Source organism: Mauremys mutica, chromosome 18 (genome assembly GCF_020497125.1).
Source record: "Mauremys mutica isolate MM-2020 ecotype Southern chromosome 18, ASM2049712v1, whole genome shotgun sequence".
Lineage (NCBI taxonomy): Eukaryota > Metazoa > Chordata > Testudines > Geoemydidae > Mauremys > Mauremys mutica.
Genome location: NC_059089.1, coordinates 18,896,435 through 19,034,556, shown reverse-complemented (window position 1 = coordinate 19,034,556; position 138,122 = coordinate 18,896,435). Strand labels below are relative to the sequence as shown.

The following is a 138,122-nucleotide window of genomic DNA, read 5'->3' as shown; positions in this document are numbered from 1 at the left end:
TAAAGCTACAGCCTGGACCAGGATCCCATTCTGCTAGGTGCTGTACAAACAGAGCAAAGCCAGTCCCCCCACCTCCCAAAGCGCTTAACATGTAAGTATAAGACAAGAGACAACAGGTAGATATAGACAGATGCGGCGTACAAGGAAAAAATGAGATGATATTGGTTGGCCTAACAACTAGTGGTGTCAGCACAGCGGCAAACTCCATGGGTGGTGGTGGCTGAGCGATTACCCAGTGCAGCCATGTCATTGTTGCCACTTTTTCTGAGTCCTCCTACACCTTAACTCCCAAAGTGGAATTGAAAGGGGATACAGGAGATATTAACAAATGCCAAGGGCGGACCTGCAAGGAATTGACTGGTCTCTATTTCTAGGCCTAGGGCCGCATAACGACTGCGTCACCTTTTGAACCTTTTTTTTAGTCTCTGCTAAGGATCTCAAGGTGCTCTCCAGACAATTAAGCCTTACAGCATCTCTTCCACAGATAGGGAAACTGGACCCCTGAGAATTGTAGTGAATTGCCCAGTGTCGCAGCAAGCACGGGACGGAGCTGGAAAGAAAACCCAGGAGTCCTGCCTGCCAACGCAGGTGTGGGGCAGGATGATTGTGGTAGTGTGGGAGCTTTAAAGGATGTATTGAGACATTAGAGTTGTGTGTGTATTTTTTATTTTATTGTAATAATCTAGAGGCTCCCAGAGTTTGGTCGAGACACTTGTAATAAATGTAGTTTTTAAAATAAGTGCTGTGAAAAGCGGATGGGGGCAGCCTGAGCCCTCTGTCAGATATGGGAGTCGTTTGTGTTTCCCACCTGCGTTAAACTCAAGGAAATAACCTCCTTCCAAGCGCATCTCTGAAAACTGCTGCTTTAAACTCGCTAGGAGAGGAACACACACACCTAAGGGGACTGCTGTTTCCATGGTGATTAATAGCCATTGTCTCCCACCTTCCTACACACAGGTGGTTTAAATTAAGGAGCCTAGCCAGAGAGGAAAGGTGCTTTATTCCTGCTGGCAGAGAGAAGCCACTGGGGATGGTTCAGGGGGTAGCTCTGCTGCATACGGGCTGGCCCGGTGGTTTGCAGATTCTGAGTAATGAAGAGAAGTTCCTGTTCTGTTTCTCTGTAAAGCCTGGACCGCAGGACTATAGGGTGGTGACTTGGGTGGCTGCCTAATACGCAGCTGTGCAAGGCCTGGGATGCAAAGATTCCTAGCAATGGCCTGGAGAGTTTTGCCTTCTGGATGGTACAGGTCAGAGGAGTTAGAATTACCTTGATTTACAGGGAAATGTTTGTTGTGAGTGATGCGGACAGTCCTGCTTTACCTGCATTAAGCTCTCTGGAGAAATTGCCGAAAAGATGCTTGTGACCTGCCACTGAACACTGTCTTCCCCTTTTTTCCTGTAAGTACTTGGTAACAGGCTAGCTCTGAAAAACAAAACTGGCCTAGTCTTGGAAAATCCTGCCCTCTGCTGGCCAGAAAACTGCATTTCAATTGCAAACCACTTGGTTTTGCAAGTGGACCCACCCTGGCCAATTTGGCTAGGTCACTGTTACAGTAACCAGTGATGTCATTTATTTGTCTAGTTTCAAGGCTTCTCTGTATTTAAAGGAAGGTGTCTTGCTATGATCACTGACTTCCAGGTATAGTGACCCCATTGCACTCACTGAAATTCAAGTGTGCTTCTTACTGGCGTGCTCCCTGTTCCAACAAGCTAGCTGGGGAGGTATTCGGGGGAGGGACACCTATCTTGTGTGGAGGCCTGTACCCTAACTTGTCCAAGGTAATGAAAGTCCAACTCAGCTGGTTACATAGAATTGCTTGCAATTTTACAAAAATTAGTCCGGACACCGAGGTCTGCTGAGACCACCCAAGGACTGTGTTAAGACATGACTGGTAAACCAAGGACAATGGAATTGGAAATTAATGAACCAACACATTGATGTTGGGAATTCGGCTTAGCTGGTGAACAATATAACGAGGGGATGGGCGATGCTGCCCGTCACTCCCTTTTTGGGACCCTTAGTTTCAGAGGGTCATGTCAAAACATCAGGTGTAGATTGAAAGGAATGAGCGCTTCCCTTGGGATCTACCATGACACTGTTGGGCCTTCACTGTCCTGTCAGACCAGGCCAGAGAGGGGGTCCCAGATGACGTTCTCACTCTACTGGCTTCAGCTAAATCCTGAACAGCACCTGGCATGAGACTTGGGTTCCTGCTGCCACCCCTCCCTCATGTCCTTTTCCTTCCCCACTTTATTTCTTCTCTTTCCTGTCTCTCTCTGCCTCTATCTAGCAAGTGTCTGGCTTAGCTGGCCAAGACAGCTCTGCCCTTTGCAAAACTGCCATGAGCCCACAATCAGAAACAACAGCTAAAAGAAATGCCGCAAACAGTCTGAACAAATTGGCCCATTTTTGAGTGAGGCTAAGACGACCAGCAGCCTGCTCACAAGTGGAAGTCTGCGTCAGAGACAGAAGCTGCATGTTCTATCTCTGCTGTTCTTTTCTGTCCCCTTTTATGCATTTGTTGTGTGTTGTGTCAAAGGAAAGAGTTGACTGGACTTTAACAACCAGCGCTCCAGCCCATCTCAACTATTTTTCTTTTCCCCAAAAAAGACAGTTACTGTCTTTAATACCCTCTAATAGACTGTCAGACGGGTGTCCCTATGAAAACTCTTCACCAGCTAAAAGGAAAGGGTTTAAGGCATACTGACAGCCTTACTTAATTCTTCACATTTCAAATGCTTTAAATGGGTTTTTTTCCTTCTTGTTCTGTCTCTTTAATGAAAGGTTACAAATATTTTTAGTTGTGGTTGTTGCCATGGGGTTAAGCAGGGCAAGGTCTCTGTATTCAAACCCCCAAACCATGTTTAACTGTTTAATGTCGTACAGTGTCAGGGTCATGTTAACACCGTTGACTCTCTGGACCCACTTATTCCATCAGAATTCACACCCTGTCACGCTGTACAAGTGCAAATGTGGCAGCAGAAATCCTGAGACTACAGCGTTTGGGATGGGGCTCTGTGAAGGGGGCTTGTCATGCTGCCGGAAAGGAGGAAGGTTCTGTAGACGTTTGCAGAAGGGCTAAAGTCGGTAAAGTCCAATGAGTGGCTGATGCTGTTTCTTTTCATCATGCTCAGTCATGGTCACCAAACCAGACAGTCCAACATGTATCCCTCTGGTTCATTCCAGTCTCTTGACATCTCAGATCACTGGGAGGCACGTGTGGGGACAGACCTCACTGCCAGTCCATCTGCCTCTGCAAGCACACGCCGTGTGCAGACGCTTCAGTAAACAGCCAGGCGACCCTAGGGGAGGGAGCGAACTCGGCCCCTGCGTTAGGGAGCTGAGCATGTGGTCATTGGTGTAACCTTTAGAATAACAAACAGGCATTTCCCCTTAAGGCTGGCAGGGCAGCAGGCGGCATAGGTGAGTCGGAGTTTAGGCCCTGGCTTACTAGGCCAGCTGTTTATCCTGAGCCTGCACTTGGGCCTACCCACACCCTTGGAGCCATCCGTCCTCCTACAAGTCAAATGCAAAGATTTTATTTAAACAATGTTTCATGTGAACACAGCGAGGGGATTGACAGCTCTGGGGACCGGCAGCATGTCCCCAGTACTGGGAGGGCCCCCATCCATGTGTTCCCGCCTCAGCCTAAAGGGCCCCCTTTTCGGGCTGAAGAGCATAGGAAATGCTAGGCTGGATCAGACCCGAGGTCCATCTAGTCAAGATCTTGTCTCTGACAGTGGCCAGAACCAGTTGCTTCAGGAGAAGACACAGGAAATGCCATAGTGAACGATTATGAAATGACCTGCCCATAAGAGAGTGGTTGATTTTAAAATGGGTCAGCGGAGGTCTGTTATGTGGGTATAGTTACATATGGAAACTTGAGATTTTGACAAACCTATCTTTTTTTTTTTATTGAAATCTAGAAACAGCAATGGGGGACATATGGGTTTCTAAAAAAAAAAATGTGTTTTCATATTGAGCTTTCTTGGGCCACAATCCCCAGAACGGGTTAAATTGCTCCTATGAAATCCTGCAATAACACGGCCTTTGCGTTCCTTGCTGGCCGTTTCAAACAGAGATTCTGGATGTTAAACACTTTTGATATTCAGGCCATCAGGAAGGTGTGTTTCCTCTTATTCAAGTCCCATGAATTGGAGTGATATCTCCAGATTTTGTGCGCCTAAAACACAATCACAAAATGTGTTGCCATCGGGGAACATATGACAGCTCCTGGGTGGTTTTCTCCACTGATTGACGTGATTCCGCCTTTTCTAGATAGATCATTGTTCAGCACAAGCCACAAAGGAATTCCAGCTAAACTGGGATATCCTAGCAGAGGGGAGAGGGTTCATGTGCTGGCAGCTTCCTTGCCTTCAGCCAGCCAACACTGCAAGTTTTCTTCCCACCAAGATGCTGTGCTGGGAATGGAGGCCACAAGCTATGAACGAGGCGGTGGAGGTTGATAAATCACGGGAGATGCCCTGGGACACGCAATGTTTTGTGGAGCTGATGTTCAGCTTTTGGATTGCCCCAAGTTATTGAAGCAACGCGGCGGTCAGCCCGGTGGAACTTGCTCACTTGTCCTGCAGTCCCCTGGGGCTGGATGAGGCAGGTGGGTTGCTTCCGTGCTGGCTTTGGGGCAGCACCTGAGTTGTTGCAGTGGTGCTGCTGATTTGGCTGGGCCTGGCACAATACCCCACAATCACTGCACTTGAGGAAGAGAATGAAATACAATCCCAGAGGCTGGACAAGCATAAACCTGTGCTGCATAGTATCTGCTGGCAGAAAACACGGCAGCTCAGACACCCTCTGATTTCCATGCCATGTTGCTGTATCACGGCACTTCTCTTAGCCCACGACGAGGTGCTTGCCCTGCTGCCCCAGATGCTGCTGACGACAGTGGTGAGCTGTTAATGTGATGCAGCCTGTTGTCTGTGGGGTTAACGTGATGCAGCCTGTGGGGTTAACGTGATGCAGCCTATCTCTGTCATAGATAAAGGACCACCACTACATAGATGACCCAGCTGATGCAAACGAACACTCCAAAGAGCAGGCTGAAGAAAACCAGGGATCGGGCTTTTTTGGATGCTAGCTTGGCTTGGATCAGGTCTCCTCTGTTCAGGGCTGCTCGTGTCTAGGGTTGGGGGAGAGAATGTGGACAATGAGAAGAGAGATGCAAGTTCCTTGCACTTCAAAGACAGTTCTGAGGCCTCCCAAACAGAGGGCCCTGTTTCCCTGTAAAGAGCTTTAAGCATATCTGATTAAAACCAAAGGCACTAACTGTGACTAATGAAGAGGGATGAAATTTGAGACCATCTAAGGCTCTGACTATGGATCCATGCAGAAAACCAGCGAGCACGGTCAGCACCCTTCCCAAAAGCCTTTTTGTTGATAAGAAAGAGCATTAGTCATCTATCCAGAAAGTGCAGCAATATGCACCAGGCTGTCTTTCAACCACCGGCTTATTCACCCTGTCAGACACACAGGAGTACATTGTCTGGCAATAGTGACCCATGTACAGATGTGTATGAACTAAGCAGCCATAGGATGACCAGGGCATTATTTTATTTCCAGAGCTCTGGGCTAAGTCCAACGCTTTACTTCACAGACCGCAATCAGCATTGGGAATTCTCTGCCCCATAATGTACTTGCAGAACCCATGTTACTGGGATTCAAGGAGGAAATAGACAGTTAGTTGGGACTCCCGGTATAAATGGGAATTGGAAGTTTAACCATGGAGCTGGATGGTCACATGCACCATGCTGAACTGATCAAGAGATCTGGAGAGGAAGGGAATTCTTCCTGCCTGCCCACATCCCAAGCATGTGTTGACAGGGGCCTCGTTGACCCATCCTTTAGGGCGTTAAGCAGAGCTTTCTTAGGATCTTATGAGCATATCCTTACAGCTGAGAATGTCCCTTGTATAAAGTGGGAACATGGGGAAGAATCCCACTGAAATGAACATGTAACTGGTGCCTAGCAACTGGAGTGCTTCTATCAGTGCTGCCAATTGTTCAGTGTAACTAACCACATCCCTAATAGGTGAATAAACTATATTAAGCACAGTGACCCCTCATCCCTCCTCCAACCAAATTGAAAGCGCCCAGGCCACAGGAAGGAAAGGGCACGTCCTACCTCATGGGAGTAGACAAGGGCGATCACCCCTGTCAATAAGCAGCAGAAAACCGTCACCAGCACCGACTCCACCATATAATCTTTGGGCGGGCGCCTCCTGTCTGCCGCTCCTGGAAGCCTGCTGGCAGGAAGCCCATTGTACTGCAAAACAGAGCAAAGGGTACTGGTAATTTTTGGACACCTGCAACATGGAGAGAGGGATCCCAGGACAAAGGGCCACTGCCTTAGGTATCCCTTTGCTGTGGAATTGCTGGAGTTTCAGATAGGAGAGGACCCATGTAGGTGAACCCACCCCTTCTGAGGGATTGCTCCTTATGCTATTTATTTCTCTGTCTACCAGTGCATTGTCCACTCTGGATTTCCAGGTCTCACGCCTTGGGGCTTCCACCATTTCCTTTGGGAGGCAATGCTGCACCATCCTTTTCTAGGACTGGTGGGAACTCTCTCTGTAGTGTACAGACCTGCCTGTTTATGTACCGTTGCCATCTGCTGGCTTCCCCTTCTGACCCAGCTGCTGGAGGCTGAGCTGAGACTAGCCTACAAGTTGCTGAGTCCATGTAGTCGCTTTGTACTGCATGTGCTCAAGGCTGGCCCCGGTATCTACCTTGGGCAGTATGTGGAGTCTCTGCCTTTCCTTCCCCCAGAGTTGGTGAAAGATTGGCCCCAGGCAGGAAGCTCATGCATGGGTTGCGGCAGCCTAGGTAACTAATCTGTAGTGTCACTGCATGCTGGTAATGGGGGGACTGCAGGGTAGGGACGAACATTACACTCAACAGTAATGAGATGTGCTACCGTGATTACATACAATAGTGTATGGGAAGGAGCCAGGAGGTAAATTCTGCTGGGAAGGTCCTGGCTGGTACATGATGGGCACTTGTCCTGAGATGGCCTGGAAAGGTGGGTACATCAAGTGAGCGGTCTTAGGGTCTGGAGGAGAATAGGGTGGAGGATCCCCAACAAAGCTTGTGTTGGTGACTCCCGAAGTGCACTTGGGTTCTTGCCCATCATGTGCAGGGAGGTTGGGCTCAAACACGGTGCTTGTGAGCCCAGAAGAAGGTGTACTTCCAGTACAGCCATGCTGCTCCAGGCCTGTAATCCCTCCTCTGCTGTGGTCTGGAGTGGCACCCCAGGCTGGCCCCATCGCTCCTTCCATGCTGGCATTGCCTCCCTCTGGGGGCTCGCAGCTCCTCAGTCCCTCGGTCGAGGTGCAGGAGAGGTCACCTTCCATCTCTGGCCCTTTGAAGAAATTGCAGCAAAGGTTAAAGTGAGTGACAGGCACTTGCTGATATTGTTGCTTTGAGGAAGTGAAGATTCCTCATTCCAAAGTGCTCAGACAAACTGGAAATGCCTCTGCAAACTAATGTGACTCACACGAAGAAGAACGGCTCTACATGAAGCTGGGCAGCCAAAACAGCTCATCCTCACATCCACACTGTGGGCCTCCTGGATCCCTTCCGCAGACAGGCTCAGCCAAATAAGAGCCACCCTTGAACTGACCCAAGACTGTTTGCAGCAGGACAAAGGGCAGCCAGCTCTTTTCCCCATTAGCTTGTTTTTCTCCTGTGCCACAAGCAGCTATGCTGAGATATTGTGTGGGCGCTGGGAGACCAGAAGCAGCAAGCCCCAGAAATCTCATGACACATTGTTCTCTGGAGGTTTCCAGCTCAATCCTATTGGCCCAGGAGAGGGGCTTATTCAAATCTCAGAACCTCTAGAGACCTGGCTGGGCACAGTGACTTCTGCTTTTATCCAACACTCATGAATCAGACAAAAGAATTAGAATTGCAGTCAACATGGTGTTTGTGTACCTGTCTCACAGGCCAAGTGAATAGCTAAGACAGAGGTGGCTGTTACAACGCTGTAAATCTCTATGTACACCTCTACCCCGATATAACGCTGTCCTCGGGAGCCAAAAAATCTTACCGTGTTATAGGTGAAACCGCGTTATATTGAACTTTCTTTATCCGCCGGAGCACGCAGCCCTGCCTCCCTGGAGCGCTGCTTTACCGTGTTCAATCCAAATACATGTTATTTCAGATCACGTTATATCGGGGTAGAGGTGTACTTTAGTCCAGATCTGATTGACAAGAACAGAAGAATTTCAATGTAATTGCACCTCATTTGCTCCTTGAACTGCGCATGGGCCTGTTGTTTCCAAGGGCTCTGCTGATGTAGAGTTTATTGCCTTTTCCTCTGCCCTGTTTTTTGTTGTTGAAGGCTTGCTAACGGCTGCCTGGCTCTGCATGCTGGGGGATATTTGCTTTTTAATAGGAGAGGGGGGAAGAAGGGAGTCTTTTTGGAAACTGTTATCATAGCATGTTGATATGTGAAATTAAAGTGCTGTTGAAAACATGATCGGGTTATTTACATGCGTCTCAGCACAGAAACTTGCATGACTTCATGTATATGATCTACATGGGGACAACATGTTATGGTGGTTTCTAATATACGGGGGGGGGGGAATCCAGTTAACATATTGTACCAAAAAATCTAGTGTGTCCATACCATCCTGGACAACTCTGTCAGCTGCTGTTGTGCACCAAATCTCAGCTCATGGTGATTTTTCAAGCCAGCAGAAGCACAGTGGTGCTCTGTAGCTATGCAACTGTCACAGCCACTTTCTCTGTGTAGTGTGCACCTTTTAGATTTTGAAGGACTCTGCATACGTACAAAGACAGCTGTCCTTTGATTCTGAGGGGCTGCAGCTTGTTGCACAGGAGATTCACACACTGTGCTCTCTCCTGCAGTGTTTGCCTTTGTACCTGTTGTTTTTCTTTAAATGGACGTAAATTATTGTGCTTAGCATATACATTAATTGCTAACGCTTACCACATATAAGTGCTTTTATAAATGGAATGCACTGCACAGTTAAATAATTCCCATCATGCCCCTATGCTGTGGGTAGATAAGTATTCTTTATCTTCATTTTATAGGTGGGGAAGCTGCTACAGCAAGGTGAGGTAGCTTGTGCAAGGCCACATGGTGAGTCAGTCACATATCCGGTAAGATCACTACAATTTGGGGCTTGCTGATTAGAATCTGTAAATCTCCTTTCCCCCATTCTAGCAGAAGGGTGTCTGCAGTAATAATGCTCCTCCCCATAAACAAATGCCTGAAAAAGGAAGTGACCTGACAGAGCAAGAACCTTCTCACTGGCTGCTCTGGAGTGCAATGGCACTTTGGTCCAAGGTACAATGCGTTGGGCTATTGAAATGTTGCTGTGGGCCCAGCTGCAGCTGGTGGTTTCTGAGAGCATAGCTGGGCATTTGACACTTTAAAACGAGGCTGTGTTGTTGAAGGGAATCTGGGACTCCTGGATTCTATTCCCTGCTCTGTGACTGACTTTGCTGCGACTCTGTAGGTTTCTAGTCTTCATGGGCTTTGGTGTCAAGACAAGAATTAAGTTTGAGTATCGCTGTGGGCGGGCTGAGTCTCAGGGGAGTGGGGTTGTATGCCATTGGTCTTCCAGGGGTGTGGGGAAGGGATCTAGAGGAGGAAGAAAATTTGCTGGCCAGTATGTCACTGCTGCTGCTAAGGGGAGGTCTATGCTAAGGGCATGTCTGGCATTGTGTTCTCAAAGAGAGAAGACATGAACTCATCCTGTGTGACACTGGGCAAGTTGCACCCTCTCTGTGCCTTGGTTTCTCCATCCTTAAAATGGGGAGAATGATCTCTTACTCGGCTGGGGGTCCAGGGAGGTGACGGGTTGGTGACACACTTTGAGATCTCTGGAAGAAGAGTGCTATACGTGTATAAAGTGCCATCACTGTCTGAACAATCCCCTGCAGGAAATTCTCCATCAGCTGGAAGCCCCTAGAGTCCCATCTTGGATGCCTGGGATTCCAGACAACATAATGAGAATTAAACCAAACCAAAGCAGACACATACCCCAAGGCTGCTGCCTGCCTCCCTCCCTCCCTTGTGGCTGCCAGCACAATACAGCATCCTCATGACAGGTTGTAATGCAGGGCGTCAATCTCAGCTATGGCAGAAGAGCCCGGCTTCCACCCTCAACAGGCCACCGCTCCACTGGAGCATGTCTAACTGGGGTTCTCTCACCTGAAGCTGGGACCTGCCAAAGGGAGTGAGAGGCCCAGCACCTCCCCACTGTGAAATCCTAGTTGGGCCTTGGCTCAGGTTCCAGACTTTAGAGTTGGTTGCTGGTTTGTGCTGAGAGTGGGAGTCTGCTCCGGCTGCACTTCAGCAGGAGGGACCTGGGCAGAACCACCCACCCTAATTGCTTTGGGTCAAGACAGAAATGACCCTTCCTGCCCCAGGGGCCTGCGAGTGCAGTGAAATGTCTTGAAAATGGCCCTGACCCTGTAAGAAATTCTGCATTGAATATTAAACCCCTAGAGGGCCTAGAACCACCCTCCATAGCACGCAGAATTTTTTTTAGGCCTTGCCCAATTTCTGTGGCCTGGTCAAGCAGGATAAACGCTCGTCCCAGCTGACTGGACCTCCCCACGCACGCTCCGTCGGGGTATTTCCTGCTCGGTATCTGCCATAACATAAACCACAGCCTTCCTGCGGTTCAGCCACTGTAAACACCACGTGCTGGGCCGATAAGGGGAAATAAATAAAAGCTGAGGTAGGCTAACATCTGGCCTGACGGGGGAGGTTTGTCAGAACAGAGCAGGCCCCGTGGAGTAGCTGTTACTAGGCCAAAGCGTAGGCACTCACCAGATTTGGTGTCAGTACCAGAGGCCAACAAACACCCATGGCTCCTCCTGAAGGGAGAAGTATCCCAAGGCTGGGTGTGCTCTGCGGAGTGACAGGTCAGCCGCCTGAGCACAGCAGAGTAGGGAGCACCCCTGGATGGCTGCTAGGCCTGTCCAGCTGTAGCTTCTATCTTCAGTTCCTTTGCTAAGAGAACCTACTCCAGGGCTTTTGACTCTCCCCTCTGGAGGAGAAGAGCAACTGCAAAGAAATCCAAGTAACATCCAGCCCTTCGTTAGTGCTGATATTGCTAGGTTTGGGTGTGAATATTCCCCCCTCCTCCTCCAGACCTCTGCGACCCAAGGTAGCAATGACTCTCCTTCCTACATGGGGATACCGAAACAAGGAGGCTGCATGAACTGCCCAAGGTCAGTGCTTGAGTCAGTGTCAAAGTTAGGACTAGCCCTCAGGAGGCAGACTATTAATTGAAAACAAACGATGGCAAAATGAGAGACAGGGATATGCACATGCCTGCCAGCCTCCCCACCCCCCGCTAGAGCGCTTCTCTGGAACTAGAACTGTGGGGGAAATGGATTTTTTGGTTCACTGATAGTTTTGAAAAATCAGAGGAAAAAAATCATTTTGGGTCAACCCAAAAGTGAAATTTTCCAGTTCAGCAAATTGAAAAGTAAATAAATAAATTTAGCTCAGTTGGAGTCAAGCTAAATGTTTTTGTTTCAATTTTGAGCTCTCCCTCCCCTTTTTAAATTAAAGAAATAAAGGTAATTTTAAAAAGAAGGTGTTTCCAATCAAAAAGTCAAAATGTTTTGTTTCAAAACTGACAAAAAATGTTTTGACTTTTGCAGATTTTTTTATCAGCTAAAATAATTTGCCAACATCAACATGAATTTGTGAAATGTGTCAATTTACCTGAATCTCCCCCCACCTCCCAGAGGAAAAAAAATATATTTGCTCAATCTGTATGTGTCCTCTGGTCTTTGAGTGAGCTCCTCGGGACCCTCCCTTAATGAGACCAAGCAGTAGAGCACCCCCACACCCAGCTGTGCCAGGGAAGGAATCAGTCACTTATGCTGACTTCTCCATTCAGGTCCTCTGTGGGAAGCGTGATGCTCTGGCAGCAAGACCATGTGCATCCCTCATGGCAAGTGGGCTGGTCCAAGCCGCAGAACAGCTGTATATAGGGCAATCCTCGGATGCGCAGCATCCTTATCCTGAGCACACCTTACAGCAGTCTGGCTACTGCAAAGGTTGCACCTGTGTACATGGCTGCACTGTGATCCTGGCATTGGGACGTCACTGGGTCTGCTCCTCGGCAGCTGGCCTTAATATGGATGTTCAGCATCACACAGGATGGATTCAATGAAATCCTGTGAAATTCGGGGGTTCCCAGGAGAGCAGCTGGAACCCAGCTGTCTCAGCTGAGTTTTGCTCTGAGGTTGTGACATTTGTTCAAACCCAGAACTCAAAGCAAAACTCGGGGGGGGGGGGGGGACTCCATATGCTCCAAGCCAGCTAGACCTCTGCCTGATTCCACTCAGCTTACCGGCTGCCTCATGGATACACCTGCTCACACGTGTGCCCATGCCCATGACCCACCAGGTGGCTGAAGAGCCACCTACAAACTGCCTATGCTCGAAGCTGCAGCGCCTTGAGGCTCCATATAGGCATGAGGCAGAAAGAACCTGTTTGAGTTGCTCTCCTATCTAGCATCAATTCTTGGGGCAGACTTTCCTCTTGGAAACTAGGCATTGGGTTTTGGCTGCAATTCCTGAAGGAGGGGATTGCCTGCATGCTGTTTGTGACCACCTTTGTCCAAGGACTGGTGTATGTAGTGTAAATACCCTGATTCCATGCCACTGGTTTCTCCTGTTAGGAAACTGACTGGCAGTGCCCTGAAATCTGCTGCAGCTCGACAGTGTGAGATTTCACTCCCCCTCTTTGGTGACTGGGAGCTCCCAGCCACATGGAAACGCTCCCAAACACGCACAGACCAACTTCCTCCTTCCCCCAAAAACACTGTGCATCTGTGAATCAGAAAAGAGCTCTGGCAGCTGGCACCAGTCTCTAATGTGCTAATCTCCAGAGGGGGTTTCTCTTTACATGAATTAATAACGGTAATAGGTAACATGCTCTGAGCTTCGTCTGGAAATGTGGAATTCCTGAGTTTTAATCCTGGCTCTGATGCTGACTTGCTGTATGACCTTGAGTCAGTCACCAAACTCCTCCTGTGCCTCAGTTTCCCCATCTGTGGTAGGGAGATTATGGTATTTTCTTGGCTCACAGAGGGGATTGTATAACTCTTGGTAGACCCTAGTTGGCTACAAACTGCACAGACTACAGGGGTCTCCCGCCTCCAGACACCACCAAATGCAGTTGAACGAGACCTTATAGAGCTGAGCACTCGCCTTAGAGCCAACCCAGTGTACGAAGAGCAATGTCCAGGCATCGTTTACTTTGTCCAAAAGAAAGGAAGGTTCACAGTACCTGAATCAATGGTCGTGCCTCTCTCTTCTTAGTCGGTTTCACTCCAGACCATGCTGGTGAGGGACCCAAAGCAGAATGAAGATTCCCTTTCAGTGGGATCAGCTGTTCTTAGGAAACTATTGAGCTATCCACGCTCCTGATCTAGAGAGAGTGTCTCCTCTTCCTGCATTTCCCTGGGGAGTGACTGTCCCGTGAGCTAAGCTGTGCCTCCTTCCCTGCTTAGATTGAGTTTCCTGGGGCTGAGCTGAGCTTTATTAATAATTGACGAGCTTGTTTGCAGATGACTGTGTACACAAGGGCAGCGGCAACTCCGTGCCATGGTGTTCCCAGCCAGGCCAGGCTGTACCAGTATCTCCCTGCTCCTGAGGGCGGGGTGGAGGGGGGGGATGAAGGCCAGATGCAGTGAGACCGGCCTTCCCTATCTACCCTGGCAGAGTGAGCATAAGCCTGTCAGAGCCTGCTCCAGATAAGGGGATACAATAGAGGAGGAGGGACACCCCCCAAACAGGCCACGAAGCCCTTTGAACTGTAAATACCTGTTGGAGCCAAATCATACTAAATAACTGATTGAGAGCCAGGGCTGGTGTTTCCTTGGCTTTTAGACCTGGAACGGGTGGTGTCGCTGCCTTGAGGAGGGGAAGGGGGGCTTCTGCCTGAGAGCACTTCAAAGGAGGGACTATCTTTTAAAAAACCCAATCTCCCCCATATGGACAAAAGAATCACCTTAAATCAGCCCCTTGCATTAGTGTGAAATGTGTCTGGGAAAAGGGGCTTTTTACACAATGCAGGTTGGTATGTTCCCTGTTCAGTCAGGGAGCAGGCCACTCTCTTCGTCTTTACTAAGCAGCGAATTGGTGGTGAGAACGTTTAGTGTTGCTGTGAGCTGTTAAACTGCCACTGTGTTCCACCCCAGAGGTGGCGGTGTTTCCATGGTGTGTGAAGTGAGCCCTTTTATATACAGTTTATAAAATGCTCTTAGAACTGTCTGGGTGAAAGCCATTGGAGCAGTAGAGCCTGTTGTCATTAATTTTGTGTTTCCCATTAGCTGTTTAATGAAAAACAATAAATTGGAGAAATAAGTGATGATTAAAAAAAATCAGCTGTAAGAGAATATTAGCAAATGAATAGATTCAGCAAGAGAAGGGTTAAAATAGAGCCAAAGGAAAAAGACAGATCTAATATCTTGTGTTGTAGCCTCTCCTTGTTCGCAGGGGAGGGGACTATTGTCTGTCGTGGGCTCGATCCTGCAAACCCTTGTGCATGTGACATCAGTAACTTTACTGACTCGTCAATCCCAGTGACTCCAATGGGACTACTCACCGAAGTAAAGTTACTCACGTGTGCGTTTGCAGGACTGTAATCTCTTTGGGACAGGAGCCTGTCCTTTACATTTGTAAAGTACTCACCTGGCGTGGAGCCTTGTATAACATCACGATACAGATCCCCACAACTAGTAAATATTTGGGGCGTGCACTGGGGAGAATCTGTTAGTTTCCAAGTGGCAGCTGTCAATGAACAAACATGAGATGAACTTGTCTTCTCTCTTCACTGAGCACAGTAGAGTATTTGGGGATCACGTGGCCTCTAGGAGCCACCATCTTTAATTTCCAGGCAGCCCTCGCTGAACTGCAGCCACCTCTGGGGTGAAACACAGCTGCTATTTTTTTTTTAACAGAGCACAGCAATGCTATCTGGATGGCAGTTGTGGCCGAGCTGGCATGCGTGGACACTGATTTGGGGACCGTGTAGAGTTGGAGGAGCTCCTCTTCCAATCCCAGACAAGCAGAGATGCTTGAAACTTTTCAAATGAAGTTCATTTTGTCACAAATGGCTTTTTTGTTGCAAAAATATTTTTTTTGTGAAAAGTTGCCTGTTGTTTTTTTTCCCCACAAAAAAAATCTCACCTTCCCCGCAGCATTTCATCCATTAGAACATTTTACCAGAACCTGGCGTTCTCTAAAGATTCGGTGACGTCTTCAGTAAAAGGGCTGCAGAGAGCAAAACTTGGGAAATTGTAAAGGGGGAAGGAGACCCAAACTGGATCTGTTTCAAGCCCTTTGAAGTTAAAACAACTTTGTAACTTCTCGTGAAAATGTCTTGTCCAGCTCTAAACAGCAGCGGTCATTATATTGCTCCCTCGGGGGGACAGGAGGCTCGAGTCCTGGTCTCCACACAGCTTTTGTGCTGGTATAACTGTGTGATTTGTTATGGATATAGTTATATTGGTGCAGGCTCTGGTGTGAAAAGCAGTACAACTTGGGCGAGTAGCTGAGTTCTCAGGAATCTAAGGCTGTGTTTACACTAGGAGCACTGTTGTATTACACCAGCAAAGCTCTTCTAGCTGGACACAGCTATGCCGGCACTTTGCACTAGTATAGTAACGTGAGTGAGCAGTTTTGTCAGTGTAACTATGTCTACACTCCAGATTTCTGTCACCTCTGCTATGTCGGTCAGGAATCGCACCTCCTCATGCCGCTGGCCAACACAGCTGTGCCAGCAGAAGTCTGTCCTTTCCCTCCCGCAGTCTGCTTTGTTGGGCAGTTATTTCTGCTGCTATACCTGGGCTGTGGCACAATTGCAGTGCTGGCTTCAGTCTGTATCCCTCTCTCCTGGAATCATTAACTCCAAATGATGGTGGTTCATTAGCAACGGTCTCTCTGGAACTAGGACAGGCCAGGAGGGTAGCCCAGGTACCAGTGTCAGGTGCATCAGGCCTGGTCTAAAAACAAATTCCTTTCCATGTTCCTGATGCCTCTTACCCTCCTGTACTTGCTGCTGGCTCTGTCTTTGGTGCAGCAGGGGCACCAATCAGCCTTAAATCCCTACTCCTTGCCCCGTTTGCCTTTCAAACACTTCCCCTTGCTAAGCTTGTCTGTGCTGCCACCCTGCTAACTCCTGGGTCAAGATGAAGATTTGTTTACAGAGAGACCTAGGACTGGATTTTCAAGAGGTGCTGAAGTAGAGGCAGGACCAGCATATCAGGAAGTGCTGAAGATCAGGAACAAGGCAAGAGGATGTGGGGGTGAGAGACAGGACTGGGATGGCCAAAGATGATGTAGCCACTGGCAGCTCCACAACTTCCATGGAAAGTTGAATGTATGTTAATTTTTCCAGTAGCAGTCTCAGTGCAGCTGATTCACTTGCTCTGATGATTATTTCCTAATATGCTCTTTAGGAATTGAGTTCTGTGGATTATTAATTTTCACTTTAAAGTCAGGGCTGAGTCAGAGTCACTGGTACTTCCCCGTAAGGGTCAGGTGTGTCTGGAACAGGCCAGCAGCCACTCTGTGGTTTGGCTTTGAGTTTGAATTGTGTTTTGCACTCATATCTGGGTTCTCTTTAAAATGTTCTCCGAGGGTTGTCGTACTGTGGCTGTTTTCTACAGACACCCTTGTCTTGCTGACAGCTAATCTGGATGATCGTGGGCTGTTGGCAGCCGCTAGATGGTAGTGTGCTGTGACACAGGGGCATATCCAGGGACAGAGCCACCATGTTACATGACCACGTCCCTTACTGTGTAATGTGAGTGGGTCAAGCTGAAGGTGATGTGCAGTGCAATATTAAACCTCCTTCTCTTTCCTCTGAAAAATAGAGACCTCCTGTAATCCTGATGCAGAGCCGCAGGAGTTAGAGGCATTGCTTGGTTAAAATACCTTAGCATGATAAAAAGGCCTTTATTAGACTAGAATATATACATGAAAGAGGATTTCCATGGCAGTTTCTATAAACACTTCTGGCTGTTTCTTTATTTCTGTGGCTGCAAAGGGTGCCGTTGTCTGATTCAAAGGGGGTGTGGCCTTTTTTCCTGAGATTTCATCAGACTGCAAAGAATTAATGAGGACCCAGGAAATGCAGCCCCCCTTTGTGATGGCCAAACAATCAAAGAGCTCCACAGTTATCAGTTAAATGGTCTGTGTTAATTTAAGAGCATTTAAAACAATTTCCCATCTAAGCAAAATCTTCAGCAGAATTTACCTTATGTCGGATTTGAAAATCTCTGATTTCCTATTAATCCCAATGGTGACTGCGTTTCCCATATCACCCTGTTACTGGATTGTTAACATTTTTCTCTGGGTGTAAATAGTTTAATGATTACATCCAACACATTTTTAAGTTTGACTGATTTCTCTTTGTAGTGCTTAGAGTATGTGCCCTGCCTCCAGTTTCTGTGAGAAGGGTTTTAGAGAGTAAGATAGACCTGGATTCCAACTTTCCTACTGGATTTATGGTTGACCATTAACACTAGTCCCACCGAGGGGCAGAACTGGGTTATTACCCTGCAATTTCTTTTGCATTTCTCATGGTTCCTAATCCACTTCTTGCCTTGTCCACCCCAATTTGTTCATATAATTGGTGGGTTTTGCTACGCTGTCCCTTGGTTGCACTTCTCATATATAAACGTGGCCCATACTTGAACCGGGCCTTTCTGGGTCTCTGTGACGCATTTGTTCCATTATGTCGTTAATAAAATCTTTGGGTTTTGAGTCTGTCTTTAGAGACAGGTTCCTGTGAAATTGCCTGGATGATGTTCTGAGGGGAATGGGGCACTGACCCAGCTGCCTTCCAAGATATTCCCTTCCAGTTTTTTTGCTTTGAGACAAATCCGTACCACTTCAGGGAAATGGCCAGCATGGAAAGTAATATTTGCCTAGCCTAAAAAAGCCCTTTGGAGTTTTCAGGACTTTGATTTTACATGGCAAACAGACGATTCTTTTTCCTTATCCTTACAGTGAACGCCAAGTTTCCGCCTTTCTCTCTCACACGTGATCTTGTCTAAAAATTCCTCCCACGACTGCTCTGTTCCTGTTTGCCATCTATTTTCTAGTTCTCTGATAGTGTTTATCTTCTGATACTGGTTTCCCTACAATCTGTTGTCTGTTTCTACTATGTAGAGAACACTCGTGCATTGTAGATAGCCTGGTAATAGTGTAGATTGATAGTCAGATTTCAGAGGGGACCATTAGGACCATCTAGTATGACCTCCTGCATAACACGGGCCAGAGAATTTTGCCAGTTGATGCTTGCATCAAGACTGTAATTTCTGGTTGAGCTGCAGCATCGTGATGTAAAGACTTCAAGTAACAAAGAATCCACCACAACCCATGGTTGTTCCAGAGCTTAATGACCCTCACTGTTAAAAACTTGTACCTTATTTCTAGTCTGAGTTTTTCTTGCTTCTAGCCATTGAATCTTGCTATGCCTTTGTCTGCTAAATTACTGAGGTCTCTACTATCAGCTTACTCAAGAGTTTAACAATCCTCATATATCTACGTGAGTTGGGGGAGGGGAGAGACCCTCTGACAGATGTCTGGCCAGTGAGTTTTGAAGGGTCTTGGCCTTGTTTCTGGTAGGCAGGTATAAAAAAAATAGCAATACTTACCATTGGCATGTTGACCCCTTTGTTGGGAGCCTCAGCAGAGAGGACAGCGACTGAAAGCACTGTGGAGAGTGATTTTCCCTCTAAATTCCACCCATGCTACACCTGCTCTAGGGGAAAGAGGCTTTTACTCTCCAGTAGTGTCAAGCTGGCATCTTTTAGCAGCTCTGTTCTCACGCAGGGCCTGGTCCAAAGCCCACTGAAATCAACGGGAGCCTTTCAGTTGACTTCAGTGGGCTTTGGGTAAGGGAGAAAACTGAACAGCAAGCTCCCAAAACATGTCCCTTTCCCAGTCTTCGGGAGCTAAAAGCCAGAGCAGCTGCTGCTAAGAACTATTAAAAGCAGCAGTGAGCTGGCAAACTGGGGGGGTGCATAAAACAGGAGGAGAGAGGCTGGAAATCTTTACAAAGAAAATTACCGCAGTTAAGAAATTAGAAAGCCTGCTTCCCCTGCTACAGGCTGCCCTGAACCTGCCCCTGAGGTGTGTCTTCTAGAGCCCCGCTCTGCCACCACTTACTCAGGGAATTTGTTTTTTAAAAAACAAAAGAAAAGAAAATATGAATTAACATTAATTCTCACTAGTTTCACTTTTTGGAGACAAACAGGAGACTGGAAACTCTGTTTGGCCTTTGCTAAGTGCTTCTGAAAGGTGCAGCCAGACTGACTGGAAAAGGAATCTGCCAGCTTCTTTCAGAAGTGAAATCCTCAACATAAAGGAGAGGCCGTGCAGACTTTTTTAGGCTGAAAGTAAAACTGAACTGCTGCCAGGGAAATTGCTGTAGGCTTCTGACTTTTGTAACCTCCTTCCCCCTAAAGCAGGAAGAAAATAAGGGCTCTTGTCTACATCTGGAGAATTGCTGAAAATGTACAGCCCTCTTTATATTAATGTAATTCACAACAGCGTCACTGCATTGATGCTCCCCCTTTGTCTGTATCCATCTGTTCTCTCTTGTCTTAGATGGTAAGCTCCCCGGGGCAGGGACCCAGCACCTAGCACAGTGCGGTCCTGGTCCATAATGGGGGTTTCTAGGCACTATAGTAAATATAGACCTGCTGAATTTGTATAAAGTGGGGCGTACACCAGTTATTTACTGGAAAATTAGTGGAGTTAAACCCTGCTTTGCATCAGTGCAGCCTGTGTCTCTTCATCCGAACTTTGTATCCGTGTACTACCTGGATTACCCATCTGATAGAGCCCCTTAACGTACATCACTGTATTTTATTGCTGCCAAATTTTCTACTGTTGACCAGCCCACGGAAGGGAAAGTCAGCCAAAGAAAGAGGGTCAGGAAAAAATTCTACATTAGCATTTTTTTGTCAAAGTCAAAGTATCATGCATTTTTTGGATGACAGATCCAAGGTGGCTGCCTTTTTTACACCACATTGAATTTGTTCTGCAATCTTTCATCCAAAGTGCAAAGCATTACGTGTGCTGAATAGCATTTTGGATGAAATATGCAATACACCTCTACCCCGATATAACACGAATTCGGATAAAACGCGGTAAAGCAGCGCTGCAGGGCTGCACACTCCGGCAGATCAAAGCAAGTTTGATATAACGTGGTGTCACCCATAATGCGGTAAGTTTTTTTGGCTCCTGAGGACAGCGTTCTGTTGGGGTAGAGGTGTATGTAAAAGTAGCTAGTTGTAATGAAAGAAAACAGTGCAGCTTTGCACTTAACATGTTTTGCTCTTACACATGGCCTCTTTCCAATGTGTAAGAGCCCATTGTGAAATGTAGGCTATGCAAGTAGGATGTGGTATATAACAGTAGTGCATTGCACTTTTGTTATAGTGCATTGTGCTTGGATCTCATTGTGCTTTTGCTGAAAGTGCAGAAGGGTGTTGTCATAATTATTTGTGAGGAGGGCAAGTGGCAGTGTTAAAGGTACAGTCATTTGCATAGGGAGTGAGGGGCATGATATATATTGCAACCTTTCAAGACCACCCCTGGGGGAGCTCCCAGCTGCTTCCACCTTTTAATATAATATACATGACAGAATCTCTTTCCCTGGTAAATCCAGCGGGGATCTCTAAATGCTGGTGTACTGATTAGAGCTGGCCTGGGAAGTCCCTTCCTGTGAAAAAGTTCACCTTTTAAAAAATGTTTCTTCTTGAATTGGGGTGAAAAGTCAAAACCACATCATTTTCTTGCAGGAAGAGAGAGAGAGAAAAAATCCTGTTCAGGAGGATTGAAAGGGAATTTTCCAGCTTTCTGGCTGCCCCCGCCCCCTGTCAGTGAGAAACTGCAATTGAGAAGAGCCTTCCAGCCTACGTCCCCCATAGGGGCTTCGGCTGCTGGAGCTGAGGGAGTAAGGTGACCACATGTCCCAATATTAGGGGCTCTGTCTTATAGAAGAGCCTGTTACCCCCAGTCCTGCTTGTTCACCCTGGCGGTCTGGTGGCCCTCGGGCGGGACGGGCGGCTGAGCACCGGGCAGTTCTCACGGTGATTTTCCGGACACACAATTAGGGTTTTGGGGTTTTTTTTTTTGGCAAAATGGCAGGTGTCCCATGGAAACCGACTTTAGGAAAGGGGCGGTTTCCGTCTGCAAAACCATTGCCCGGCCTGCTCCCAGCCCCCTCCCCCCCGGTTTGTGACTCTCCCCCTGTTAACATGTCCCCCCCCCCCCCATAGCCCAAGTCTCTCGCTCCTCACGCCCTGTCCAGCTGATGTCTCATCACAGGGGCTGCAGAGCCGAGTGCGCAGGCGCTAAACGCTGCAGCCGCAGCGACTTCAGCTCCCAGCCTGCCTCACGCCTGTCCGGCGGCCCTGCTAGCGGGCAGCGCGGCGCAGTGGCTGCTGGGAGTTGTAGTCCCTCTGGGGCAGTGGCGACGGGCGAGTCATGGCTTCGGCGGGCAGCAGCCTCGGCGGGGGGGAGGCCGAGCGCCCGCACCCCAGGCCCTTCCTGATCGGGGTGAGCGGAGGCACCGCCAGCGGCAAGGTAGGAGCCGCCCCCGGGGCTGCGCCGAGCCGGGGGAGCCATGGGTGAGATGAGTGTGGACGGTCTCAGCTCAGCCCCGGTCCATACAGCTCAGCCGGGGGTGCTCAGCCTCCGCCCCGCAGAGCTCCTTGTGCACCCTCCCCCGGGCCATACAGCTCAGCCAGGGGTGCTCGGCCTCCGCCCCGCAGAGCTCCTTGTGCACCCTCCCCCGGTCCATACAGCACAGCCAGGGGTGCTCAGCTTCCGCCCCGCAGAGCTCCTTGTGCACCCTCCCCCGGGCCATACAGCTCAGCCAGGGGTGCTCGGCCTCCGCCCCGCAGAGCTCCTTGTGCACCCTCCCCCGGTCCATACAGCGCTGCAGGGGGTGCTCAGCCTCCGCCCCGCAAAGCTCCTTGTGCACCAGCCCCCGGTCCATACAGCTCAGCCGGGGGTGCTCAGCCTCTGCCCCACAGAGCTCCTTGTGCACCCTCCCCCGGTCCATACAGCTCAGCCGGGGGTGCTCAGCCTCCGCCCCGCAGAGCTCCTTGTGCACCCTCCCCCGGGCCATACAGCGCTGCCGGGGGTGCTCAGCCTCCCAGAGCTCCTTGTGTACCCTCCCCCGGTCCATACAGCTCAGCCGGGGGTGCTCAGCCTCCGCCCCGCAGAGCTCCTTGTGCACCCTCCCCCGGTCCATACAGCGCTGCAGGGGGTGCTCAGCCCCCCAGAGCTCCTTGTGCACTCTCCCCTGGTCCATACAGCGCTGCAGGGGGTGCTGGCCTCCCCACCCACTGGGGTGCATGTCTAGGTGCTGGGGACACCTGTGGAGGTGAAGGCCCCTGCGTGGGTGGGTGTTTTGGGCTGTGTCTATAGGGAGCCCCACATCAGTTTGCAGCACGGTGGGTCCCTGTCTACGGAACGGGTACCCCTGCTGTGATGATTTTGTGGGGGGAGGGTTTGGGTGCCATTCGTGTGTCTCATTCCGGTTCCTAGACTCCCAAGTGAAAGGAGTTTGTTCGATCTCATCTCTGGTTGTGGATAGATCAGCCTCTCGAGGCAGCAGCGGAGAACCAGGCCTCCTGGGGTCTATCCCCAGCACCGTCACCATCTTGTGTGACTTTGGGCAAGTCACTTCACCCATCTCTGTTCCCCAATCTACCAGGTTAGCAGGATACTGACCTACCTCGCTGGGAGACTGACCTGATATTTGTAAAGTACATTGCCTCCAAAGTAGCATCAGTATTATTATTATTATTATTAGGGACCAGACCATCGCACCTACTTCCCTTCACCATCTGAGTGATCCTGGCTAGCTAACACAGGCTCAATCTCCTGGGGTTCAAACACATGGCAAAACGTGGGACAAAGACTCAAAATGAGACATGAGAAAAGGGCAGGTGCTTTAAAGGACACAGGCTTCCATACGTCAGCAGCAGTTTTCTTCTCCCTTGCCGCAGTTGAATGAGGCAACATTTCTGTCGTCAGTGATTTACCATGATAAAAGTGAGCACACACCAAACCTGGAGGTAAACAGGGATCTAAAATGAAGTGCAGTTCTCATAGCAAGACCAGCAAACTCCCAAGTGGGTTGGAACCAAAAGCCTTAGAGAAAGAGCCTCCCACATGCCCACCAATCTCTCACTCTGATTGCTTGTCCATGCGTAATCTTTATTTTGCAGTAACCTTGTCCTGGGAGAAGAGATGTTTGTTGGGGAGCCTGGGGGATGGTTTGTGTAAAAGGTAGAGGTTTGCCTAACAGGAGTTGAGAGCAAAGTGCAGGTTCCTTCCACAACACAAATATTGACCCAGCCCAACTCCAGAGCTGACCCCCACTTTGATCTAGGGCGATGGATGGAGCTGAGGAAAAGCCAGTACTTTGTTTGGCCTCTGTGGGTCTGACTACACTGCAGCTGGGAGCAACCTCCCAGCCCCGCTGGACAGACGCAGGGTGGCTCAGGCTAGCCGCCTGAGTCCAAGCCCCACCAATCAGACCCCCAAGGAGGGGGTCTGAGCTCAGGGCACTAGCTTGAGCTGCCATGTCCACACCGCTCTTGTTAGCGCACTAGCGTGAGCAGACCTAGCATGAGTCTGTGGCCCCAGGCTGGGAGGCTTGCTCTCAGCTGCACTTCAGCCCTACTCTGTGTGGTGCGCCCACTCTCTGAGAAATGGTGTTTTAGTTAGGGCACGAGCCAATGATAAATGTTATGTCTGAGAATCCTTTTCCCAGCTCTTTTCAATGTACACAACCTATTCCAGGCACTTTTTTGTTGGGCTGTCAGCACATGCTTTCTGCAGAGAAACTAAGTTGCCAAGGAGGGAATGTCAGCTTCAGTGGGGAGGCAGAATGATCTAGTGGTTGGAGTAAGGGCCTTGGAAGCTAGAAACACCCACCTCGCAGATAGTTCTCTGAAAACATTGGCTCAATGTGCAGCGGCAGTCAAAAAAGCTAGTAGCATGTTAGGGACCTTGAGGAAAGGGCTAGAAAATATCGTATTGCCTCTGTATAAATCCATGGTATGCCCACACCTTGAATACTGTGTGCAGTTCTGGCTGCCCCATCTCAAAAACGATATATAATTGGAAAACGCACAGAGAAGGGCAACAAAAATGATTAGGGGTGTGGCATAGATCCATACCAGGAGAGATTAAAAGACTCGGCCTATTCAGCTTGGAAAAGAGATGGTTAAGAGGGGATATGATAGAAGTCTAATAAATCATGAATGGTGGAGAGAAAGTGAATAGGGAAGTGTTATTTACCACTTCACGTAACAGAGGAATCAGGGGTTATCCAATTAAACTAATAGGTAGCAGGTTTAAAAGAAATGTAAGGAAGTACTTCCTTACACAGTGCAATCAATCTGCGGAACTTGTTGCCAAGGGATGTTGTACAAGCCAAAAGTGTAACTGGGTTCAGAAAAGAATTAGATAAGTTCATGGCAGGTAGATTCATCAACAGCTATTAGCCCAAATGGTGATGGCTACAACCTCATGCTCTGGGTGTCCCTAAACCTCTGATTGCTAGAATCTGGGATTGGCCAATGGGATGGATCACTGGATAATTGCTCTATGCACACTTCTGAAGCACCTGGCACTGGCTACTGTCAGAAGATGGGCTACTGGGCTAGATGGACCACTGGTCTGTGGCCATTCCTATGTTCTTAAACTGAACCTTGGTTCTAGTCCATGTTCTGTTGCTGGTTACTTAAGCTCTCTGTGCCTCAGGTTTGCTGTTTGTAAAATGGGAATATCTCATAAACCTTCCCCCAGCCTTCAGGTAGGCAGATGTGATGAACAAATGTTTGTACAGCATTTCTGGAGAGAAGGTGTTCTAGCCTTACAAAGTAGCCTTGTGTATCAGATCATAGACTATTAGGGTTGGAAGGGACCTCAGGAGGTCATCTAGTCCAACCGCCTGCTCAAAGCAGGACCAATCCCTAAATGGCCCCCTCAAGGATTGAACTCACAAGTCTGGGTTTAACAGGCCAATGCTCAAACCACAGAGCTATCCCTCCCCCGCTATACCTAAGAAACCTGGAAAACGAGTGATAGGCAACTTAGGGGAGGGATAGCTCAGTGGTTTGAGCATTGGCCTGCTAAACTCAGGGTTGTAAGTGCAATCCTTGAGGGGGCCACTTAGGGATCTTGGGGCAAAATCAGTACTTGGTCGAGCAGGGAGCTGGACTTGATGACCTTTCAGGGGCCCTTCCAGCTCTATGAGATAGGTATATGTTTATATATCTCTCTCTCTAGCAAAATTGAGCCTTCCCAGCACAGTAATTGGGTTGGAATTAGATTTGTGAACAGAACCTTCCTTGAGATGGTTGCCATGGCTCTGCTGGTTGCCATGGCTCTGCTCACCTAAAACTGTATCTTAGGTCAGTTCCACTCCATACTCTGTGCCCCCGTGAATCCATTCTTCTGTCCCATGTCCCCAACTGCTTCTTGCAGCAGGTTGTATCCACACCTCCCCTCTTTAAAGCTCACTACAGCCTGGTGGATGGGTTTTGAATTAGGCAGGAGAGCAGGTATAATGAAGTACTTAAAGCACAGGAGTGGGTTCTGTCCCTGGCTCTGACATGTGTTGGGGGGCCCACTTAACCTCTGCCTTGTTTTGTCCGCTATAAAATAAGGATGGTCATTACCCACCACCTCCCAGAACTGCTGTGAAGTTGAATGCTGGTGAAGCCCTGATAGAAAGTGTGGTTGTTTGTGACTGACTGCGTGTTGTTCTACAGTCCACAGTATGTGAGAAAATCATGGAGCTCCTGGGACAAAATGAGGTGGATCATCACCAACGAAAGCTCATCATTCTGAGCCAGGACAGGTTCTACAAGGTCCTCACTGCAGACCAAAAAGCCAAGGCATTGAAGGGACAGTACAACTTTGATCACCCAGGTAAAGTTTTAAAGAGCTCCCCGCCCCACTTCATGTTTGCCTTCGGGGAAGGGAGGGAAGGCGGAAGTGTGTATGGGGAAGGACATTGATGGAAGACTGTCATGGAAGGACAAAATAGCTACTGCTCTTTGCTAGGAGTAAATACTTCAAAGCTCCTCAGTGTGAACACCATAGTGGGTGTGCATGGTGCTTTCCATGCAAATAAAAAGACCAGTCCCTGCCTCTTCGCCCTTACAGTCTCATCATTCATCGCCTTCTGTTCTGCCACAGCTCTGTAAGTGCTATTTGGTCTTTCCAGTGTGGTAGCACCAAGACTCAGAGCTTCCCGCAACCTATTGCAAGACATTTGCTGTGCTGGGAGGGAGCTAATTCTAAAGGAAAGTGTTTCCTCTGGGCACATTAGTTGTAAGAGCCAGCAGAAACTGATGCTTCATTTAAGCATAATGAGAAGACCCCCTCCCACCTATTCCAGTGGGAAATCGCAGTGTTCCTAAGGAGTGGCCTTCCTGCAGCTCTGATGAGAGGGGAGTTCAGTGCATAGAGCACAGCACTAGGATGCAAAAGATCCAGGGTCTGGCCCTAGCTCTACCACTGCCTTTCTGGCAAGTTACTACTCTCTTAGAATCATAGATTATTAGTGTTGGAAGGGACCTCAGGAGATCATCTAGTCCAACCTGTTCAAAGCAGAACCAATCCCCAAATAGCCCCCTCAAGGATTGAACTCACAACCCTGGGTTTAGCAAGCTAATGCTCAAACCACTGAGCTATCTCTTATTACTGTAGCACCTCTCAGCCCATCATGGACCATGAGCCCATTGTGCTAGGTGCTGTACAAACATGGAATAGACAGTCCCTGTCCTGAAGGGTTTACATACTTCAGTCATCAGAAATGAGACATAAGTCTGACTTGGTGCATGGTTTAATTATTGTTTGTAAGGGCTTTGAACAAGCGCAATGGAAAGTATTGAACACCCCCAAATCTGGGTATTTGGGTTCCTGTACCTCAACCCCACCCAAATGAAAGGCAGGGAGAACTGCAGTGGCAGTTAAAAGGGAAGAAAGAACAAAATTAATTAATTTCTAACTGAGTTCTTAGAAAACCTATACAGTAGCCTCATGTTGTGATTGGTGCGTGTTGTTGCTGGAGCGAGATGCCATCATACTGTTACTTTGGGAGTTAGTCTAATGCTGTAGGTCTGCGGAACATTAACGCTCAAATGATGGTCAATCACCTCCTGGTTTCCAGCTGCTAAAATGCGTTAAAAGAAGCTAAAAACACAGCACATACTTTCCTAATATTGTCTTTTCTATGTAAGCAACAGCTGTCCTTGCTCTAGCGATGTTACGTGGTTGCAAATGGGAGACATTCCCTGCAGTCCATCCTGGACAAAAGTGGGAAGGACACCTACTGTAGATTAAGCAGCACGGCTCACTCTTTTCAAAGGCAGGACAAATGTATAAGGCTTTCCACACTGTAATTCTGTTCTGGTTTATGTTAACTTAACATTTTTTGAATTAGCTAGAAATAAAATGGAAAAAATGTAAGATTTGGCTTTTCTTGGTCTTTTCCCTTGCTGATCTGTGGTTGCCATGTCCATCTGTAAACTACCAGGCAGTCTAGATGGCAGCTTTCATGTCTGTTTGGATTAGTCCTCATGGCTGTGTCTAAGACACTTTGTACCTGGATGCAGTGATTACATTGGGGTTATGCTAGTTTTCCTTTAACATTACTTAGGGGTTGGATTGCTGTAGCTAGAAAAGAATAAGCCAGGAATACCCCACCTTCCTGGGTCTGGTAACGTCAGTAGACTTAAATCCTTCAGTACCAGAAAAGACTGGCAATATTTTGGTCATAACAGCATCTGGGCCTTGTCTCTTTATTCCTTCATTTTGCAGGTGCTTTTGATAATGATTTGATGCACACAACCCTGAAAAATATTGTGGAGGGAAAAACTGTAGAGGTGCCGACCTATGATTTTGTAACCCATTCCAGGTAAGTCTCAGTTCGTGACATCTTCCACACTGTGCTAGGCAGAGTCAGTGTGAGCTGCCTTGGCCCACCCTAGCTGAATGTGTGTGGTCTTGTTACAGAGGGCTGGAGGGCGCAAGAAGAGGTGGGACTGGGTTAGCTGTGTTTAAGGAAATGGAACTGCGTGTTAGCATTCAGTGTTGAAAGCCACTTTGTTTGAGACTTTGTGCATATACCCTTGACAGGTTGGCAGAGACAACAGTGGTCTATCCTGCAGACGTGGTTCTTTTTGAGGGGATCCTGGTATTCTATAACCAAGATATTCGGGATATGTTCCATCTCCGACTCTTTGTTGACACAGACTCTGATGTCCGGCTGTCCCGCAGAGGTAATACCCTGGGCTTCTGCTCCATTATCGGCCACTTGCTTGCCTTGTGGCAATCATCTATGCCTACGATAAAACTCACTGCCTCTTGTTTTTCCCCCTGCCCCAGTTCTTCGAGATATGAAGCGCGGGAGGGACCTAGAGCAGATCCTGACTCAGTACACAACCTTCGTCAAACCTGCCTTTGAGGAGTTCTGCTTGCCGGTACCAAGCTTTTCTTGTTTAAAATCAGACACATTTTAAGGGACTGGAGAGGCAGTGGAGGCCGACTGATGGTTATTTATACTGTAGCTGAACAAGTGGGACTAAGGCCCTCTGCTTGGTAGAAACCACCCAAATTAAATGTGTTTGGAGCAAAAAGTAATGTTTAATGAAGATCCTATTGTTCAGATTTAATCTTTGCATAAAATTCCCAGTAGTTTAACCCCTGGCAGTTAGCCACTGTTAGTTCTAGATATTAAAGAAACTATTGAGCCATCCAGCCTGTCTCCCTTTCATTGCAGACAACACAACAATTTGGCGTAGCTGAGTTTGGCTCAGATGTGAGGTCCTACCCAGCATGCCATGAATTGGAATGTTGGAACCTTCCCAAAGTGTGGGCACTGTTGTGCTATTTATACATCTTTGTAACACAGAGGCTATGCTGAGCGACTCAGTGGGAATGGTTTAGGAGATAAAAACATGTCTGGTGCACCTGGGATGTCCTCTTTGGCTGTGTGCCATCTCTTTTCCCAGCTTCTCACCAGCGCTGCCCTGTCATGGTTGTTTTCCAGGATGCAGTGGGTATTACAAGCAGTGGGTATTTACAGTGCTATCTGAATGGTCTCTTTTCTCACTGATTACTGCCATGGATATTCTGGCTGACATGCCCAGCCTTTCCCCTATGTAACAGAGTGGCAGTTGACTTGGAACACTGCACTATGAGCTAGGGGCAATGCTCCCCTTCCCTCCTGCATGTAATTGTACAGGAGAGGAGGAGGCTGCCAGTTTGGTGACCATGTAAATAAATTAACTTGTTAGTGCTTTCAGAATGCAAAACAATTTTTGCTTCACTCTAGCAGGAGGTCTGTGCTGGTCTTTAACTTAAATCCTATAAGTAAGTGCAGTAGCAAGATCAGCATCCCTACTAGGAACTGCCTTTTTATAAAAAGCAGAGGGTTTGGAAGGATCAATTCAGCACACAAACAGATTTACAAGGAGCTTGTGGTGTTCTGATTCGAGCCAATTCTAACTGGATTGACCTGCTCTTGTTGCAGTGAGTTAGGCTATGCTGAAAAAAAGAGTAACAGCAGCTTCCAGTCACTGTAGTAGTATGAGAGGAGAGGAATATCTTGAGTGCTTTTAGTATAGAGGGAACTGTCCCGTCACAGCTACAGAATTCAGGAACATTCAGTTGACCAAACAGACTTTTAGATAATGTTTTCACCTCTTAGCTCAGAGAGCCGAGAAGCTACAATAGTGAAAAGCCAAGTCTTACTGTTGTTTCTGATTTGCAGACAAAGAAGTATGCTGATGTGATTATTCCTCGTGGAGTCGACAATATGGGTAAGGGCTGTTTACTGCTTTAATTGAACTCTGCACATGAAGTCAGATCCCCAAATTCTCCTACTGAACACTGTTGTACAGTGGAGGGGGCAGTGCTTAGAAACTGACATGGATTATCCCTGACTTTGTTTGAATCAGGACTATAGGTTTTAGCATTATGTTGTTGGGATCTGGCTCCAAATGCAAGCCGCACCATTGCGATTAAGAGTAGCTGGTTGACTCAGACTGGGCTGTTTGTTAGAGACACCCGCTCAAAAAAAGAGTGGAACAAAGAGCTCAGCCAACAACTTGCATGTGTCAGATATTTACTCTTCTTTTTCGCAGTTGCTATAAACCTCATTGTGCAGCACATCCAGGACATTTTGAATGGCGACATCTGCAAGTGGCAGAGAGGGGCGATGAATGGGCATGGCCGGACATACAAGCGATCGTTCCCTGAGCAAGCAGAGGGCAGCACCATGCTGGCAGCTGGCAAACGATCTCATCTGGAGTCCAGCAGCCGTCCCCACTAACCAGCTGGGGGGCTGAAGAAGTTGCCTCTGTTCCAGACCAACTTTTTTAACAAACTGGTTTGGGACGTGCCCATAGCAATTTAGGGGCAGATTCAAGAGGGTTGTGTGTGTGTGTGTCTTCTCACAGAGGAGAGGAAGGAGCTGGATTATTGACCCAGGACCTGGTGTTAGATGGCATTGTTTGCTGAAATCCCCCTAGGAATTAAATCTAGTGGGGCACAAGATCATTGATCTCCCCTCATGGTGCTTTTCCTTAGCAGCATGGTTGGCTGCCAGGAAAAAACATCTCTTTGCTCCAAGTGAGACGCAGCAAAGAGCCTTGTTTTTAAACAAGCAGGTACAGGGCCCAACTGCCCCCTGAGATTTCCCTTCTCCACAGATCCAGCATTGCCATGGACAGAAGGGCCACAGTTCACCCTTGTGTGGGGAAAAGGACTGATCTCTGCTGTTGTGCCAATAATGAGAAGTCTGTTTTACTCAGGGCTGAGCAAAATTAGGCTTCTCTTGGGCAACAGGCAATTTACAAAGGAGCAGTGGGGCTCCACCTTCCAGTTGAGGTGTTTTGTCACTAACTACACTCTCTGTAGCATAGACTTTAGTTTTTGTGCCCAAAGCATAACTAGGTGGAGTGCCTCATGACAGGAAGGCTGCACCCAAGTCAGAGTCTGCTGAGCCGAATTCATTTGCAGACATGGTTTATAGTTCTCATTCCTTCCCCAAAGCCACGTTAAAGCTCAGAGTGCTGTGGCACATCCTAAAATGAGCAGAAGGAAGGCTGAAAACTTAATGTGAAATCCCAGGCTCTAGCTTAGTGCTCCCTCTCTCATTCCAAACACCAATTGGTACCTCCTGTCTATCATGTATAGTCTGTAAATGCAGGCTTAAGCCTAGCAGGAAAAATTGGTTATGGTTGAAGATGAACTTTTTTCATCTCTTATAAAAGCAAAGCCTGGCTCAAGTGGTTGTGCTGCTTTGATTAATAAACCCATGAAAAAACAACAGCCACATGGATGTAACCATTTTATATAAATGTATTTTCACACACACACCCCCGCCAGCACAGACATACCCAAAGGAACAGTCTCAGTAGGAGCTTTAAAGAAGAGCCCCAAAGGGGTGTCTAAACAGCAAGGGGAGCAGGAATGAGCAAACAAATCCCTGTGTAGTGCTTTTAATCTCCTCTCAGCCATAGGGCGTTGGGCACTAGTGAGCTCTACTGTGTTGAGGGTGAGTTAGTTAAAGCTTCAGTGAAGTGTCACTAGGGTCTCCTCTAAATGCATCTAGTCAAATATGAGTCTCTTCCCTCCAAAGGTGGCAGCCTTGAACAACAGGCTGGTGGTTAGAACATGAGGACACGCTATAGTAAACAATCTAGGCACCTGTTCTACACTAAATATCAAGGGTAGTTTGAGACAGTGCAGCTAACCTCTAATACTGTAGACTTGCAATGAGACTCAGTCAGGCTACAGAGTCTTACATCATCTGCCCCATGGGGATGCATTTCTTACCAACATAAATTACAAGGCTTTTTACCCTGAGCCCCTATCAAGAAATGAAAGCAGAGTTACTTGTAAGCATGATCAGTTCTATCTTGACAGGCTCCACTAGTGTTTGCGGATCAAGATGTCCCAGCTGTCCTTCCAGCGCAGGGCCCTTAGCTCAGCTGCTGAGAGGGTAGGCTCCCCATATGTCAGTGGGCTGAATGTGCGATAGACCAGGTAAACGGAAGAGAACCAGGCTACCATCAAGGCACTGAATGCATTCTTAGGGAGTTGGGATCTGAGAGAGAAAGAAATGAAGTTAAAGCAAAGCTACCTACATAGTCTAATAGCAAGAGACTAGTGTAGCAATTTGGAACTTTGCACTCTGCTACCTGTTAGACATGGAGACCCCAGGAAACAGGTTGTGTCTTCTCACCTCCAAAGAAATGTACTGCTAGAAAGGGCTGCAATTTACCTTACCTGGCTCTGTACAAGCATTAACTGAGTAATTCTCCTCTGGGAGGCAGGGCAGTGTTACTACAGATGGGACATAATGCAATGTGCCCAAAGCCAGTGAACCCCATCATTTCACTACCTTTGGCCCCACTAATTAGAACTGCAGGACACCCTGTAGAGTATCCTGGGTACCTGCAGAGGTGATCGGTCAGATGCTGAAGTACAACAGGAATCAGGAGAATTTGGAAAGTGAGAGCAGGCAGGTAATGGTACAGGAAAAGTGTCTTCTCCATCATGAAAAAGGGGAGGTAATTCACAGCCCAGCCTCCCACGCAGAGTCCTCCAGCTGATACCCAGAGCCTCCAAGCATCTACAAGACAAGACAAGAAGGGCAACACACTGCTGAGCACTAATCAGGACTCCGGAGAGGGTCTGCTACCAAACACCCTGGAAACTACCAACTGCAAGGACAGGCAAATTTTCAAAAGTTCTTATGTTGCACATGTGGGAATGGCTAGATAACACTTCCCTAGCCACTTTGGCCAAAGGTTATGCTGTGTAAAACTGCATAGGATCTTTAGTAGTCATGCAGAGCAGACAGGACCTGTATGCATAAGGGCACCTCTAAAATACCCAGGGCAGGTGAGCCCTGATGGATTCCAAATCTGATCCTTTGAGCATTAAAGCATCCAGGAAATGCATTGATACTATATTCAGTGTAATCTCCCAAAGAAAGGATGGTGTCCTGCAATAAAAATTTCTGTCAGGAGAGCGCACAGCTCATCAAGCTAACCAGGGGAGGTGTCTAGTTCTTTGTCTTAGACAGTCTGTTCCATCAAGAGTATCTGAACCCCAATTAGAATTCTCACAGCTTCTGTGCAGCAAGGTGTCAAACTGCTCTGTACAAGGCTACTTCTGTGGCTAAGGGATCAGACCTTCAGGGATGTCACAAATCTTTCTCCGTCGTCGAAGCAAATACCACAGGAACAGACACACATATACAAGAGTTGCAACATTAGCTGAAGCCCAGGTGAGAACGTTCCCAATCAGGTGGATCTGAGCCTGTAGGATAAGAGGTGGAAAACAGCGGTGATTTTTTACTACAGAGAGAAGCCAAAAACTAAGTATTACATAGCTGTATAAACCCAAATCCAAAACCTCAGAATTTACCTGACAAGCTTTGGCAATCCCCTGTCCATCTGGCTATTGACAGTGGGGTGGCTGTATTATTTCATAATTGATTTTTATATATGGCATTTGAAAGAAGCTGTCAGTGGTGGACTGATGTTCTACACTGGATCAAGTGAATATTAAATTGCAATTTTCTCTTTAAGTGTTAGCAGAAGAGAGTTGTTTACTTAAGGAACAAAGCTGTCAAAAACTGTATCGAGTGCCTGCAGAACTCTCCAGTTTATTTTCCCACTGTTGGGCAGCGGGTTATATCAACTGTCCTATCTGGCATTGTAAGGAACATTTCAAGAGAATGTGGGAGGGGAAAAGGAAAGCTTCTATTAAATTAAAATGTGAAATGTTTGTTTTACCAGAGGAGAAAATTATTTGCTTTGAAACTCACAACAGGTTTCTACCCACCACTATCTGTCAGAGACAGCGTAGAAGAGACACCAGGAGAATTCAGCCTGATCTCTTTCAAACATTCTCACCCCATTCATATCTTCCATTTCAGACTTCACAGAATCCAAATGAGCAAACCAGATTTAATACATGACACACATACTTACACCGGAGATAGGGTGGAACCAGTAAGCGATGTTTGTATCCATAGTGATCCAGTCTAGGGGGGAAGAGCTGTACTTATGTTCTGTGTCTTCATTTTTCAATGTTAGTATCTTCCACTAGAACAAAGCAATCAGAGGACTTTCAGATTTGGAATTACACTGAAGACACCTGGCATGGATGAGCAGTCCCACACCTACAATGGCCAGGCAAGTTTCTGAGCCAGATGGGGTTGTCATTACTGTATTTGATTATAATTTTAAATGAATACTGGTTCCTTATTGAATTTTTGAAGGTTAGTAAGGGACATCAAGCGCAGTGGTAACACCCATTAAAAATCCATGTTAAGACTGAGTCTTGGAGTGCCCTATTACTGAAAAGTTGAGTTATATAGCTGGAGGTACTTTAAGCACATGCCATAGATCAGCATGCTGGATAAACTAAAAACAACATTTTGCAACATACATTTTCAGAACTTCACAATGGGTCTGGTCAGCTATGGACCCTAAAATCTCTCCCTGTCGTTCACAACAACACGTCCTACCTCCAGAAACGGCCCATAGAAAACACTGCAGTGGCCCCTACAGCTGTTTCAACAGGTAGTCTTGTTCATGTATCTTTTTTGATGGGGAAGGTGAGAAAACAACTCTCCCCCTAATGACTAAGCAATGGCTGTTATCAATCCGAAGCACCCGTCACAAAAATGCTGCATAGAATCCACTGCCTAGCATGCAGTGAGGAATCACATCCCACCCCCCTTCCTGTTCCCTTGGCCCAGTCACCTGCAGTTCTGTGAATCTGGCCATGAAACTGAGGTTTTTGCTGATGTCAGCCTGCGTGGGTGAGTGCAGCTCCACTTCCCGCTCCTTCTGCTCTTGGCCTGAAAGTGCATCACATGGCTCAGAAACATTCAACATTCCATAAACCCTCCCTCTCCTTTGCTCAGAGGGGCCCTTCTGCAATGAAACTGGTGTGATTCCAAAGGAAGGGGACAGTCTGCTCAAAGGGTATGTGTTCCTAAACAGTCCAAGTCACGTGGGGACAAATCCCTAATCTCCATGTCCAGCCCAAGTAACTCAACCCTCCAGGCTGTGGGAGTGATGGCAGAGCTATCCTACAGCTGTTACTCCAACCTACAGGCTGGCATAGGTTCTATGGCCCTCGCACCACCTATAAATGCCTTTCTGTACTATATCTAGCCCCTTTCCCCCGAAGAGGAAACCCACACATTATAATCTATAGAACTCTACTGAGACTTACTTTTCCCGTATCTGTGTTCCTCCACATTCCACAGCATGCTCTGGTGATACCCTTTGGACAACTTCTCCCCAATGATCTCCAGCTGCCGGTAGCCCCACTCAGGTAGAGATGCACCACTGAGCTGAAAAATAAAAATGAAGGCTTAAAGAAAAGGCACAATCCTGCCAAGCTGTGCCTGAATTTCAGACCTATTGCTAGAGCTAAACAGACCCCACCTTAATAGGATGGCAGTGGAGTGAGTGCTCAGTAGTGGCAGTGACAAATGTGGTAAAAGAGCTTAGATCAACTAGTAAAGTGGATACTGTCTCAGACACCTGCCTTAAATTTTACCTGTGAAGAGAAATTCTTAAGCAGGCCTGTCCACCACTCGCTGTTAATGATGCAGCCTCTATTTCTGACCCACAGGCTGATCCTCAAATGAGCTGAGCACTTGCAACATCCAATGGAATTATGCAGTGTTCAGTCTGTAACAGATCATGCGATTACAGTGCTTCATTGCCATCAGAAACACAGTCCTTTCACCAGACTGATGTCAGACCAAGCTGATAAAAATACAGGGCTTTTTCACTTTAAGGAGGATTAGTTTTGGACACAGATTGCATGGACCCTCGGGATGACAACAAGGGAAGAGGAGAAGCCTGATGTACATAAACCCACTTACCTTCAGCACTGCTGAGGTATTCACATGGACAAACCTTACTTCAGATAAAATGGTCTTCCACACATCTGTGTCCGATTCCCGATTTACAATTTCCTGCAAGAGAGGGATGTCTTTTGATCTTTACTTTGTCTTAGATGTTTCCTAATAGGAGAAAAACCTCCCTGCCCCTCACCCAAGTTTTCACTCACCACTCTCCAGAGGTTCTGTGCTGGCATGGAGATGTTATAATCAACGTAACAGGAGATTTCCTGGGAGTGTGGGCTCAGCGGTGCAGCAACATCATGTCTGCAAGATCCATAAAGTAAGTGTCCTGGGCTAAATTTTCTGTTCATTTCACAGGGTTATTTAATAAACCCCACAAAGCTACTCAGGGGGGTACAGAAATTTAGCAAGTAAAAAGCAAAACAACCTATTGGCACAAATCAAGTGGCATATTTGGGGGGGGTCAAAGAAAGGGAGGGGGGTCCTTGTTATAAAGGGCCATAAAACAGCATTGGAGGAAGCTGATTTTGCCAGCTACCATCCTTGGTAAAGCATAAACACCTCAACTGGGGCAAACAGAAGGATAGCTGGAATAGTAGCTGTCTTCAGTGGGGTTTCTGAGAACAGACCAACTGGCATTCCTGTGACCCGCTTGGGCCTGGAATGAGCACAAAGAGAACCAACATTCAGGGTTCAAATGCCCCGCCTCCTAATCTAGGTGACTGAAGTCCATGTGGACTCTTAAGAGACCATTTTTATAATAATGCAGCCTTACAAAACTGTCACAAACACACAGCAGCCAGGCACATGAGGTGCAATTTTCAAGTGCCTACATGATTTGGGAGCACCAAGTCAGCTGAAAACCACATGCCATGAAATTCAATGGGACGTGCTGCTAAGTCAATTAGGCACTTCAGAAAATCCCACCCAAAGTCTACTCACTCACCCTTACCATAATGGTGTGGGTGGTACTGATGCAAAAACTAAAAAGACCTGCCTGTTGGGGGGAAAAAATTACCCAGACGAGTGGGCATGTAGAAATGTGCAACGCTGTCACAACGTATATTGGACTAGCTGGGACCTCAGAGGTCTCTAACACTTCTAAATACTCCATAAATGGTCTGGCATTTGCCTTTTGCAGCTGGTCTGGCAGTAGAAGAGCAATTTGTGATACTAACCAGAAATTGTTTAGTGACAGACCAGCTGTATCCAGGCCTATGGCTGAGTAGACTGCGAGAGCCTAGGGAGTGTCTTAGGGAGAGCACCAGCACTCCGCAGTGTCCCCCCATCCCTACACAGACACTTAGAGAAGCAACAACGCAGAATGAGCCAGCAGGCTGGGAGAAGCACATACGTGTTGAGGTAACGAGTTGTGATGCCGTGGACCAGTTGCACAATATGCCCATGTCGGACGGGACGTGGTGGGTTACTCACCACCAGCTGCTGCCTGCCAGGGTGACAAACCAAAAGAAATGTTTCAATTCCCCATCACAGCTAGTGCCAACTAGTGACTATTAGCTTGAAAAGCCTGGAGACCAGGACAAAAGGAAGGAGGAGAAACATTTGGACAGTCAGATGAGAAATCTGAGCTCCTTATGGATGCAGAGAAAGTTATTGGACACTAAACCGAGAGGGGGACAGGCTGACTCAGGGAATCAGTAATGGAAACAGAGCTTTTAGCCCTCTTGGTGGCTGGCCTGAATCCAGGTCAGCCAGTGGTCACCAAAATTTATTTCCATCTAACAGCTGAAACTGATGGCTTATATGAAATGAGTCAGTGGCTTTAGTCAGGTCTGGCATGTATCCTTATCACAACGGACGCCGTCATTGGGCAGTCTCCAAAGAACGATTAAAGCCTGCGTGGGTCCTGGAGAGACAACTCCCCTCTCACCCTAGACAGGTACAATGCACACTGGCAGGGGTGGTGCACTGAAGCTTCCCCAGCTCTCCCTGTGGATAAAGAGAAAATTTCACTCCCCAGGGCTGTCAACCCAGCAGTTTTCTGTACAGGTCTACACTTCAGCGCCATTCCAGCACAGCGATATTGGCAAACACTCCTAGTTTGGATGCAGTTTATACCATCAAAGTATCCTTTTGTTGGTACAGCTTATATCAGTTCCCCCCAAAAAATAAGCTATACCAACAAAAGCAATGTTTTGCCAGTTAACCTGTCTACAGTAGGGCATTGGTTGGCATAACCCCTAATTGACAAAATTTAAGAGCAGACCAGGCTCCTGACTCTCAGGATACACACACACAGGATTCTCTCTAATTTGGGCGGATCTGTATCTCATTCCTAACTTCAAACACAAACAGATACTCAAGTACAGCCAGTGTCAGCCCTACTCACTGAGACCTGCACATAGACTTTAGAAGCAGTACTTTGTTTTTTTTCACATGCTACATGGAATTCGAAGCGTCTCCCTCCCATCAGTTTAATTTCTCTTTACAATTCCCTTTGTACCCCCAGGTCCCATGCCTCTGGCAGGAGCAGCTCTTTTTTTGGAGCACCTCAGTGCTGCTCCTAAGTCAGCCAGCGGGGTGATAGGGACAGCCAGCATCTCTCTACAGCTGAGTGCCCCCTCCTGCCTGTGCAAAAGAGATTTAACTGAAGCCCAGTTCTAGTCACTATCTGATGGTAGGAGATGTTTTTCTGCAATTAAACTTATGGTGACTTTTCTATTTCTCTCTTACTCTTGCTGTATACAAATTATTTACCCTTGTATAATACTTTCCATCCCAGAATCTCAAAGCATTTGCAAATATTCATTAAATCCTTCCAGCACCAAGGAGATCCAATAACACTATCATTCCCATTTGACAGATGGGGGAATTGAGATGAAGTAGTGAAGTGACTTACCCCAGGACATGCAGTGAGTCAGTGGCAGTGTGGGGAACACAACTTGAGACTGGGAGTCCTGACTCCCAGACCCATGCTCAATCCACTAGACCACAGTTACTTCTCTAAGCCTATGGAACCCAGTATTCCCAGCTGGCGTCCAGTCCCTGTACTAATCAGGCCTAGCCCTGCTTAGCTTTTGGGATCAGTTTTCATCAGCAGATCTCATGGTATGGCACTTAAGCATGTTTCCTGAATACTCACATCCCAGGATCCTTAACGATCCACCAGTTATTGACATCCTTGAAGGGATAACAAGTCACCTGCTGTTGATGGGAGCTGCCTCGGCCATTCTCGTACCTATATGGGTAGGTAAGAGGACAGAACTCTGAGGGAATGGTACATCTCTGTTCCCTGTGACTGTGTGGAACAGAGAGCAGCCTCAGATTAAACTAGCAAGTCTCACTCAGTGACCTAAATCAGCACTACACCACTGGCTCTGTTCTTTCAAAGACAGCTGAAGAGTCACAATATAGCTGCAAAGCGCAGGAGTCACAGCACATCAGATGTAATGTAATACATGTGCTGAGGCCAAGGCTTCCGAGGAGCAGAGTGCACCCAGCACTCACCGTGTTTTCTTGTTTTCCATTCCAAGGAGTGCCTGACAAGCCAATGCTCAGACCCTCTCTTCCATGCAGTGAATTGTGCTGTAATATCCATGAAGGGATGGAGTGGGTTGGCTATCAATGGCTTTGGCCAGTGCTTGGGTAAATGAATTAGGTGGAAAGATTAAAGCACAGGACTTGAATAGGAAAAAGACCTACTAGCTTCTCTTTTCCAGCCCTCCAGGCTAATGGAGGACGTGTCCCTGCTGTCTAGTCCCCAGAGGTCTACCCTGTCTAATCTGAAATGCCAGAAACAGCAGCACTTCCAGTGTTTCCCTTGGGACCACTATCCAACAATGCAGGAAATCAATGGAGATAATTTTTCTTTACATATACCCCATAATGCACCATAAACCATTCCTCTCCTTCCTTGGTGTTTCGATGGTTCTCTCATCCCCACAGTCATTGTTTAGGGCAAGTCTACACTACAAACTTGCATTGGTGTAGTTATACCACTTCTGATGAAGACGCTCTCCTGTCGGCTTAGCAACTCCAGCTCCATGAGAGGGAGTAGCTATGTCAATGGGAGACACAGCGCTGTCTGCACCGGAAGTTAGGTCAGTGTAACTACAACACTCAGGGGTGTGCGTTTTCCACATCCCTGAGTGATGGTTATACCAAAGTAAGTGTGCAGTGAAGGCCTGACCTTAGTCAATCTAGACTCATTTCGCTCTGATCTTAGAATCCTCTCAAGTTTGTCAGCATCAGTTTGGTATTGTGATGCCCCAGTACCATATGCAGTATTCTAGCTACCTTGCCAAAGGAGTTGCATGAAAAGGGACTGTCATCTCCTTACTCTGGGAAAAAGTAACATTCTCTGTATAGGTAGCCAAAACATTACATTGGTCTACTGGCTGCAGCATCTGATGGGAAACTCATTCATTCCGTTTTCTCTCCACTACCAACCAAGATTCTTTTGTAGATTTACAGCTTTCCAGATACCATTCCCCCCTCCCCTGAGCTGAATATCTGCATTTCAGATTATTTCCCCACCATATATATAAGTTTCCATTTGACCAAGTCAACATGATTTTGTCTCCCTGCCCAGCTTTTAACTCTGTTTTTTTTCCCCCTCTGTACTCATTTGGCATTTACAACACGTCCCAATTGGTATCCAGAAAAGTACTCTTCTTGCCAATTGCTAAGGAATATGGTAGTAACACTGATCCCAGTTGCATCCCACTGGATGCCTTTTGCATCTCAATACAGTGCTGGTTTTCCTGATCCTTTTAACCAATTTCCAGGCCACGTAACAGTGCTCAAATTCTTACCAATTTACATTTCCAAGGACGATTAGAATCACAGAATCATAGGGTTAGAAGGGACCACAAGGGTCACTTAGTCAAGGCATGCATCCGACAAAGTGGGTATTCACCCACGAAAGCTCATGTTCCAATATGTTTGTTAGTCTATAAGGTGCAACAGGACTCTTTGCTGCTTTTACTTAGTCGAGAGGTTCTCAACCAGGGGTTATTCAGAGGTCCTCCGAGGGAACATCAGCTCATCTAGATATTTGCCTAGTTTTACAACAGGCTACATAAAAAACACTAGTGACGTCAGTACAAACTAAAATTTTATACAGACAATGACTTAGTGTACAGTATATAGAGCAGTATCAATGACATGTAAATACAATATTTGTATTCCAATTGATTTATTTTATAATTATATGGTAAAAATGAGAAAGTCAGTAATTTTTCAGTAATAGTGTGGCTGTGACACCTTTGTATTTTTATGTCTGATTTTGTAAGCAACTAGTTTTTAAGTGAGGTGAAACAAGACAAATCAGACTCCTGAAAGGAGTATAGTAGTCTGGAAAGGTTGAGAGCCACTGCTCTAGTCAAACCTACCGCCAAGATGCAGGATTTGTTGAGAAAGTGGATAAGGAAAAGTTATTTACTTATTCCCATAATACAAGAACTAGGGGTCACCAAATGAAATTAATAGGCAGCAGGTTTAAAACAAATAAAAGGAAGTTCTTCTTCACGCAGCGCACAGTCAACTTGTGGAACTCCTTACCTGAGGAGATTGTGAAGGCTAGGACTATAACAATGTTTAAAATGGGACTGGATAAATTCATGGTGGCTAAGTCCATAAATGGCTATTAGCCAGAATGGGTAAGAATGGTGTCCCTAGCCTCTGTTCGTCAGAGGATGGAGATGGATGGCAGGAGAGAGATCACTTGATCATTGCCTGTTAGATTCACTCCCTCTGGGGCACCTGGCATTGGCCACTGTCGGTAGACAGATACTGGGCTAGATGGACCTTTGGTCTGACCCGGTATGGCCTTTCTTATGTTCTTATGTCTAAACCATCCAAGACAGATGGCTCCAGCCTCCTTTTGAAAACCTCCAGTGAAGGAGCTTCCCCAACCTCCCTAGGGAGTCTGTTCCATTGTCCTACTGTTCTTACAGGAATGAAGTCTTTCCTGAGATTGAATCTAAAATTTAATTTAAATCACACCAGGTAACACTGAATACACTACTGAAATCTAGAGCCCTTGCATCACTACCACGTTCCCTTCATCCTCTCATTTTGGAATTGGATTGTGAAAAGCAAGCCCTTTTCTTGGTATGATCTGTTCTTGTTAAGTCCATGGCGTTTGGTCTTCTGTTACCCTGTAGGTACTTACAAATTCTCTCTTTCATAATCTGGTCTAATATTGTAATAGAGACTGAAGTGAGACTGAATCTAAGGTAAATACTAGGATTTTCCCTTCTCCCCCAACATTTTATTTCCCCTGCAAGTCTCTGGTACCTTCCCTCTTCTCAATGACATTGCAATTAATTGCCAGTGGTTTGGCAAGCTGATTACAAAATTATTTTAAGGATGAATCACACATTATCCTAATGTGCCTAGTATATATTTATGTTTTTCAAGCATTTCTTTATCTTGGATTCTATCAATACCTTTATAAACCAAGTCTGCTTGCTGAGGTTTAGAAATGGAGCACACCAGACCTGAACGTCGGTATTATAACTACGAACTGCTCAATGGAAGTTTACCCCCCAGCGCTTCAATAGGAATATTAATGGGCTCCAAAGCCCTTCGTGGAGTAACAACAAGGTTTTGTAAGACATGCAGTAGATAACATACCCTGAAAGCTTGATGTAAAGAGAGACTATGATGCTGCACAGACACAGCCTGTGAGATCTGAACTGTCAGCTCAAGAATAGGAGCATAGTTAGACCCACCCCTTCCCCCGTCCCCTCCTCCACACACACTCTAGTGTTACAGAACAAAACAGATTCCTCACCTGATGGGATAAGTGTTCTTGTGAGAATGGAGCCAGCATGGCACGGGTTTGCCTAAAACATTCCGCAGGGTAATCTGGGAGCCATAGGCTACCTCAAGGGGCTGGCCCTGTGTGATCCGAGCTAGCCCGCCCTAAAAAGCATAAGATAATAAACCAGAGGAAAAAAACTCAGAAGCTGTTTGACTCTGAAGAGAGTCATTCACAGCTTTAACGTGTAATATAACATGTTAGTATAAGGCTTGCTGTCCTCGTTATAGCTATAAAATTCCGATCCTGCTACACTATGCTCAGAATCAGAGGGGTAGCCCTGTTAGTCTGGATCTGTAACAAGCGACAGAGAGTCCTGTGGCACCTTACAGACTAACAGACGTATTGGAGCATAAGCTTTCGTGGTGAATACCCACTTCGTCAGACACCCACAAAAGTTTATGCTCCAATACTTCTGTTAGTCTGTAAAGTGGCACAGGATTCTTTGTCACTATGCTCAGAGGTAATCTGGTTACAGAATGAAGCCTGCAGAATTTCAGGGTCTCAGGGACCATCCCCAAAGCAATCCTGCACCAACAATAAACTAAGAGACTATTCTATATGGGCTCTGTTCTAGTCTATGTAGGTCCTTACACTGCTCTCAGTACCACAGTCTGAGGATTAAGCAACGTGACTAACATCAGTGTCTACTGAATGTGTAGGTAGAGCCCTGTAAAATATTTTTTTATAATTTTGGGGGGTTTGGAGGGGAATTTCTTGTTATTTCATTTTATCAATTCCCCCATCCACAGTGGGGCTGGTCCTGCCCCCCAGAGATATTGGAGGATGGCTGAGTCATGCAGGGGGAGTGGGAGGCACAGGGAGAGGGTTGGGAGGTAGGGAGGCCTGGGGGAGATGGGTGTTACAGAGCAAGCCTGCCCCACATTCACGCAGAAGCTCCTGTCCCTTGGGGATGGGCCTGGCTCCCCGCTCTGGGCACTGCAAACTGACACATGGGGTCGCAGTTCCACTCATGTTCGACCCATCATGATGACAGGGGCCAAATCTGAGTGAGTGGTGGGACAGGAGCTGCCACTAGAGGGCGAGTTTTTCATTTTATTTGATGTTGGTTTGCATTTGCTAATAAAACAGGGCTCTATGTATAGGTGACCCACTGTCTTAGGGACACGTTACTGATCTTGTAGCCCTAACTAGATAGTTTCCCTCCAGTTCTGGGTTTGGGTATTTTTAAAACCCCCTTGTGATTTCATTATTTCATTTACTTGTGAGACTTATTCCATTGACTTCAGTAGTGTTCCACTGGCATAACCAACATGACTGTGCTCTTATGTGGAAGAGTGGGCATATTTTGTGTGGGACAGCAAACATTGCTCTTGGTACAAAGGAAAGCCCCAGGATAGAGACGGGGACAGAGCTTTCACTTACTATTAGGACTCAGCACTTCCTCACTATTTCAGCTTAAAGCCATTTTATAGCACAATTGCAGCAAGATGAGAACAAAGGAGCAAGTATTTCACGGTGATAATTTAGTCCATTTCCACAACAGAGGGCATGTGCACAACCCATTTCCTTCACTCCCGCTTTCCTTACCTCCAAGCTGGCCTGGAAAGCACTGGTCATAATCTGGTCATGAGGTCCTGAGCGGTATAGCAAAGTCAAGTGAACGTAGAAGAAAGACAGATACATTGCTACTGGGACGACTACTAGAGCTATTCCCCTCGCCAGCAAATGGCACAACACAGAAACCTGGCAGAATACAAAGAACTCACTGTTACATCCGTTCAGGTAAGTCCCAGCTTTGTGCAGCTCTCCCCCACTGATAGGTAATAAGGCTAATTCAGCTCAGGATCTCAAAGCACTTTACAGTGTTATTTAATCAAGCTTCACAACATTTATGTGAAACATGGAAGGGTATTCCCATTTTACAGATGGGGAAACTGAGGAACAGACAGACGAAGCAACTTGCCTGAGGTCATGCAGCAGAGCTGGGAAAAAGTAAGCAGATCTGTGTATTCCCCTGCTCCCCCGCCCCTTTCCCAGCTATTGAGGATAACCAGGTACTTGGTTATTTTTAAAAAGGAAAAGGAAAAAAAAAATCCCCAACTTCCCTGTGGACTTACCACTGCGGACACTTTAATCACTTCTCCTGCAAGGTCAGACTGGGGTGCACAGGATACACTGAAATTGGATAGGTTTTAACCTGAAGACCCTGTCAAACCATATTAAAGATGGGTAGCAGCAGGGGCAGGAGGGCAAGCCACTTCCTGTTCAGAAATACAGTTCGGCACCAGAAAAGCTACACACGTACACTTTATCTCAAACTTGACCCTGCTTTTTTCCGATAACATAGCTGGGCCATAGTTCTGCAAGCAGAGGGCTTCCAGACCATAACAGTAGGCTTAATTGCAACACACACCTAGGATTTCTTCAAGTGTTGAATTACTAGCTGATGGTTTAGAAGGCTTTTAGCTTGCGCCTCCTTCTCTGGATGCATGCTGTGAATGTAATTACATGCTATTTATCGAGTACATTAGGCTACCTACATTTGACAAGGTCTGGTCTCCTATCAAGTGCCAGGAGTGGACTCCAGCGATGGCCAAGAGCAGCATGTAGGTGAAAAGCCCCATGTATTTTACCCTGAGAAGACAGCACACAAAGATCAAACTGGGGTAAACATACCCAGACTATAGACAGGATTTAATGCAAGGTGTACGTATTCAAACTCTCTCTTGAGCAAGGAGTTCCCAAGCCCAGTGACACTGGTGCTCCAGTTCTGTACGCTGGTTGAATCAGATGCTTTGTGGCTTGGTCTCTGAAGTGGCTATTTGCTTGCTAATGACAAAGGCGGAGAGGCTGTTGATAACAAGGCAGCCTATCACAAGGTAGAGTATGGAGGGTCCCTGAACTCAAACAAACACAAAGTTGGGAGTAGGAGTTGAAATCCAGGTCTCAGTTTTAGAAGGCCCATCTCTGATAGAGGCTTGTACCAATACATGTATTTCATTCTTTATAGTACAACCCCCATCAGTTTGTCTGTCACTGCTTTATGTGGACTGATTTCATTGGCTCATTGATTATTTCAAGGGTATTCAATGAAGAATAAAACCTGGAGAAGCTTGCTACAGACAGATGTGCCACAACTAGCTGCAGCATCAAGAGCGAGTCTTGGAAAGCTGAGCTCTTGATAACACAGCAAAGCAAAGGCTGAGATGGTGAATACTAAAGCAATCTGGGAGTTTAGTAAAACAACATGACAGGAGAAGTCAGTTCTTACCCAACTGCACAGGAACAAGCAACTCCAGTCAGTAAAAGCCAAAACCACCAGCCTGCAGTGAAGGGGCTTAGATAAAGGGACAAAAAGAGAGAAAACACAGTAAGATACAGGCACCCAACTAGAATTCTATTATGCTAATAGTAGTTTACATCAGGCCTCCTAGGACAGCGATTGTTATCCTTGGTCTAGGTGTGGATGTTAAACACTTCTCCTGACCTTGAAAAGTCATTCTGAGCACTGAGAGTCTGCACAGCTTCTAATATCGCAATAAAGCCATGGGCTAGGCCACAGGCTGGGCTAAGTTTAAAGGCTATTATTTTAAATGGGGCTCTGCAAGAATCAGAGAACACACACAGCCAGGCGAGAAGAGACTAAGATTTCTAAGTTGACTCTGTGCCCATGAGCAATAATAAATGACTAATAGGGATATTTGTCACCCTCTTTATTTCTATGCACAGGGAAATTTTCCAGACCAGAAACTGGCAGTGAGGGAGAAACAGCCAAGGGATTTTTTTTAAATTATAAGGAAGCCAAGACAACCCCACTATCATTTAAACAACACTTTAGAACATAAGAACGGCCATACTGGGTCAGACCAAAGGTCCATCTAACCCAGTATCCTGTCTTCTGACAGTGGCCAATGACAAGGTGCCCCAGAGGGAATGAACAGAACAGGGAATCATCAAGTGATCCTTCTCCTGTCGCTCATTCCCAGCTTCTGGCAAACAGAGGCTAGGGATACCATCCCTGCCCATCCTGGCTAATAGCCATTGATGGACCTATCTTCCATTAATTTATCTAGTTCTTTTTTGAACCCTGTTATAGTCTTGGCCTTCACAACATCATTCTCTGGCAAAGAGTTCCACAGATTGACTGTCCGTTGTGTGAAGAAATATTTCCTTTTGTTTGTTTTAAACTTGCTGCCTATTAATTTCATTTGGTGACCCCTAGTTCTTGTGTTGTGAGGTGTAAATAACACTTCCTTATTTACTTTCTCCTTACCAGTCATGATTTTATAGACCTCAATCATCTCCCCGTTAGCCGTCTCTTTTCCAAGCTGAAAAGTCCCAGTCTTATTAATCTCTCTTCATACGGAAGCCGTTCCATAGCCCTAATCATTTTTGTTGCCCTTTTCTGAACCTTTTCCAATTCCAATATAAATTTAAACTTTCAAATTGCTTGGAAGATAAAATCCTTCCAACATCACTATGAGTGGTCAAGTATCATTATCCCCATTTTACAGAGGGGATTCTGAGGCGCAGAGAAATGAAGTGAGTTGCCCAAGACACAGCTACAATTAGATAAGGATTCTTGCCTCCCTGGCTCGAATTTGGACCACTAGCCCACACCCCAAATAAGGTTTGCAGTATACCACACACAAGATTATTATAATTGGTGCCAGACAGCCTTTGATGTATTTATTTATATGGCAATTAAAAAAACCCCAAGCGGCACAAATGTTTTATACTTAAATGATGAATGGCTTATTACAACTAACTGGAAGGTTATCCAACGCCCAGGAATGAAAACCAGTTTTACCTGCACTTCTGTAAATTGTAGAACTTCAGGTAGGACAAAATTGCAAGCAGGATAAAAAAGATCAGTACTGATTCCAAGAGCATCAGCCTGGATTGAGTGATCAGAGAGTTCTCTGTTAGAAACAGAAGGAGAAGATATATACACACCAAATTAGGCATAAATTATTGGTAGGAAAACTGTCAAGCAGTACTCATGGCAGCAACAATACCATCAACAATAAGGACTTCTAAAGACCTGCTCAACTGAGAATCAAAGAAACATTTCCAAAGAAAGCAAAACAAAGATCTTTTCACAGTATTATAAGCTTGATATGAGAAACAGAGCCATGCTCTGTGTTTGAGAAACCTTTCAAGCATGGGAAATGGCACATGGGTGAGGGGAAGAAGAAAAGACTTGCTGAAATCTAAAGCTGAGGTATGGCCCTTCTGTCATGCACACCCATTCCCAGTATATTACAGAAATCTGAGGAAGAACCTGCAGAGAGGCTCCTCAAAGGCAAAGAAATAAAGATGCCCGCATGGCTGTGAGGTTCAAACCTTCCTCTTTGTTCAATAATAGAGAGACCCAGTAGTGTCTAGTTAGGAGCAGGGCTGGAACTGCAGGCTGTGCTGCAGGTCAGAATTGAAGTGCATGGGAAGAGCTGTGTGTGGGGCTCAGGACTGAATAGCAGGATATGCTGATCAGGACTGATGCACTGTCAGAGCTGTGTGGGAGAAGCTACCGCAGCACCCACCTCTTTAACTCTCAGCACTGCTCTTACTAACTGCCACGTGCACTAAAAATTCAGTGTGGAAGAATTCAAAGGGGAAAGCGGATCATTCCCCCTCTGTATGGAGAGTAAGGCTGAAGGCACAATCCTTACCGAAGAGGATCAGGAGGGCAGCTCCAAACGCAGCACAATGGGAGAAGTGCAGCTCTACCAAAATCTGGTACGCTAAAGGCACACACAGGGCACCAGTTAGTGCTGGCAGAAGCCGCAAGGACCAAACGGGCACGTTCATACTGTACTCTAGAACAGAAAACAGTGGGAGGACAAGAGCATTAGAAGCCTTTGCTTATTGTATTGGTGTTTGCAAGAAGAATAGGATTTGGTTTCATACAGCTCTTCTCAGACTCAAGGTATCGCCCCATGTTGTTTATAAACAAAGGGCTAAGATATCAGCAATGCGGGGCTGTAGCACCATCCTGCAATTTCTTTTACTCACAGTTAGGGGACATTAGAACCTAATTATCTGAAGTAACGTAGGCTAATAATAATAATAATCCTTCACATTTATACAGTGCTTTCATCTGTAGACTTCAAAGGGCTTCAGAAAATGGGCAAGTATCATTCTTCCCCTTTTTAAAGATGGGTAAAGTGAAGTATGACGTTCAGAAAAACTGAGTATCCACAACTCGAAATGAAATCACTGAGAGCTGTGGATACTCAGCACCTCTGAAAACCAGGCAAATGGGACTTGCACAAGGTGTCACAGCAAGTCAATCTGAGAGCTGGGAGGTGTCTTGATTCTCAGTCCCATTAACCTATCCTCTAGACTATGCTGCCTTTTATAATTACTCCTTACTCTCTTCTGTGCTGTGGGATCTTTAGCATCTTCTGAAACATCCACTGCAGTCATACAGAAGACTTTGATTTAACATCTCTTCTGATGAAACATCACCAAGATCAAGTAAACAAACTAAACAAAAACAAAAACCCCTCTGCTTCTATTAGTGACTAAAATATCATCAATCATCTGTGAAACGCAGCTCTATTCTGTTGGAAGAATGAGACACTGTTAAAATAAGCTCTTACCAGCCCCAATTCTGTTCCACAAGAAGTTTCCATCAAAGCCTCCTAAGTAACCTGAAAAAGAACAGTAGATGTGGCTAGAGTGAGTGGCTCATGGAAATGGGTGATAAAATTTTGAAGGTTAATTAAAAAACAAATCTCTATGGAGAGTAATCAGAGTTAGCCTCCCACTGCATCCCCATGAGTGTCTCCTCAGTATTTTTATACTTAGATATGGACCATCTCGCCCAGATGCACATCTCCCTTGCAGCAGTGCTTTATTACATGAAAAAGTTACCTTAGGATAGTATGCAGGAGACAATATGAAAATAAACCACACACTGACATGAAAGGGGCAACTGCTTAGTTAATCCTCCCCATTTTATATTGTCCCTTTCCTCTCCCTGGACTTCACACTTTTGGGGCCTGAATCTTCTCTTGTTGCCTACTATTCCCAATGCTCTAACCTCTCCAGGTCCTCCTATTTGCCTGGGAGTAAGATAAAAGTGTGGGGGAGAACCTCCACCGTAATAGGGAAATGGGTAGGGGTCATGGCAAATGGTACATGTGCAGAGTTACACCACTTTCCCCGCTCCTGCACTCCAAGCCACTAGCCTGGGGTGGGCAAACTTTGTGGCCTGAGGGCCACATCAGTGTTCTGAAACTGTATGGAGGGCTGGTGTAGTATATTAAATTGCTCCCCATAGGAATCTGCCACTTAAGGTGTACTACTTACGGCTGCCAGTCCTGGTGCTCTGCGTGGCATGGTAAGAGGGTGGGGAGGGGCAAGGGGTTTTGGGGGGCCGTCACGGAGCAGTTGGATAGGCGTGGGAGTCCCAGGGAGCCTGTTGGGGCGGGGGTGTGGATGGGGTCAGGGCAGTCAGGGGACAGGGAGCGGAGGGGATTGCATATGGGGGGAGTCCCGGGGGGGGGTTTGGGGCACGGGATCCCAGGATGGGGGCAGTCAGGGGACAAACAGCAGGGGGTTGGATGGGTCAGGGGTTCTGAAGGGGGCAGTCGGGGGCAGGAAGTGGGACGGGGCCAGGCTGTTTGGGGAGGAACAGCCTCCTCTACCCAGGTGTAGTGTATTAAATTGCTCCCCATAGGAATCTGCTACTTACGGTGTACTACTTACTGCTGCCAGTACTGGTGCTCCGTAAGTAGCACATTCCTACGGGGAGAAATTTAATACACTACACACATGAAATCAGCAAGGTCTCTGTGGAAGAGATTCTGCCCTATCCCTTCTCCTCCACAAGGATAGAATTTGAGAACTGAAAGCGTATCTGCAACCTGTTCCTCTTTTCCCAAAGCAAAGAGCAATAAATGCTTCCTAAATTAAAGTTCAATGGAGCCCTACCTCCAAAAGCTAGCAGCATATGGCCAAATGGCGGGCCACTGTCATCCACAAAAAAGATCCGCTTCATGTACAGAGACACAAACTGGCCATAGTAAACTTCATCAAAACTGAAACACCACAGAGAAAGAAAAGTGTCAAGTCTAACGGGAAACATCTCACAACATGCTCATACCTTAGTGATGGGGACATTAACTGACTCCTCCTTTGGCAATCTCAGCAGAGGGACTGAATGGAGCATAGAGATTTGGCATCCCTTTCAGTCCTCTAGGTCAGGGTTGAGGCATGCTGGTGAGGATGCTTGCATTGCCACTGCATGTGCTGAATCCACACCAGGATGTAAGTATCCTGAGCCAGCAATCCAGAACCTTTCATCACCATTACATTCTCACTCACAAACTTTAAAGAAAAAAAAAATCCCATGTATTTTAAATGGGAAGTGAAGTGCTGTGCTTACACCACAGCCCGTGGGTAGGAGAGTGCCCAGAGCCGGTTTACTAATCCCATCACAGTCAGAGCCACCAGATTCACATTGATCTCTGCAGCGACCACAACAGGCTGCTTCAGGAATCCCAACATCCTGCAGAATGGTTTGGCCAAGCCTCTGAAAGCAAAGTAGGAGAAGAAAACAGCTGCAGTTACCATTCTGATCAGAAATAAGTCACTTATCTAAGGCACTGCCAGCAGTTTAGGACAACAGCATTTCCAGTATTCTCTTTTCCAGTCTGCAAGTGAAATATTTTCTATATGCAACCTGTGCAACAATAATCCTAAAATGCTGCTCTACTCTAATAAGTATCTACCTAAAATTGGCAGATACCATTTCAATCAGCTTCCACACATATAGTCATTTCCTGCCCTTAGGAGTTTCATACATTTTCCCTATTTTTAACTCGTTAGCCCTGCAGAGCAACACAACTCAGCTCAAGGAGAGACTTTTGGCTATTTATCCTGTTTCATACATCATCAGCAGCATAATTGTAAAATTACATTTCATATTAAGATGCTTTCTTGCTGATTAAGTGTGAGCCAGTCTCTCAGACCCCAGGCTGAGTTGGCAAAATTAGAATCATAGACTATCAGGGACCTCAGGTCATCTAGTCCAACCCCCTGACAGATTTTTGCCCTAGATCCTAAATGGCTCCTACAAGAATTGAACTCACAACCCCTGGGGTTAGCAGGCCAATGCTCAAACCACTGAGCTGTCCCTCCCCCCATAGCGTGGACGCTCCCAAGCAGAATGATTTGCTCTGGACACAGAGCCGCGATAAACTATGAACCTCACGGTGCCATTTGTAGCGAGTCAGACACATTGATGAAGGGACTTTATTGCAGCCCAGAGAGGAAAAAACCTCGTGCTTGTGCAGAACACCCACGGGACGATGCCACAGCCCTGGAGCGATGGGGCCAGCGTCTCACCTCAATACACTGAGATCCGTGCGCGTCCCTTCAGCCTGAGGCCAGGCACTAGGCCCGAGAACAACCGTTAGCCCCGCGGGCCGCGCCGCCGGGCCTGTCTCTCCCTAGCCTGGGTCTGGGGCAGCCGAGGCCCATGTTAACGCCGCGCGGGCCGGCCCCGGGTGGCTCCGAGGCTCGCGCTGACGCCCCACAGGCGGGAATCTGGGTCGCGGGGCTGCTCCCGGCCGCGCGCGCTGCGCTGAGGAGAGTCGCCCACGCCTCAGCTCGCGCACCCACGTCACCCGCCCGAGCGCAGTGCAGCGCCCCGCCCCCCGGGCACGGGCCCGCCTCCGCCTCGTCCCACGCTGGGAGCGCGGCCGGGACCCCGGCTGCCGACCACTCACATCCCCGGGCGGGGCTGCCCTTCGTCAGTGGTCACGTGATCCGGAAGCTGCCGTGCGTAACTCCCGCCCTAACCTCAGACGCACAGCGGAAAGGCCCTGTTGCCATGGCAGCAAGCCCCTGGCTGCTTGGGCCTGAAGAGGGTCGTGGCCTCACGGGGATGGAAAAGCAGGAGTCGCACATGCAAATTTCAACAGCTAAGCCATGGCTGGGTGGCTCCATCGAACACGTATTGAAGCCGGAACATAGGCTGTTTTATACGGGAGAAACTGAGGCACAGAGGTGAAGCCACTTCCTGCAATGAAAGAGCTAGTTAGAGATAGGAAATGTTATCAGCATTTTCCCACACTGGCATGGCTCTTACTGCTGGAGGGATGCAGGCACTGTGTTTCCCCCTGTGGTGTTTACATTACATCCTCCATTGATGGAGCTGTACTCTGCAGAAGAGTAGGTATGCAACAGGGCTTACAACCGACTGGCAGAACTCCCACTCTTCTGGTTAGTCTATACAAAGTAACAAGCACTATATTCCTTGGTACTAGCCTGAACAATACCTAGCACAAGGGGGCCCCTAGGTATCACAATGATATAAATAAGCTATTAGAAACAATAGGAATTGCGTGTACTGTAAACCATTAGGAAAGGCAAAAACATCCGTTTAGTTATGGTAGAGAATGCTAAGTGTAGCATTAAGTGTTCAGAGAGCATGGTAATAGGCACAATATAAAAACCTAGCTCCATCAATCTCTTCCTAAAAATATAAACCAAACAAAATCACACAGGAAATTTGAGAAAAGCATAATCCGCTTTATTTATTTTTTTAACTTTTTTATTTAAATAAGGAGAATTCTTTCATATGGAAAGAGCTAATACAATCACATATTTGAAAGGAGAAACAATAGGTACGGAAAATAAGGAAAAAGGGCAATAAAGAGTGTGCCACCACTGGCCTGGTGATATCGTGATTTGAGTTCTGGTCCAAGTTAAAGTTTCCAAAAAATATAAACAGGTTGCACATTACACATTTATCCATCGTCTGCCCTTTCAAATATCTGGTCTACATGAAAAGACAAAGAGGAAAGGCCAAAAAAAACTTTACTATACAGGTCATGAGGTTATAAGCTTTATGGAGTACAATATCCCCTTTAGAAACAATGAATGCAATTTATACAGAACCAGAGAAAGGATTCCAACTAAGGACAATGCCTTGACATGCTAAAGAGTGAGTGCTTCCATTGCTGCTGCTGTGATTCCCAGGGCTACCAGTTAGCTATTGACTGCAGACATCTTGAGGTGCTAGGGACAAATCATTAAAACCAAGAGGCTGTCTATGCCACTTGGTGGCCTTTGGATTTAAAAAATAAAAAAAAGCCAAAAATACATAGTTGGACTGGTTCTGCCTCTTCACACAGCCAGTAGTTCCATTGCTTTAGTAATTGTTCATCTCTTATTGATGGGCCACAACTACATTACAAGGATTCTGCTTGTTATTGTAAATGTAATTCTTACTCATAAGAGAAATCTTTCATACAAGGAAACTGGGGGCTGTCTGCCAAAAATAGTTGACATTCCAAGAAATTAATCTGTGCTTAACCAGTCAGGAGCAAAACCGAAGAAGGATAACATAATGCAACAGAACAGATCTTAGCATGGAGTGATGCTCGTTTAAAAGTGAATATAGTAGCCTGCCAAAAAGTGAGACATAGCAGAAATGCTAAGCTCCATTTTTATATATATATATAAATATACATGAACCACAGGGCAGCTTGTAGCTTTGCAGCATTCTCGCAAGGAAATCTGTTAAATGGCGTGCCTCTCTGCATGTACACAAACACACATGAGATTCAATGGGCTGAGAACACTTCAGAGTTACTGAATGCTGTACAGCTGTCAAATGGGAAAGCCAACAGTGAGTTATGAAAGATCACCACCACCACCTGCTTCACTGGTGACTCTGCTGATTTAACCTGTTATTTCTTTCTCAACACACGTTATTTTTTTTTAATTGAGAGCTAAAAGCAGACTGAACACAGAGGAAAGCAGGCAGCACTGAATGCAGCTGACAGGCCAGCAGTCACTGTGCATAATAGAATAGTATTTACACACATACATGCTTCAGCCCTTCCACTAAACAGTCTGGTTAAAATGCAGAACACAGTTAGCCTCTGAATACTTCTGCTTAACCCACTTGTGAGAGTATGGATTCCACCTCTCCCTCCCACTGCATACTGTATCTGTTTGGCAGCCAGTTTGCAGATAAAGCAAATTTCAGCAGCAAAGAAATCATTACAGAGCCCCACATTTCAGCAGTGGAGTGCAGATGGCAAGTAGAAGTAACCACCTATAAATCCATCAACATTCCATGCATCTTCAACCTCTCCCTCACAAAGATGAATTGGTATAGGGCCCAGAGACCTTTACATTTCTGCACTTTGAGGACTGGAGACCGTTCCATTTATTTGACTCTCAAGAACATCACAGGCTGCACTAACCTTGTACTAGCGCTAACAAACAACATGGCAGAGAAGTTAAAACTTTGGGCTCTAAAACTGCTTTCCATCAGACAAAAATCCATTAAGTGAAAGAGTCTTGTAAACCACAGCTAACAGTCACGGAAAGGTGATGAATGGAATGAAGCTCTCATGCATTTCTTGGCCTTTCCTGCACAGAATAATTCAGACATAATATATAAATAGAGCAGTGAAACATTTACTTTTTCACCTAGACCTACAACATCAAATACATATAAATAAATTTTAGTGTTTTATTCTGTTTGGGGATGAAGGGGGTAAAGGAGAAAGAGGGATGACCTTTTTCAACAGGAAGAACTATAGTTCTGATGGCATTTACACCAGAGGGACTGAAACATCTCATATCTAGCAATAACCTGATTTCTCCAACACATAGGACCATTCAAGAGTCGTATATGATGAAGGAAAAAGATCTGAGTCTTTGAAAAGATTAAATAGTGTGTCTACGGGTGGAAGAAAAGAGAAGAGAGGCTTGGATAAGTCTTTAGCCATTAGACTCTGGTCTGATATTATCTTGGGCCAGCTGGGCAAAGAATTAGAAGAGGGCACACAATGTAATAAAGAAATTTTAGCCAATTCAATTGATCACAATATTTCAAGGTGAAGAGAAGATGGGGAGGGAGACAGGGATAGAAGGAGGCTGGATGACTCACTGGTGGAGGAGTCTTTGGAAAATGTTGGGAGCAAGAATGATGACTAGCAGATGAGAAAACAAGTTTGGGAGATTTCTGAAGGCTCTATGTGTCATTAATTCTCAAGGTCTGTACTTTGTAGAGTGCTAGAGACATGCTGACACACTGCTGTAAAGTTAAAAATCCACAAAATTAAAAAGAAAGTTCTGTTTTTGTTTTTTTTTAAAGTACCAACCTATCCCAATCTCTTCAGGGTTCTTTACCATGATCTGAGGGGACATTACTATGTCTAAGTTAGTTCAGGTATCCAAGCTCTTTCGAATGTTATTGTATAAACCTGATTTATACCTAGCTTAAAACTTCAAATGCATGTCTAGAAAATCCTGGAGAACCTGCTCTTCTAAAAAAACACTTTCAGACCACTTCCCAATTACATTCTTTGTTCAAAATGTCTTCTTTGGAACCACCAGCAATTTACCTGCTGCCATCTAGCATAGGTAGATGGAACAGTCAGTAGGCTATCATCTACCAGAGAAGTGACATTCTCCTTCCCTCATTTCAGAGTAACCAAGTCCATTCTTTGTTTTTTAAGAGCTAAATAGCACAAACAAGTTAGCTGGAGGTGGTTCAGTTTACTTAAGACCAATATCAGCTTTAGGACCCAAGCACCTTCAGGAACTGGCAAGTAATTCCTGCAAGATAGATAGATACACACACACACACACACACACAAAACCCAAACCAAAAAAAACAAAAAACCCACCCTTCCCATTGGGACCTTTTTTAATATGCCCCCAAATTCTTTTGAGGAAGTGCATACCCACTGTACGCAACTGCACCAAAAAGAGAGAACCACTTGTTGTTAGTCTGGGGAAGGAAGGAACATAGGGATGAATCCAAACTGCCACTATGTAACCATATGCTTCTGATGCAAAAAACAACTGAATTTGTGTACTATGACTGGTATGCAGAGGTGGGAGGAGGGGTTCCCACTGGTTTGTGTCCATGGGAGTTGTGCAAAAAGCTGTGAAGACGAGAAAGAAGCAGAGAGCAAGACCTGGAAAAGAAGGGAGAGTGAAGCTCAGAGAGCGGCTCCTGGGGAAAACAGAGCAGCCCCACGAGGCAAGGAGGCATAAAGAATTAGAGCGGCCAAGGGTGGAGAATAGCGAGAGCATCACAACTACAAAAAGTAGTCCAAATAGAACTGTTGGCTCTAGCCAACTCTTCTGACCCATGCAAGGTGTGGAGAGTCATTAACAGATTTTACATTTTGTAAATCCATGATTTACCTTTCACTGTGCATTTGGCAGTCTCCAAAACAAAACCCAACCCACAGAAACAACTAGATCCAGATGAGCTTGCAACAGAAATTCAGTGCCTTTCCTTAAAACAAAAACGCCGCATTTGCACCCCAAAGCTACAGTTAAGTGGTGCGAGTTTCAAGATTAATGCATTGATCTACTATATACCTTTGTTACACATTTACTTCTAAAGCAAGCACTGCTTCTAGCTTAAAACCAAAATACTGAAAAATGACTGAATGCCTTAACTGTCCTGTATTTCTCTTAAATAATGTGGAAGGTTAAACCTCCTGGGGGGAGAACACCCAAACAATTCAATTTAAGAGAGTCACAACTGTCAATGTAGCACAGAACTGTATATAAAATTAAGCAGGTTCTATCTCAGAACATGATATTGGTTTGAGGAGTTATCTTCTGGGAGGAATGAGAGGGCAGAGAGAAGGGGGAATGAGAGAACATATAAAAGTTTTGCAATAAACAAAGATATAGCTTTTTTTTGCTTTTTTTTTTTTTTTTGTAAAAACCTCAGCTGCCTTTAAAATGAAAAACCTCCAGCTAACCCTCTCCCCCTTTTGCCATTCTGCTGACAGAAGTAGGGAAGGAGAAGGATGGGCTTTGCCAAAGGAGCTATCCTGGCTACCTGTGGGTGGGGTATGAAAATAAAAATGGCTTGAGCCACTCAACAGTCACATGGGAGCAGGTGGGTGGTTTGGTTTCTGAGCAAGCAGGTCAATGTCTTATCCATTGTTTCAAACTGCTTTGTTGGGAGAGGGGCTCGGATTATGTTGCTTTAGTCAGTATTGGGTTGGTGGTGGATCTTGCCAGATTTTCAGAACTTCCAGTGGGGTACAGGCTGAACTGCAATGCCTCTCTCAGCCAGTAAAGACAGCGGGTGATCACGGGCTCTCCTAGGCCTTGCTTTCCTCCACTTTTACAGCTTGAGGTTTGATCGCTCCCGTGCGCACCGGCTTCATCTGGTTTGCAGAGGATGGTTCTTGCAATTTCACAGCTCCCAGGTTGGTTTTATTTTCATCCACTCGCTGCTTTGCCTTTTGACATAGAGAAACAAAGTATTAGCTAGCAAGGGGACCTAGGAATGAACAAAGACAAAGGTGTACAGCATAACTGACCATGCAGCTCCAATGTAAAGGCTTCTTACTGGTAAGTATTTGGCACACTACTAGTCAGTTCCCTCCCAAAGCAATAAAAGCAGGCATCAATTTTAACACCAGCTTCCCTAAAGCGAGGTTTAGCAACCTGCAGAAGGTTACTTGGGCTACTGCTTTGCCAGAGATTGCTCAATTACTCTTCCCTCTCGTTTCTGATTACCTCTTCATGGATACATAGGGATACTTGTGTGGCCCATCACCATAGGTTCCAAGCACCTCACACCCAGCAATATAGCTAAAATCTGTCAAGCATGTGAATTTGTTGGCTATGCGTTGAAGCTGGTATCTCCACCTACAAGACTAAGATAGTCACTCAAATTTGCTCCAAAATTCTAGTACTCCCCATTTTTGGGGCACTTTGCCCTTCTAAAGCACTTCACATGTAAGTATCCCAAAATTCTTTGCAATCATGAGCTATTTTAGCTTCAACATCATCTCCCCACCCCAATTTTTATAGACAGGGAAAACAAAAAGACACTGACTTCCCCAAGGTCACACAGCAAATCTGTGGCAGGCCTGGGAACAGTATCCACACCTCCCTGTATGTGCCATCCTCGACTTTCAGTGAGAAACCTTCCGGCTAAACCAAGGTAACTTCTCATCTGCTTTCCCTGGGGAGTTTTCAGTCATTTGGTCTCACGTGTGGGTAGATAAAGACCAAGAAATAGATGGAGTAATATATTTTATTTCTGGTATGTCCTTATCTTCCACTAGAGTGCTCAATAATAATACAATAAATGTATAATAAATAAAACCAAGTCTGGAGGACGGTAACAATTAAGGAGCCAACATTACCATAACAATACACACTTATAAGAAAACTGAAGCATAGATAAGAAGTGGGAACAGGCTGGAGTGGGGCAGATTACTTAGAACTGCAAGGTCACCTAGCAAATGGGGTCCTAGTCAATGACTTAGGGTTCTTAGGTGCTATAGTTATTCAAATCAAAATACCAAACAGCATAAACACAGGGAAAGCCCTTTAACAGAATCATGTTAAGGAAGAAAAACAGTCAGTGTTGCTAATGGGCTCACCATAGATATCTAGATAAAGTGCATGCGAAACAACCACACACAGAGGGATGTCAAGGGGAAGCAAATTCCACATCCTAGCACTGCCAACAGCACAGGCATGGTTGCCTGTCAGCTCAAAACACAATGATAGGTTCTCTATGAATCTGGCAGCATGCAAGAGCAGATTCCCTCAGGACAAGACTCAAAAGATATTAACATACTCTACCTGTTGTACATAGTGTCCCTGCACGGAACCCATATTGACTGCTGGTCCAGATGGCTTCCCACTGGGGCTGGCAGAGCTAGGCCTAGAAATCAAAGGGATGAGAGCATACATGGAGAATTACCAATGGAACAGGAACATCGTCAGTGTGAAAGCAAGGTCCCTTCAGAGTACGCAAGTAGCAGGACCAGTTGTGCATTAGAACATCCTTATATGGCCAGTTGAGCTCTTAAAAATGCCAACCCAAGTGAAAGCACATTCACTAAACGGGGGAGAAAATGCAACTAAGAATCAAGGAGGCTTAGAGTCTGAGGTTTTAGAGTTACTGGACATTAGTCTCTCAGCTACTTGGGCTTGTGAGGACAAAACTAGAATTCTGACAATTTAATTCCCTTAGAACTGTGGTCCCCAACGCGGTGCCCACGGGCACCATGGCGCCCGCCGGGGCATTTATGTGCGCCCGCCTAGTGCCCAGCAGGGGAGAGAAGCTGCGGCCCTTCACCTGCTGGGGACCGAGAACTCCGGGGCTGCAGGCTGCGGGCACCAGTGTTCTCGGTCCCTGGCAGGCGCGGGGCTGCGGCTTCTCTCCGGCTTCTCCGAGGCTGCAGACTGCAGGTGCCAGTGGTCTCGGTCGCTGGCAGGCGCAGGGCTGCGACTTAAGCCGGAGAGAAGCCGTGGCCCCGCACCTGCTGGGGACAGAGTACTCCAGGGCTGCGGGCGCCAGTCAGTGTTCTCTGTCCTCCCGGCTTCTCTTCGCACTGCCCTGAATTGGCGCCAAAAAAATCCAAAAACAAACAAACAAAAAAAAACAAAACAAAAAAACCCCTCCAACTTTGCAGAATGGACGGCATGTGCTTGCTCCACTGGTGCCTGGAGCTGGTCCTGTATGTGAGTAATTGTTGGCTCTGCCACACTCTTCTGAAAACATGAATGTGCTACTGGCCACAAAAAGGTTGGGGACCACTGCCTTAGAATCTCAAGGCTCTGATGCAACCCAGTAACTTTCTGCATTTCGCCGAAGTGCCACAGAGCTAATTAGGGTGATTTGTGGGGATTTTTTTCCCCCAAACAACAAAGCTGTCCCAATGACACTTTTACATCAGAATCTGGACTAGCGTAGATTCTACGTTTGAAGACATCAGTAGATCCTGCAGAAGAAAGCATAATACAAACACCATTTCTCTGCAAGTGCTAAGTACTATACCCTTTCCCATTCAACACTTTTCAACCAAGACCTCATTCGAGAGCTATGGGGCTAAGCTCCGGATCCTTTACCTGTAAGTATGTGGTGATGGTACAGATCCTCCGGAGGACATGTTCTGTTTACCATCTGTGAAGTGAAACCCTTTCATTTCCATTTGGGAGGACTAAGAAGGGAAATGAGTTAGAAAATATCTTCTGTATATCCAAAGATCTCAAAGCACTTCACAAACACTTCAATCAATCTTTAGCCTCGCCCCCACCCCCTATGAAGCAAGTATCATTATTCCCATTTTACAGATGGGGAAATTGAGAAAAAGATCACTTGCCCCAATCTGAGGCACAATCAGGAAGAGAACACAAAGGCCTGACTTCTAGCAACCCATGCTCTCTCCACGAGAAAACACTCCTTATAAGAATACATCTAATCAGACACAACATTGATACATCCACTCAGATGGAGACATTTTACAACTATGTTGCACTTTATGAGCAGTGTTCCAAGTGTGCCTGTGGTTAACCACCCATCTGATCTCTAGGAAAACTTGGAATTTACATTTAATTTAAATGGAAATTCCAAACTGGATCCAGAGAGGGTTCGGATTCCTAGAAGTGGAATCATGAACAGCAGAAGAACTGGAGAGACTGTGGCTTGGGCTTTGGAGACAGGAGGAATGGCACCCCTTTGCTTCCACTCCTATCACTGGTTTAGAAGATAAGGACCCAGTAAGCAAGCGTGGCTCCCCAATAATGATGAACTGTACCCCACAAGAGGCTTCCCTCTGCCCCTCCCCCCCCCTTTTTTTTTTTTAAATTATGGAGGGACCAAACCCAAATGCAAGACTCCTTAAAGAATGCCAAGGTGTTCATGACGTACATAGCCCTTACCTCCCTGCTGGTAGTGAGGACAGAAGGCTGAGATCCAGGTGGAAGAATCCTGCGGGGAGCTCCGACAGACAGATTCTGCCCCTGAGGAAGCTGGATGGACTGTGGTAAAATCAGTGGCTGCTGGCCAGAACCATACCGGGGGAGAGGAAGCTGGGACCCAGGCATAGGCATTGTTAGCTGCATGATAATTTACATGTGATTACTTAATGGAAATAACAATGGTCCATCTCGACATGTTCCCTACTAACACCTTAAAAGCACAGCATTTTATGCTTAAAAGCATACCTAAAAGAAGTATCTTAAACCTGACACACTGCTATAGAACAAATGCAGATGTGAACATTAAAGAGGGACTTTCATACTGAAAATCATTTTAAGATAGAGTTGCCAGACCCTGTAACCACACCATCTGTTCTTTTAATAAAGTGCTGTTCTAGCAAGACTGTGCTCAGACACAGGGCTTTCCTGATCGCCTGGAGCCTTCATCGGTTCTTCTTCAGTCTTCCTCGTGGTCACTGCATGGCAAGCCCTCTGAGTGGTGATGGCAGCCACAATGGCGTCAGACAGCTCACCTTTTGTTTTCAGCTCGATGTCCACATCTAAAAATCTGCTATACTCCTCTGCTGGTGTGATTTCAGGGACTGGAACATCAGGAAGGTTCACACTGGCCTCAGCTTTACGTTCCATGACAGGCTTCAATCCCTTCTTGAAACAATTGATGATGGTGGTGGTTAAAAGTGATTAAAAAAATTAACTCAGGACTCAATGGCTATTAAAAAAGACCAAATTTTCAAAAGGGCTCGTAAAACATGGAGGGAGGACAAGAGGCAAGAAGAGGCTACCATTTACAAACTCAGGCACAGTTCATATACACTGCCATGATCCTTAGCAAGCCGTGCTGCCCTTCCTTTTTTTTTTTTTTAAATGAAGTGGATGCCCATACTTATCACGCTGTCCAAGAAACCTATTCACTTTGCATGTGGCTTTTCCTTCTGTTCCTTGCCACTTCTGCTAGTTATCAGAGATCTTTAAAACAAGAGTTCTCTCCCTCGCAGCCTCTCATTCCCTCTTACTCGATCTGGTAGTTCGCATAATTGCTGGATTTGGGATTTCCCATGACACCACATTGTAATGACAGAGGATTAAGGCTTCATTACGTGATCCAGGAAGGAAAGACCAGGTTACAAGGGATAAAGCACTTCTTCAAATACTTAGTTGGCCAATAACCTCTTCATTTTCCCCAGCTAAGTTACTTTCTGTAATTAACAATCCTTTTTCTTGAGTCTCCCTCAGCATGAAAGTCCCTCTTTAAGATAAAAAGATTAGGAATATTCTGGTTTTTATTGTATTTTTAAAACATTTACTGTATTGTGCAATATAAGCAAAGTTTACAGCCAACTACAATACTTCTCCACGGAAGCAACTCAATAGTTGTGCTCAGTATCCATATAAACACAGCTGCCCTAACAGTAGGATTTATTGTGCCTTTCTGAACTACATTTAATAAAGAAAAAAGCAAGAGAATGACATGAAAACACAGTGAAACTTCTATTAAGATACCACCCAACAGACTAGCAGAAATTGTTAATTAGGCCAAAACACTCAACGAGTTGAAATAAAAAGAGATGGGTTTTTAATTAAAGGTCAAACAAAATTACCCTGAAAACATGGATGATTTTTAAATGGTTACTACTAAAGATCTGGGGAGGTGTTGGCCTATTGAAGCTGGGGCTCTTAGGGCAGCTATCACTGCAATGTCACGGCCTCAGATCCCAAAAGCACAGTAAGAGCTTTAAGAAAATGCAAAGCAACAGTCACATCAGTAGTGGACAAACAAATCACAGGCCTTTGCCATCAGCAGAAAGAGGATACTTAATTTCACTAAGTTGACCATTGTGTGTTTTATACTGAGGTACATGTAACAAGTAAAGCACCTCAAAGTCTGGTGTGCTGTACTTCTAACATCACTATTGTCTCGTTATGAAGGCCTTAATGATGAAAGCATATGGTGCACCACAAACAGCAACTAAGTCTCAATCTCAGAAACTGCACTTCTGTGAACACATGCAAAAAACAGGGGGAGCATGCTAGTTTTGTTCCTAACCTGTGTAAGCTGGGAGTCCATCATCTGTGAGGCTCCCAAACTGGCTGCTTGGTTTATCTGGCCTTCATAAACCAGTGTCTGGCTTCCACTCATTGGCTGATAAGGGGACCCAGATTGTGTTTTTACCATCTCCAAGGGCTGCATGCCTGGGAAGGCAGAATATGGGGGCTTCAGAGCAGCACCTCCCGTCAGGACCATGGTACTGGGCTGGGACAGACTGGGGTGCATGTACACTGGAGACCTAAAGAAGAGAAACAGGTTAATGCACAGTGATAAAGCCTATTAGAGACTGCATACAAATTCCTAAACTGCATTTGGCCGGTGGGCTGCAAACAGCATTCTAAAAGGTCATCTCTACTACAAAGATCAACTAGTGGAACTACAGGTTTTTATTCCCTTTTTTTTTTTCCAGCTCTAGAATTTAATTTTGGACAGCTCCTTTCACACTAATCCTAAAGCTTTTACGACTAAGTCCCCATCTCACTGAAGTCAATAGGAGTTTTGTCACTGACTTCAATGGAATCAATATTTCTCTCTTTACGAATTTCAGTCATACAGTGGCAGTGAAGTGACTGTATTGGTAAGTAGCTCAAACCACCTTGGATGGTAAAAACTGTTTCACTGAATGTTTCCTAGGGCACTTGAGTGATCTCCATCAGCAGGAGAGAACTGAGGCTTCTATCTTTCAGCAGATCAGTTTCTTTTATCGAAAGGTCAGGCCAAGGGCACCACATGAAGACCAGTATGCAGCCACCATCCCTGCATCCCTCTGCCAAATGCACCTTCTTGTAACATGCCTGCTTTCCCAAACCTGGGACTTTTCTTAGCACTGGTGGGCAATCAAATGAACTGTGCAAGTGTTCTGTGGGATATGGACAAACATCCATGGGAACTGCAGGAATCCTGCATTGTCTCAGTCACCCACACTGGGAAGTTCCTTCAAAATTATGAGCCAGCACCATGGTGCTTGTCCTTCACCAGGAGTAGTGTGAAATCAACTAGAATTGACCAATTCTAGTTAATTTATCCACAGATGATGGACATCTTGGAAAGGCCACTGTGCTCCAGTGCGGCAGAAAGTAAAGAGAGAGCTACTCGTAACATGACTAGTAGACAGAAAACCCCCAAAAGTTCTGAAGTCTTCATCCCCACATTCGAATGAGCATTTTCAGGAGAAGAGGTGCGATTTCCCACCCAAACAGTGTAAATCAAAGCACTGTGTTAGGGGCCCAGAATTGTAGAAATGCTTGTGGCAAGGGAGGATCCAGGTCACCAATGATACATCTACGTTGCATTTTAAAACCCATGGCAGTGAGCCTCGGAGCCTGGGTCTACAGACTCAGGCTCACGCTCCGGTGCTAAAAACAGCTGAGTAGATATTCAGGCTCGGGCCAGAGCTCGGGGTTTGAAACCCAACCCCCTCTTCAGGCTTCAGAGCCTGAGCCCAAATGTCTGCACAGCTGTTTATAACACCGTAGTGCGAACTCCATGAGCTCCAGTCTGTAGACTCGGGCTCTGAGACTGGCTGCCAGGGGTTTTAAAACACCGTGCGGACATACCACACAAGTCCACAGTAGTTTGGAAAGAAGTGAAAGTGATTCACACAGGATTTGACTGGCTTTAACATTACCATAGAAAGCCACTTATATCAAGATTAATACATCTTGAGGCTCAAAGGGACCATTACAATCATCTAGTCTCCTGCAAAATGCAGCCCCTATAATGTCACATAGTAACTCCTGTGAGCCCAATAGCTTGTGGCTGAACTAGAGCATCTCTTTCAGAAAGACCCAGTCTTAATTTAATAACACACCAAATGATGGTGACTTTACCACAGCTCTAGGTAACTTGTTCCAGTGGTTAGTTACTCATGCTTTTAAATTTGCATCTTATTTTCAGTTTGAATTTTTCTCACGTCAGCTTCTAACCACCAGGTTTTGTTCCGTCTTCTAGATTAAAGATCCCTCTTATCAGAGATCAACTCCCTGTGCGGGTACTGACGGGCTGGGATCAAGCTGCCTCACTCTTCTCAGTAAGCCAAATAAATCAAGCTCTTTTCGTCTCTCATGCTAAGGTGCATTTTCCAGCCCATGAATCATTCTTGTAGCTCTTTTTTGAACCCCTTCCTGTATTTCAATTCCCTTTCTGAAGTATGGACATCATACCTGGACAAAGCATTCCAACAACGGTCTCACCAATGTCATATATGGAAATAATATCCCCTCCCTGCTTTCCACTTGGCATTCTCCTATTTACACAAGAGCCCCTCTCTCCTCTACATCTGTTAGGAGGGGAACGGAGAGTACTGTGCAAACACTTGTGGTGTGGGCAGGAAAGGGGATGGAAAGTTGCAAAGGCAGGACATTAGCAAGAGTGGAAAAGGAGGGGGAAAGAACCCCCTGCAGATGTGTTTTACAGATCAAAACATGAAAGCTCTGGCCATGGGGAAACAAACCCAGGAACTGTTACCTGAAGGGTTGTATGGAGCTGTAGATCTCTTGGGACTGGGAGACAGGCAGGCCTCCCCTCAGCCCAAGCTGAGCTTGGGCCTGTAAAGATGTGTGAAGGGAAATCGGAATCTGCTGGGCAGCAGCAGCCTGCAGAGGAAATTAAGGTGATTGAAAGACACTAAGTCAGTCAGAAACCCTCCTGTGGTGTTAAAAGACCATCTGTTTCTTCATCTAGTCACTCCACCACAAAAGTTATCCAAGCTGCAACTCCACCCAAATGCCCCCAGTGTCATTTCTCAGGCCAGCACATGACTGAACAGGTAGTGAATGATGGCTCAGAGAGAGATAGAGAGAGAATAGGAATTTAATGCTCAAAAAAGGATCAGACTGACTCCCTTAGGGGACTGGAGCTCTCTGTATATAGAACAGGCCCATCACGTCAGAGCTATGCTAGCTCTCATGGGGTTCTGTCACTGTGCCTCAACTCTTATCTGGAGGGATTCTCCATAGCCCATCCAACACCCTGTTTGCTGAAACTGTCAGAGCTCCCAGTTAGTACTGACTAGTTGGTGGTTTTTGGGCGAGACACTCGTCCACAGGGAACTGGTCTGAGGTTCAAACCGGTTTTCATGTTCTACAAATAATGCTGGGAAATTTACTAAGAGGCACTCTGTCACTCAAAGGCAAATTTTACAGAGCCCACCCCACTTAAACCCAGTCAAAAGATACTGGTGCAAAAACTGGTAATTTCCCCTCTTCAATCAGCCTGTTCCCCTGTTAGTCGCCTGTAGTATCCACTGGGGAGCAGCTTTCACAGACTTTGAACGGAGCCACAATCTAGCTCCCCGTGGCTGGACGTAGGTTGGCCCACTACAAGAGGAAAGAATAAATGGGAAATTCTAAGGACCTCCCCATCCAGAAAAGAATTAACTGCCTTGATTCTTTACCTGCTGGTAGCTCTGCTGCTGAGGTATTGTCTGAGGGACCAAGCGTGGCTGACTCGCAAACACATGGCCATCCAGATACAGGGGTGGGATGTGGTTACCTAGAATTTGAAGTAAAAGGGAAGGAAGAATGTGACAAGCTAACCTTATTCACTCCAGCAAAAGCAGATCCCAGGGATACAGAGGGGTACAGGCACAGTACAATAGATAGAAATCTACAGACCTACCAAGCTAATTCATCGGTATCTTAGCAAGCAATTAGCTCAGCAGTGCTACACAGATTTATTATGCCAGGATTGCAAAACAGGAAAATTACCAGACTATATACAAAATCTACTTGCCTGTCCTTCACCTTAGTGACGAGGTTTTACTCATCAGCCACTTACCCTAGGTGAGTATTATTTTTCCAAGGTAGGTATTATGGGATGTTAAATGATCACCCATCCTTTTCCAGTACATGTTAATGCCACCTGCAGAAAGGTTGGCAGTTCAGGAATAGGTGAGCTGAGCTACAAACTATTGTTAAGTGCCAAGGCAGTTATCTTGGATTGCCCTGCTGCCATCAGATCTTTGGAGCTAGAACAAGAACATAAGAATGGCCAGACTGAGTCAGACCAAAGGTCCATCTAAGCCCAGTATCTGGTTTCCTGACAGTGGCCCAGAACAGGGAATCATCAAGTGATCCATCCCCAGTCGCCCATTCCCAGCTTCTGGCAAACAGAGGCAGGTACCTGGAATAGATGCAGAAGGTGCTACGGACGCCACAGGCATAGGAGGCATAGAAACACCGCCAAAAGAGCTGTAGCTGACACCACTGGAAGCGCCAACACTGGAAGGAGGCTGGATGCCTGAGCCAGCACCTCCTGGAGAGTTCTGTTCTGGTAAACTGGGGGAATTCTCCCAAGCCTTGCGTGCAGACTCCATCTATAGAAGTGAAGAGAGAAAGAAATTACTACAGGCAATTTCAATGGAAGCAAACAATAATGGGATAAGGAGCCACTCACCTGTAGATTATTGGTTCAAATCCAGCCCAGGCTGGTAGTCACTAAAAAACTACCACCACCTAATGGCTGTTGGATAAGTGCCCAATCACAAAAAACCCACTGCAGTTGGCACTAGTTCACCCCTTTGCTGGCAGGCACAGCAGACTGCCCAGGATCAATCAGGCCAGGAATACTGAATTGTTCTCTTGCACTGGGTAAGGTTGAGGTGGATAAGCTTGCTCTACCCATTCTATGGCTGGAGACAATATCAGTATCAAGGGCCTCAAAATGGCACTCTCTCCCCTCTGCTGAATTCACGTATGTACACACACTGTTTTTAAAGGGGATAATTACAGACTTTGCAACTGACCAGTGAAACATCTGGACTGTTGTGAAGATTCTCTCCCCCTTTACTACTGTGGCCAAAGAGGGTTGTACCTTCGAAGCGAACACAGGCAGAGCTAATGCCTTGATTACCTTAAGAGTGAGGTCTGCAGTGGGGAAAGACATTGGGTTCAGGCCGATGCACCGCTGGAGATGGTGATCTCTTCGCAGAATGGGAATGGACTGCGTTAACCCTGCCTGAAAGGAGATTTATAAAATGCCGAACACTAAGAATGTCTGTAACAACACAAGAATTTAGGAAGGCAACAAGGCAAATGGAACCTCAGCAAGAAGATCTAAGTAACAGCAGCACAAACTGTTTTATCGTTTCTCAGCTTTTTAAATGGACTATGGAGTTGCCTCAACATTGTAAAAATGTACAGCTGGCTTAACAGTAAACACAACAGATATGCTGGACCAAATGCAGCCTGGGTATAAGCAGGCAATAACTCCCCTGATCTCCATGGAGCTGCACTTGTATTTACACCAGAACTGAATTTGGTACACAGTAGCTCCAGCTGTAGAGTGTTTTTCCTTCCACAGTGGGTGAACCTATGTAAATGGCAGAATAACTCTGTTTATATAAAACACTTGTATTTCTTGGAGGTTTTGTCATTTTTTCCTTACAAGGGGCTACAAAATTAATACGTTTCAGAGGAAGTTTTTGTTTAAACCACTGAACACAACTGAACCACAAGAAGATACTGGGCTCTGAATCCATTTTCTTTTAGCAGTCTGTTCTCCAGCCATCTACACATTTTATTATGAGCTCTAAAAGCGCATGGAATCTACTTGGCTGATAGTGAGCCATAGGGAGCAGAAGCCAATGGCAAAGACAACACCCTGAGCACTCTGGAGGGAAGTGGCTAGAACTCCACTTTCCAGGTCCAGCAACAGGACTCTGTAAGCACCTCTGCCTGTCTTCCCCTCCCCTGCGGGTGCCCCAAAGAAGGGAATTTGGTGACCTCTGACATATGCAAACCTTCTTACTTTACACAGGCTGATGAATGGTGTTTGAGTCACTGTTTAAAGGCTTGGGTGTGTCTGAGCTAACCAGGCACTGATTTTATCAAAAATTTTAACAACATTTTTGAGAGACAGTGCCTGTATTTTCATTGCTGTTTTTAAACCATGTAAGTGGGTACTACCACCTTAAACATCAAATCACTTGCAAATACACATTTTTTTTCCATTTTAATAACTAAGATTTACTTACATTACTGGCCAAGGCATCCTGCAGTTTAGTGACAGGGCTAGCTGCAGTACCAGAGGCAGTGCCAGGTGGCAGACTGAAGTCAGAGTCCTGAAAAAAGGCAACAAGCACCATTCAAATCCAGGCTCAACAGCCCCCTGTAAGTTGCTCATGATTAGTGAACATTTACCTGGATCATGATGATAGAAACTAAAGATTTTCTTTCAGCAAAATTTACTGACAGACAAGAACGAAATAGCTCTCCATACTCAGCGACAGGCATCCCTGATGGCATACACAGGACGACAGGCCTTAATTTCTCCCTTACTGTCCCCACCCCATTCAGGATAATAAATATCTACCAAGACAGCTTGAGAACCTGGTTTGTGTCAGTAATGAAATCTATAAGGCAAATCTACAGTGCATGTGCTGGAAGCTTGTCCTAGATAATCCTTCTGACTAAACCACCTTTTGCATCTCTACAAGCTCACAAGAGGGATTTCAAACCACCAAGAAGATAAAATTAAATTCAATCCTCACTTTAGGATTTACTCCAAATTCAATGGGTGGCACAGGAAGAACTGAGTCCACGTGAATTTCCACCCCATTAACAGGGGGGATATTCCCTTCCAGCCGTTCCGTTCCCTCCGAACCCTTTCTGTTTTTCAGGGAGCGTTCATTGCCGATTGGTCCGGGCTTGTGTTCCTTGTTCTGTCCTGAGCCTTGATCTGAATCCTTGATGGGAAAGCAGAGAGGCTGAGACACAAAAACTGAATAACCCGATCTCTACCTTAAAAATGCTATGAAAAAACAAAACCCCAATTTCACAAGGTCTCTGGTACCAGTCACTACGTGCTCTGGCTTGGCTGCAAATCCAGATTACCTTTTTATCAGATTGCTTCTGAACTTGCTCCTTCTGGCAGTCAGGCTTTGGGTCCACCAGGCCAGCCCCATTCATCTCCTCTGGTTTGAGGGTGCCATATGGAGAACTGCGCTGAGAGGAGGTAGCGGAAGATTCCCGAGACTCCGCACTCAAGTCAATGCCACTATCCCCCTGGCTGCCTTTAAAACCCTGCTATGCAAAGCACGAAATGTGTTAAAGCCCCAGATTCAAACCCAACTCCACAGGGAGAAAAACAACAGCGAGAACATGTTCCCATTTACCAAGCACAACTATCAAGGCGCAAGTCCTGACCTGCAGTGCCCCTTGCTATTCCAGCTCTAGGCTACCCTCAAGCAGAAACCATCCAGGTCACCAATCCCACTGCAGCCTTAGAACAATGAAAAATGCCCCACATGGCTACTACGCTGAGACTGCCAAACTCATTTCACTTATGACTCAAACCAGATTTGAACTCCGGTCTCTGCAGGTGAAAGGTCACTGCAGCATTCAGTGACATCCACTCTACATTACAGCTACACACTTCTCACAGGTGTGAGGCACACAAAGATGATTCCACATACTGGGCCATGCTCTGCTCCCAGTTAGGAGTGCAATTCTGAGACAGTTTTACAATGCGGTTACTCTGGATTTACACCTATGTGTAACAGAGCAGAATTTGTCCCACCATTTTAGAACAGCACCATGCTTAATCAGAATTGTAGCTAGTCAATCTAAACCTGCACAAGGAGAGCTGACAGACCTGCTAAACGCAATAGCAGCAATGAGAAGCATGAGCCATCGAACATGAATATTTTATATATACACACACACACAAAACACCTGAACAGTACATTAGGTGTCCCTTACCTCAGTGGAGCTGGATTCGGTGCCATTAAAGGCATTTACAGGCTTACTCCAGGAATCGCTGCCAGGTGACTGAACGGAGAGGGCTGGAAAAGCAGACAAGATTCAGATGCTTGAAATGGAGCATCAAGCACATCATTTAAATAGTGCTGTAAATTCACATTCTGCTTACAAAAATAGGGCAAGACACATTCACTGTCCCAAAATGTTTACACTCCAGGACAGACAGGCTGAGCCATGGCACTCCAATGCAGGTAGGACAGAGTATGAAGGGAGAGAGGAGGTGGAAAGATTTTCTGGGAGAAGTGAAAGTTGGAAGGATGAAAGGGGGAGGCTTTGCAGAGAAGCACAGTGGGAGAAGGGTACAAAGAAAACAGTTTGGATGAAGGCTCAGGGCCACAGGGAGCAGGAGGATGAGAAGATGGAAGAAATTAGAACCAGGATGTAGATCAGCTAGGATTGTGCAGAGCCTAGAAGATAAGGTCAAGGAGCTAGAACTTCATATGGTACAAGAAGAAACCAGGGAAGGGATCTGAATCCGAGGGTGACATGGCCAGAGCTGTGGGAGGATGATGATCTTAACAGCAATGTTTTGTACACATGAGCCCAGAAGATCTGCTACCTCCCTTTCCCCTTTGGATTCAGGGTGGAATGTAGATGAAACCCCTCTTCTTCAGGCACGTATGCACACACCCACCCTTCTCCCTCAACATAAAAGGATTCCCAGTTCCATAACGATGAAGCGTCCCAGTGCTGGCAAATAATGGAGACACTCTCTTACCTGGACTATTGCTCTCCCAAATCTCTGTGCCCAGGCTGCTTCCGGACACAGTTACATCGCCTTGCTCCAGGCACATACTGTTTTGCTTCTTAGCAAATCGAGGCGGGATACGAGACTGAAGGACACGTCCTTTGTTTGGTACCTAAGAGAGAGGTTCAGGCTATAAGACCTGCTATTGGTTCAGGCTAACCTGCTGCTGGCAGGCTTCTTTTCCAGGCTTTTATTTGGCACTTGAAGCAGATATGCCCTCAGAGTTATCCAAGCTTGGGGCTGCCTTTATCAAGACAATCCCAGCAAGAGCCACCATAAGAGGAGACGGCCACAGTGTTTTGTTTCCTGTATCCAGCTGCTGCTGGGAGGCCGCAGGAAGAAGAGCTCTTCAGTATTTATTAAGAACGGCTGGCTCCAGCAGCAGGGAGAGAGACAGGCAGAAAAAAGATTAAAACTCCAACTCAGATTCTTCCTTAATCGTTCCCCAGTCCTGTTGACACAGCAGGATCAATTCACTAGTTCACAGTAAAAAAAAAAAAAGAGACTGATAATTCACTGAATCAGACACCAGAGAGGGAACCAGCTGTTAGTTTACCTAGCACATTTCCTTGCCACTGCAGGATTGTTCCCTATTGCACAATCACTCAGACTCTTTCTAGCCTAATTTTAAATGCGCCAAGGAACTAGGCTTCTATCACATCTCTTGATAACCCACCACACAATAGATCTGACTGTCACAGAGCATTTCCCAACAACATTTTATTGCTGAATTTAATCCTTCCCCATTCACGCTAAAATAAATTCTTCCCCTCAGCAGAATTTACAGTCTTCAAATACTTGTAGATTCATGTCTCCATCGCACCCTTAGTCATCACTTAGCCAAGCTATACAAAATTTACTCCTAAATCTTTCCTCATAAATCAATTCCTCTAGCCACCTAAAAAACCAACAAGTTGTTAGAGCTCTCTTCAGATTGTTAATGTCCTTCTGGTCAATATGGTGCCCAGAACTGCACACAATATTCCAGGTACAGCTGCACCCCAGGGAAGCTATTACCTCTTCATCCTATGACATGGTACCTAGGCACACAGAGCCCATAACTGCACCTGTCTTTTCTGCTGCCACATCCCATTGCAGAACTCCAGGATTGGGTTGTTCACTTTTAGCATTATTGCTTCCCGGGATTCTTCCTTCTACTGAATAGTTGTGCTTTGGATTAGTCCCCTCTCCCATCAAATGTATTAGCCTGCAATTTTCCAAGCTGAATTTCATTTTGGTGCTTAATACCCATTTTTCTACTCCTTTTAAGGGACTGGAGAATAGTATTCAAAGGTGGTAAAATACTGTAATACAAGCAAGTCACAGGACACAATGTTGGCCCGAGTTGGTAGTCCTGTATAGACCAGGACAAATTGTGTTCAGCATAGCGTCACCCTGGACTTTAATTACAATTAGCTAACACAATAACTAACCCAATTTATCCTGGTCCACATGGACCACTGAGTTGTAGTTAGCATCATGGCATTCTTCACAATCATGGTCAAACACAAATAATGTTTTGTAACTCCAGGCCCGTTTGTATTTCTGTCCTCACTAGTGTTTGCAACTCCTCCTAATTTAGAGTGACCAAGGAGTTTCATATGGTGCTTGTTTCCTGTTCTAGATGTACTAACACTCCACAATGGGAGACTGGAGAGACGGTGATGGGAGCAATCAGAGCCTTTCTTCAGTGTATCAGTTTAGATTTGTCTCCTCATATTCCACTCCTCAAGAACAGAGTAGTAGAAGGGTCAGAAGGATCCATTGGAACATCATTTACACTGACAGAAGACCCTAACAATTCAGCCACAGCAATCCAGTCTCAGAACACTGCTTAAGGGTCAATGAGCAGCTAGGAAAGGGACATTTAAGTCCCTAAAAATGGTCTGGCTACAAATTATTATTTTAACCCTGGAACCACCCTTCTGTATGTGTACTTCTGCTGCCTCCTAGCCAGATAAAATCTTACTGTTCAGGAGATAAGTACAAAACCTTAATCTGGGAAAGTGAACTTTTGTTAATTGATGCCTGCTGAGAAGCTCTGATCTGGACTTAAGAACTCTACCTTTAATGAAAGACTCAACTGGCAGCCTATGATGAAAACTCCCACAATTCCCTTGTAAGCATTTCCAAATGGCAGAAGAAATGCTCAATTTACCCACCCAGACATAAGAACAGCCATACTGAATTAGACCAATGGTCCATCTAGCCCAATATCCTGTCTTCCAACAGTGGCCAATGCCAAGTGCTTTGGAGGGAATGAATGGAACAGGCAATCATTGAATGATCCATCCCCTGTGGTCACATTTTCTATGCCTAACACTGTGAGGGTTAGTCTAACCACACATGCTGTCGCTTTCTCAAAAATTTTGTGTATGTGTTTGTGTCCCTCTCCTTCTCAGACCACTGCAGGCTTGACTCCCACTCCTCACCTGGGCAGCTTGTTCTTTCTTCCTACGTTCCTCTTCCAGCAAGCGGCGTTGCTTCTTAGTGAGGACCTCAATGAAGCCTTCTCCTGCCATAGAGCCCACTTCATTCTCCTCTGCTGTGCTTGAAACCCGATTGTCAATGATGGCATCTGAACAAGATTTACAGTTTAAAAAAGTTGTTCAAAAATGTATTCCAAAAGGGACCCAAGCTAAGGAGTGAAACCACTTAGCCAACAGCAACTTAAATTTACTTTGGAAACTAGGCAACAGCAGTCTGTTGATATCTACCAGCAGGGTTACTCTGAAGTGCCTTGCATCACTACTCTCCAACAGAATCTAAGCACACTATCCGTGGCCTCGAGAATCACAGTGTAGGACTGGCAGCCGAAATCTGGGCTTTCCATATGACACCAAAGGCATTAACTCTAGAGAACAACCCAGAAACTCCTCCTAATGCTGAATTACATAGCACTGGGTAACATTTTCAAAAGAACCCAAGAGTTAGGAGCCTAAGTTCCATTTTCAAAAGTGATTTAAGTGCTTTTGAAAATTTAACCCCCAGTCTTTAAAGTGCTGTACAAGGATTAACTGATTAACCTTTACAACCCACCCCTGAAGGATTATTAACCCTGAGGTGAAGTGACTTGCCTAAGGCCACAGAGAGCCAGTATCAGAACCAGGGTTGGAACTCAGCTGACTTTCAGTCCTGAGCTCAGCTCACACTCCTCTGCTTTAGATGGCTATGGTTTCTCAACTTCTCTCCAACCAACCAGACTATTTTTTACTCTTGACTTGAGATAGACTGTAACACTGTGTAGAGAGAGACATTTCTATAAGCACTCCCCTAACTCTTCCCACAGAAGAAATGTTAAAGGCACACCAACATCAAATTTGGCTCAAAACTGGGTCTTAATGAAAAAATTAAAAGCTTTTGCAAATACTTAAGACGAATAGAAATGTTTCCATAATATCTGTTGGTCAATTCCACCAGAAATTTGTTATAAATAAATGGAGAGAAAGGAATAAACCTGACATTTAAAATGACTTCATTTTGAATCATGCTGGGTGTTACCAGTAACAGAAAAGAAGACATTCTAATGTGATGTTTAACTGGATAGCGTCCCTTTAAGGAGACCAACTAAATTAGACACTTACTTCCATAATTCAACTCGAACTGTGACATGGTCTCTCCCTTTTCACTTGGTCTCTGGGCTGTGGATTTAGGCTCTTTTTCCTGCTTTTTACCTGGCCCCTCAGCACTGTCTGAGCTAGTGCGCGATGATCTCTCTAGGCTGTAAACAGAGTGGCTGCTCCCACTTTTGGTGTTACCCAGACCCCCACCTTCTTCTGGAGATCTGAGAGAAAGAGAGAGAAGGGGGTTAGGTTCAATGAGGACAAGGAGGGTGGGGAGAAACACAAATGGGTTAGCTTCTCCTAGCCACGTTTTTAAACCAAGCTGGGCAACCCACGCCCCTCACTCTCAATTGATGTAGATGCTGCTTCAGAGCAGAAGCCTGATGCTGAGGATATTGTTGTGGGAAATGGGATGGAAACAAAACAGCAGCATTTGCAGTGATGAACTGCACATGGTTTGTACTCTTCGCTTGTCTCACAGGGAAATTTACAGGCCTCTCTCTCTCTCTCTCTCTCTCTCTCTGTGCTCGTGCTACCAATGTCTTCTACCCTTGTACAAAAGCTTTAAAGTTTCCCTGAATCCTCTTTAAATAAATGCGTATTTTCCAGCAGGGTCAGCTTGGGGGCAGAGAGGGGAAGGAAGGCAAGAAAGAGACAAACATTGAGCCAAAAAATGCCTCTTCCAGATTATTTTTCTTGGCAATTCTTCGCACCTCTGTCCATCAGCTACATGTCATTCCCTACAGCTTAACTGACCAGGAGCACTGGGAAGCTGAAGAGAAGAGGTGCAGAGGATTAGCAGCACGATAGGAAAAAAATATCTGGTTTAGAAAGAAGCAATATTTAGCAGCATATATCTGTCTCCCCCTCCCCCTTTTCCTCCCTTCTCTTTTCACCTGAGTACAGTTCCTACCACACACCCAGGTATACTCCCTTTTACTGATATCTCAGGATAAACCATTATTCTGTTATTATGGAGCAACTTGCTAATAATTAGCCAGGGGAGAAAACAATCAAGTAGTGCCATCAAAGCAAGAATTATCTACTTCAGGGGTTCTCAAACTGGGTCACAACCCCATTTTAATGGGGTTTCCAGGGCTAGACTAGGTGGTGCCTAGGACCAAATCTGAAGCCCAAGGGCTAAAGCCCTGGGTGCTGGGGCTCAGGTTTCGGCTTCGGTCCTTCCGCTCGGGGCGGCCAGGCTCGGATGGGCTCAGGCTTCTGGTCACTTCACTCCCCCCCGGGAACTCCCAACACTGTGCACAAGCCACAGCTACTGCTGTGGATCTAGAAAAGCTTTGAAGTAGAGAAATCTACTTAAATAAATGACATTTCACCTCTGCATTCCCATCAGGTCATTACAGAGGAAACAAAGCCTTCCAAACTTTCCACCACTGCCAGGCCATACCCCAGCTGGGATTCACTGGAGGAGGGTTGGAGAGTTTGGAGTCAGTGACCAAGAAGTATCTGTTAACTCTCTAGCACTTGAACTGATGGGATGCACAAGCGTGATCTGCCATTGCATGATAGGATTTAAAAAGGTTACAGAAGGGTGGCAGCTCAGGCAGCACCAGCCATTACCAACCACTCTTCTGAAACAAAGACAAGCTGGAACTCCCACCACAAGTAGTGTTCTAGCAAAGGTATCAGAGGTACAGCAGGCTCAAATGAACATACATGTTTGTGAAGCCAATGAACACCACACAGATGGATAACTGGTGCTAAAAGTCATGTGTGTGTGATAAAAGGAAGCACAGCCAACATCTCTGCATGAGTCAACCCCTTCTTGCCTGCAAGTCCAGTTTGCCACAGGGATATCTGCACATGTGGTGACACGCATGCACAGAGCATGTGTTGTACGTCAGACTTTGAGTTTACCTTTTGCTTTTCATTGGCATCCCATTCTGCTGGCTCTCGAACCGTGAAGCAGCTCCTCCACTGGCCCTTACCAATTGCTCCCCAAACCCTGCTGGTTCAGCCTTACGGCTCTGTCTGTCCACAAGGGGCCTCTGGCTTGAGAAACTCCTCTTTGCCAACTCTCTCTTCTCTCCCAAGCTGCTACTCGCAAGGCCACCGTCCAGCTGCGCTTCACTCTCCAAAACACCATCGCGTCTCTCCCGTCTCTCACTAAAGTCGCTGCTTTCAGACGCTGTCTCCCACTCCTCATTGGCATGATCTGACGAGTTCTGATAGGGCAGCTCAGGAGACCTCCTGCCAGAGACACCATTCTTCTCCACCGTGGTCAGCTTGGGTCTCCCAGGCCATTGGCTGGGCAACAGGCTGGTTCCACCTTCCTCGGGGTTCCACTGGCCGACGGATTCTCTCTCTTGTCTCAGGCGCCTGAATCGGGGGGGTTTGTCTTGACGAGGGGGACGCCGCCTCCTGAATGGCCTGTTTTCTATGTTCTCTTGATCTGCAGTGTAATCCTCCTGGAACAAGGGCCTTCTGTTGTCAATGTGATTCTCCTCAAAACCCCTGCCAGTGAAAGAGTCCGCGTGCTTGTAAGAATCTTGGATATAGTCCCTGTCAGACTGTCGCCTGATCCCAAAAGTGTCTGATGGAGGGCAGTGGCTGTACTCCTGCCATGTGGTTCCCCCGCTTCTGCCCTGCCACTGGGAAGGCTCTTTCACCATGAAGCCTCTTCGCCCATACCCAGAGTTGCTCAGTCGTGGGGGCAGCGACCTCCCAAAGGCTCTCGGGGCCCTCACGTTGGCATCAAGGCTGCTGTGATCGTCAGAGTAGATTTTATTGGACCTCCAAGAATCTTTGAAGTCTCCTTTCTTCAGGTCGCTCTCCTCCCTCTCTAGGAGGGAGCTTTCATTGCTGTTTTCAGAACCCCTCTGCCGGCGCCGCTTGGGGAGCTCCTCGTACTCAGACCCTTCACTATGTGTCTCGCTAGCAATCCTGCGCCTGGGCTTGCCCCTCGAGAAGTCTTCCAGCTGATTGAACTCCCGTAGACCCCGCCCTCTGCTGCTTCTTTGGTTGTTATAAACACCCCTGCCACTAACAGCAGTACCACGGCCTCTGAAAGTGAACTCTCTAAAGCCTCTGCCTCTCCCTCGGCCTTGGCCTCTCCCACCAAAGGCTTGTTCCTCATCGATAAAGATCCAGTTGTTTCTTTTTGTGGGAGGGAGGTCATTAGACTCTCTGGAAAGCTTATTCTCCCATGCCCTTTCAGTCTTCTCCTCCTCCTCCTCCTCCTCCTCTTCCTCCTCCTGAGATTTCTCAGCATCTTGGGTGAAGCTGGCTTGGGAAGAACCCTTTTCGTCCAGCAGGTAATGAGTGGAGTTTAGCAAGGTTGATGAATCTTCTGAATCATTCTCCACCTTATAGACAGGTGCTTTCTCTTTTGCTGGGTGTGAGATCTCTTCTCCTTCTAGTTTAATCTTCTCCTGCTCTTTCTCCTTCTCCTCAACCTTGAGGGCTTTCAGGACTGGTTTTTTAATTGGGCCAGATCTCCGGGTCCTCCCCATCTGCTCCTGGTGCTGACTGTTGGTGTTTCTATTCTCAGGAGCCCAATCCGTCTCTTCAGCAGGTTGCTTGCTAGCAGCACCTTCTTTCTTCCATGGGTCAGCACTAAATGACTGCTCGTCCCTGGGCACGTCTTCATCTGCCTCTGCTGCAGGCTCCGAGGATTTCTGATGGTGGTTGATGTCCCAACCATTATACTCAGGTTTTTTATCAACTTGTATAAAGTCAGACTCCAGGGGAGAATACCGTAAGCTTGCATGGCGGGCGCCAGAAACGCATGCATCCTGCACGGTCTCCTGGTGCTGAAACAAAAGATCCTGGCCTATTCTTTGAGAAGATATACTGCTGTCAAAGTCAGCTTGGGCCTTCTTGTCAAAAGTGTTTAAGTACTCATCCCCTCTGTCCTCAAAGAGATCTCGCTGAGCATTTATGCCCTCTGGCCTTCCAGATGAGGCAGAGTAAGAGCTGTCACTCCTGAAAAGGAACCAGAACAAAGTCAGTCAGTCAGTCAGTCAATCAGTGTGATTGAAGCACAGCTCCAGGTCTCCAGGTTGAACACAGTAAAAATAAAGAAATAAATGCAGTTTAGTTATCTACTTTAAATCATGACAGATCAAGCCTATAAAATACTTGACTGCTGGATTCATTGATCTGCCATGGCCCCAGTCTGCAGTACCAGGTCAGGCAGAGCTGATGAACAAAAGTCAGTGGTTTCTGCACAGAAAATAAAAACAAGGGAGGTATACTCAGGAACTGAATGTGGATTCAGCCTCCAATCTTTGTAGTGATTTCAAAATTAGCAGCTTGATTCAGAGTCAGAGTGGTAAGGACCACTGATTAAAAAATGAAATAAAATAAAAGTAAGAGACACCCATGAGTTAGCCAGAATTTTTGACAGCTGTCTACATAAGCAAAAACTGCCTCTCCCCACTGAGGGAGCTCCTGCAAAGCCCCAGGGCAGAAAGGTTAAGGTCCAATGAGAATCAATTAGTCTCTCTCTAGTTTTTAAAGTTATAAAGCTTTGATTACACATACTGGATTTAATCTTCTTATATGCAAGAACTCAATGGTGTTTTAGCCTATCACTACACAGCACTCAAGGGAACGCAGGTGACCAAAAATACTTCTCCTGCTCTTTGAAGAAGTCTTATGGGTAGACTCCAAACCCACTCTTCAAAGGGAAGAGGCGCTCCCAGTACAGTGTGCATGGCAGAATGGCACGGTTTTGCCCTCACCTGGTATGCAGTCCCTCCATGCTCATGTTCTCAGTCTGTTTTTGATGTGGTAATGGGTATCCTTTGTTCTGCAGGGATGTGTAGCTTTCCTGGCCCCACACTGGGGCAGGGTCCATGGAGGCAGCTTTCCTTTCCTGCTGCAACGATGGCCGACAGTTCTGCTCTTCAGACCTGCAGCCGCTCCCATTAATGGAGTCCTGCTGAATCATGGGCTTCATAATTCCTGAACAGAAGAAAGAATCCAAGCTGTAACACTAGAAGCGCATAGCGAAGCGGTATTTTACAGCCTGAGGGCAGGTCATCTCCCTTGCCCTCCTGGATGGTGATGAATGCACCCATGGAAACCTTCTTTTAAAAGGGAAAACTGAGATCAAGAGATATATAAAGAGGAACGCAACTGCCTCAGAATGAAAGGGAAGCAAGTATCCTTAGGGCCGCAATTTAGAGCAACTTTCATAGCCAAGCCTAAGCATAGCAATCCAGAACTTCACTGGCTTGGGAGCAAGAAGCGGAGGGAGGGGGTAAGAAATACAAAATAACCACAAACATAAGGCACTGGTTTACTCATCCTACTGTTTACATGCCCGTCTCTGGCAGATTAAATGCAGGATTAACAAGTGCTAGGAACATATAACCTGAGGCAGGACTTTTTGGCTTGTCCTACCTTTCCTTTGGGGATCTAATAAGGTTTTGTGAGTAAAACCATCTCTAGCCCACTCCTTCCTTTCCTTCTCTACCACACCAGAACCCTTCCCTCCATTCCTGCGGGTTGGGGGGTCTCTCCCTGCTACGAAATGAGAGCCACCAGGCACCACATGACTAGGTGTGGGGGTACTCTCAGGCATTCCCTATGCCACCCCAAACTCCAAGTACACATCCTAGTGCTGCCTGTTCGTCAGCCCCCACCTCCCTTTTGACTCTTCCCAATCCCTGGAGAGGGTCGACAACAGAAAGCAAGGATGAGAAGTCTGGGCCAAGGTAAGGTTGGTTATGCAGAAGACGGGATTTCAGGAAGGCCAAGCCGATTGGGATAGCTCCTCCCTCCAAGGGTCCTAACCTGCATCTAAACAGCCAAAAACCCACCCTCTTGTCTGGCACAGCACTCCTAGTGGCCTGAAACCTTAGGAAAGTGATCAGTCCTCATGGCATTATACACCTGGGGACTAGTCAGAACCCAAAAGAACGTAGCTTGCTCTTTGCAATTAATTCTTTACAGGTTACTGAATGTAAAGGTCCCATCAACTCTCAGTCTCATGAATCTAAGTTCTAGGTTAAAGGCCACAGATATGGTCCAGAAACTGAGTCAGAATAGCATCGGAGAGTAAGAAAGCCCAGGGGGAGGGGGTGGGGGGGACAAAAAAAACCCCACCCTTTACCTGAAGGATGAAGGGCCGAAGGGTAAAAATCCACAGGGGTACGGCCCTGAGCCATACGAGGGTCCATGTAAGACGGCATCATCATCCAGCGAGGATCGAAGCCCAGCATCTGAGGGTGTGGTGGGTAGAACGTACGCTGAGGATGGGAATGGGATGGTGGAGGGTAGACCTGCTGTTGCTGCCAATGCTGCATCTTATACAACTGCTCCTGGGTAGGCAAAACAATGAGACAGGTTAGCACAGTCCTCAAGCATTTGTATATAGCAGGACATGAGTCATGAGTGCATTTTCTTTGGCGTAGGCCAGCTTGCACACAAGCTTGCATTATAAACTCAAAAGAACCAAAGAATGTAGCATCCTTCCGCCTTGGGTAGGAGCAATGACAGATATGGGCAGTTCACTAACAGGTTTGATAGGGAGCAGCCTGCGCTTCTTTAGATGCATACAGCAGCTCACACTGAATTGCTGTCTTCTCACAAATATTCCTGGTGCTGCTAGATCACAGCATTACATCAGAGAGACAGGAGATTTTTAACAGCATTTTCCTGCAATTTAGTAATCTGGTTCAAATAATGTAGATGCTGCTTCTCACTGGAGGGAATTTGATCACTTGATATTTAGTGCATATAGATACCACTACTAATACTAAAACTTATTAACCAGAGAGATTACATTAAAAAGGAAATAAGTTCAGTTAAGAGAACATTAAAATCTTAGAGTATTTCCTATGTATTATTCTGAGAGATGAAGCAACCATGAGGTCATCCCATTCCATTACCCTGACAGGGCAGGATACAATCCCCTGATAAAGAAATAAAACAGATATTTATCTGATTTGACATATGATCTTAGCCAAAAGTCCAGGTAGAAACTACACACAGAAGGAATTTTATATTCTGGGGAAAACCTTCAAAATGTAACAAAACCAATTAGAACAAGTTATATTTATTGGTCAAGCTTGATTCAATTTTTTTTAAAACTATGTTTACAAAGTTACCAGATGCTGAAAATGTTTATTAAAAAGGTCAACTCCCTTCTCCTCCCACTGAGCCCCTCACTGAAATAATCATGGCGTATTTGTCAAAGTATAAGAGCTTCCACTACAGCTCAATATCCCAGAGCAAGATTACAACTTCCATGCAGGATCCAGCATTAGGAGAAGAGAGGCTGGGAAGGACAATAACAAAAGCAACATGTTTTTAAAAAAGACAAATCTCGTTAATAATAAGCATCAGGAACATGGATACCAGCTAAGTAAACTGCTTTTTCTACAATGTGCTCTCAATTCCAGGTATGCTTAAGTGTGAAAGGCCTTTAAAAGTGTGAAAGCCCTTCCCAAACACTACAATCTTGGGAATCTTTGCTTCTTGCTACTCAAATCATCAACAAGAATAACATCAAAGGGAGTCTAACATTTCACTTAGACTCCCTGATAACAAAGGCACTGAAGACTTCAGTTCATTCGTTCTAAACTAAATGAGCAGTGCCAGGCAACTTGAGTCAGGATAATAGATTGAGGTAACCCATCCAACAGCTGCAATAAAATCAGGCTGCATCAAACAGTTATGTTTGAAAAGAGAGAACCTATTTCCCCTAAAAGCTAAGCCACTCCACCAACCTTACATGTAGGCCATTTCCACAGCTGCATTTAGCCATTCTGTGGGATTCACACTGTACTTTACTAGCCACAACTAATACCGTATGTGCTATGCATATGACTGAATTATCCATTAGAAAGACAAAAGTACTTTGGAAATTTTGCCTATATGACAGAGACGCAACCTTCCAGAGCATTTTACTTCCTACATGGAGACAACCAGATGAGAAAGGAACAAATCACAAAGCCCTAAAGTTCTGACCCAACACCATAGCAATAAGGCAGGGGTCGGCAACCTTTCAGAAGGGGTGGGCCGAGTCTTCATTTATTTACTCTAATTTAAGGATTTGTGTGCCAGTAATACATTTTAACATTTTTAGAAGGTCTCTTTCTATAAGTCTATAATATATAACTAAAGTATTGTTGTATGTAAAGTTAATAAGGTTTTTAAAATGTTTAAGAAGCTTCATTTAAAATTAAATTAAAATGCAGAGCCCCCCGGACCGATGGCCAGGACCCAGGCAGTGTGAGTGCCACTGAAAATCAGCTCGCGTGCCACCTTTGGCATGCGTGCCATAGGTTGCCTGCCCCTGCAATAGGGAATCCCTTACCCACCATTCAAATCTGTCACACTGCAAGAGAGAGATAAGGTGGGTGAGGTAATATCTTTTATCGGACCAACCTCTGTCAGTGAAAGAAGATTTTGAGTTACACAGAGCTCACTTCAGACCTGGGAAAGGTACTTAGTGTCACTGCAATGGAGTCAGCTTCTAGTTATGAGGTAAATCATAGTTCCAGCTCACAGCATGAGCTGTGTATTGGGAGACTGCAGAAGGAATTAATCCTCTTCTACCAGCGCATGAAGCAAAGCAGGACTGCAGTAACCGCTGTGACTTCCATATAGCTAGGGAATGGAATGGTCTGGGAACCTACTAGTCATGGCCCTGCTTTTAACATGACAGCGCCTAAATACCCTTTGAACTCTGGCCTCATTCTTCATATTGTTTTTATAATTCAAAAAGGAGGGCAGACAAATAGTTTATGCCCAGGATTAAGGTTGTACTGAACCAAATACAAACAAAAGAGACAGGATACTTTAAACAAAATAAAATAGGTGTTGGCATTTTAACAGCTATATAGAAGTAAATCTGAGCAGTTATTGTGGTGATTTTCCATATGAATATTACCTCAAGGGCTTGATCTTGAAAATATTTCCATCCATCTTTGGTCTTGTCTTCACTAACATGTTAGCTTCAAGTGTTGCTCCTAATCTGACTCCCATCCGCAAACAAGAATCTCTAGCTCGAATTAAGTGATGCTTTACACTCGAGCTAGCTTGCCTGTCAGGAGGTACAGGGGGAGTGCTCGAGCTAGGAACACAGTAGGGATGCGGCTATTCTTTGCTGCAGATCTGATCACTCTGTGTTGCTGTTTTGCAGTGTGGTTACGCTCACTTGAGTTAGGCTAGCCCAAGTGTAGATAATGAGCCAAATCTGCAGTGAAGACAAGCCTGTAGGGCTTTATATTGCTGTCCAGCACCACTGTACTGTATCCATCTGTTGTCTCTTGTCTTATACTTTAGTCTGCAAGCCCTTGGGAGCAGAGACCATCTTTGTGTTCTGTGGTTTGTACAGAACCTAGTACAATGGAGTCCAGTAATACAAAATAATAAATAGTAGTAGTATTTGAGCACCTTCCATGTAAAATCAATAGCAAAGTGCCCAGTGAACTTCAAGGAACCACTGGCACTTCTCCCTTTTCACAGAATAAAAATCTCTTCCTGGGGTAGGAATTTTAAGATCATATTAATTTGTTATTTCTGTTGGTAGGGTTGAAAAGTGTGTCACAGCTGTGAATGATTCCTACCAGAATAACACCACCACCAACTGACTTCTATGGGGACCACCTACTAGAGGTAAGCAAAGTACTACACCCAGCATGAAGTGTTTGCAGGAGAAGCCAGTTGAGGTTTAAAAGCTGCTTTCTCCCCGCCTTAGTGCAGAAGTAACCAAACAGGAAAGATGACTCTATTCTTAGCTTTACATTTATCTACTGCACTGGAATCTTGAAAAAAAAAAAAATTAACAAAATTAAGTTTTTTGTTAATACAACCTGACAGCAGGTTGTATTATCATTTTTGACTGCAACATCCCTAATGGGATAGCAAGCACTACAAAGAGATGAGAACCACAAGTGAAACTAATCTATTTGTACTAGCCACACAAAAGATGAAAAATAAAGCAAGACTTTTTAAAAAATATTCTTCCAGTGGTAATAATTCAAGATGTTATTAGTATGACAGGGAGGACATTTAGAAATATTGGATTTTGAGCTTGACAGCCTCCATTTTATATAAAGTAACTGTAGCAACCGTTAGTGCTGTATCTTTGAGTCACCAAAATACCTATCAACCACAACAATAATTATGAAGTAACATGGCACTGAAAAGTAATTATTAAAACCCCAAGCTAAACATCTGGGCTATATTAATTTAGCGATATAATTAGGCTTGACAGAATTCAATTTTTATGTTTTAATAATTTTGATGGAAAAACATCCATGATTATATTAAGCATTTTTTCAATTTTTATCAAATTAAATTTGCATAGTTGCAGGAAATTATGAGGGCATCAGACAATTATTGAATGACAGCAGGCAATGAGATTCAATAAGTTAAAAAGCTTTATAAAACTGTTAAAACACAAACTGTCATCATCACATGTTAAAATATCCTTAAGCTGGTTCTCAGTCATTTTTCTTACCTTTCCTATCTGTAAATTTCACGTATTGTATATTTTCTTGTCAGTTTTTGTGTGCGTATGGTGAAATCAATTTTTCCTGACATTTACCAATACAAAATTTAATCCTTCCAAGCCTAGATATAATTATCCTTTTTGTAACCACAGATGGTCCCCGTGAGACCGATGCACAAATGGCTACTCTGTGAAGGATTACAATGAACATCTAATCATTCCAAGCCTGGATGCACTCCTGTAGTGCTGCTCACACAGAAGTGACTAGTGGCAGCTATAAAGGAGAAGTGGGGAAATCATAGTTACAGAGCAATCCAGGCTGGGCGTGGCACTGAAGAACATTCTGTAATGAAATAAAAACTTAAAACCAACTACACACTTAAAATTCAAACAAATAAGCTTAACTGAAGGAGCCAATGCAGGACAAAAGGGATAGGGGGCAGAGTAATAGAAGGCAAGTACCAGGCATACTGAAAACACCATCTTTACACAGAACAGGGAGGAGGTGGACTGCGACACATTCCAGTTCTGCACCCCTGAGACCCATTTGAGGCAGGGCATAATCACCTGCCAACCGAAGATGCAACAGTGGGCTCCTCTAGTAGACAGACAGCTGACCACATTCCAGAACATGGGTACAGAGCGAGGGACTCTCGGTAGACGTATTTCATATTAGAGTCCAAGTCTACTAAGAAAATAAACCTATAGTACAAGGGTTTGACCGCCCCCTGCAGCCTCCTTTCCATGCATGCCCGGGCCTGTTAGCACCCACCCACGCCCTGGGGAGCGGAGATATCTCTGGCATACATCTTGGTCAGTGGGAGTTAGGGGACATGTTCACAAAGGGCCTGATCCAGCAAAGTGCTAAGCACGCTTTGCTCCCACTGAAGGCAATGGGAGCCAAGGATGCAAAACACCATGCTGGATCAGGCCCATGGTGGCAGCGCTGCTTTGGTAGGAGAAGACCCCACTGCTGCACCTTTAATTTTGGCCACAGGAAGAGGAATCCACCCCTGTGTGTATTTGATTCAAATGATCCTGACAACAACCTCACAACCCAGAGCTCTGTTTTAAAAACTACATAACACTAAAATGATACTGCCAGGAGGCAACAAGACGAGTTTAGCATACAAGCCAACACTTCACACATCTTGTCTAGTACAGTGGCTCCCAAACTTGGTTCGCGGCTTGTTCAGGATAAGCCCCTGGCGTGCCGCGAGACACTTAGTTTACCTGATCATCCGCAGGTACAGCTGCTTGCCGTTCCCGACCAATGGGAGCTGCAGGAAGCGGTGTGGGCCAGGCCACCACTTCCTGCAGCTCCCATTGGCCAGGAACAGCGAACCGCGGCCACTGGGAGCTGCGAGCAGCCATACCTGCAGACACTCAGGTAAACAAAGCGTCTCACGGCCCGCCAGGGGCTTACCCTGAACAACCCGCAAACCACGTTTAGGAACCACTGGTCTAGTACTATTCTTTAAAGTGAATGGCAGAGACAAAGAGGCAAATCCTGCTCTCCCACCCATTGCTTCCCCAACCACAGAAGCCTCTAGATGTAGGACTGGAAAACATGTCTTACAATGAAAGGCTCAAGGAGCTCATTTTATTTAATTTAGCAAAGAGAAGGTTACGGGGTGACTTGATCACAGACTGTAAGTACCTACACAAGGAGAAGAAATTTGATAATAATGGGCTCTTCAATCTAACAGAAAAAAGTCTAAAAAATCCAATGGCTGGAAGTTGAAGCTAGACTCATTCAACTAGCAATAAGGCTCAATTTATTTATTTTTAAACGGTGAGGGTAATTAACAACTGGAACAATTTTCTAAGGGTTGTGATGGACTCTCCATCACTGGAAATTTTACATCAAGAGTAATCAGGAAAAATCTCATGGATTACAGGATGTCAGACTAGAACTAGATAATCACAATGGTCTCTTCCAGCCTTATAATCTCGGAAACCATGAACAAGGGCATGTAAGATGTGTGCAGCCTACACAGAAAATCTATATCCCCAAGTACAGCTCCGTAGGGGATTCTTGAGTCCAAGCATGCTGAAGAGCAGAGCTAGGAGGAAGATTCCTGTTTCCCACCCCCTGGAACTCCCTAGCACAAAGCCTGGTTACTTGGTGCTGAGCATAAGATTTGGCCCCAAATAAACAACAATATTTGATGAGGGTGTGCAGTGAAGAAAGAGAGAGAGAGAGAGAGAGAGAGAATGTGAGAGTGTGTTGCTGGGGGGAAGGGGGAGCTGTCAGACCTCTTACCTGCTGCTGTTGCTGCTGCTGCCTCTGGAATCTTGGAGGAAGTGATTTCTGGTATTTGTTGAACTCCTGTGCTGGGGATGTGGCTTCTCTAATCTCCTCCTCACTGCTGCTTTGGGCAGCTACTGTTGTGGCTGTGGTTTCTTCTTCTAGATAACCAACAGAGACATCCTGTGCATGACATTCAGAAGTAGCTGGGGAGGATGGAAACAAGATTGGATTAAATTCTGCTGCCCACAATAGCCCACATTATAAAGCAGTTAGCTTAGGCTACCTGTGAGAACACTGCACATATGAGCTGTGAGCACACTGTGATTGTATTACACAGGTGAACTCACCATTCCACTCTATTATGCTCTACCATATGCACAGTATTTCAGCTGCTATCTTCCTTAGACTGCCCTAAAAATCATTCCGTTTTCCTTGCTCTGCTCACACAACCCTCCTACCGAGACCTTCCAATGCTATACCATCCTTCTGACCAAGGAGAAATGAATAATCCATTTTGAGCCCAATGCCACTCCTTACATTGACCACAAGGGTCATTTTAATGACAAGGCACTTGCCCCTGCCCTTATGATTCAAATACACTTTTTAGAACTTTTTAACCCTTGGTGGAGCAAGAGGCAGAGTTCTAGGGCACAGATCTCCTGCAGGACACACAGAACACTGCCATTAATCATCCAGTTGGCCGTTCCACATTAACCAAATGAGGAGTCAATGCTGATGCTGGTCGGGGAGCGCCCTCTGTCGGCCTTTTTTTTTTTTTTTTATGAGGCACTGGGGAGTGAGACCTTTGGACCTGTGTGCGGAGCCGTGGGGGTGCCGAGGGTCCTTAGAAGAGTCCTTCCTCGGCACCGGCTCATGCGTCGATGGTGCCGGAGCACTGAGGAGGCGGCGCTTGGGGCTGGGTCTGCCAGACCAAGGTCTGACTGCGGCCGAAACGCTGCCTCCATAAGCAAAACTGAGGTGCTGTTCTCTGTCCTTGAGGGTCCTGGGGCGAAACCCTCTACAGATTTTACAACAGTCCCTACGACGACCCTCCCCAAGACACTTCAAGCACAAGTGTGCGGGTCCCTTCTCGGCATAAACCTGCTGCAGTCTGAGCACGGCTTAAAGCCTGGGGACCGAGGCATACCTGGAGAAAAATGTGGGGGGGACCCCCAAAGGAAACTTATGAGAGAAAACTATCTACACTGAACTACTACTGAATCTAACTATATACATACACGATACTGAGAAGCATGCGCCTACTGAGGCAAGAGCAATGGGGAGTTCCAGCTAGCCGTCACAGGCGGTAAGAAGGAACTGAAGGGGAGTGGGGGGGGGGGGTTGTCAGGTCGGCTGGGCACTATATTGAGCACCATGAGGGCACAACTCCAGGGGGCGCGCAGGCCGACCCTACGGATACTGCTAGGGGAAAAATCTTCCAGCTGTCGTGCACGCAGTGCGCGTGCACCTGATTGGAATTGACATGGACAAGCACTCAAAGAACTATTTTTATTGTGGGAATAAAATGAAAAGAAATGAGACTACGACTCAACACTTGATACAAACAAAAAATAAAAGTCTGCTACCTGAGCCAGTTCAGATTGCTGCATTACTGCTTTAGTGCAGGTACAGTAACTCCTCACTTAAAGTCGTCCCAGTTAACGTTGTTTCGTTGCTGATCAATTAGAGAACATGCTCGTTTAAAGTTGTGCAATGCTCCCTTATAATGTCATTTGGCAGCCGCCTGCTTTGTCTACTGTTTGCAGGAAGAGCAGCCCGTTGGAGCTAGCTGGTGGGGGCTTGGATCCAGGGTGAACCGGCAGCCCCTCTAAGTTCCCTGCGAGGCAGCCACCCTGCAGGCTATCAATTGCCAGCAGTTCAGCTGTTCCTCCCCCCAGCGCCATGTGCTGCTCCTGCCCTCTGCCTTAGAGCTGCTTCCCAAGCCTCCTGCTTGCTGTGTGTGTGGGGGTGTCTAGGGTGCCTCCCTCCCCCCTGCTCCTGCACCCCGCTTACCCCATCTTCCATAGAGCAGGGGGGACACACAGAGGGAGCTTCCTGGCAGCAGCTGCAGTCTCAGCTTGCTGATCTACTTAACAAGGCAGTGTACTTAAGAGTGGGGTCAGCGTATTTAAAGGGGCAATGCGCATCTCTCTCTCACACACAGGGTGTGTGTCTCTGTCTGCCACGCTGTCTCCCCTCCCTCCATTCCTGCTGCCTTGTAGAGTGTGAGGCTACATTAACAACGAGTTAACCCTTGAGGGCTCAGCCAATTGCTAATCATCATTTAGCAGTAAGGCATTCCCCGGGAAAGATCCCACCCTCTGACTTCACCACCTCAACCACGCTTCACAATCATCATCGCTGTGTACCAATATTGTTTGTTTAAAATGTATGTGTGTGTGTGCGCGCGCAAAAAATTTCCCTGGAACTCCCCCGCCCCCATTTACATTAATTCTTAACATAATTTCACTTAAAGTCGCATTTTTCAGGAACATAACTACAATGTTAAGTGAGGAGTTACTGTATATACACACCATTCCTTTGTCGAGAGCCAAACAGCATAGTCCCACTGCTTTTCATGTGTATTTAAGGACCTACTTAAGTGTCACTGGTTGCATCAAATCTCATCTTAAATTAGTTTGTTTCAAATTAAGCTCTGAAAAAGCCTACCATCCAAACTGAAAGTTTTTCTCAACATTTTCTACAGTATTTGCACCCTAAATATTGCAGTGTGGTATTAAAGCATGAAAACCTGAAAGTGACATTGACTATATAAACAACAATGGAATTTGAGGCTTTGTTCTCATCTAAACTGAGAGACAAGTGAAGAGAGGGCATAATAAGTAAATCAGACGGTAAAAATTCTGTCTAATCAGGTAAGGTGTTGTCTGTAACTTGGATAAGGAAATTGGGGTGGTAGGATTTTTTTTTCTTTTTAATACAGTTTTTAATCAACTGTGTCCCTTTAAAGGAGGCCCTACATTACTGACCCAAAATAAATGTTCTTTAGAAAACTAGAAAAAAATTGATGCCTTGTGATGTGACTCTAAGCAGCCTGCAACTGCTTTCTTTGCCCCCGCAGTGCGCAGTTACATCCTTGCTCAGCTAAAAGGGGTCAATTATGATAATATAAAAGCAACTTTTATGAAGCAAGGTGAGTAACATTTCCCTACCTCTACGGAACGTATGACCATTCTCCGAAGCCACCTTCTTTTCCACACTTGGGGGTTTCAGATCTTCATTCTCCACATGTTTCTGGGTCTCTCCTGTTTTCTGAGCCAGTTTGCATTTCTGATCCAGCTGCTTGAGTTTGGCAGCACAGGCAGCCAGGCGTTCCTCTCTGGCTCGTCGCTCTTCCTCCTCACGTCGCCTCCTGGCTCGCTCAACAGCTTCCGAGATCTCAGAGTGGACAAACTTCTGTCTCAGGGGCACCTTTTCTTCTTTATCCTCCAAGGACTGCTGTCTGAGAATACATCCCAGTGGGGGCTTCTGCCAAAAAGAAGGAATACCCCACTGAGCATCATCTGAAAATACTAGCCTCATGCAATTTAACCTTTTTAATCCCACACGAGGTACAACCCCTCCCCATCACCTACAGAGAGCTGCTTAGCTGAGAATATGTCCACGACCCCATTTGGTTCAGTCTTAAATTGCTAAACGCTTAAAAAGTTTTTGAAAATCCACAAAAACCTAACCTCTGCTTTCTGATGCAAACTGATTGCCACAGTGCACAAATTCCAAAGACAGCATTACTAAATTGACACACAAAAGTTTTGGAGCAACCCAAGCATACTGGCCCAGATTAAATTCCCCCTCTCCTCTCTCTACTGGAAGTGTTGCACAGGAAAAATCTCTACAGCTGGGAGTAAAGAAAGTGCTTTGTATCATTCAGCAGTGCGCCCACCCTCCAAATGATTACGAGCAGAGTTGCTAGGCTCAAAAGAATATCCTCTCCCAGTCTTCCTGCCTGTTCTGATGTGTTATGATTAGCTGCTCACTAAACTACTCATGCTTTACTCAGATTTCATTTTGTCACAATGGGTGCTTCGAGCTAGACTGCCATTTGTAAAATTCAACATGGATTCTGAAGCAGAGTAATTTGTTACATCAAGCATCCAATCTATGCAACTTCAACATACTTGATATTCTGATGCAGGGGTCCAGCCATTCAGCTTCCTTGCAGGCTGCTGGGGGCCTTGCACCTTGACGACTGACCGAGACAAACCAACTGGGTCACCCCAGTTCTTTCCTTCCTCCGGGGTGTGTTTAATATCTGCACTGTCTGCAGAGCTCAGGGACAGCTGTCGCTGCCTTCTGGGGTCCCAGGTGTTCCTGTTGTACAAATGCCACTGATATTATCATTTCCAAATCAGCTCAAAACACATTTTCAACTCATTCATCAAGTGATAAGAAGGCGTGTTATACAAGCTACAATACAATGGAAAGAGGGACTAGAGAATCCAACAGCAAAAATACTTGGCACGTATATTGGGATTGTCATCCATAGATCTCAAAACACTTTGTAAAGATGTGTAAGTATTAACGCCACCATTTTACAGATGGAAGAAATGAGGTATACAAAGATGAAGTAACTTGCCCAAGGTCACAAGGCTGGTCAGTGGCATAACAAGGAACAAAACACAGGTCTCCTGGCGACCATTCACATATCTTATCTATGCCACAAAACTGTCTCAACATAGATTTTGAAAAGTAGAGTCCATGAGGTTATACCATAAAGTTGAGGGGGGGTTAAGCTTTTCCTCTTGATTAGAACAAATTTTAAATTGCTCATGACAATTTTTACACTTGTTGAAACAGAAACCAGAGGTATGAATGCAGCATCAATGGAATCTCAGACAGACACCTCTTACCATTTCTGTCTTCCATCTTTAAGAGCTTCTTCCTCTTCCTCATCTTCGCTAAACTTCAGTTTCTCGGAGTAATCCACTTCGTCGTGTATGCCTGTGGTGGCGGGAGTGAAGAAAGGATACATCAAAGGAAAGAAAGAGGGCCCTGTGACAAACTGAAAAGCATCCTGATCTGCATCACTCTAAGCATAAACCAGACACAATTTAGAAAAAAAACTGAGTGTCCAAGCACAGCCCCATTATTAGGACTATTGAAAACAAGCAGCGTAGGTCTTGACCACACATCTCAATAGCAGGGCAGATTTCAGAAGACTGGTAGCACGCATTACAGACAGGGAGGACGAAAGCGGAGATGAAGCATCCTGTGCACTAGATCATACATAGCTATACTTCAGCTGCATGCACCGAGATGATGGGACTCTCAGGAACTGCAGCTAACTTTGACTCAATCTTTTCCCAGAAGGGAAGATCAGCTCCAGTGGTTCCCTTTCTGCCACATGGTGTTATCAAGCTTGTGAATCCTCAGATCCAGTTCCTTGAGTACAGCATGATGGGAGGACCTGAACGATCTATTGTACTATCATTTAAACCACCAGCCGCTGCCACATTGCATAGAACACCCTCCTCTTTTGTGTGGCAGGCAGGGGAGCGTGGGAATGAATAGTGTCTTTCTTTGGGGATAGAGGGGTTAGCAATTCATTCTCTTCACTCCCTGGGTAGTTACCGCTTGCTTGAAGCAAGAAGGTAATGGCACTTTACCTGCCCAACCATCGTCTGCATCAGTGTCGAGTTCATCCAGCTCCTTCAAGTTTTCTGCGTTGATAATGGTGGGCCGGGGAGCCCGCTCTCCTTGCTGCCGAACTGGACGAGTTGGGCGAGATACCCCAGGTCTAGTCTCTTTTCTATATGGTGAGACAAAAAGATATTGCTGCAAACACCAGTTAAAAGAGAAGGATGGAAAGCGCAGGGAATCTATATGCCTTCAGTTTATAACAATGCACCAGTTTAAACTACATTGTGCGTCACATGCTTATGCAGTGAGCCTACAAACAACTATTATTGCCCTTTAAATCCTGCCTCCCCTCATTTATTATTATAGAGCCTCCAATAGCCCCTCCTGGATGCCTATAGGTCACAGACACCATCCTTATGACCTAGGATTGGACAGGATTCCTTTTGAGGTTCTTCTGTTCCTTGAACTATGTGCAGACCTCCCTCACCTTCAGCTTCCTGCCTCTGTAACACTCCCTGACCCTGCTGCAGAGGAAGCAAAACACTGAGGCTTTAAATGAAGCCAGGCATACAGCTTTGTCCACCAGGCTGGCTCATTCATAAGATTCTTGCACAAGAAAAGGAACTTATCCTATATTCATTTTCCTCTGCAAGTTAGTCAGTTCTGGAGGCCTTACCCATCTTGGTCATTCATCTGGTATTGTCTGAAAGGGACCCGGGGCTCAAGCCGAAGCTGAGGAAGGGGGAAAGACCCACGGTCCAGTGATCCAGGGACCTCAGATGACTGCTGTGGACACATCTGAAACAGAACAAATGATAAACATAAGGGTTTGTCTTTGCCAAAAAATCTCTCTCTCTCCAAACTATATCACAAGGGCATTTTAGTGCTGGGGTTGGGAAGGGAGGGAGAACATCTCAGATTTATCTGATTGGCAGGCATGGTGTCATCTTGGACACCATCCTTTATGGTGCCAGTTGAGAGGTAATGAGGTTTTTCAGCAGGCGCAGGCATTTCTTTCTGAATGGAGGGGATCAATGTTGCATTAATGTTGGCTATTGAGGATAAATGTCAGAGAAATCTACAAGATAGGAATGGAAAGACAAATAAGGGAAGAGATCTCAGCTGTCCCAGAGCAATACCTGGGAGGGGAGGGGATGGAAATTTAGTGCCTCTGCTAGCAGACCCAGACATAGCATTTCCCCCCCCACACACACACTATTAATTCCTTTGGGTGGGAACGGTGACACCCTAAAAATCAGGGAGAAACAGACGCGCGCACACAGCTCGTGGGAGCGGAGGGACTTACAAAAGCAGGTAACATGTCATGGTATGTAGGCGGATGGTACGCATTTCCCATGAACTGCGAAGCCCCTTTACGGATAGGCTGAGCCGGGCGGAGAGAGGGCTCCTTAGGATCACTGGCACTCACTGAGGAGGGGGCTCCATCTCCTGTGCTAGAGGTCTTGATGCCCGGCTCAGGAGGGGAGGCGGTCAGAGATGTGGCAGAGATAATGTTCCTCCCACCGCCCTCCCTCCAACTGGTGACATCTGAAAATGAAATAATACATGTGTGAGTGGGGGGCGGAGGGGCACATGTCGAAGATCATCAAGCAAAGAGTTTCCAGGCCCAGAATAACCGGGTGGCTTCGTAATTAAAGTCAAAGGAGAGAAAGAACAAACCAAGGAACAATGGAAAATTTACAGACATTTCATAGAAGAGACTGATAGCATCAACTGTTACTAAGGAATTGCTGCAGAAGTGGCTGTGCAAGCTTACGCATGCACCTAGCCATCAGTGAGCCCAAAAACGGACCTACACCATCTCTGCTATCCCAATAGTGGGTATTTCCTATCAAAAGTACTGCTACAGTTAAACGATAGTTTGCGCTACGGACAAATGTTCATTAGGGAACAGAACTGATAAAACCAAACATATTTCATTTGAGTCCCACAGCCCAACATAACCTTCTTCCCTCACACAAAGAGGGATTTTAAGTAATTATTAGGCAGATGACAGTAAATATTTAGCTGCCTGTTCTGCAGAACTCAAGTACTCAATTTCAGCCCCAAGATTCTGTCGTTAATTTGCTGAGCCAAGCAGACCATGGAGGCTTGTAGGAGTGACAGACAACACAGAGAGGAACCATGCGCAACTACTGCAGACTGGCTTGATGGCCATTTCTCCACCTTTTTTAAAGTAATCTAAAGGGTTGTGGCTGGCTGGCAGGAACGCAATATGCTGCCATTTACTTACTCTGGGGGCGGAGGCTTGGTCCTGGCCCATACGACAGATCTAAGGCGCCCTTTTCTTTGCCAACCTTGTCCTGCTCGCCAGCTGCTTTCAGCGTCGGAAATTCCTCGGGAGAGAAGGATAATAGTCGGCTTGAGGCCCTTGAACCTGTTGAAGAAATAAAAGCACAACTCAGATAAGTCAAGTCTGCTTCCACCAGCAACAGCCCTGCCTTGTTTGTGATCATCCAGGAACCATAGCACAAAAATGTTTCGAGAAAATCTCAGTTTCTAGCACAAACACAAATTATTGCCTGCCCCAGCATTTGCTAACTAGTTAGTGACATGTCTGGCTGTGGCTAACATGACAACACATGTCCATACTGAAGTACCTAGTCACTACTAATGCATGGGTTCCATTTAAATTCCTGTGTTCAACAAAACTAATTAAAGTTCTGCAGCTCCCTGATTATTTTTGTATATGTTCATTCACACTGAACTGGAAATGGAAATTCAGCAAGCTCACTTCAGAAATGCTATGAAGCACTCAATGCTTATATTCAGATTCCTCCAACTTTTGTTATTTGTCCACTGCAGAATTATGTTGTTATGCTCCTTGTAATGTTCTCTGTGAGAAGTTATAAATAAGCATCAAGTGTTATACTGTGGGACATATACTGCCTTCCTTTATAGCAGGGGTCCCCAACCTTTTCAGGACCAGGGACCGGTCGGGAGCGCTCGTCCCGCGGCTCAGCTGGACCGCCCGCAGGCGTGCCTGCGGGAGGTCCACCAGCTCCGGTTGAGCTGCCGCAGGCATGACTGCGGACGGTTCGCTGGTCGCGCGGCTCAGCTGGACCGCCCGCAGGCACGCCTGCGGCAGCTCAACCGGAGCCGGTGGACCTCCCGCAGGCGTGCCTGCAGGCGGTCCAGCTGAGCCGCGCGACCAGCGAACCGTCCGCAGTCATGCCTGCGGGAGGTCCACCGGAGCCCCGGGAGCAGCGGACCTCCCGCAGGCATGACTGCGGAGGGAGCGCTCGTCCCGCGGCTCGGGTAGACCTCCCGCAGGCACGACTGCGGGAGGTCCACTGGGTCGGTTCGCGGCCCAGTTTCTAAGAGGCCGCGGCCCGGGGGTTGGGGACCCCTGCTTTATAGCATTAAGATACAGATCACTGACCAGATCTGCCCAGGTTCAGTTCTTACTGGAGAGTTACTCTGCTGAGTTTCTAGCTATCAAGGGGAGCCACGCACTCCCACCACCCTCAGTTTCTTCTTGCCGGACCAACTCTGACCGAGGGGAAGGAGGGTGGGATGTGGAATAGACATGAGCAACACATCTCGAAGAATGCCAGTTACGGAACAGGTAACTGTCCTTTCTTCTTTGAGTGCTTGCTCATGTGTATTCCACAGTAGGTGACTGCAAGCTATGTCTGACGGAGGTGGGTAGGAGTTCATAGATTCCCTGACGGAAGCACAGTTCTACCAAAGCCAGCGTCATCCCTGGCGTGGGAGACAATCGCATAGTGCGACGTGAATGTGTGTACTGAGGACCAGCGAGCAGCTCTACAGACGTCCTGGATAGAGACATGGGCCACAAAGGCAGCCGACGAGGCCTGAGCCCTTGTCGAGTGCGCCCTCATGATAGGTGCCGAGGGAACCCCTGCCAGGTCATAGCATGTGTGGATTCACAATGTAATCCACCAGGAAAGCCTCTGGGTGGAGATCGGTTGACCCTCCACGCGCTCGGCTGAAGCAGCAAAGAGTTGTGAGGACCTGCAGAAGGGCTTAGTCCAGTCCAGATAAAACGCAAGTGCCCTGCGCACATCAAGCATATGGAGGCGGTGATCCTCGCTAGAGGCACGAGGTTTGGGGCAGAGGACAGGTAGGAAGATGTCCTGGCCCATGTGAAAAACGGAGACCACCTTAGGGAGGAATGCAGGCTGTGGGCGGAGCTGCACCGTGTCCTTGTGAAAGGCTGCGTAAGTGGAGTCGCAGGTCAGGGCCCTGAGCTCCGAACCCCACTGGGCTGAAGTGATAGCCACGAGGAAGGCTACTTTCCATGAAAGGTGAGACCATGAGCATGTGGCCAGGGGTTTGAACAAGGGCCCCGTTAGACAGGATAACACCAAGTCTAGAACCCACTGAGGAACCAGGGTTCTAGCATAAGGAAAGGACCCGTCTAGCCCCTCGAGGAAACGCCCAGTCATGGCGTGGGAGAAAACCAAGCAGCCCTAGACCAGCAGATGAAATGCCAAAATAGCTGCCAGGTGCATCCTGACAGAGGAAGGCGCAAGGCCATGAGTTCTAAGGTGAAGGAGCTACTCAAGAATAAGTTGGATCGGGGCAGTCATTGGGGAAGTACCCCGCTCGCCCGCCCACCTGGAAAACCAGGACCACTTCACTAGGTAGGCTCGGCGCATGGATGGCTTCCTACTTTCTAGGAGGACATGCCTGACCCCTTCAGAACACCTTGCCTCCTCCACATCTAGCCACTGAGCAGCCATGCTGTCAAATGGAGGGCAGCCAGGTTGGGGTGGAGGAAGCCTCCCTGGTCATGGGAGAGTAGGTCCAGGCGGAGCAGCAATGGCTGCGGAGGGGCCACCGGCAAGCCCAAGAGAGTCCCGTACCAATGTTGCCGGGACCAGGCTAGGGCGATCAGGAGGACACGTGCCCTGTCCGTTTTTACTTTCTCCAGGATCTTGCCGATGAGGGGAAACGGGGGAAAGGCATAAAGGAGTTGACCCAACCATGACAGGAGGAAGGCATCTGAGATCACGTTCCTCCCCACCCCCCTCTGGAACAGAACCTGGGGCAACGGCGGTTCTGTCGGGTCACAAAGAGGTCTACTTGGGGAGTGCCCCATGCTCGGAAGAGCTGGTGAGTGACCTCCGACTAGAGGGACCACTTGTGTTAGGAGGAGAAATCTCTGCTCAAGCGTTCGGCCTGTGTGTTGTAGACGCTTGGCAGGTGAGCATGTCGGGAGCGGCTTCGGTAGCTCCGCCGAGAATGGGAGCGTCTACGGCATCTGTGCCTGTCCCGCCGATAGTCCCTACTCAGTGTGGAGCAGTGCCTGGAGCTCCGCTCCGACGACACCCGATCAGACAACTTGGTGGGTGATGAAAGCAGAGGCCGGAAACTGTGTCCTGACAGGACACTGGGCGGCGAGCGGGCCCGAGAGCAGTCCCCGACCGGGATCTGTGTTGGGTCAGTGTCGACTGTCAATAGCCCGGTGGCGGCTTGCCTCTAGAGCAGGGTCCAGGAGCCGGCAGTGCCCCCAGCTCCTGCAGAGTCAATGTCCTTGGCCGCCTGCAGGGCCTCTGGTGTCAAGGGCATCCAGACATCCAGAGAGGCCTGAGTCAATGCAACAGGGCTGCTCCGCTCGACATGAGTTGGAGCTCTGGAGCCCGGGGGTGGGGGGAACTAGGGCTGCCCAACGCAGGTCTAGCCACACCCCCTGCTTTCTCTCGACACTTCTGAGAAGATGGAGCCTTTCTCTGCTTCTTCGACAGAGAGCAGTGCTGGCCACTGGGAGGTGCCAAGAGATCGCCGTGCACTGAAGACGAAGTGCCCAGTGATGATTCCACTCGGCGTATCGGGGATGGAGCCAGTGCTGACTCCATGAGACAGGCCCGAAGTCTAATGTCTCTCTCTTTTTTTGCCCTGGGTTTAAAGGACCTGCAGATCTCTCAGCGGTCATTGTGAAATTCGCACAGTCAGCGGAGACAGTCAGCGTGCGGGTCACTTCTGGGCATCGAACGCCTGCAAGACTTGCACGATTTAGACCCTGAACACTAACTGACTGACTAAACTGAAACTTTTCTTGAATTAACTAACACAGGTACTACTAATGAAGAAACAAGTTACGGGACGAGCTGCAGCAAAGCTGGAGCAGGTAGTTCTGATGCACCGTCACTGGCAGCAAGAAGGAACTGAGGGTGGAGGAGTGCACGGCTCCCCTTATAGCACGCTACTGAGGCACCACTCCGGGGTCGCAGAAGCGCTCCCCCTACAGGTACTGCTAAGGGAAAAACTTCTGGCACCAGTGCACGTGGCGAGCATGCACACCTACTGTGGAATACACATGAGCAAGCACTCGAAGAAGAAGGTGCATTGTCCAAATAAAAAGCCCATTTCAAAATTGTATGTTACATACCCCACCTGTGCTTATTAAACACACCAGAAGATCTTTAACATTCTGCTCTGAAGAGTGAAGCAGAATTGGCCTGTTTAGTCAGTTTCGCTTTCTGGAACTCATACATTAAGTCAGTGCTGTTGTGTTCAGGTTTCCAATAAGGGAGAGGATTAGTCAATTAAAAACAAAACACAAATCAACCGATAAAAAAAGCCAAAACAAAATCCACCCTACCATTTACTTTACAATTTCTTTAAAAATTAGTTTAAATGAAAATATTTCTATCACTTTTGGTAAAAGCACAAAAACATTTACAGACTACCCAAGTGTAGAGCATAACCTATTTTAACAGTGTCCCTTTAAATTCTGGAGAGACTATTTTAAAAAATGTTACTTTGTAACATGTTCATAGATGCTCTTTCACAGCATAGGATCTTGCATGGTCAAAACCATGGTTCTTCATCCCATAGTTGAAAATGGTTTCCAGTTAAAAAAAGTTAGTACTATACGTAGCATTTCCAAACAAAACATTTGGCAAAAGTTATCCGTCTTAAAACGTAAGAACTCCTTGCCTGAGGAGGTTGTGAAGGCTAGGACTATAAATAGGGTTTAAAAGAGAGCTAGATAAATTCCTGGAGGTTAAGTCCATTAATGGCTATTAGCCAGGATGGGTAAGGAACAGTGTCCCTAGCCTCTGTTTGTCAGAGGGTGGAGATGGATGGCAGGAGAGATCACTTGATCATTACCTGTTAGGTTCACTCCCTCTGGGCACCTGGCATTGGCCACTGTCGGCAGACAGGATACTGAGCTGGATGGACCTTTGGTCTGACCCAGTATGGCCGTTCTTATGTTCGTAAAATGTACGAGATGGGTCACACCTCAAACATTTATAGTACCAAAGTTCCTAACTGTACTGCATTACTGCACTGATCTGTCTGAATAGTGAGAATTCTAATAGCATGAACAGCTAAAGTTAACTAGCATCTTTCAGGACAGATTTACGTTATGACTTAGCAAAAGGAGGCAGGGGGGCGGGGGAGCAAGCTTTTCCCAAACAGATAATGCGGCACAACAGAAGGATTATTTGTGTGCTGGTATCAACAGCATGGAGCCTAATTCCTCAGTATGCACTGCACTGGAGTAAGTGCAATGCAGTGTAAACAGCCTTCCCTGAAGATTCCTTTGGACAGGAAATATATACAGTTTCAGCATTCACACCCCAATTCATAACACACATACCATATTACAGTACAGCAGATTTACAAAATTCTCCACTTCCCCCAACGCTTCAACAAAAATGAGATCTTTAAGGAAGACACAATAACTAAAATAAATGAGCAAATGGGCAAAGATCTCAATCCTTGTTGTTAATACTGGGAACTGTTGCTTTAACTAGACTGTAAATGCAATTGCTCAAAACAGTTGTAGAACAGGTACAGAGGACATGATGACCTAATAAGTCTTTGCAGCCTGATTTCTGTGATTCTATGATTCAATTATCCTCTAATTAAGCTCTTTTTAGCCCTGCATGTAGCGCTTTCCTCAGGTTTAAGTACTGTATCTTAACAATGGCCTGACCTACACTGAGTTCTCAAAGAACATTAGCACTTTCTTAGAGGGCAATGTTTGACCAGTTCTCTAGGAGATGCTAATTTGGCCCACAGATTTAAAACCTACCCTAGATGGGGTCCATATGGCAACAATCTCAAAGGAAGCGGCAATTTAAAAAAAAAAAAAAAAAAGGATACAAAGGTTAAATATGTATTTGTGCTGGTAGTCACCTCGGGCAAGTGTAAGCTTCTGCTTTAATGATTGAGCTTTGAGACAGCTTTCATAAGCTTGTTACAGCTATTTTTGCATTCTAAATCTATTTAATTCTTTAGACACGCTGCAATTTTATTTGACAAGCTAGTGGCTCCTGGTCTGTTAAAAGCTCAGTGCCACGGGCCTACCACTATTCTTTCTGAGCCTTAAACACCAATATTCATGGCAACTAGAACCTACATCTTGTATAAAGACAGCCATATTCCCCATCAGACTGAGATCCCAATTTAAGGAGTTAATTTTTCTGCTCAAAATGTTACCTTGGTTTCAGGATTCTCAGTCAAGCAGAAGCCATTAACAGCACAGACAGTAATGACCTCATTGTAGTTATACTAGTGCAGTTTGCCAAGTTTACCTATGTCTAGACAAGCCTTTAGACTGGGAGTGCATCATGGAAGAGACCTCATCCTGTGTGTTTATAAAGCAGTGTGCACGTACATTGCTCCATTATTCATAATCATACTCACCACCTTCTTGTCCTGCTGGCTTTCCATTCAGCTGTGCCCATGACTTTGGTCCACCTGGCACTGAATTTGTACTCTGCAAAAAAAAAAAAAAAAAAAAAAAAAAGAGACCCTTGTGAAAGTTCCTCACCTTCTGGGTGCAAGTAAAACAAGACAATGCTATCATGGTCAGATCTCTGTATAATCCAGATGTTACTAGATCCTGATAGTGCCCCAGCCCTCCAACTGAGACCCTCACCTCCTCTCTCTGCAACTCCCCCACTCCAATCTATCCAAAATGCTGCAGTTAAAATCCTCTTCCTCGCTCTGACCCTGACTTCTCCTGCTTTAGACACTTTCACTGGCTTCCCTGTCTATTTCCTCTGCCTGTTCTTAGTCTGTTCCCCTGCCAAAGTCTCCCTTCTCTGCCACTTTTCCCACACATTCTTCCACTCATCTTTCAGCCTTCTTCTATGCCACATCTTATGCTTGGAAGACTTTCACTCTCTCTCATACACCCAACAACCTCCCTTCTTCTGCCCTGACTTTCCAAAAATCTCACAGGTTTGGAATTTTTAGCTACAGTAGAAGCTTAAATTCTGTAGCTATAGAGGGGTTAGGTCTGAACGTTCACTGGTGGGGGAAACGTCTCACTTTTTCAGGCCCTGACACTCGCAGTTTGTCACACACAACCAAATCACTTCTTATCAAGTGAAACCTTTGGCCAGAAGTAGCAACTGGATCTGTTGTCACCTAACTACCTTTAAATGAGAACCAAAATAAGTGCTTAACAAATGCAAATCAAGTTCCTTCTATTTCAGCCATTTTCCCTAGGTTTCAGCTAAACTCTTCCTATAAATTTCTAAGGTATACAGGAATATGCCTAGACTGATAATTTAACACCAGCAGAACGTTCCAGAGGTCACTGATCTATGATCGGTCAATCTTTAGGCTACATGGGCCTGGGGAAAATTGAGCAGTAGTCATCAGCACCACTTGCACCTACCTCTTGACTGATTGACTGTGTCGGCTTCTGTAAATTGGAGACAGATTTCTGCAAACCCTGCTGCGGCAGCGACTCCTGCGGCTGTGCAGCCGTCGCACTGGAACTGGGAAAGGATAACAGAACAACTGAGATTAGGTGGGGCAAAGGAGACAATCAACACTAGCAATACAGTGGCTCCTCATATGAAGCTTGTGCACTGGCTCAGTACTGATTCAGAGTGCTTCCTGCTGAGAGGAATGAAAAGAGAGGCTGGATCTTTAGAGCCCTCCAAATCAGTGGATATCCGCTTTCTATCCGCAGACCATGTTTGTGGATCGCAGATCGGATTCAGATACAAATTTTGTATATAAGCAGGGCTCTATGGATCTAGTAGTCCAACAGTATTCTTAAATCTACATGGTAACCAATCCCACCCGGGGAAAAGTCACTAGTAACGCTCAAAGAGAATGCTCAGCATGACGGAGTATAATTTCTGATTCTTGTTTGAGAGGGTTTAGCATAAGAATTGCTCCACTTGCCTCTTTTGGTCTGGCTGATCCTGCTTGTTTGCCCATCCTGTACCGTCCTTGGGTACTATAATGATGTTGGGGTCGTTTCCTTTGTTCTCAGACTTCAAGCTTGGCAAGTTTGCAGGAGGTGGCATGCGCCGGGCAGCAGCAACTTTCCCAAGACTCTGTAAGCCATGTCTAGGAATAACTGGTGAGAGGGACAGCAAGTCACTAAGGGCTAGATTCTGCCACCCTCATTTACCTCAATTAGTGCCTTACCCCTCAAATAGTCCCATTTGTTTCAATGGGACAAATATGTACTATTTACTGAGAGTAAGGGTAGCAAAATCTGACCCTAACCTGCAGAATCACACTGCAACAGCAATGCTAATTTGCACTTTTATAACATTAATACTTCATATTTATACAGACTCTCTCCTCCAAAAGAACCACTGCAATGCTGTCACCTCTGTGGTGGACTGACAATCAGCTGACACGTAACCCAAACAAAACAATGACAGGACAGGAGATATTGGCCAAGGACAAAGGCAAAAACCTTCCTCTTATGAAAAGTGTCCTAGGATTGTTAGTAACGATGCAGATCAGACAAGGCTTTGGGTTTTTATTTAAAGCTCTAGCCCAAAGCCTCACCTAGAAAATCACATAAATCATCAAGTTTACCTTCTCCAGCAGGAAGACTGGCTCAGTTAACTTTGCTGGGACTGAACCTGTCTTCCTGTTGGATCTCACAGTGCTTTCCAAACAGTGCATTATGTCTCACCACCTATAATCGCGTAGGTAAACAGAATTATCATCTCCATTTCACAGCTAGGTAAAGGCACAGAGGAGTTGAATGGCTTGTCCAAGGCCACACATCTGTAGCACTAGAAATAGAATCCAGCAGTCCTGGATCCAAGTCCCCTCTGCTCTAACCACTAGACCTAGTTTACTAAATTGAGATAATCTTCCTTCTCTCCACTCTTCCATCCCACACTGAGTTCAGAATAAATCCAGTTTATTAGTTTCAGTTTTCTGACCTCAGGATCCCCACTTCTGGTATGTTTTCACTGCAGAGTTCACCTGGGCTCCTAACCCAGCTTCAATCCACACAAAAAAAACCTCTGGCCAAAGTTTAGTTTGCTTTACATCCTGGCTAGCTGTCCTGGGGCATAGACTAAAACCTGAGTGAGGCTTTTAATCGAACTGGTAACCAGTTCACTTTGCAGTGAGGACACAGGTTAAACTGCTTGAGTGCTGATAGTCCTCCAATGCCTTCCCACAATTCCCCCATGTGCCCAAAGAACCGACAAGTTCTCCCACAACTAACTGGGAAAGAACCATAAAAATATAGGACTGGATGAGACCTTGAGAGGTCATCTAGTCCAGTCCCCTGTGCTCAGGCAGGATTAAGAATACCCAGACCATCCTTGACAGGTGTTTGTCTAACCTGTTCTTAAAAACCTCCAATGACCGGGATTCCACAACTTCCAGTACTTAGCCATCCTTAGAGTTAGAAAATTTTTCCTAATATCTAATTTAAATCTCCCTTGCTGCATATTAAGCCAATTATTTCTTGTCCTACCTTCAGGGGACATGAAGGGCAATTTATCACCATCCTCTTTATAACAGCCCTTAACATATGTGAAGATCATCATCAGGTCCCCCTTCAGTCTTCTTTACTCAAGACTCAACAGGCCCAGATTTTTTTAAAGCTTTCCTCATAGGTCAGGTTTTCTATACCTTTTATCATTTTTGTTGCTCTCCTCTGGACTCTTCTTCTTTGTTCACATCTTTTTTAAAGTGTGGACAAAACTGGACAAAATACTCCACCTGAGGTCTGACCAGCACTGAGTAGAGCAGGACAATTGCCTCTTGTATCTTACATGCAACCATCAGAGTGCAGCTTACTGCACCAAAGAGCCATGGGATATATCCTCAGAAGTCCTAGCGACATACACAGGCGAGTGTAGCGCCAGTAGGGACATATTAACTCAAGTCTGGTTTTGTAGTGTGGCTGCTCAGACGCAGGTGTCAATCAACTGAATTAACACTGCAGTAAAGACATACCTTGCAAGAGAAACCTTCACTAGCTTGCCTCTGGCATTCCTTACCTGTAGTTCTGATAGCTTCTATTGACTTTCCTTTATACTTATCAAACAGGCTGAGAGTCGAGTACTTGCTTTTCCCATCCTTTCCCTTGGTTATTTGCCCCAAACGATCGGACATTGCGATGAAATGTCATCTAGTAAGGAAATTTCTGTGCGCCGCTTCTGATCTGCCTTTTAATGAGAGAGAGTCGGGGAAATAGCATCAAACCAATTATTTATCCTTTGATAAGTAAAATTACAAAATATCCTACATGATCGTAGCCAGGACTCAGTAGGGAAACAAGATAAACTATGACACTTTAACCTCTTACTTTACAATTACTCCTGGGGGAATTCTACGCCAGCGCACAATGCAGAATTTTGAAGAAATTAACGTTGTAAACGCAGAATTTCCTTTTCCCCACAGAAATGGGCTGCTGGAGAGAGGGAGAGGGAGCTAGGGAGTTCCTGGCAGCTGCAGTTCCCAGCATGTCCTCAGGGAAGGAGAGGGTGGCACACAGGAAACTCTGTGCAAGCCTGGGACTGAGCATCAGGCTGTTTCTCCTTCTGGATCCCTGGGCTGGGGAGAGGGGGTCGTCTGGGGAAGGGTGGGCCCCATAGTTGGGCTCTGGGGAGGAGGGTGTTCAGGTGTATTGGCTGGGGAGAACCCCATAGATGGGCTGGGGGGGGGGGGAAGGTGGCAGAGAAACAGGAACTGGGTTGTCATAAGGGTTTCTTTAACTCTCTACTCCTGGGGGAATTTGTGTGTGCGCGTCTATATTGTTACAGATATACTTGCGGACAGGTACTTTGAACTAAATTACCAAAATAATTGAAACTGGCATGATTATGTAGTGTTATTTTGACAACTAAAATTTGCAGAATTTTAAAATATTGTGCATAGCATTTTAATTTTTTTGGCACAGAATGCCCCCAGGAGTATACAGTGCAAGCTTTTGGGATTTAAGAGAATTTATTACAAAAGGATATCAGTTGAACATCACTGAAAGGACATGAAGAATAAGCAATATAACTGGAAGTTCAAATAACTGACAGTCTTTATGGAAGATTTAAAAAACTCTATAAGCAACTCTAAGTACATTCAATTCAGTACAGTTCATGAATTTTTTTTAAATAGGTGATTTTTACATCAAAATAAACACACTAGTAATTATCTTAATAAAGATACACAACTCCAGGAACACATTTTTCCTACAATGCACAAGTGACCAGTGACCACCCCTTGACAATGTGCCTTCATTTATTTAAACTGTCACATTCTGAAAGAGATTAACTACGATTGGTAGGAGAACATGGGAGGAGACTATCAGGAGTAAAGCCCTCCCTTAAAAATGAAATCTACTACTTCAGAAGTGTCCCAAGTATCAGAACTACTAAAGAAAACCAACGAAAAAGTAACACAAGGTGGGTGAGGTAATATCTTTTATTGGACCAACTTCTATTGGCGAGAGAGAGGAGGTTTCCAAAGAAGTTGGTCCAATAAAAGATATTTCTCTCTGCATCTGAAATATCGTTTTAGCTGAGTGAGAATCATAAAATGTAAGGAAGGGAAAAGGTTCATTAGATCAAGTCTATCGTTTGCCAGATGTCGTACCCAGAAAGCCAGCCTAATGGATGTTAGTGATGTTGTCAGACTAATTTTAGGCTGCAAATTGAGGTTTTGCAAAAAGAAACAGATTTTGAAAAGTTAGGCTAGACACTTAGGTTTAATAAAATGTAAGATCAGTGAAGTAATCTTTAAAGCTGACACTAAAACTAAGCCAAATATATAGTGAAAACAGACTTGGTTTCTTTTCTGTTGGATTTAAATGTTCTTCTACAGTGTTTGGAACCTGAATGTTGCAGCTTTGTTCTAGTGCATGAGAGACAAAATGTTAAAATTATTAGAGACTGCTGATTTGACAGAAATATATTAGGTTACATTGTCCAGGCTGAGTTCAGAGTGCAAATTAAACAAATAGCATCTATTATGGAAAGTACATATATAATTTTAATATTTTATTCTAATAATCTAAAGTATCAACAGAGAAAATGCAATTTTTATAATATGTTTTCAGAGCAGACAGAATTGATAAGTTGTCATTTTATATGCATTTTAAAGAGTCAAAACCCATTTCTATTGAACCATTTTTATACCAGTCCATGATATCTGAGCATCCTCCTTCCTTGCCAGCAGATGGAGACAGGGGAATTTGAAGAGGTGCCAATCTATGGTAATCTTAAATTGATTCTTCCAAAGCAATAATTGCCACTAAAACTAATTAATTACAATTTGGAACCAAAACACAAAACATAACAAATCTGGCAAACAACTCCTCAGGTGGAAGACTGAGCTAGTATGGAAAAGCTGCTGATAAGCACAGTTACTGGATAAAAATGTTAACTTTCTCATTATTGTAGCCGTGTTGGTCCCAGGATATTAGAGAGACAAGCCAGGTGAAATAATCACTAATTCTGAAAGAGACTAGCCTCTGACCACAAGCAACAACTTCCACTAGTAATCCCTTATCAAACATGATTTCCAGGTAAGAGGATAAATTCACCACATATTATATACAAAATAAGCATAGGCCACACATGCTGGACACAACCAGTTTGATACTATGCTGCCATCTGCATCTAGGCAAGCAAAGCATATCTAATAGCAGCAGCCAGAAAGAAAATTTGTGACCAATAAAACCGGCATTAGGGGCTGAATGACAGTGCTGCCAGGTTTAAAACCTGGGCTGGAGCTTTGGATTCAGCATGCTTAATCTCAAGAAGATGGGAAGAATTTGGTACCACTCAAAACAACTTCCACTGGCTGATCAAGGAATCATGACATGCTCTGAAAGGAGTCCCATGCCGTCCTCACAGACAGACTGATGGAGCTGCAATGTGGGGTCTTGCAGAGACAATGAGGCTTAAAGACAATCTTGGGACACATTCTCCTTTGGCAGAGCAGGCACATCTTTGGCACCTTCCCTGGTTCAATATTTTCTCAGACGTTCATCTTTTGCCAAAGAAAACAATGGTCCCTCCCTTATTTCCACAGTATTTTATTAGTAGGACGGGCATAAAAGAGGAAAGGAGAATTATGTCCTGATTACTGTGGAGGGCAATATGGTGCTGGATTGAGGATAATTTTTTCTGTTTGCTCTGGCAGAGCTGTAGGGAGCCCTACGACTAGAGTAGAATAAGAGGTGATGCTGTAAATCAGGACTGTGATGCACTGGCAATCCTTTGTGGGACCCCGGGACTGTTTTAGTAGATGTGTTGGAGATCAGGATTGAGGTGTATTAAACCAGAACTCTCTGAGGTGGAGTCTGCTAAACACCTGTCCTCTTGGCTGTTTAGGTATCAATCCTTCACTTTAACGGGACCAATAACTTTTCTCAAACCCATTTAGAATTTTACAATGGGGGGATGGGAGGCATGTTAACTGGTTTGGGAGCTGGCTGCTTAACAGAAAAACCCTGCGTTCCTGAAAGTCAGCATGCAAACAGATATCAGGGTAGAGCTGCCAAAGAGAAACCCTAGCAACAAGTTATGTAACTGAGTCTTAGCTGCCTCTTGATCACATCTCGTATCATTAAAAAGGATGGAGGAGGAATAAACAACCACTTCAAAGCAGAGAAGGTAGGGGCATGCTAGGAAAAGCCTGTTGTCAAGCCTTATGGAGCAACCAGAGTCAGAATCTGGACAAGTGACATTTACAGAATACTTTGTACTTACTGTAACGACTTTCAGCTGAGATCTCAAACCAACCTTTGCAAAGTGCTAAGTATCATTAGCCCTGTTTTCCAGAAGAGAAAATAGGGGCCCAGAGAGGTGAAGGGACTTAACCAAGATAACACAGCGAGCTAATAGCAGAACTAGAAACAGAATCCCATTCTCCTGACATACAGACCTTTGCTGTAACCACTGACCATACTGCCTCCCCTCTTACTGTAACTGACCCTGCTACAGGACAGCTGCTGATCTGAACAAAACTGACAGGCATTCCATCTAAGACTGAAGATACAACACCGACCCTCAAAGTCTGTGCAAAGGCCATTGAAAGTGAGTATTTGCCCACCTACCCTAGTAAATTCTTCTTCTGGTTCTGCTCAGCCAGCTGGGTCCTCTGCTGTACTTTGGAAAGAGTGCACCTGCCTGTAACTCCAAAAGCTACCTTGAGACAACTGTATTTTCCCATCAGACAGCCACACTTGGGATCCAGATGGGCATCTTAAAAGATTTCCCAGCCTGGTAGACTGAAGCTCTCCCATATAAAATCCAAACACATGAAGAAATGAATTACCCTCCTGTATGGTTATTAAAACACATGCTGCAGCCAGCTGGCACCTGCTGATTGCAACACCTGAAAGCTGGCTGCCTGACTGTAGCCCTTTTCTTTGGCCTCTGCTTGGGGCCATTAACACAGTATACAGTAATTACAATGAACTCAAGATCTAAGTTACGCAACCTCAGCTATGTGAATAACGTAGCTGAAGTCGACATACTTAGATCGACTTACTGTGGTATCTTCACCATGGTGAGTCAACTGCTGCCACTCCCCAGTCGACTCTGCCTGAGCCTCTCACGGCGGCCGAGTACAGGAGTCGACGGGAGAGCGCTCAGGGGTCAATTTATCGTGTCTAGACTAGATGCGATAAATCAATCCCCGCTGGATCAATCGCAGCCCGCCGATCCAGCTGGTAGTGTAGACATACCCTTAGAGGCATGGAGGGAATTCTGTATGATGAGTGATTTAAAAGACTGAGACTATTCAATTCAGAGAGGAAATATGATAGAGGTATACAAAATAAACAGTACAGGTCTGTCGCATCTTACGCGCATTTAACATGCGCGATTTCAGCTTTACGTGGTCAGCAAAAACAAAAACAAAAAAACAATTTTAATACTGTACCTGTAGTGCAGGCGATTCCGCCCGCCATTACATTCAATGTAATTTTGACTATATGCGATTTTCACTTTACGCGCTGACTGCGGAACGTAACCCAGAGTAAGATGCGACAGACCTGTACAGAAAAGGTAAATCAGGTGCTCCTAATTACCCTCTCTCCTGACATCAGCGCCTTGAGACAGCCAACAAAACTCAAAAGCAACTAACTGAAAACCTAACTAACTGGAAATACCTTTATACACAATGCATACCTAACTTTGGAATTCACTGCCATGAAATAATAAAGCTAATAGATTAGTGGGATTAAAAAAGAATAGACACTGATATTGTTAATGAGGACATTCATAACATCTGTTTTGTTTGGGGAGGGTGTTTGTTTGTATAAAGCAGCATGTAAATCCTCATGTTTCATGACAACTGAGGGCATCAGGAACAAAACTCCCTTATGAGCAAATGACTCCATAGTTGTTCACCATGGGATTTCTTGCACCTTCCTCTGAAGCATCCGTTACTGGCCAACGTCTCAAACTTGTGACTGAGAAGAGAAGTCTGGGTGCATGGGTTCACAGCCCACCTTCCACCTGAGTAATAAAGGGTCACTTGTGCAGACTGAAGAGTCTAGCAGTGGAGCATGCCTGTATCTAGGCAAAAAGCACAGCAGGTCCATTAGTAACCTCTGAGGATCCCGCTTCTCCACAAGGACTAGATAAACAGTGTTATACATGGGAAGGCCCTGGCCTCCAGTAATTGAGGGCTAAGATGAAGAGGAAAAGCTAGGTAAATCCAGCCGGTGAGTTGGTGTGCAGCTCATGCAGAGAAAGAGGTCCATACAAGATCCTGGGTTCATACAGCTGAGAAAAATATTTCAAGGTCCATCCTTCCTTCCCTGAGAGTAATCAATCAGTCAGGAACTCAGGTTATGGTACACTACTGAGCATATGCCAGCATAGCACTGTAGTGTAGATGCAACATATACCAAGAGGAGGAGTCCTCCAAGTATAAGAACATCACCTCCCCAAACAATGTTAGCTACACCAACAGAAGCCCTCTTAGGCACTGGGAGCTTTGTCTACATAGCTAGGTTTCTAAGGGGTGAGTTTTTTTCCCCACACACCCTGATCAACAAAGCTATGCCAGTACAAAAGTGTAGACCTGGACCAGCCTTCAGTTTTGCAGGGAAAAAGAACTAGTCTCCTGCACTAAGAATTTCGTGCTTTAAGGAATTAACTAGTTATTCAAGTGTCAGGAAAGGGGGCCTCCTGCCTTCTAATTTCAGTCAGGCAGATGCATTACAGGGGTTTCACATTACTCTGAAGCATCAGGAATTGGCTACTACTGGAGGCAGGATGTCTGATAAGATGGACCAATTTAGTAGCATCTGTAAACGTCACTAACATGCTATTTATGCCCTCATCTAGACAGTGAAGGTGTTAAATAAAACTGGACCCAACACCAATCTCTGACAATCTTATTCACATAACAAACATTACTAGGCTAGAAGCTGCGACTTCCTGAAACCACTTGATTAGTGCAAGTTAGCAAGGCCCAAATGGAAACAAATGCAACAAGCACACATTTCATATTTCATACTTCAGAAGCCAAACTTCAAAGGTCAGAGCAGCTCAGTCAAGTGAGAACCACCTGTGACTTCCACAAGTCAAACCTATCACCCTCTTTCTTTTGTACCTGGGGAAGTGATCTAGGGTTTTACAAGCTGTCTTTAAAGCACAGAGAAGAAGAGCGTTATTTAAGCGCAAATGTTTACACTTAAAATTGTATATATGCTCTGAGCTCTCCCAAAGCTAACACCTGGAGGATTCAGCACTATATTTTCTAAAAATCATTTGCCTTCCATCTTGCCCTGCTGAAACTCCTGTGAGAGCTGAACACCCAGGGAAGAGCTCATGGAGATGCAACATCCCCACTTCCTCAGCACCAAAAGAACAGGACTTCTCCTCATTAAGCAAATTAAAACCAAACTGAGCACCACCTGTATTTATATGCTTCTCCCACACAACTTATTAGGATGGACTCACCATACTTTAACCCCAGATTTCACATGGGCTATAGAATATTTTTAATGAAGTATTTAGGTATTTGAACATTTCAATAACAAACAATATTTAGCTCTTATTGGGATCTCAAGTGATGTACAGAGGAGGGTTAGTATTATTATCCCTATTTTACAGTTATGGAAACTCAGGCACAGAGGGATGTGTTGTGTGATCTTGGGCAAGTCACTTCAGTGGCAGAAGGAACAGAGTTCAGGTCTCCTGATTCTCACTCCAATGCCCCTTTCAACTTACAGTTTTATAAATAATATCACATTAACTGTTCACTACTGAGGCTTCAGAAGCATGGGGACTATTGGGTAGGAAAGAAAAGGAGAAAAATCCATGAAGGAGCAATGGTTGTAAAGAAAAACTGACATGGTAGTTCTGTTGGGTATCTGACAATAACGTCCTTCAGTAGAGAATTACACTGTCTCTATTTTAGATTTTCATACTATGGGCCAAAGCCTGCTCCTCTTCCCCGTGCAAGTAGCTCACTGAAGGCAGCAGCAGTGCTCCCATAACTACAAGTGAGCATGAACTGATCTCAAGTTATAACAGGTGCACAACTGCTCAGGTTGTTACACCTATCAGCAACTCAGAGTCACAGTGATTTCCATGACTGACAAGTCAACTTTAAAAATTCAGTAATTTAAGCTAATAAATTCTCCTAGTGTGTGTCACGTGGAGCCCACATATTTCCTTCTACTTTAAAATCATTATAGAGAGAGTCTATCCAGCCAAGTAACCCAGGTGTTTTACGATAAAACTGATCGACTTAAGTAACTGAATACACAAAACAGAAATAAATACCATGCACTAGCTAAAGCCCTATGGAGGCCCTGAATGTAGCATCCATGATATTCATTTGTACATGCACTGTGTCAGGTTGGTGATCTTGATACACGCTGAAGACCAGAGGTACGAGGTATAGTCTGTAAGTACTGCAATAGAGGTGGATGGGAAAAGAGGAAGCATTCATTTAACCTAGGGAAGGGCATGTTTTGAAAACAGACAAGCCACACTCTGATAATTGCACTTATGGCATAAAGAGAGAAATAAAACAGATATAATGAGATTCCAGAATTGTCACTCTGAAGCCTAGAATGTCTCAAGTCAATGTGAAATGATGGAAACAGCTACAAGCATGGTTGACAGCTCTTTTTGTTCAGAATAGTTTAAGTCCAAATTTTAAGTTCTCAGCTCCCTGCACCCAACTTTATGAATTACTATACCCATGGGACAGTGCAACTTTTAGCTAGTAGTAAGCTAAACACAACTCTTGATGTGTCTTTCAGTAGATGACAAGCCTGGAAATGTATTGTGTATGACACTAACACACGTAGGGGTTAGGACAAATGGGAAAGGGATCATTAGAGGCCATACGAAATCAATTTGGTTCCTCTGCACACAACTGAGGTAGGATTTTGGGAGTCCATGTCCATGTCAAGAATATGACCCACCATGCCTATAGACCAAAGAGCTCAGCTTCACAGGATTTGGATATTAGCCTATACCTCTCCACCCTCTCAAGCTGTCTCCTGACTACACTGAATTAGCTTACACTCTGGTTATCTTCACAACCATAATGATTAAAGACAAAAAAATAAAGTTTCAAATCCACAGAGATTAAAGGTCAAGTCCCCACCACAATACATACGAGGGAAAGTTTCTTACTTGCCATTGCTGAGTGGATTTGTCAAGCCCTGTTGATCTGAATATAAAATCTTCTCCACAGGAAATGGTGGGAGTCCCATTGCCTGCCACCTTTAGAACTAGACAGGACAAAGTACTAGTACGTGTACTGTAAGGAACAATACTGCACTGGCAAGGAGATGAATAAATCATTCTCTTTCAACTTTTTCTGGTTTCCCACATTCATCAAATCTGTTGAAACAGTTGAGTCAAACTACAAATAAAATTCACAGCAATTCAGGCAAGTCTGTAGTTCAAATACTACAGTATCTGAGATGTAAGTTTCTAAAAAAGTACTTCCAATCCTTTCCCTTTTTAAAAAACAAAACCATTATAATACTGCATTTCACCCCACCATTGGTTTACATGTAGCCAGTTATTCAAATCACTTGGTTGCACTGGATATGCACATTGAGGTCCATGGGAAATTAGAGCAGGGCAGATTGATTTAAATTAGCGAGATTTAAATCATCAAGAAACCTCAATTTCAATCGCTGATTTTGTGTTTTGAATTTGTACTTTTCAGTTATTTTCCTGAAGAAAGGTTGATTCTCATTGGCTGGTAACCATTAAAACATGTTGATTTGCAATTATAGCCTTCATGCTAAATTTGGTGCTGCTTTTTGCTAACCAGCAGGACATGTTATATGTATATACATTTATGTAAACAACCATATAGCTTAATTTACATTTATTCACATTCTTAATTTTTATATATTTTATATAGTTAGAAAATGGTGAATGATGCATTTCTTATTTACTAAATGATGATTAACAACATATATTTTAAAAGAATTTATTTATTTGTTTTTATTAACTAAAAGTACCTTAAATGGGATGGATATATAACAAAAAATAGTTTATCAAAAGTTTACCAAAATATGTTTTGTATTTAAAACTAATTTATTAAAAAAAGGAAGTGTTATTGGTAATTAGCAAACTAAACTGATTATCTCTGGTCACCATGTCACCAGGGGGTCACCCAATGAAATTAATAGGCAGGCAGGTTTAAAAACACACAAAAGGAAGTACTTCTTCACACAATGCAGTCAACCTGTGGAACTTGTCAGGAGATGTTGTGAAGGCCAAAACTCTAATGGGGCTCAAAAAGAATTATGTAAATTCATGGAGGTTAGGTCCATCAATGGCTATTGGCCAAGATGGTCAGGGATGCAACCCCATGCTCTGGGTATCCCTAGTCTTTGACTGTCTGAAGTTTGGAGTGGATGACAGGGGATGGATCACTCAATGATCGCCTGTTATATTCATTCCCTCTGAAGCACCTTGCACTAGCCACTGTTGGAAGACAGGACACTGGGCTAGATGGACCATTGGTCTGACCCGGTATGGCCATTTTTATGTTCATGTCCTTCTAGATTTTAGAACTAGTAGATCTCATCCTTTCATGCCTAGTTTTTATTCATAGTTGGAAGAGAAAACAAACTCACTTTCTTTTCAGCTCCCAGTTTCTCAACTTTGAATGAATTAGCCATTGAGCTGAACTAGTTATATAAACTGAAATGAATCAATTATTCTCTCTGCACCTTCAGAAGAGGCTACTGCTGTCAAAGGCTGGTTTAGCACTTCAACGAACTCTCTGTTCTGCGTACTTAACCAGTGACTTCTTCCACCAGTTCAGTGGTTTGACTTTCTTTAAAATTTGGCAGCAAACATGTACTACTTAATACTTTTGTTTAATTTAAATGATGTTAGTAGATTATAATAAAGTAAAGCCTTAACAAAAGTTGTCCATTTCACATTTAATTTTAAATTTCAACTTAATTTTTTAAACTTTAAAAATATATTTAAAATAAACTAATTTAATTTAAAATTTAAAAAAAATCCAAATTAAAAATTAATCACTGATTTTTTTTTATCATCCATGAATTAGAGAAAGTACTTAATAGGGAAAGGGCAACAGATACAAAGAAGTAAGTGATCATATTATAGTGTGAGTAGCACTTTTAACATGCTTGGAATAATGAAAAGCTCTGCTTAGGTCTTCTGAAAAGCAGCTGTGTTCTGTATGCAGGACATTTGGACTGAGCACTGTGCGATAGGAAGTGAGAAACATCTCACCCATATATTCATACTTCTCATTTACATAGGCTTTTCATGTGTGGATTTACAAAACATTTTACAAAGGCAGGTAGGCATCCTATCAACTTTACAGATAGGAAAACAGAGGATCTAAGTGACTTGCCGAAGGTCACCTCAACCTGTGGATTAGTGGCAAAGCCAGGAACAGAACCCATGTCTCTTGACTCCTGGTGTACCTCTCTCTACTGGCTTACACTGCCCTCCTGCATGTTATAGGACAGCCTGCGCATGATTCAATTATAGTCTACAGCAAGTATCCTTGTCTGCAGAATACTGAAAACATTCTAGATGGCTCACCCTGTACACTGCTCTAAGCATTTGGTATAATCTTGTGGCATGATAAAATGCTATATTCCTCTTGAATGCAGAACAATGACACAATTAGCATAATATCAAGGGTGCACTCATCAATGACTAGCAAGAAACTGCCCCTGGTTAATTGGGGGCTTGATATTCAGTTTTTCCAAAAATTAAGCTTCTCGCCCTTATGGCTATGAAGAAAACCCTCCAGGATGTGACTTGATGGGGCATTGCTTTTCTGTAAATTCAGAAAAACATAATGAACCAGAAACATATGAACTGCCTACGCCCAAATGCTGGAACAGCAGGAGAGAAATCCTTCATCCCTGCCCTTCAGCCCACTCCAGGACTGCTACTCCAGCCTCAAGACTAGAGTAGCCTATTGCACATTTGCACCTGCCCTTGCATCACATGTAGGTGGAGATACCTGACAAATCGACATAGCAGCAGCCCTGACACTAAATCCCCATTGTAGAAAGGCACACAGGAAGCACATGAACAGTATGTGACACATACATATCCAATGCAGGCTTCCTAAACCCTGTCCCCAACTACTCCTTGCAGTAGATCTATCCCAGCTCCACTGCAAGAAAGTCCTGTGCAGCTCCGTAGGAGGAGGAGTCCCCCAAATCCCTCCACCACTGTTTGTTTCAATGGGGTGTTAATTCTGCAGTCCGTTAGCTTTACTGCTGTATATCTGAAACTCCTGGGAGGCTTCAAACATCTCATTCCAGCCAACCACAAGCCCTGTGCTCATGTCAAGCATCAGTACACAATAGAGTAAGTCTTCCTGCTAGTGACAATGGATGATTTGTCAAGAGCTGCCAGCTCATCTCACTATCAGAAAGATTTCCTAGATTCCCCCACCTTAATTTAATCCCATAACTCCAAGTTATTCCCTTATGTACCACCCAAAATAACTCCTTTTTCTCTTTGATATTTACATCCTTCTGATAACTCTGTAATCACCTTTTCTCACACTCAGTCAAGGTGTGGCTCTTTTAATCTTTCCTCCTAAATCAGTGCCTGCAGACTTCTAGGAGTTTTTGTTGCTCCCTTTAATTGGTCAACACTTTCCTAGTAATAAAGGTGCTCAAAACTGGACAATATATTCTAGATGCAGTTGCACCAGAGTCACAGGGGATGATGATCACCTCCATATGCACCTGGATTTGCAGCTCCAAAATTGCACTAGTTTCCTTGCTGTCTTATACCTACAGATCTTTTAGCACAGCAACTCATGAGATGCCAATCCCCTCCAGTTCCAAAGTCAAATATAAAAGCGCTGTTGCTAGTGGAAAAGGCTCAGGCCTACTATAGATGTGGTCTTACGGCTTCCTGACAAATTCAAGTTTTACACATACAAACCTTCTAACAATTTTGCTCGAAAACATACAGCTCCCTCATCTCTGCACCAGCACGACAAAACCTATTTCTTAATCTAAACCTACATGTACACACACCCACACACAGAGCTCTTGAATGCTACATAAGAAGTTTCTGACAATCTCTCATAATGAAACCAAGTGATGTTTCAGTGAGTTATAACATTATATTATAGCCCTCTGCTTTATCCACATGTATTCTTCTCTGGAAAAAGCTTTTATCCAAACAAACTTGTGTTGCAGTCACAAATCTGCACACATCTTCCCCGGAAGAAACTTTTGGGAGTGGATTATGTTTGTTTTAGTAATGAAAAGTCAGTTTATTTCAATAGCTATCCAAAAAGTTGTGCTTAGGAAGAAGATTTACAGTTCACCAGCTCTTACCTGTTCAGAATGTTTCTACTGGGCCATGTGACATATCTGAAAGACCCATATTTATGTGTTTTCTGTTCCCAATGACAAGCTAGTCAAACTAGGGAGCTGTGAGATTACTAATTTATTCGTCCTTCCCCTATTTCAAATCAACATTTACTATCCTAGAAGTTCTCCCCACACACACACACTTCAATTTGGACAGTCACAAAAGGAAGTCTTGCTACAGTGACATCTCTTTGTACCGAGAAAAAAATAAATAATAAGGTTGTCATGATTTAAGTACTACTGCAACATGAGTCCTAACCCTACTGGTCCTAAAGTACATTAAATTACCTGGATAAGTACAATGGAAATCTTGGGCAACTGATAAATGTGAACCCTAAACAGCTGATTATTTGTGAAAGGAACAATAGAATACACACTGTATTTCAAAGGTTAGGTGCACAAGAGGTCTTACTGTGACACCCAAAACTATGGCCCTGATCTGGCAAGCTGTACTTCATCTGGGACAACTTGCAGGATCAGGACTGTTGGTGGCTATGCAAAAATACCAGCACTCTATAGAGATCTTAGAGATTTTTATATTACATGAGCACTCAAATACTCCAACCAGAGATCAGGCCCCATGGTAGCAGGCACAGTGCAAACGTGGATTCTAATACTATCCCAGTCTGATAAGTCATAATGTTCTGATAAACATTATTTATTTTAGCACACTGTTCAATGGAAGTTAGTTCCTAAATGTATGCACTGGAAAAAGCTTTAATAAAATATAATACTAACAGGGTGGTAAAAAGTCATCTTTTTTTTTTTTTTTTTTTTAAATTCCTTACCTGAATTACTCAGGTTTAAAAACTAAGATTTTTTTTTAAACCTCCATTTATTTATTTATTTAGTTTATTTAAACTTTGTGTGTTTCAACCAGCTTGGACAAAATAATTTCACTTTCTGGGCTTCAGGCACTAGCAAAAAGGTACGATGTTTCATTTGCAAATGTTGCAAGGCTGGATTTAACGCCAAACAAAATATTCAGTGAATTAAGAAAAATTTAATGTAGCCATTTCTATTCAAAATAGATTCTGTGAAACCCTAAATAAATAAAACCACAAGTTACATACTAAACTCCTGACTGGAATTATAAAATGAACTCTCCATCCAGCTGCATCTCAGGACAATGCTTTAAGTGAAAACAAAATTATGTAATCATATTTTTATGTATTTCAACAGTTTTGTTTCCATTTAAAATTTGCCCTGAAACCTGTGCAGCATCCACGGAACTAGGGTAAAGAACCAAACAGTGAAAGTGACTAAAAAGTGAAACAGACCAGCTTATCTTCAATGTCCAAGCCAAATTAAGTCCAAAAAGAAAAATTCAGAAGCAACGGTGAACGATACATTTGGTTTTAGTTCCTCAAATTTTGCCGATCCTCTATGGACTTTTTAAATGTAATTTTTAACCTGACATTTTAATATGCCTTAAAGAAAAAGCACATTTCAGACTGGTCATCATGACAATAAAGATTAACAATGAAGATCGGTTATTAATCCTTCACACCTCAAAAATATAAAAACAAATGGAAAAAAATCTCTAAGGTCTCAGTCCTGTGAGGAGCAACATGACCACTCCACCCGCCCAGAACACCACTGACTTCAATGGGGCTCTGCACAGACCAAGGTTTGATCCATTTGTAGCTCCTTACAGCATCAGGGCCAATTCATGTATAGCAAAACTGCAGTTAAAAGTTTTAGCTACTCAGGGACTTGGCCTGACAGAGCACAATGAGAGCAGCACCACCCACCACTTTCAACCTCTCTGCCCCAGGGCATTTTGACTCCAAATTTATATTTGGCAAATCCACCTATCAGATGCCAACACTCCAGTGCAAGCTCTTTGGGGACAGGGACAGTCATTTTCTGTTTGCACAGTGCCTAGCACAATGAGGCCTGATCTAGTTGAGGCATCTAGGCACCACTGCAATGGAAGTTTTAAACTAATTTACAAATCCTTAATCAGGACTCAATTCTGCAAGATGAGGGGCATCCTCTGCTAGTACCGAAGAGGGAGTATCCAAGCTTTTCGGATCAATGCCCATCCCACCCCCAGTCTCTAGAAAGAGACACAGGGCCTTGAATATTTACATAGCCTGTTTATATTATGCCAAACGCTAGTACCATTAAAATAAAAATGCTTCATTATATGAAAGTATTAATCCATCAAATATTGCCTCCAAAATTGCTGCTCCTCTATCACCTTTTCAACATACAGAGCCTTTTCTACACAAGAGCTATGAAGAAAAATTTTCATAACAAAACTCAAAACTCAGGATCAAAGAATGTTTGCAACCACTCAAACCAAAGCCCACACAGTTCTGCTAATCAAAACATCCACAAACTCTAATGAGATGCATGGAAAAAACATTACATGTCGAGCCAAGACCTGTTTCAGGACTTTCATCTCCTCCAGAGCACACACTCCCAAAAGCCCAGAAACCAGAAAAAGAAAAGTAAATTCTTTGCTAACAATAAAAATATGTATTTTTTTAAAACATATGCATCTTCCAAGATCCAGCATCAAAACACAAGAAACATCCCCACTACATTTAACAGCCTCAGAAGCTGCATGGTAAACACTCCCCCACAAGCTGCATTTCAGCTCTTAGTCTGGTCTTTGCACAGCTACAACAAATACAACAATAAAACAATCGGGGCTGCAAAACTGAGATGTCTTGTTGAGACATATATTGCAACAAGAATCTCTTCACTGTAAAATCAAGATACTGTATTTATTTCTATTTTCAACCACCTTTGCAGAAAACAAAAATCGAGTAGTTAATAATAAACACTGTTAAATTAAACTATTTCATACACCATCGTCTGTGCGTAGCAGAGCGATGGAGGGGTGGGGGGAGGATGCTCTGTAGCGTGTATAGTTTTATAATCCCAGATGGGGGAGGGTTTAGCAGTTTGTAATAGCAGCAGCAAAACACACACACACACACACAGAGACCAGGCCTCCCATGACCGGAGCGCAGAACCAAAACAATGGGGCTAAACACGGGTTTTCAACACCCCCCAAACTCCAAGCGGGCAAAGCCACCCACCTTTATGAGGGATCTGACATTTGAAACCGACCCCCACACCTCTAAGCCCCCCTCCCCCGGGCGAGGCGTGGGGGTGGCCTAACAGGCCCCACATCTGCTATTAACGGAGGGAGGCTCCATCCCCGACTGGTTTTTGCAGGCTCCAAACCACCGTCCCCCGGGGCTGGCTCCAGAATTTAACAGCCTCCTCGGCTGGGGCAGCCAAGGGGCGAAGCGCGCTGCCCTCCAGGCACGGCGTCAAACCCCCCATCCCCGACGTGCACCCCAGGCCCGCGGGGGTTAAGCCCCCACGTCTTTGTTCCGGGGCGTACGGGGCTGAAGCGGGCACTGCCTGCCTCGGCCAGCGGCGCTCGGGGTGCACCCCCCTCCGGGCCGGGGGGGGGGGCACAGTGTGTTCATGCGCCGGGCGGGGGGGCGGCTGGGGCTGGTTCCCTCAGGGCTCCAGGCAGCCTCTGGCTCAGGCTCCATTTTAGGGCTGCCTTGTCCCATCCCCCCGCCGCCCCAGCCCCTCAGCCCCGCCAGCCGGCCCCAATACCCACCTGTTGTGGTTGTAGGGAGCCGGGTCTGCCTGGGGAGCCGAGTCAGGAGGGGCGATGGGGGCTCGGGGAGCAGGATGGCTGCGGATTGAAAAGGCAGAGGCGGCGCTGGCTGGATTGCGGGTTCTCGCTCGCTGGCTGCCTCCCTGTGTCTGTCTGCCCCTCCCCCTCCAGTCCTGCCCGCCCGGCCTGTCAATCCCCGGCCTGGAGTGAGCAACTCATCCCGCAGCCAGAGGCCTACAAACCGGACAGCGACACCTGCAGGGACCCCGGGGGACAGCCAGGCGCTCCGCTGCACAGAGGGGTTAATGACAGAGGCGAGGAGGGAGAAAGCGAGAGGAAAGGAAGAGGGAAAGAAAGGAGGGAACGTGCCAGGGAGGGGAGGGGAGGAGAGAGAAAGAGAATTAAAGAGTCAAAAGACAAGCAAAAAGGGGGAAGAATGATTGAGAAAGAGGAGAGATGGGGAGGGGGCCACACAACTGCCTAACCCCAGGCTCTGCTCTGGGGAGCTCTCTATAGTCAGATTCCAAAACCTCAGGGATTTGGGGGGAGGACAGCACAGTCCATGCCACCATGGTTACAGGACATGAAACGGGACATGAAACTGATTGCAGGAGGAAAGTGTGAGAGCTTGGTCCTGCCAAGACAGGCTCCAGCAGCAACAGCTCTGGGATCCTTGGCATTGTCAGGATTACTTTATAGTCAGGCAGAAATTATTCTCCTGCTTTAAATTAAATTAAAAAAACCAAGCTGATTAGATGTACATGCAAATGGGAGAGAGAAACCTGGGCTGAACAGGAGGAGGTTTGGTCAAGGAGCAGTCAAGAGAGAAATATCAGACTTTCCCATTTCAGGCAGGTATGGGACGAAAGTTGAGGAGGAGTCTTCCCACTGCCTTCAAGGGCTTTAGATCAGGCCCAGAGTGTGCAAAGGATGAAGCAGTTTCTCAGTAAGGTGAGAAGCTAGGGAATTTCTCTTTCACTCCTCTCTCTAAACATTAAATCAGTTCCCAATCTAGCAATGATACAACCCTCCTAAATGCCTCATCTGTGTGTTTGTAGGAGTCATATCCTTGTCTGTAGCTCCCTGACCCTGATCTAGCTTCAGACCCTTCCAAGAATGCCACAAACTGCTGGAGCCACCATCTCCCAACAGCTTTATTTTCTATAGCAACCTGTATCTCCCCAAAAGTGACACCATTTGGGCCGTGCCCTGGGGGTTTCCACCAATGTTATGGGGAGTTCTGTATTCAGAGGGCTTGCAGGATTGGGCCCTGGAATAACAACAAAAGGGAGAAGCAAATCAAGAGGCAGATATGGCCAGGGAGGAAAGAGAGATTATCAGCGGAGATTTGTCACACACAAGATATGGCACGAGTAGCATCAATTAAAGTTTCACCTACCTACACAGACTGCCTGACATGTGTTGCAGCCCTGCCCTGGAGTGACCACCTTTAACACTTGAGATGGGAGATCATTTGCCATAGCCCTTTTAGTTCACCTCTTTATTAAGACTGCCAGAAAGAGGCCCAATTAATGACAGACGTGGTTGTGGCAGGGATACCTGTCTGGTAGGAAGTGGGCTGAGACCATTTCACACTGGCTCTCAGCTACCTGTCAAATGCTAAGCCTTTTTTCTTCATATCTCAATTGTATTTAAAGTCTCACTTATGATTCTTCTTTGATTTTACAATCAGGGAATCCTTAAAGCCAGCAGAGAATTCCCTCTGCCTAGCATACTCCTGTTTACATTGGGATACATGATATGATGGCAATAGAAAATTTATTTAATTCTCCTTTATTATGACATTCATATTTAGTGCCCATCACTGTGCCATGCACTGCTGTTGTAGGAGGTTTCAGTATAGATCATCACCTCCTCCTCCTCCAGCATCAAAACCTTCTCCCTTGAGGAGCACATTTCTTTCAGCTCCTATAAGGACTCTGCTATTTGAAAGTGTAGACTGCTAGCGTGGGCAGAGACCTCCATCCCATCTCATCAGCCATGGAAATCCCTTCCCTCAGATCTCTCCCATCCAGCCTTAGGGCAGCCTAGTAGAAAGCTTTTGGGGTTGCAGACTTCTCGGCTAAGTTACATTACCTTCCCAGCTGTACCGGTCTTTGGGTCCACTCCCTCATCATATAGCTGGGCCAAGATAAAACCAGTGGGTAGTAAGGTCCTGCAGCTGCTGGGTCACTACATTCTGGTGTGCTCCCCATGAAAGGGTTGGACCCAGAACAAGTGTCAATATGCCTCCAGAGTCAGTCAGGCTGTTTAAAATGGCAGCTATTACCTCTGGATATGAGCCAGACTGCTCAGCACTCAAGGTTCTGTACACTGCCTGACCCTCTCCCATTAGAAATGGTGCCAATCACATCAACTCTTTCCAGCTGGCAGCACTGGCCCCTCAAAGGCCTTAAAAGTCATCTTCCAGCCACAGCTTTGCAAACCCAGGGCCAGGCCTGCCTCAACTGCCCTCTCCAGATCCAGCAAGACTCCCTGCAGTTCTCCAGGCATTTCAACATTTGCCCTTGGTGCTGGGGTTGGGCCTCATGCCGCTGAATGGCAAACTTAAATTTTTGCCACTTCTGTTAACTGCAGAAGGAGTGGCTGGGTCTGTGGCTGTTTTGCCAGCAGACAGACAATATCCTCTATCCTTCCTCTCCATACCTGTCAAAAATGAAAGACAAAAAAACAAAGGGTGGGAGGTCTGGAAGCCTGGTTCTACCACCAGTTATCCAAGGAGCAGTCTGACTGTAGCAACCTCTGTACTTACCAGGACCCTAAGTCAAGAAGAACTTTTTTGCACCATGAGGGGAAAGAGGACCAAGGCTCCAGTAAGGTAGAAGTCTCTGCATACACTCAGAAGCGATGTGTTTCAATTGCTTAAAATTTTATTATAATTGATTATTTTTCAGACTTAGCAAAACTCAATTTCCTCACTAAAGGCTCCACTGTGAAGTTTCTAAGTTCTACCAGCTTTTAATAATCTGAAAAGAACAGGACTAAATTTTTTTTCTTTATAAAAAAGGATCCATCTTGACCATTCTGTAGCAGAAAGAAGAACAGCCCCTTGTTGCAGGGTGATCAGCAGAGTTTACAAGGTATCAGAGCACTCAGTGCCCATCCCTCCCTCCCTCCCCGTGGAAGGTGCTGTTATTGCCATTGGGCTTTTCCCATAGAAAAGTGTTCTTCAGAGAGTGATCAATGCCTGAGAAGTAGTAGTAGCAGCCCCTAGGCCAGGGGTCGGCAACCTTTCAGAAGTGGTGTGCCGAGTCTTCATTTATTCACTCTAATTTAAGGTTTTGCGTGCCAGTAATACATTGTAATGTTTTTAGAAGGTCTCTTTCTATAAGTCTATAATATATAACTAAACTATTGTTGTATGTAAAGTAAATAAGGTTTTTTAAATGTTTAAGAACTTTAATTTAAAATTAAATTAAAATGCAGAGCCTCCTGGACTGGTGGCCAGGACTCAGGCAGTGTGAGTGCCACTGAAAATCAGCTCACGTGCCGCCTTCGGCACACGTGCCATAGGTTGCCTACCCTTGCCCTAGGCTAAGAGAAAACAGCTAGGCCCAATCACCTGGATTTCTGTAGATTGGAGGTGTTTGCTCTAAGATCCAGTCACCAGGAGTAATGCCGAGGGAGGGAAGGCCTGAGCAGATGCTTGGTCCATGTGCCATGTTCCTAAGTAGTGCTGCGAGCCTATTATCCAGACATCAAGCGAGTCAGCAGTACTGCAAAAACCGAACAAATCCATAATCATTCTTTATGTCAGCGTCCGTCCATTACTGGAGTCAAAATATTCCTCTTGTCTCACTCTCACTGTATCTCATCTCTTCTCTCTGGAGAATGTTGGCCATTCCCTCTGTTCCTCATCTTACAGCCACTTAGGTGGAACAATCCATCCTCCTCTGGACATCAGCACACTCTCACTCACACAGTCTCATTCAGAGAATCTGGGCATCAGTCTGGTACATTTGCTTTTCTTTCTGTCTGTCTCTATCCATTTTCCTCCTCCTGGGCAGGCAAAGTAAACTCTCTCTCTTGCACATTAATATATTTTCTATCTTGTTTCCCCAAAGAGCTTGATCCTTCGGAGCACTGGTATAGAATATTGTACAGGTCCGAGCAGGGGCAGCTCCAGGCACCAGCACACCAAGCACGTGCCTGGGGCAGCAAGCCACGGGGGGCGCTCTGCTGGTCGCCGCGAGGGCGGCAGGCAGGTTGCCTTCGGCGGCATGCCTGCGGAGGGTCCGCTGGTCCCACGGCTTCGGCGGACCTCCCACAGGCGTGCCGCCGAATCCGCGGGCCCGGGGACCTCCCGCAGTCAAGCCGCAGAAGGCAGCCTGCCTGCCGTGCTTGGGGCGGCAAAATACCTAGAGCCACCCCTGGCAGAGAGCATAGGGTAATGCTCTACTGCAATAATGAGCATGTTGCCCCCGGTTGCTCCAGCCTTGTTAGCAGCACGAGGCTAAATACTAGGGCTGTAAAGTGATATTAAAAATGGATCGCAATGAATCATGATTAATTGCACTGTTAATAATAGAATACCAATATTTTTGGATATTTCTATATTTTCAAATATATTGATTTTAATTACAACACAGAATGTAAAGTGTACCATGATTACTTTATATTTATTTTTATTACAAATACTTGCACTGTTAAAAAAAGAAATAGTATTTTTCTATTCACCTAATACAAGTACTGTAATGCACTCTCTTTATCATGAAAGTTGAACTTACAAATGTAGAATTCTGTACAAAAAATAACTGCATTAAAAATACACCATTCCAGAGAACATACATCCATGCTGATGATGAGTTCTGCTCGATAACGATCCAAAGCAGAGTGGACTGACGTGTTCATTTTCGTCATCTGAGACAGATGCCACCAGCAGAAGGCTGATTTTCTTTTTTGATGGTTTGGGTTCTGTAGTTTCTGCATCTGAGTGTTCCTCTTTTAAAACTTCTGAAAGCATGCTCCACACCTTGTCCCCCTCAGATTTTGGATGCCACTTCAGATTCTTAAATTTTGGGTCGAGTGCTATAGCTATTTTTACAAACCTCACATTGGTACCTTCTTTGCATTTTGTCAAATCTGCTGTGAAAATGTTCTTAAAACAAACGTGCTGGGCCATCATCAGAGACTGCTATAACATGAAATATATATTGCAGAATGCGTGTAAAACAGAACAGGAGACATACAATTCTCCCCCAAGGAGTTCAATCACAAATGTAATTAACACATTATATTTTAACGAGCGTCATCAGCATGGAAGTATGTCCTCTGGAATGGTGGCTGAAGCATGAAGGGGCATATGGATGTTTAGCATATCAGGCACATAAATACCTTACAATGCCAACTACAAAAGTGCCATGTGAACACCTGTTCTCACTTTGAGGTGACGTAAATAAGAAGCAGGCAGCATTATCTCCCATAAATGTAAATAAACTTGTTTTGTCTTAGCGATTGGCTGAAGAAGTAGGACTTATAGGCTCTACAGTTTTACATTGTTTTGGTTTTGAGTGCAGTTATGTAACAAAAAAAAAATCTACATTTGTAAGTTACACTTTTAAGATAAAGAGATTGCACTACAGTACTTGTATGAGGTGAACTGAAAAATGCTTATTTTGTTTATATTTTTTATTACAAATATTTGCACTGTAATAATGATAAAATGAGCACCTTACACTTTGTATTCTGTGTTGTAATAGAAATCAATATATTTGAAAATGCAGAAAATCATCCAAAAACATTTAATAAATTTCAATTGGTATTCTATTAACAGTGTGATTAATTGTTTTTAGTTAATCGCATGAGTTAACTGTGATTAATCAACAGCCCTATGAATACCTCTTTAATATGATGAGGATTGTTCATAAATCCATATCTGTTGCCTACCCTCTCCCTGCCCTTTTTACCCTGAATAAGAGAGTGGAAGTGTCAAGTCTTGAGATTCACAAATGCTCCGTACAGAGTGCTTAGCCTTAGTGTGGGCACAGATAGCATCTGCTCACATTTGCTTGCCCTGCTGTGCACAGAGCAAGGGCTTTTGCAGAATCAAGGACAACATCAGCTGATTGATGAGGAAGAGGGGAATGAAACATCTTGTGTTATTTAATGTCATAACATATCGATGTCACATAATAAAAAATAAGCAAAACCCACAACTCTGCACTTTGTAACATCAGATGCTGCAGTGTCCCTCTTAGATCCATCACTCTGTGATCACTAGTGTAGTCACCAGCATCCAAACTTTAGGAGAGTGACTTACTTGGGCTGCACTAGAATGCATTCAGTTTCATGCACACCTGGTGCTATAATAAGCAGTTCTCCAAAGGTCTACTGTTCATCTCCAAGGAAACATTTCAAGGCCAGGGAATACAAGTACCAATTAATAAATCCCAGTGTAGAGTTCAAGAAGATGAAATAAACAAGCAAAAGATAATAATACATTCATTTATATAGTATGTCCCCCTCTGCCACAGCACTTAAACTCATTGCTCATCCATCCACTCTTATCATGTAGTGGTCAGAAATGTCATGGCCACTGCTAAGACAGTGTGGTATTGGTGAGATGAGAACTGGGTGTGGACTGAGGACTGGAAGAACCACTCAAAAGAGTGCAACAGTCATGATTTTCAGAGGTACTACCTCTGCTTCTACACCCCATACATCAATTCCACAAAGACTCGACTGGTCAAGTATTCTCAGATGGTAGCCTCCCTATACCAACTCCCATATTTAATAGGGTGAAACAAGGCTGCGGGCTGGCACTGATCATCTTTGGTCTCTTCTTCACACCCATTCTGAATAATGCAACTGACAACCTTCAAAGGGGCATCTACCCGAGGTATAGAACTGATGAAAAACTCTTCAGTCCCAGAGGCTTACTGCAAAGACAAAAGTCTTTGAGGAACTCAGACATTAAACTTTTTGCAGATGATTGTGCTCTGTTTACTCAGTAAAAGTGAGCTTACCCTTCATGGGTTCTCAGAGGCAAGTGACTGAGTGTGTTTACTTTGCCATCCCAGGGAGAGGAAGATGGATGGAGACAAAAATAAAGAAATGGACTCACCATCAGCCTGGGGCGGGTGGGAAATGAAGTCCTCCTCCAACCAGCCCCATCAACCATTACCACTGAGCCATCATCACTATCAATGGTATAAACTAAAAATCAACAATCACTTAACATATCATGACAGTACCATCTCAAGACGGTTTCCTGGATCAAAACATATCAAACAGAATATGAAAGGCAACCCAGGCTTTTGGTGATTTCACCATAGGATGCTCAACCTGCATACCATCAAACCGCCAATGAAACTGATGATACACAATGCAGCAGTGATACCATCCCTTTTATAAGGGTGTGGGTCAGTTTATTGCAGACACATGGAGCAATCTGAAAATTTTCGCATGAGCTGTCCTGTGGGCCTGCTCCAGCTCATTGGCCACTAGGTGGACCACATTTTTGAATTCTGAGGCATGCAATGCATGTATTGCATACATAGATGACATGCTGCTGCTCTTGGTAACCAGTGTTGGGTTGAAGGTCTCCTCTGCAGCAGGCTCTGGCTCCTTTCTTCCCTAGCTGGGAAATGACTCATCAAGCAAGGTCTCCTCTTCTTGTGAAGGGGCATTCTGCATGCCTGGATGAGGCCCAGCTGTCTGTGCTTCTCCTGCTCTTTCGTTAGCCAAGCTGGTTTTAGATGCAAAATACTTTTGACTAAGTGCACAGGTGAAACTTTCATGGAGTCTGAATTCCCTAATTGGAAAAGGGATCAAGACAAATTTGAGAGGCACCAAGCTTCTTCATGTCACCACAAAGCAGGTGAAATGCTTCAAATGACCACAAAGAAAGCTGGTGACATGCTAAGTTTTCAGTTCTCTCAGAAGAGCACAGGAAGATCCTAATGAAAATTCTAATAGTACATGTCTTGCCAGCCAAGGACTTGCACTGAGAGGCCATTATACTAAACAAGCTGAAAATATACCCTTAAGTGGAGAGGTTGACTGCAACTTTATTCATCTGCTTTGTTTGCCGCAGAATACGATCAATACTTCAAAGTGGCTGAAAAAGAGTAAAGAAATTCACAAGTCCAGTTATTCAAAATGAAACAATGGAAATTGTGTCTCAATGGCATTGAGGGGGATTTCTGAGGGAGTTTCTGGGAAGTGGTATACAATGATCAAGGCTATACAATTATGGTAAATGAAATAACACTCTTCTCCAACAAAAAGCAATTGCAATTGCCTGTGTTATGTGGGTGATGACATGAATGACTTGTACAATCAACTCTTCGCAAACAATATGGCCTGTACATCCACTGAGGTAATCATACCAGTAATTAGCTTGACCAGCAGTGGTCAACCTGAGCCTGAGAAGGAGCCAGAATTTACCAAAGAGCCACAGTAATACGTCAGCAGCCCTAGGGCCACCCAGATAGCAGAGTCCTTATAGGAGCTGAAAGAAATGTGCTCCTCAAGGGAGAAGGTTTTGATGCTGGAGGAGGAGGAGGTGATGAAGATCTATACTGAAACCTCCTACAACAGCAGTGCATGGCACAGTGATGGGCACCAAATATGAATGTCATAATAAAGGAGAATTAAACAACTTTTCTATTGCCCTGAGCTATCTGAAAGCGTAGACTGCTAGCGTGGGCAGAGACCTCCATCCCATCTCATCAGCCATGGAAATCCCTTCCCTCAGATCTCTCCCATCCAGCCTTAGGGCAGCCTAGTGGAAAGCTTTTGGGGTTGCAGACAGTCACTCCGGGTCTTCGGTGGCATTTCGGCGGTGCGGGGGGGCCTTCAGTGCTGCCGCCGAAGATGTGGAGCGACTGAAGGGCCCCCGCTGCCAAAATGCCGCTGAAGACCCGGGCTGCCGCCTGGTGAGTACAAGCGCCGCAGCTCCCCCCGCTTTGCCCCAGGCCCCCAGAATTCTCTGGGCAGCCCCCCCATCAGCACCCCTGCTCCGTTCCCAGAGCCTCCCACCCACTGGCAGCCCCACCAATCAGCGCCTCCCGCTTCCTCCCCACACTTCCCGATCAGCTGTTTCGTGGCATGCAGGAGGTTCGGGGGAAGAAGCGAGGGCATGGCAAGCTCAGGGCAGGGGGCAGGGCCTGTGGCAGAACCAGGGGTTGAGCAGTGAGCACCCACCAGCACATTGGAAAGTTGGCGCCTGTAGCTCCAGCCCCGGAGTCGGTGCCTATACAAGGAGCTGCATATTAACTTCTGAAGAGCTGCAGGTGGCTCCGGAGCCACAGGTTGGCCACCCCTGCTATATCTCATTGTGTCTAACTCTGGGGAACAACAACTGTCACAGGCAATGCTATGACTGTGAAGCTTAGCTGAGTATCAAGGGTAGCAAGCAGAGTGCAACAGAGGGAACCCCAAGTCACATATACTCATTGCTATGGACATGCTTTGAATTTGGCATGCCAGGACACTACTCAAAATGCTATTCTGAGAGAGATTGTTGGAACTGCTTACAAAAAATATAAATAAATCACCCAAACAATTGCAATATTTCAGGACAAAATATGAAGTGTTAAATACACCAAAGGCACTGACTTTCCCGCTTTTCACTGGGTCCCTGCCCCCACTCCACCCCCTCCATGAGGCCCCTGCCCCATCTCTTCCAACCCCTGCCCCGCCTTCATTCCAACCCCTTTCCCAAATCCTCGCCCTGGCCCCGCCTCATCTCCTGAGTACACCACATTCCTGCTCCTCCCCCCTCCCTCCCAGAGCTTGCTACGCCGCCAAACAGCTGTGGCGGTGGCTGGGAGGTAGGCGAAGGAGCAGGGACCTGGCACGCTCGGGGGGAGGAGGGGAGCTTGGCTGCCAGTGGATGCAGAGCACCCACTAATTTTCCCCCATGGATGCTCCAGGCCCGGAGCACCCACGGAGTTGGCGCCTATGAAATACACCACTAGGTATCCGTGTCCTCTATCCAAGAAGATGGACTCTCCATGAAGAAGTATTGGCTTCAATTTCTGACACCTACCTTGATTGTGTGCAACTTGGGAAGTTGTGAAAGATGCAACGAAAAAGACACTGAAATAAGATCTCAAATCATTGGCATAGCAGCTCAAATGGAAAAGTTTAGCTACCTGTTTGGTATTTGAACTAGGTCAGAAAGTCCTAAGCATGATAGACAAGCTGTCTGAAACTCTGCAAAGGTCAGACATTCAATCAACAGAAGGCCAATCTAGTATGAAAACACCACTTAGTTCAGTTCAATCCATCCAATCAGATACAAGCTATGACTTATCCTGGGAGCAAATCCACCAGTAAAGTTGGAGATAGATGGAATGCCTGGGGTGCAATTTAGGGTAACGTTCAGGGCTGCCTTAAATTGAGCCTGAGGCTGACCTAGCCCCTGCCAGCCTTGGAAGTGGAGAGATGCAATGGCTCCCTGCTGGCCATGTTCTGACAACGATGCAGGGACGAATCTCCCCTCTATGAGGACAAGTGATGTCTGAAAGATGGGGGTCGAGGATGCAGTCAAATACATATAATTTACGTGTGTATATAAGAGACAATATGATGTACACATTTTTGTTAAAGTAATCAATAAATCCACCTAAATTTGGCCTCACCGTTTCCAAGAGATGTCACATCAACAGATGTGTGATTTGGCTACCGTAGTGTCTATTTATATGACATGTGCACACTTTCCCCACCAGAGGGTACTGTGTGACAAAAACCATCCATAAAGCAGTGGATAGATCACATCCTAAGAGCACACAACCCTCCCCAGAAAGTTAGCAGTTCAGCGTGCATCATTAGCCATTAGGGCTGGATCTAGCACAGTGGTTTTTCAACCTGTGGTCGTCCAGGCTATGTCTAGGGAATCTGTGAAAGGTTGTCGTTACCACAGAAAAGTAGTTTTCAACCCAGGGTCTGTAGACCCCTGGGGGTCCGCAGACTATGTCTAAGATTTCCAAAGGGGTCCGCACCTCCATTCAAAATACGTTAGGGGTCCGCAGATGAAAAAAGCTGGAAAACCACTGGCCTAGGGCATTGATTTTCCAGAGGGTGGGTGTAAAGAGAAGGCTTTTATGTCCAGCTCCACAGTTAAAAACTACCCAGTAGCAGAGCCAATGTAGTCAGTGTTTCCCAAAGTGCCACTGGGTTTGGGAGATGTCTTGCACCTGATTTTCCAGAAGTCTAGCTAAAGTCAAAGGAAGAGGCGGGTGCTCAGGACTGTAACTCCCTCCCCCGCTGCTTCATTCTCTGTAGAGCATTCTGGGGGTTGCATTATCATCTCAATGTAGCCAACACGCTATTTTCCTTGATCTGCACCTACTAGCCCCTTATGGGGCTTGCCTGCCTTGGGGATTTTTACGTTCACATCATGGTGCCGCACAGCCTCCCGCCCTCCCTTTCTGAGAGGAAGCGTCCCTATAACAACATCAGCATGGGGGCATTTGTGGGAGCCTGCTGCGGTGCATGGGAGCAGCAGACACTGCTGAAAAGCACCTACCTCAGCTAACCTCAGGTACCCGGCCACAGCTTCAAATACCAGAGTGCCTGAGGGGATACCCCATGAGTCAGCGAAGTTGTATCTCCAGGGATTTCTGGCTTGGAGGAGGGAGCCATTGAAAATGACTAGTGTGAGGGCACCAAAGACCCTTTGCTCACCTTAGGACAGTCAGCATTACGGGAATTCCTGTCCTGGAGAGGCCCACGAGAAGGAGAGAAAAGCAGAACAGCGAGGCAGAGAGCAGGGGGCAGTGCCCAAGGGGTAGGGAGAAGGAGGAGGAAAGGGAAACTGGGAGCAGACAGATGCGAGAAGGAAGAGGAAGGGAAGCTGAGAGAGCCGGGAGAAGATGTGGCAGGAATGGCAGGACAGGGAGGCAGAAGAGAAGCAGGGGAGCAGAAGAGAAGGACGAAGCTATCGGGTCTGATTCTCTGTTATTGTAAGGGGGCCTTACACCACTCTGCTACTGTAAAGAGGCCCTATAGGGGAAGAAATGACCTTAGTACAGGCAATGTAAAGCTGGTGTAAGCCCTGCTCCAGCCATGTCAGGGGTGAGGCCAGAACGCACTGTGTTTGGGATCTGCTCTGCTCACAAGCCCATAGGGCAGAGGCAGGAGGTAAGTTGGAGCAGCCCTGGAGCTGCTCTAACTTCATTGGGGGCTGGTCAGGCCACAGAATACAAGGAGCACAAAGGGGACTTAAAACCACTTTTGCCTTCTTCCCCTGCACCTCCCCCAACCACAGGGAGGCGAGGGGGAGGGACAGACTGAGAATCAGGCCCAATGTTCAAGAAATTAAAGGAAAGGAACAGGGGGCATGGGGCTCACCGAGAGTCTGAACAATCCCCATGAGCAGTGGCTGCTGGGTGGGAATGTCTGCTGTGGCCAAGAGGTCCCCTTGCAAACCGCCGGAACACTGCAGAGTGGTACAGCAGCCTGCACGGGCTCGCTGGGCTGGAAAGGACATTGTGTCTGTGAGGGGAGAGCGTGAGGAGATTGGGGCTCTATTCTTAGCCGCGTGTGATTAATAATGCCCTCCGTCAGGTACTGGAGATGGCGCAGACCTCATCTCCATTGCATAAGGGGTTAGTGGAGGTTGCTGTTCCTTTCCTGTTTGTGGTTTGCAGCCTAAACTCCTGGGCCCCCTCTCCTGCCCTCATGTTGTAAAATACTTAGAGGGAGAGTGGAAAAGAGGAACCCAGAGGGGGGAGGGCAAAACAGAAAAGCGGAAGAAAAGAAATCAGAGCTCTAGCTGCTGGGATGGTTGTGTAACCAGGCGCAAGCCAATGGGTGGAGGGAGCTGGGGACCGACAGGATGGGGACTCCTGCTGCAACCCTTCAAAGCCGAAGACCTTAACACGGGGCTGAGGCCTGATCACAACGTGCTCTTCACTGCCAGGCTGAACGGTGCTGTCCGCCCATGAATGCGATGATGCAGTAACTGGGTCTCTATGCCCTGTAGATGGGACCTGATTCACTGCAGTCCATATCACCTGACAATGGGCAAAGGGTGGGTGCAAACTGGAGGCACAGGCTGGCGATGGGCCTCCCTAGGATATAGCCATATTGTCTATAAGCCAAGAAATTGGTGAGGCTGTTAGTGACAACCCCCAGTACAATGCTTACCTGGGGAATACAGGTGCCTCACTAGACTGTGTTCACCTGGGGCTTAGAGCCAGACTATCCCAACCCCAGGTTACGTCATCTCCACAGCCCGGGGGAGGCAGAGGCAGGGCTTTTCGGTCTTCGCTGCATTGGACTTGTTAAGAACATCCCCTCCTGTCAGGTTCATACGGGTAACAGCAGGGTCACGTCTGCACCAGGACCTAAGGTTTGCCTGTCTTGTTCTCCTGGTTGCAGGTATGAAGGGAGGGCGTGAGGGGCATGAACACAGCAAGGCCCTGCAAGAGGATGAACAGAGACAGAGGAGGGGAGACCCAGGTGCCTAAGAACCCTGTTCTGCTCCTGTGACCTCACTAGCCAAACCCTTGGGTCCCAAAGCAGCGGGATGGGCTGCACAGTGTTCTCACAGGCACAGATCCTGGTGCTACAAATTTCAAGAGTGACTCATCATTGGGGCTGCTGGACACAGATGGACCCTCAAATCTTCTCTGGAGCCCTGACTAGCAAAGCCTCCAATAACTAGTGCCACCACACACATCCCCTAGGGCTCGGCCCGTGCAGCGCTGGAAAGCCAGCAGCCTGCTGGCTACACTACAATGCCCCAGGGGCCTGGAGGTGGGCAGGAACCTCTAACCTCGCCTGGCGTATGCATTGCCTTGTCCCAGAGGAGAGGAAGGAGAAGCTGGGGCTGGCAGTCGCTGCCCTGGGAAGACAGCCAGGGGGTTATTAATAACCTGCTGAGTCAGGGGGGCTCTTGAGTTTCAGGATCACAAGATGCAGATGCCGAGTGGATTGGTTGGATTTTTTTTTTTAAACACTCCTTCACATTTTTTTTTCTTAAAACACTGACGGGGAGAACTGTGATGCCGCGCCAGAGCTCTGGCCAGAGCCGGGCTGCGCGGTGCCCTTCCCCAGCCAGCCAGGCGCAGAGGCTGCTCTGTCCTGATCCAGAGAGCGATGTCTGCTTAAGGGAATACAAGTGTTGGGTTTATCCCAATCTCCAGTGGGCTGGAAGGCCTCCAAAAACAACAGCCAATAAAGGAACAAAGCTGCTAAGCAAATATAGCTACAGCTGGGCCAGGGACAGGCAAGCTGGCTTGCAGAATTGATTACAGTAACGCATTGCTTTCCCTCCCAACTCTTAAGTGAATATAGCGCTGGCAAAAGCAGCAGGATTGACAGCCCTGCAGACTGAAGCCTTCTCTTTATCCACAGGTATCAATGTATGGCACATTGCCCTGCCAATGTGCTTCTACCTTCTTCCGGGGGAAAGAGGAATTCAGCCTCCATGGCCCATTCAATCATTAGACTCCGCTGAGGCTGTCAACAAGGTAGAGATCATTGGTGGCAGCTAGCCCCTACTCAACGCCTTCCCCCCCCCAACCCCATCCCAGGAGTGATCAGATTACGCAGAAATAAGTGCTGCTGGCTTTAGGTGTTTGTGTTAGCAGCTGTCAGGCCTGGTCCATATGACCATAATCCCCCTGTGGTGAAACACACAACATCAGAAGTGGTCAGGGGTCTAGTACTCATGTAATTAGACTGTGGAACTCATTGCCACAAGATGTCACTGAGGCCAAGAATTTAGCATGATTCAGAGACGGTTTAGATGTTCAGAGAGATAGCAGGAATATCCAGGGTTTTAACTGGTAATGCAAAACAAGAGTGTTGGAAAAGATAAAAAGCCTCAAGCTTCAGGGTTTAAACCAGTCCCTGTTAGAGGATAATCTACCGCACATGAAGGTCTCATCCTACTCCCTATCAGTTTACTGCAAGGTTTCTTGCACCTCCCCCTGAAGCTGCTGGTGGTGGCCACTGCCAGAGACACGTTACTGAACTATATGAGCCGGAGTCGATCTGGTTTGGCAATTCCTATGTACTGCCAATGATGTGGAACAGACTATTTTGCAGATCCAGTCATCAGTAGTTGCAGTGTCTTTTCAAGGTACTGTTACTCTGGCAACTACAGTGAGAGCGCAAGTATAGGCAGAAGAGCCGTTCTAGTCACAGATCCAGAGCCTCAAAGGTCTTTAAGCTCCTAACTCCCAATGAAAGTTAAGAGCCCTTTGAAGATCTGGGCCTTAGTCTCTAGAGTCAGTATGGTGGAAGTCTCAAGTGCTGATATATTGCAAACGTAGGCAGGGTGACTTACTAGTACAGGTAGGGACGCAGTAGCAGTTACAGTCAGAGAGCACCGTTACAGTCAATGTCCAGGTCTCCTTACTAGCTGGGTCCAGGTACAGTCAGAGACAATGCAGTCATAGCAGCTGCAGCTGGGCAGCACAACTGAATGACGGCCCTAGAAAGTGACCTGGGCAAAAGGGCTTCTTGCTCCCTCAATCATTTGGAATGACCCTGCCTGGCAGCCAGGCTCGCCCAGCTCCGTCTCTGCACCTTCCCCAGCTCCCTAAATTGCAGGCAAGTGGAAGTGCTGATTATTTATCAGGCTCCTC

The 138,122-nt window shown here is 45.7% G+C and overlaps 4 protein-coding genes across 17 annotated transcripts; 1 reads left to right on the top strand and 3 right to left on the bottom strand.

Moving 5' to 3' along the window:
• Positions 1-2,750: 2,750 nt before the first annotated feature.
• PRRT1B (proline rich transmembrane protein 1B) lies at positions 2,751-13,644 on the bottom strand. Of its 3 annotated transcripts, XM_044992676.1 has the most exons (5): positions 13,304-13,644; positions 9,818-9,973; positions 6,945-7,375; positions 6,140-6,280; positions 2,751-5,138 (listed from the first exon to the last, which is right to left on the bottom strand). In XM_044992676.1, exons 3-5 carry the CDS (start codon positions 7,365-7,367, stop codon positions 4,992-4,994), a joined length of 711 nt encoding a protein of 236 aa, XP_044848611.1. In that variant the 5' UTR covers positions 7,368-7,375; positions 9,818-9,973; positions 13,304-13,644; the 3' UTR covers positions 2,751-4,991. The 3 variants fall into 3 exon arrangements, with proteins under 3 accessions (XP_044848611.1, XP_044848610.1, XP_044848612.1); XM_044992675.1 differs by lacking the exon at positions 9,818-9,973 and having other exon boundaries at positions 13,304-13,642; XM_044992677.1 differs by lacking the exons at positions 9,818-9,973; positions 13,304-13,644 and adding an exon at positions 8,063-8,122.
• A 6,563-nt stretch (positions 13,645-20,207) lies between these two features.
• UCK1 (uridine-cytidine kinase 1) lies at positions 20,208-33,883 on the top strand. Of its 6 annotated transcripts, XM_044992670.1 has the most exons (9): positions 21,509-21,624; positions 22,594-22,762; positions 22,862-23,103; positions 25,836-25,995; positions 27,892-27,988; positions 28,210-28,352; positions 28,459-28,553; positions 29,846-29,894; positions 30,219-33,883. In XM_044992670.1, exons 3-9 carry the CDS (start codon positions 23,095-23,097, stop codon positions 30,404-30,406), a joined length of 741 nt encoding a protein of 246 aa, XP_044848605.1. In that variant the 5' UTR covers positions 21,509-21,624; positions 22,594-22,762; positions 22,862-23,094; the 3' UTR covers positions 30,407-33,883. The 6 variants fall into 6 exon arrangements, with proteins under 6 accessions (XP_044848609.1, XP_044848604.1, XP_044848606.1 ...); XM_044992671.1 differs by lacking the exon at positions 22,594-22,762 and having other exon boundaries at positions 21,476-21,624; XM_044992673.1 differs by lacking the exon at positions 22,594-22,762 and having other exon boundaries at positions 21,477-21,624; positions 22,862-23,126.
• POMT1 (protein O-mannosyltransferase 1) lies at positions 31,410-52,373 on the bottom strand. Of its 3 annotated transcripts, XM_044992666.1 has the most exons (20): positions 52,089-52,365; positions 51,127-51,273; positions 50,673-50,779; positions 49,337-49,387; positions 48,404-48,550; positions 47,542-47,653; positions 46,003-46,068; positions 45,272-45,365; positions 44,319-44,474; positions 42,741-42,871; positions 39,084-39,179; positions 37,335-37,427; positions 36,187-36,283; positions 35,999-36,091; positions 35,338-35,458; positions 34,860-34,957; positions 34,083-34,196; positions 33,279-33,405; positions 32,536-32,713; positions 31,410-32,185 (listed from the first exon to the last, which is right to left on the bottom strand). In XM_044992666.1, the coding sequence occupies exons 2-20, from the start codon at positions 51,246-51,248 to the stop codon at positions 32,011-32,013; spliced, it is 2,178 nt and encodes a 725-aa protein (XP_044848601.1). In that variant the 5' UTR covers positions 51,249-51,273; positions 52,089-52,365; the 3' UTR covers positions 31,410-32,010. The 3 variants fall into 3 exon arrangements, 2 of the variants coding, with proteins under 2 accessions (XP_044848601.1, XP_044848602.1); XR_006574192.1 differs by lacking the exon at positions 31,410-32,185 and having other exon boundaries at positions 32,634-32,713; positions 33,213-33,405; positions 52,089-52,373; XM_044992667.1 differs by lacking the exons at positions 50,673-50,779; positions 51,127-51,273; positions 52,089-52,365 and adding an exon at positions 50,845-51,024.
• A 928-nt stretch (positions 52,374-53,301) lies between these two features.
• Positions 53,302-123,967, bottom strand: PRRC2B (proline rich coiled-coil 2B). 5 transcript variants are annotated; one of them, XR_006574160.1, is made up of 33 exons: positions 122,554-122,701; positions 106,123-106,290; positions 104,042-104,219; positions 103,524-103,626; positions 102,542-102,614; positions 96,147-96,290; positions 95,199-95,440; positions 94,569-94,690; positions 93,919-94,061; positions 93,163-93,253; positions 92,431-92,623; positions 91,465-91,780; positions 88,304-88,494; positions 81,688-81,895; positions 80,312-80,534; positions 77,484-79,550; positions 75,627-75,826; positions 74,475-74,620; positions 72,013-72,154; positions 71,235-71,317; positions 70,368-70,559; positions 70,025-70,219; positions 69,509-69,595; positions 68,386-68,490; positions 67,657-67,849; positions 66,929-67,026; positions 66,001-66,128; positions 63,532-63,772; positions 62,000-62,129; positions 61,428-61,604; positions 60,615-60,706; positions 59,343-59,424; positions 57,924-57,982 (listed from the first exon to the last, which is right to left on the bottom strand). XR_006574160.1 is itself a non-coding variant. In XM_044992440.1 (32 exons), the coding sequence occupies exons 2-32, from the start codon at positions 106,235-106,237 to the stop codon at positions 57,842-57,844; spliced, it is 6,711 nt and encodes a 2,236-aa protein (XP_044848375.1). In that variant the 5' UTR covers positions 106,238-106,290; positions 123,953-123,967; the 3' UTR covers positions 53,302-57,841. The 5 variants fall into 5 exon arrangements, 4 of the variants coding, with proteins under 4 accessions (XP_044848375.1, XP_044848374.1, XP_044848376.1 ...); XM_044992440.1 differs by lacking the exons at positions 62,000-62,129; positions 122,554-122,701 and adding an exon at positions 123,953-123,967 and having other exon boundaries at positions 53,302-57,982; XM_044992439.1 differs by lacking the exon at positions 62,000-62,129 and having other exon boundaries at positions 53,302-57,982.
• Between the last annotated feature and the right edge of the window lie 14,155 nt (positions 123,968-138,122).

What these genes read in the sequence shown, in the direction of transcription:
- PRRT1B (XM_044992676.1), bottom strand. Translation starts at nt 7,367, where the DNA reads ATGGAAGGTGACCTCTCCTGCACCTCGACCGAGGGACTGAGGAGCTGC. An exon ending in GCTCCTTCCCATACACTATT is followed by an intron (nt 6,281 to 6,944) that starts GTATGTAATCAC and finishes TCTGTTTTGCAG; the next exon opens with TACAATGGGCTTCCTGCCAG. An exon ending in CCCTTGTCTACTCCCATGAG is followed by an intron (nt 5,139 to 6,139) that starts GTAGGACGTGCC and finishes CCCCAACCCTAG; the next exon opens with ACACGAGCAGCCCTGAACAG.
- UCK1 (XM_044992669.1), top strand. Translation starts at nt 21,526, where the DNA reads ATGGCTTCGGCGGGCAGCAGCCTCGGCGGGGGGGAGGCCGAGCGCCCG. An exon ending in GTACAACTTTGATCACCCAG is followed by an intron (nt 25,996 to 27,891) that starts GTAAAGTTTTAA and finishes TTCATTTTGCAG; the next exon opens with GTGCTTTTGATAATGATTTG. An exon ending in TGTCCGGCTGTCCCGCAGAG is followed by an intron (nt 28,353 to 28,458) that starts GTAATACCCTGG and finishes CCCCTGCCCCAG; the next exon opens with TTCTTCGAGATATGAAGCGC.
- POMT1 (XM_044992666.1), bottom strand. Translation starts at nt 51,248, where the DNA reads ATGTTGGGATTCCTGAAGCAGCCTGTTGTGGTCGCTGCAGAGATCAAT. An exon ending in TACAATTTACAGAAGTGCAG is followed by an intron (nt 46,069 to 47,541) that starts GTAAAACTGGTT and finishes CCTTTATCTAAG; the next exon opens with CCCCTTCACTGCAGGCTGGT. An exon ending in GGAACACAGATACGGGAAAA is followed by an intron (nt 34,958 to 35,337) that starts GTAAGTCTCAGT and finishes ATGCACTTTCAG; the next exon opens with GCCAAGAGCAGAAGGAGCGG.
- PRRC2B (XM_044992440.1), bottom strand. Translation starts at nt 106,237, where the DNA reads ATGTCCGATCGTTTGGGGCAAATAACCAAGGGAAAGGATGGGAAAAGC. An exon ending in TGCAGACGATGGTTGGGCAG is followed by an intron (nt 93,254 to 93,918) that starts GTAAAGTGCCAT and finishes CCGCCACCACAG; the next exon opens with GCATACACGACGAAGTGGAT. An exon ending in ATGGAGGGACTGCATACCAG is followed by an intron (nt 79,551 to 80,311) that starts GTGAGGGCAAAA and finishes GTTCCTTTTCAG; the next exon opens with GAGTGACAGCTCTTACTCTG.